General features: G+C 38.7%; 9 protein-coding genes and 1 long non-coding RNA gene across 13 annotated transcripts; 3 read left to right on the top strand and 7 right to left on the bottom strand.

Annotated features, from left to right (window-relative positions):
- Nucleotides 1-13,868: 13,868 nt before the first annotated feature.
- LOC102777302 (uncharacterized) lies at nucleotides 13,869-16,201 on the top strand. The gene is made up of 4 exons (XM_006801767.2): nucleotides 13,869-13,962; nucleotides 14,149-14,249; nucleotides 15,200-15,355; nucleotides 15,453-16,201. Exons 1-4 carry the CDS (start codon nucleotides 13,872-13,874, stop codon nucleotides 15,894-15,896), a joined length of 792 nt encoding a protein of 263 aa, XP_006801830.2. The 5' UTR covers nucleotides 13,869-13,871; the 3' UTR covers nucleotides 15,897-16,201.
- A 15,915-nt stretch (nucleotides 16,202-32,116) lies between these two features.
- On the bottom strand, nucleotides 32,117-73,850 carry LOC102777010 (thialysine N-epsilon-acetyltransferase-like). Of its 3 annotated transcripts, XM_087836956.1 has the most exons (7): nucleotides 73,674-73,850; nucleotides 70,319-70,455; nucleotides 70,041-70,092; nucleotides 65,839-65,922; nucleotides 32,575-32,676; nucleotides 32,443-32,483; nucleotides 32,117-32,284 (listed from the first exon to the last, which is right to left on the bottom strand). In XM_087836956.1, the coding sequence occupies exons 1-7, from the start codon at nucleotides 73,720-73,722 to the stop codon at nucleotides 32,117-32,119; spliced, it is 633 nt and encodes a 210-aa protein (XP_087693082.1). In that variant the 5' UTR covers nucleotides 73,723-73,850. The 3 variants fall into 3 exon arrangements, with proteins under 3 accessions (XP_087693082.1, XP_087693085.1, XP_087693084.1); XM_087836959.1 differs by lacking the exons at nucleotides 65,839-65,922; nucleotides 70,041-70,092; nucleotides 70,319-70,455; nucleotides 73,674-73,850 and adding exons at nucleotides 34,003-34,086; nucleotides 37,101-37,152; nucleotides 54,853-54,915 and having other exon boundaries at nucleotides 32,443-32,478; nucleotides 32,570-32,676; XM_087836958.1 differs by lacking the exons at nucleotides 65,839-65,922; nucleotides 70,041-70,092; nucleotides 70,319-70,455; nucleotides 73,674-73,850 and adding exons at nucleotides 34,003-34,086; nucleotides 37,101-37,152; nucleotides 54,853-54,915.
- LOC148104251 (uncharacterized) lies at nucleotides 67,082-68,933 on the top strand. Its single transcript, XR_015717372.1, has 3 exons — nucleotides 67,082-67,217; nucleotides 68,384-68,447; nucleotides 68,843-68,933. It is a non-coding gene; the product is annotated as an uncharacterized LOC148104251 (long non-coding RNA).
- Nucleotides 73,851-79,014: 5,164 nt separating the features above from the next.
- Nucleotides 79,015-82,148, bottom strand: LOC148104250 (uncharacterized). Its single transcript, XM_087838309.1, has 7 exons — nucleotides 82,100-82,148; nucleotides 81,327-81,435; nucleotides 81,128-81,246; nucleotides 80,852-80,922; nucleotides 80,642-80,767; nucleotides 79,254-79,385; nucleotides 79,015-79,173 (listed from the first exon to the last, which is right to left on the bottom strand). The coding sequence occupies exons 1-7, from the start codon at nucleotides 82,146-82,148 to the stop codon at nucleotides 79,015-79,017; spliced, it is 765 nt and encodes a 254-aa protein (XP_087694435.1).
- Nucleotides 82,149-82,829: 681 nt separating this feature from the next.
- On the bottom strand, nucleotides 82,830-89,461 carry LOC148104249 (E3 ubiquitin-protein ligase RNF19B-like). Its single transcript, XM_087836960.1, has 7 exons — nucleotides 89,434-89,461; nucleotides 89,191-89,247; nucleotides 88,816-88,896; nucleotides 87,957-88,060; nucleotides 87,664-87,752; nucleotides 84,176-84,346; nucleotides 82,830-84,024 (listed from the first exon to the last, which is right to left on the bottom strand). The coding sequence occupies exons 2-7, from the start codon at nucleotides 89,223-89,225 to the stop codon at nucleotides 83,575-83,577; spliced, it is 930 nt and encodes a 309-aa protein (XP_087693086.1). The 5' UTR covers nucleotides 89,226-89,247; nucleotides 89,434-89,461; the 3' UTR covers nucleotides 82,830-83,574.
- A 5,385-nt stretch (nucleotides 89,462-94,846) lies between these two features.
- Nucleotides 94,847-98,513, bottom strand: LOC102778447 (uncharacterized). The gene is made up of 4 exons (XM_006801690.3): nucleotides 98,094-98,513; nucleotides 97,761-97,852; nucleotides 97,313-97,486; nucleotides 94,847-96,381 (listed from the first exon to the last, which is right to left on the bottom strand). The coding sequence occupies exons 1-4, from the start codon at nucleotides 98,182-98,184 to the stop codon at nucleotides 95,926-95,928; spliced, it is 813 nt and encodes a 270-aa protein (XP_006801753.1). The 5' UTR covers nucleotides 98,185-98,513; the 3' UTR covers nucleotides 94,847-95,925.
- A 220-nt stretch (nucleotides 98,514-98,733) lies between these two features.
- zgc:194655 (uncharacterized) lies at nucleotides 98,734-99,826 on the top strand. The gene is made up of 2 exons (XM_006801689.3): nucleotides 98,734-98,956; nucleotides 99,491-99,826. Exons 1-2 carry the CDS (start codon nucleotides 98,812-98,814, stop codon nucleotides 99,622-99,624), a joined length of 279 nt encoding a protein of 92 aa, XP_006801752.1. The 5' UTR covers nucleotides 98,734-98,811; the 3' UTR covers nucleotides 99,625-99,826.
- A 2,662-nt stretch (nucleotides 99,827-102,488) lies between these two features.
- On the bottom strand, nucleotides 102,489-109,589 carry LOC102776136 (uncharacterized). Its single transcript, XM_087836955.1, has 12 exons — nucleotides 109,481-109,589; nucleotides 107,785-107,865; nucleotides 107,210-107,315; nucleotides 106,994-107,115; nucleotides 106,679-106,749; nucleotides 106,448-106,573; nucleotides 105,934-106,029; nucleotides 105,080-105,211; nucleotides 104,854-104,988; nucleotides 104,701-104,738; nucleotides 104,052-104,092; nucleotides 102,489-103,967 (listed from the first exon to the last, which is right to left on the bottom strand). The coding sequence occupies exons 2-12, from the start codon at nucleotides 107,831-107,833 to the stop codon at nucleotides 102,490-102,492; spliced, it is 2,394 nt and encodes a 797-aa protein (XP_087693081.1). The 5' UTR covers nucleotides 107,834-107,865; nucleotides 109,481-109,589; the 3' UTR covers nucleotide 102,489.
- A 5,487-nt stretch (nucleotides 109,590-115,076) lies between these two features.
- On the bottom strand, nucleotides 115,077-120,500 carry LOC102775853 (uncharacterized). Of its 2 annotated transcripts, XM_087839318.1 has the most exons (11): nucleotides 120,304-120,500; nucleotides 119,386-119,488; nucleotides 119,173-119,294; nucleotides 118,944-119,014; nucleotides 118,642-118,767; nucleotides 117,804-117,899; nucleotides 117,512-117,643; nucleotides 117,286-117,414; nucleotides 117,133-117,170; nucleotides 116,672-116,712; nucleotides 115,077-116,587 (listed from the first exon to the last, which is right to left on the bottom strand). In XM_087839318.1, exons 1-11 carry the CDS (start codon nucleotides 120,320-120,322, stop codon nucleotides 115,077-115,079), a joined length of 2,388 nt encoding a protein of 795 aa, XP_087695444.1. In that variant the 5' UTR covers nucleotides 120,323-120,500. The 2 variants fall into 2 exon arrangements, with proteins under 2 accessions (XP_087695444.1, XP_087695443.1); XM_087839317.1 differs by lacking the exon at nucleotides 120,304-120,500 and having other exon boundaries at nucleotides 117,286-117,420; nucleotides 119,386-119,549.
- Nucleotides 120,501-121,191: 691 nt separating this feature from the next.
- Nucleotides 121,192-121,985, bottom strand: LOC148104248 (uncharacterized). Its single transcript, XM_087839316.1, has 2 exons — nucleotides 121,819-121,985; nucleotides 121,192-121,451 (listed from the first exon to the last, which is right to left on the bottom strand). The coding sequence occupies exons 1-2, from the start codon at nucleotides 121,961-121,963 to the stop codon at nucleotides 121,321-121,323; spliced, it is 276 nt and encodes a 91-aa protein (XP_087695442.1). The 5' UTR covers nucleotides 121,964-121,985; the 3' UTR covers nucleotides 121,192-121,320.
- Between the last annotated feature and the right edge of the window lie 5,539 nt (nucleotides 121,986-127,524).

The following is a 127,524-nucleotide window of genomic DNA, read 5'->3' as shown; positions in this document are numbered from 1 at the left end:
GTGATGGGGGACCGGAGCGAGAGACTGACAGGCACTTTAGTGCTTTACTGGTCAAGTGTGGTGAAGAGAGCTGAGTGTAAAAGTGAAGCTGGTGATTTACATGTTAATCTATGTTCTTCCCCTCACCCACGGTCATGAGCTGTGGGTAGTGACTGTGAGAGTTAGACTGTGGATACAAGCCACAGAGTTTCGTCTGAAGGGTTAGGGCTCAGCCTTAGAGATAGAGTGGTATCATGGTTGTTGTTATCGTCATTTTATTAGAATCATGCAATAATAAATGTGGGGAATTCCAGTGGTTTTGTAGATGGGGAAATAAACATGACAGAGGTTTTTAGAGTCTCAGGGGAAATCCTGTGTTTAAAGTACTTTCACTATCACTTTCTCTTCAGACATTTAGAATACATCACATGAGTTACTGTTAAATAATTTGTAAAAGCTGAGCATTACATGGTCAGTTTATGTCATTATTCAGTTCGTGTAACTAATGTTGCACCTTTTAATATTTTACTGAATATGAAAGACTTGCGTGTAACTGTAAAACATATTATTATTATTATTGATATAAACCTGTGGATTTTTCTTCCTTCCTGCCTCGTTAGTCATCATATAATGATCATGTAAAATTTGATTCTTTATAATTCTATTTCTTCATTTACACCTGAGGCATTTCACATCTGAAAAAGATTTCCTGTGTCTTTGTAGTGGAACATAACATGTCACAAAATAATAATCAATTAGATTTAAAATTATAATCCAAGATCATTTGTCAACCAAAATGTTCAAATTAATCTGAAACACAGAAATAATACTCATCACGATGCATGGCAGATCAGTTTAGAAATAATTTATTAAACATGATTTGAAAATTATTTCAAATGTTGCCATTGACATAAAAAACCGGAAACTACTGAACACAGGCTACAGACATCCTTCTTCTATTTATGTACATCATAAAAGGATAATGTTGTGTAAAATAGGAAATTGAAAACAAATTTCTTTTTTCAGCTTTTACCTTGTGGATGTTGCTCTGTGTACTGCTACATTTATTTTCATTTCTTCCTAAAATTATAATATATGAGGTTACACACACACACACACACACACACACACACACACACACACACGTTTAAAATTTATATTCGATATAAAGGTGATATTCTCTTTACTTATTGTTTAAGTCTTGTCTTGGTCTCGATACCCTCTGGTCTTGGTATTGTCTTGGTCTTGGTTTAGGCGGTCTTGAATACAAGTCTACCTCTTTGCCCCATCACCAGGTTGCTCACCTGGGCCTTTAGTCTCAGATGTCTACTGGAAACTAGAACTGTCCATGTCAGTGTTTGGTATGTAACCAGAACAATGTTTGGTTTGGTTTTTTGCTTCTTTACATTCTGGTTTTTGTGCCAAATGAAGGCTAGGAGTGGATTCATAAGTCCTGTTGTACAAACATTCATATTAAATATTTTCAACACCCAGTTTGACGCACATTTAGAACACTGCAGTGGCAAAATTAACACAATAATCCTCCAAACTCTCCAAATAAAGTAATAACTCCAGGTCATAATGGTAGAAACACAGCGCCACTGGTCAGATCAACTTTGACTGTGTGGTGCAAGTTTACCAAAGAAAAAGTGATAAAACCCCATAAATCATCACATAAATAAATAAACCTGTAGCCTTAGCAGCAATAACATTCTGATTGTATCAAGTAATATCATATGGACTGATCTGCTGTCATATGACTCCTTGTAACTGCTGGAGAGAAACTGAAAGTGAAAAAAACAAAATAGATAAAACGATCTTGGGGACGTTCCCTGGTGTGTGCAGAGGTCAGTTTCTTTGTTTACTGCTCAAACCTGAGAAGGATAACAGGTGGGATCCAAATGAACAGAGTGCGGATAATTCTGGGAAAAACTGAAAATTTTAATTTGTCCCAAGATGATGTGGTTTCACTATGAAAGCAATAAAAGTTTGACTTCTACAGTTTAGCATGTTGTTGTTTGCAGGGCAACATCTAAATGAATTTTTCCTCTTTTTTTGTGCAGGTAATGAACAGCTTTACTGTGTTGTGAGCGATGCACCTATTACACAGTTTAACCAGTTAAAGAAGTAGCAATATTTTAAAGATCCTTTCACACATTTTCACTTTACATCAGGGACTGTAAGGCCACAAAAGCTTCAGCTTCGTCTTTTGGAGAAGGAATTTTCAAAACAAGCTTTTTCATAGCTCAGTCATTTTCCAGGTAATGAAGCTGAGTAGGAAGAAGCTGGGATGAGAATCAGTGCCTCCAAGTCTGAGGCCATGGTTCTCAGCTGGAAATGGGTGGAGTGCACATCAGCACATGTGGTTAGGGATGAGCTGCTGCCCCGAGTGGAGGACTTCAAGTATCTCGAGGACTTGTTCATGAGTGATGGGGGACCGGAGCGAGAGACTGACAGGCACTTTAGTGCTTTACTGGTCAAGTGTGGTGAAGAGAGCTGAGTGTAAAAGTGAAGCTGGTGATTTACATGTTAATCTATGTTCTTCCCCTCACCCACGGTCATGAGCTGTGGGTAGTGACTGTGAGAGTTAGACTGTGGATACAAGCCACAGAGTTTCGTCTGAAGGGTTAGGGCTCAGCCTTAGAGATAGAGTGGTATCATGGTTGTTGTTATCGTCATTTTATTAGAATCATGCAATAATAAATGTGGGGAATTCCAGTGGTTTTGTAGATGGGGAAATAAACATGACAGAGGTTTTTAGAGTCTCAGGGGAAATCCTGTGTTTAAAGTACTTTCACTATCACTTTCTCTTCAGACATTTAGAATACATCACATGAGTTACTGTTAAATAATTTGTAAAAGCTGAGCATTACATGGTCAGTTTATGTCATTATTCAGTTCGTGTAACTAATGTTGCACCTTTTAATATTTTACTGAATATGAAAGACTTGCACGTAACTGTAAAACATATTATTATTATTATTGATATAAACCTGTGGATTTTTCTTCCTTCCTGCCTCGTTAGTCATCATATAATGATCATGTAAAATTTGATTCTTTATAATTCTATTTCTTCATTTACACCTGAGGCATTTCACATCTGAAAAAGATTTCCTGTGTCTTTGTAGTGGAACATAACATGTCACAAAATAATAATCAATTAGATTTAAAATTATAATCCAAGATCATTTGTCAACCAAAATGTTCAAATTAATCTGAAACACAGAAATAATACTCATCACGATGCATGGCAGATCAGTTTAGAAATAATTTATTAAACATGATTTGAAAATTATTTCAAATGTTGCCATTGACATAAAAAACCGGAAACTACTGAACACAGGCTACAGACATCCTTCTTCTATTTATGTACATCATAAAAGGTTAATGTTGTGTAAAATAGGAAATTGAAAACAAATTTCTTTTTTCAGCTTTTACCTTGTGGATGTTGCTCTGTGTACTGCTACATTTATTTTCATTTCTTCCTAAAATTATAATATATGAGGTTACACACACACACACACACACACACACACACACACACACACACGTTTAAAATTTATATTCGATATAAAGGTGATATTCTCTTTACTTATTGTTTAAGTGATTCATTTGAGCGAAAAGATCAGAAATGTAAAATGCTCTGTTTCAGACTGCGGATCTGTGTGATGTCAGTGAGAGGAGAAAATCCTAATTTGTCATCCCTGGAACAGAAGCCCCACCAACGTATAAAATAAAATAAAAAAAATTTTAAAAAAAACTTACGAGGCCATTAATCATTGTATATTCCTCCTGAGAACCGGACTATTCATTTATGCGTGCGAGTGAGCGAGCTCCATGTAAAAGCCGTAAAATGAAGAAATGATGAGAGAAGGAAAGTCGGAGATGCCAGGCTTAAATCAAAATGATGCGCTTTCTCCTCTGCGCGTATTTATAATTCAGTCCATCCTGTTACTTTGACATGGTCACATGAACTCCTTCATCCTCCGTGAACCTTCCTCACCACCTGCACAGTCGAGCCGGCTTTGATTCCACAATCGGCCAGTGATGCAGAGGGCCTGTCCAGTGGCTTGCCATCAACGTGCAGCTTGACATTTTCCTCAGTGCATCCTAAAACACCTTAAGACAGGACAGAGAGGATTTTACAGTATCACACTGATACATATTTAACTAGGCTAACTGCGTGTGTAACATTTCAAGCAAAACAAATCAGTTTAAGATGTTTGCGCGTTTGTTCCACATTTTGCCCCCCCCCCCCCCCCCAAAATAAATAAAAAAATAAATAAAAAAAATAACATAAAATAAAATAACATAAAAGCATACTAACAAAAAAAACAAAAAACAAAGTAAACAGAATATGTTTTATAATATTTGCATGTAGATACTATGCTATGAAACTAAGCACTGATAATTACATTTTTAAATGTATTTGTTCTCACATTTTAGGTCATTTACCTAGGATGACGAACGTCTTCAGCACTTCCACTATGAAAGAACTCACAGCCATATTAAGCATTTCGGTGGGCAGCGGCATCAGATGCCCCTGACCTGCAGGCGTGACAACGACGACTCCTGCCATTGCTTTGTTTATGAGGCGAATGTGCCTTCCTTCCAGCTTCTCCGTCCAAAGATTACGCGAGGTGACGGTTTGTTTAGGCTACTTATACCTCCCACTCGGGGTTAGAGGCAGGCTGTTGTCAGTTCGTTGTTTCGTTTTAACAGGGAAATAAAATGCTAACGTATCATCATTGGGGTTTTTTTCAGTTATGATGATATTCAAGCCATTATTAACATATTTTTTAAAAAACGAAGTGAAAGCATTTCTGTCTTCTTTTGTATTGTTTCGCAGGCAAAAATGTACATGTACAAAGACATGGGTAATTAGGTAAGATAGTTTCAGTTGTTTAATCAGTCCTTATTTATTCTTATTTAATGTTTTTTCTTTATTTCCATGACTATTTACATTGTAGATGAACACATATGGAATTATGTGGTAACCAAAAATGTGAAATAACTTAAAATATGTTTTATATTTTAGATTCTTCAAAGTATCGGCCCTTTGAGCTTCATAAGGTAGTCACCTAAAATAGTTTTCCAACAGTCTTGAAGGAGTTCCCAGAAATGCTGGGAACTTGTTGGCTCTTGCCCCTTAGCTCGATCAATCTCATCCCAAAGTAATTCACCTGAACAGTAGCGGTTTTTGACATGGGCGACATGGCATCGTGGTGGTGGGGGGGGGGCGCCATCACGGGCATCGGCATAAAAAAGTTGATTGCACCCATGCTGCACTGACATCATGCCAGCGCATTTTTGGGATTGCATGGTCACCGATCGGTTTTCTACCGCGCATTAAGGGCGCCGTCTGTTTGCAAGGTGCGCCTGCTGCTTGCGGGGCAGGGCGGTGGGGGATTCTCTGGCTGGCTGAAGCGGCATCTAATAACCAGCTCGCAAAATAAAACAAAATGAAAACAAACAAACAAACATTATGATACAGACTTATATTTTGCATTTAATGATGGCCCGGCTAAACGCAAACCGGATAGGATGGCATGTTGCTGCAGGATGCTGTGGTAGCCATGCTAGTTCAGTGTGCCTTCAATTTTGAATAAATCCCCAACAGTGTCACAGACAAAGCACCCCCACACCATCACACTTCCCCCTTTATGCTGGGAACCATACACGTAAAGACCATCTGTCTGGGCCGATTCTAGAGATGCATATATGTGCAGGCAAATAGAAATGTAAAAGAGGCTCATGGTAGCAACGGAGGTGAGAAAGGAGTGGGGTGCACTGTATAACTGTTTTTATGTAATTGGATTGCACTTTGTCTCGTGTTGACAGTGCTGCAATATTTCCGACAGGGGAAACAGAAGCATGTATCCTATACAACTGAGTACTCCAGCCACGGTCGAGTGCAGTACCATGCAGGATTGAATGATCTTAATGTTGTACCGCCAAATACACATTTGGGGTAATTGCCCAGTATTTGCTGGGATGGTGTATTGCTATTTCAGTCACTGGGTAGCTGAGTGGGTTGCTTTGGGGTAGCAATTTCTTCATTTTGCTCTGCCCTGCCTACTGAGAAACCTGACACATACTAACAGTGATTAGCCGAGAGTGATATGTTTAGCCGCATGTTCTCCTTAAATTGCTGGCTGTCTGGGTGGTGTCCAAAAAATTATGTACAGGGCTTTATAGGTAATTGGGAAATTTTCTGGAGGAAACCTGGTCTTGTTAGCACAGTCAGCATCCATCCCACTTTGGATGGAGCAGCTCTCATTTCTAGAAATCTGGCCTCCCCAAAATATCACTATCCAGAGTTGGGACCAGGAAGCAGAGTTGAAGTCTTACACGCCTCTCTGCAGCTTCTGTCCTCCTGTTATCCCCCCCCCCCCCCCAAACCCTATCCCTTTAGAGACTGTGTCAGCTCCCAAACAGACAAAAAACGAACTAAAAACCAGCAAAAAACAGACAAACATGACAAATCACAAATAAAGAACAATACAGTACCCACATCTACACGAAATAGTAAAACAGTAAAATGTGGATTAATAAACCGTAGTTCTCTCTCTTCCAAGTCTCTGTTAGTACACGTGTTAATAATTGATCAACAAATTGATTTACTCAGCCTTACAGAAACCTTGTTACTGCAGGATAATTATGTTTGTTTAAATGAATCAACACCAAGAAATACTAACTATCAGCACCACAGGCCTTCAAGCTGGCAGCAGTTAACCCGTTACTTCAAAGGCCATTTCTTGACCCAGTGGTCTAAGCCTTCCTTCCTCATATTAAAAATTCTTGAAAGAATAGTTATCAAACAGATCTTAATGTCAACGTCACGTTAGGTCACAGAATTTCTGCTATTGCTCAGATTCATGTTCATGCTCACGTTTAGACTTTTTTCAACGTTTATGTTTGCATGTTCCTGTTATATACTATACTGTTGATGAACATCTGTTGTTGACACAAAAACATTTGTTTTGATCAGACACTGGCAAGATTAATATTGCTTTTGGAATAAGCCACATGCAACCAAATAGATCAGGGTGAAAACCCCCCAAAAAGTAACAACTTTTCTCTTTTCTTTTCTAACTATAGGGAATGTTCTCTGAATTCCTATTACTTCATGTTCATGTCTCCAAAGAAATTTTGAGAAAACTGACTTTATTCTCACACCCAGAATCTGTGGATGAGCTAAAAGACATTATAAAAGAACAGTTAAAACTTGACTATGACTTTAGCTTATCATACGAAGACCCAGACTTTGACAGGCAGCTTTGTTAATTTCTAGATATTGAGGAGCTTCTTCAGAAAGCTGTTGTAAAAGTTGGTAGACCAGATAGTGGAACTATCACCACTATCTGGTCTACCCCATGCCATGACTCCAGACAGGGTTTAAAGATGGCCTCAGGATTTCCCAATTCCTACATTTTCCTATGAGATAGAACTCGTACTTGGTGAGGGTGATGTTGCTTATGAGAGAAAAGGAAAGGCTCTCAAGTTGTTTAGGGAACAAAAGCATGACATTCTTGAAATTCTTGCAGCTAAAATGCATAGTTTCAATGCATACCCCAGTGATCGGGACGTATCAGTGGTAGCTGAAGCTCTTATCACTAAGCATCCTTGTCTAAAGGAGCCTGGATAACAGACAGGTCGGCATGGGTGCAAAAATAGGATGTTTAAGATGGGGAACTATCATGCTAAATTGAGTCGGGTTTAATCTGTAAACCTAAAAGTTCAAATAAAGGTTAAGCATGTAAATGATGTTCGCCACAATGCCCATTATTCAGTGTAGAAATGAATCTCCTTATTAAAAGCTTTCAAATGTTGTTCAGATGAATACTGGAAACTACCTAACACACCCTCATCAGTTTGATATGTAACCAGAACAATGTTTGTTTAGTTTATTTTTTTTGCTGCTTCACATCCGGCTTGTGCCAAATGACGGCTATGAGTGAATTCATCAGTGCTGTTGTATAACCATATAAAAATTAAGACATTTTAACATCCAGTTTGATTCACATTCAGAAAACCACAATGGTGAAAGCAACACAACAAGCCCACAAAATCTCCAAGTAAATCACCCAGAGTCTCTGATCTGTAGATCAGGTACTTTCCTCAACTTGACTACATGGTGCAAGGTTCCAAAAGTAGTGTGATAAAACCAATAAAGTCATAAAATAAATAAATAAACCTTGACTCTCTGCAGCACTAACAGGGATTAACTAAAATAAAAGTGTATAAAATAATCACGACTTCTAATCTTTAGTCGCATGACTTCTCATAACTGCTGGGTTGAAATCGAAAGTAATAAAGAACAAATAGAAAAAATCTTAGGGGCATTCCCAGGTGTGTGCAGAGGGTGTTTACTGTTCATTCAAACAGGTGAAAGATTAACTGATGAAATCCAAATGAACTGATTGTCAACAATCCCAGGAAAACTGAAAGGACAGGGGAAGGAGAGGGGAAAAGGAGGGACTGGGAATCTGCTGACAGAAAGAGAAGTGAGGTGAGGCAGATGGGGGTGTGCAGTGAGGAAAGAATTTGGCAGGTTGACACAGCCTGGTGAAGCATTAGCACCATAACACCAATGCCAGCACACAGAAAACTGTCAATGGAAAACCCAATAAAGATCACAGCACAATGGCAAGATGAGAAGATTCAACAGCGAGATAAGCCTTCAAATTTGTCTGAAGATTATGTGGTTTTGCTAATGTTATGGGAATTTTAACAGTAACCTGCAAAACACCCAGTGAGCATGATTCGAAGTGCGTTTAATAAACGCACTGCAATGTGGAGAGAAACATCCCAGCCAAAACACTAGGATCATCTCTGCCCATGGCTGCCACCCTGAACTCTTTTATACACACACAGACAAATACATTACATGCTGGCCCATGTCAAGGGAGGCTGTACCTTCATTTTGTGCAGGTAATCAACAGCTTTACTGTAACATGAGGTGTGCACTGATTACAGTTTGGCCAGTTAAAGGAAGAAGAGTATTTATAATAGTGTCTGACATATTTTCACTGATATGCAAAAGTACTGTGAGCTTCAGCATATGTTATTTTTTTGTGTAGTTTTTATTGAAGTCTATTGTCTGCCATGGTTCATTATTTGGTTCTAGGAGTCATCACATTCTCAGTTTTCAAATTTGCGGGCCGTAAAAGAACCTCAGTATTTTCACCCTGAAGAACAAAGAGTAAAAAGTGTTCTTTCATCAAAAGCTGAACAATGAGTTCACTGCATTCAAATCACCCCTTTCTGAAGTTCTGAAGGTAAAAGGGGGGTTAATCCTGTACTAGCAAGATGTACCTAATGAAATGTCTGGTGAGTGTATGTGTCTTTCTTAAGAGCTCAGCTCACACATTGGTGTACAAGCCCCACCTTCTGGAAGAAGGAAAATAACTTTTTTTTTTGGTACTCCGTTAACTAAACAAAAGGTTGATTCTGTTCATGTGTATGTAATGCTTTTAGTGGGATAAATGTTTTATCATTCATCCAAGTGATTTATTCAGTCTAAAGACCGAAGACTGAATAAGTCAATAAGCTAAAAATGAAAGTTCACTGCAAAAAGTGGCATCAGAGTTTAACTGTTTGAATCATAATCAAAGGAAACTGAGAAGAGTAATAACAGAATTCCCTCATTCAGAGGATTTTAAATGAATCTTACAGCTTTTAGTGTTACCAACAGTGAGGAGAGGTGTCACAAGTTAATCTGGCTGTGTAATAAACAGATAAAATGATCAGTGTTGTCTTTGCTTAATGACTGGTTTTAGTCTTGACAATCCACATTGCTGGCATTGCATCTTTTAACATGTTTATGGGTAGATTTGAATGCACCAGATGTAAGTGCAGCCACTCAGCCTCTACTCAATGTGGTCATAGAAGCAGGTGCAAATGTGTCACAAGTTAATCTAGTAGTCGGCTATGGCACTTGGCCATAGGTGGCAGTAGTGGACTGACCTCCATTTGAGAATGCTCCAGCTGTTATGTGATAGTCCGTGAACCTGCTACAAATTGAAGATCATATGCACATTTTGGAAATTAAATCATGAATCATCCTAACTTAGATTTAAAACAAAAGATTTCAAACTCTCCTCCAGACTCGATAACACATGACAAACAAACTGACACACCTAAGTCACTCACGTTCTTAAATCCACTCACTCTCACAAGCTCTACTAAATCACAAAGGCGCTTGTTTATTACTAATCACCGTGTAACTGCTGTAAATTCACAAACTTCTGTCTTCTCTATTGTAACTTGTAGCACATAAATCTTTTAAGTTAAATTGCCTCTGCAATATAAACCTGTAATGTATATATCAAATATTGCACCTCTGTCTCTGTGTAGTGTCCAGGATGTGGATCCACTGTGACGAGAGAGAATGGGTCAGATTTGAATGTCCTCTGTAAAGTGTGCACAGCAGTAAAAGGACGGCCGTTTGAATTCTGCTGGCAGTGTTTGAGGGAGTGGAAAGGTGCACGGCCTCGGAAGGACCACTGTGAAAATGATGACTGCTAAAACCCGTCACTAGAAACACAAAAAAAAAATGCTTGTGCAGATATCACATGTATGGGTATGGAGTCCATGTGTGTGCCTCTCTGTCCGTGTCTGTCTCACCTGTGGTTTGCAGCAATTAGTAATGCCCATGTACATGTTAACCAGTTGCATTGCTGCCCCCAGACAGACCTCTATACCTGTTTGGAAGAAGAAATGATTGGAAAGAAACAAGGCCGTTAAGTTTCACCTACTTTGTATTGAGAGTGCCTTTTCTAAATGTAAATGTCAGCATGCTGCGTTTTAAACTCTCTGCTTTAATAACATCACATTATAAATAAAAATTATTGTGTTTTATTAGTGAGAAATTTACTAACAGATGTGATCTATACAGCTGTGTCATGACTGAAGTCCAGTGATCTACATAAATCTAATGTCATCCATTTAAAAAATTTAGAATAAGGTTAAACTTTCTGCGTGTATATATAACACATGTCGTCTCCTTATCACACATTTTGTTTGTATTCCTAGCTACATGATGATAAATTGTTTAGAGTAAATGTTTGTTTTAGTAAATTGTAGTTATATTTAATGAACGTCAATGTTTAAATGTAAATAAAAATGTATCTGTGGGGGAAGAAAAGCCAGCAAAATCCTGTACAATAAAATATTGTGGATTTTTATTTATTTCTTATATCCTGTAAGTGAACACTGTCATGTAAAATATGATCCTTCATTAAACATTATATAAAAAATGTTATAAATGAAAAATTGATGTGACAGTAAATAAATCCAGTAACTGATTTATAAGGCAGATATTTTTATTGTTGTTAAATTGCAGTATCGGTAGGAGAAAGCTTCATTACTTTGTGCTGCTGAGTTGGGAAATGCAGGAAAACCAGTTTTCATTATTTGTTTTTCATTTGATAATAGACTACATTTAACTACATTAACTCTTAATCTGATTAAAGTTGAGCTGTTAACGTGAATTTCTGGTGTTAGTGTGATCCCAGAATGACTATATTTTTTACTCTGCTTAAATTATTTAAAATCATTGTTAACGTATTCACATGTAGATCACTGCATGAATTGCACTGAGGTAAACATTTTATAGAAGAACTTATGTTTCCCAAAATCCAAGTTATGATATATGATATATAATACACATGTCAAAAGAGCAGGTCTGAGATTCTGATATGAAGCTAAACTCTAAATCACTGCCTTCAGCACCTGATTATGGTGCCACAGATAGCAGCCATCGTGCAGAGTCTGTGGGCATACTGCTGAGTAGATATTCCAAGAGCAAAGGGGCAGAAAGGAGTTTCACTCTTTCTCAAGATGACTACCCGTCAGTGTTTCAGTCTGTGAGTGTGAGTCTGTAGCTATTTAGGTGTGTTAATGGCTGCCTCTGTGGATTTTCCATCAGGAGTGCGGGAACGAGAAGGCAGTACGCATGAGAATCACAGGAGTGGTGACACATAACATTTATATATGCACACACACACACACACACACACACACACACACACACACACACACACATATATGTATATATATATATATATATAAGAGCCTGCTAACAGCGTTGGATAGTTGACAAACTGGCGGTGAGGGGACATCCCAGGCCTTACTATCTCAAATTCTGAAAGTCCGTCCAATGGGAAGCAGCATATACATTTGTTTCCAGCATGCACATCTGAAAAGTAAATTGCACATTAGGTGAGTTCCTGACACCAGCTCGAGTGGAGAGCAGGTCAGGGGTGGTAGCCCTGCCAGGGGTGGATGCCAGGTGACTCAGGGGCCCAGTGGAATTTTCCAGCCAGGCTCTGCCAGTCCCTTTTGTTTGATTTACATCTGTCATAATTTTCCTGAAAGTAGAAATGTGTCTGTGTTCTTATTGGTTAACATTGTCATGGCTGCTTCACCCCCTAAAAAATGCCTGTGGAGTTGAGTTGATGAAGCTGTACTTCAGAATTGGTTTTAGTTAGAAAGAAATAATTTCTCGCATAAACATAGTGTAGTGATCAGTATGAGGATGCTGAAGAGACCATGCAGAAAGCTGCATCAGCTGGTCAGCTGGTCAAGTAAAACAAACTAGAAGATATGTGCAAAATGAAACAGCTGCAGTGGACAGATGCAAGGATATCAATGGTTGATAGACTCGTGCTGTAAAGAGAGTGTATGTTGTATGTGGACCCAGGGCTCCAGTGGTAATCTGGCACGGAGAATTTGCTCTGTGGGCCGATGGGTCAGTTAAAGGGCCCACCAAGGGTGAGCAGCCCATCAGTTCATTTTTGTTATCGACACTGTATTGTCCAATCAGATCTCTTTACACAACCTCACCTACCTTCCCCGTGGATATTGTAGAAGAGAGTTTAGTGTGGAAAAAATTGGCAAAAAGATGGAGCTGAAATGCTGAAATAAAATAAAAATGAATTAAAAATAGATGTACCAGATGTGTCAAATGAACTGACATGGGGATGTTTCTTCACCGTCTTCAGCAGCATCAGCAACAAAAGAGTGGAAGAGACGAAAGAGGGTGAAAATAAAGGGGAGACGTGATAAGTGACACATTCAAGGTTCACTAAAAGCTGAAACGTACTTAATCATTATGCGGCACTGCAGTGCAACTAAGAATTAATTCAACAACAACCAACGTGATTTTTTACCTTGTCTTAAATGTAATAATTTTTTAAACTTCATCAATTTATTTATTTATTTATTTATTCATTTTATTTTTTAATTTTTTGCTGAGCGATCATGATGGGCCTTCTGGACCAACGTCTGATTTTTATTTTTTTTGTCCCAGTCCAGCCCTGTGTGAACCAAATATCAGGCAATCAGCCTAAACTGGAGTTTCTTCACACCTTCAGAGGCATTACCCTGAAACACACGCTCGAATAGAGAGAGAGAGGGAGGAGTATCGCCGCTTACATTCACAGCGGACCAAAGCGACTCTCAGTCCATCGCTGGATATTATTCTGTGAACAGAGACAGTCCGCCGTGACAGTAAAAGCCAAGCCAGATGTTCTCACGTTACCGAGATATTTTACTGAGACGAAGGTTTGCTTCGTCCACCGACGTGCTAGATGACTATCACCCTTACACGGAGTTCCTCGTGGACACAGCGACGGTGGCCCCAGCATTCCTGCCGCCGCGACACGGGTAACACTGCGTGGTTTACTCACTGTTGTGTGTGTGTGTGTGTTTCATCTGCTGCTCTGATTTCACTGACTTTTTCTATTGTTTTAAACTTCGCGCTGATCACAAACTTGATGTTAAGAAGAAACTGTGTGCAACTATCTGCCTCCAGCGAAATTATTTCTCTTTGAAGTGAAACCGAAAGTGTTCTTTTTAATCTGTTTTTTTGTTTTGTTTTGTTTTTCATGCCCTCAAGCGTGCCTACAAAACAGGAGAAGTGTTACGACGCTCACGACAAGACACTTACGTTTGTCGATGGAGAAGATGATTTGGACTGTAAGTAGGCCTATTAGCTAGGCACTTTTTAAAGTGACATCGAACAGACATACATATACATACATATTATATATATATACATTATATTAAAATATTTTACCTGCGTTGACACTAAGGTTAAACAAAACGCATTAGCATTCATTATGTTTGACACTGATTTTTTTGCTTGTGTGTGATTGTTCTCAGTTTTGTATGAAGGATTCAAATCTCTCAAAGCTAAGATGTCCTGTGGTCACGCTGTGACCCCGACCTCTCTCACCACCTGGTGTCGCAGGTTGTTGGACCAGGTAGGCCACTAAAGGTTGTTTCATTGAAATAAACAAGCAAACAAATAAATAAATAACAGCGTCATGCAGGGTTGTGTTGATTTTTAACAGGATGTTTATGTTATGTCAACGTGAATAAATAAAGAATAATGAAAACAGTGCCCAATATGTCATTGTTTTTTGTGGTTGTGAATTGGATTGCAATGTTTACTGTCATGTAGATGAGAAAGAAGCTACGCTGACTTAAATCAACAGACAGAGCGACACAGTGCTCTGTAAATTCATGAACTTCTCTCAGCAGAAACCTGCTGTGCTCTCAAGGAAATAAATAAAACAGTCAGAAATGTTCAGCTTCCGTCTTTTCTATTGTAACTTGTACTTGTACATGTTGGCTGACTGATCTGCCCTCTGTGAGGCCTCAGTGTAGCTTTGAATTACACCTGTACTGTTACAGCTGTGATCATTTCAGTGTTTCTATAGAGTAAAGAACATAAATGACTTTCAGACAAAATATAGCATCATAACTCTGTGTTTCATCAAATTTGTACATAATTTGTACATATAGCAATACAGTTGTGATGTATGAGGAAATATTTCAGTGTTTGTAGTTTTAACCCTTTCATGCATAGTGGCCAGTTATTCAAAGGCTGTTTTTTTGTATTTGTGTCAGTGTTGATGGTATACTTGCACATATACCACTACATTGGACACTGATGTGTCACTTCATACTCAATTCATAAGTCAATACGTATATTGTAAAAAACTCTTTTGAAAAAGAACATGTTTAAAAAAAATGAAGGTCAAAAATCTTTTTTTCATGCCTGAAGATGAATAAAAATACTTAAGAAAAAAAAAATCCAGATTTAGGTTGTCATAATTCATGCATGAAAGGCTTAATAAACAAATTGTTTGGTGTTTTGTTTCTAACATGCGAGTCTAATCATTCTCTCCCCTCTCCATATTTAATAAAGGGTGAAAGCAGGTTTGTGTGTGGTGGGTCTGGTTGTAGTGCTGAGTGGACTTTTGCAGAGGTTTGTAAAATGGCTCTTCTGGACCCTCAAGAAAAGCAGTACTTCAGAAAAACCATGGAATTTAACATTGCCAGGCAGACACTTACTACTAAGTTGGTAAGTGTTTCATCAATATATTATATATACTGTGAATATAGATTTGATAGACATTTTGCTATATATCAAATATTGTCCCACCTCTGTCTCCATGTAGTGTCCTGGCTGCAGATCCACTGTGACGAGAGCGAATGAATCAGATTTGAATGTCCTCTGTAAAGTGTGCACAGCAGTAAAAGGACGGCCGTTTGAATTCTGCTGGCAGTGTTTGAGGGAATGGAAGGGTCCACGGCCTCGAAAAGACCGCTGTGGAAATGATGACTGCTGTAACGAGTCACTAGAAACACTAAAAAAATGCCCAGATATCACATTACATGGGTATTACGATGAGTATGGAGTCCGTGTGTGTCCCTCAGTGCGTGCCTGTCCAACCTGTGGTTTGCTGTTGCAGCACAGCAAGAAGGGTTGCCCATCAAGTTTTTGCCCTCGATGTAATGGGACATTTTGTTTTGTATGTCTGAAGCAGTCTAGTACATGTTTGGAGATCACGTGCACTCCTGCCCCCAGACAGACCTCTATACCTGTTTGGAAGAAGAAATAATGGGAAAGACACAAGGCTGATGTTTCTCTTTCTTTGTATTGAGAGTGTCTTTTCTAAATGTAAATGTCACTATGCTGTGTTTTAAACTCTCTTCTTTAATAACATCACTTTATGAATAAAAATTGTGTTTTATTAGTGAGAAATTTAATATCAAATGTGTTCTTTACAGCTCTCATGTCTGAAGTCCAATGATAAATCTGCATAAATCTAATGTCATTCATAAAAAAACCTTTAGAATAAGGTTAAACTTTCTGTGTGTGCACATGCTGTCCTCTGGTTAGTTACATATATAACATATATTGTCTCCTTACCACACATGCTGTTTGTATTTCAAGCTACATGGCGATAAATTGTTTAGAGCAAAGGTTTCTTTTAGAAAAATTTAGTTATGTTTAATCAACGTCACTACTAAAATGTAAATAAAAATATATCTGTGGTAAAGAAAAGCCAGAAAACTCCTGTGGATTTTTATTTATTCCTTAGTTCTTGTAAGTGAACACTGTCATGTAAAAATAAGATCCTTCATTATACATTATATAAAATATGGTACAAATGAAATATTGACTTTACTGCTAAAATAATTCAGTATCTGAGTTAAAATACAGACATTTTCATTACTGTTAGGTTAGGTTACTCATACATTCTCAGCAGGAGAAAGCTTCACCACTTTGTGCTGTTGAGTTGGGAAATGCAGGAAAACCATTTTTTGTTTTTCATTTGTACCAAAAAATTTGATAATGGACTAAATAAAATTATTTAACTCTTAATCTGATTAAAGCTTAGCTGTTTGAAGGTTAACCTCTTAAGCCCCAACGCCCCCTGATACAGGGGCAAAAGGCAGGAGATCAGTTAGGCTTGGGGCTTAAGAGGTTAACCTAAATTACTAGTTTCAGAATGATTGTATGTTTTTTACTCTGTTTAAATTATTGAAAATCATTGTTAACGTTTTCACATGTAAATCACAGCAAGAATTGCACTGAGGTAAATATTTTACAGAAGAACTTCTGTTTCCTCAAATCCACATTACGATATATGATATATAACACACATCTCAAAGCAGGTCTTAGATTCTGATATGAAGCTAAACTCTCAACCACTGCCTTCAGCACCTGGTCGTTGTGCCACAGAAAATAGTGTATTACATAAAATACACAAGATTTAAATATGGAACCCAAGATGATCTGTAAATGAAAGAGTTACACTAAAGCTGAAACATGTAAACGATGCTCATCATAATGCCTCATAGCTAAGTGTAGAAGTAAATCTGGTTTTACAACATGCTTTCAAACATGGTCATTGTGCTGCAAATTGGAAACTACCTATTAACTAGAACTGTTTGTATCAGTGTTATGTAACCAGAACAATGCTTGGTTTGGTTTTTGCTTCTTTACATCCTGGTTGTTGTGCCAAATGGTGGCCCTGAGTGGATTCATCAGTCCTATTTTACAAACATTCATATTAAATAATTCTAACATCCAGTTTGATGCATATTCAGAACACTGCAGAAGTATCACAATAATCCCCAAAACTCTCCAAATAAAATAATAAATCCAGGTCATAATGCACAGCGTCACCGGTCAGATCAACTTTGACTTCATGGTGGCAGTTTACTAAATATAAAGTGATAAAACCAAGAAATCATCACATAAATAAACAAATCTCCACTTGCAGCAGCACTAAGTCTCTCATTATATAAAGTAAAACCATATAAGTGCCGATCTGCAGTCATATGACTTCTTGTAACTCGTGGAAAGAAAATGAAAGTGACAAAAACAAAGTAAAACAGTCTTGGGGACGTTCCCTGGTGTGTGCAGAGTTCATTGTCTGTGTTTACTGCTCAAACCTGAGAAGGATAACAGGTGGGATCCAAATGAACAGAGTGCGGATAATTCTATGAAAACTGAAGCTTTAAATTTGTCTGAAGATGATGTGGTTTCACTTTGAAAGCAATAAAAGTTTTACTTCTACAGTTTAGCATGTTGTTGCTTGCAGGGCAACATCTTCTAAATTCACAATTTTTCTCTTGATGTTTGTGCAGATAATGAACGGCTTTACTGTGATGTGAGTCATGCACCGATTACACCGTTTGACCAGTTAAAGAAGTCGCAGTATTTTTAAGATCCTCCCACACATTTTCACTTCACTTAAGGGACTGTGAGGTATCAAAAGCTTCAGCTTCTTCTTTTGGTGTAATAAAACAAGCTTTTTTCATTGCTCACTCATTTTCAGGTAATGAAGCTGAGTGTGAAGATGCTGGGATGAGAATTAGCACCTCAAGTCTGAGGCCATGGTTCCCAGCTGAAATGGGTGGAGCGCCCATCAGCACCACTTTTCAGGGATGAACTGCTGCCCTAATTGGAAGATATCAAGTATTTGGGCATGTATAATAAGTGATGGGAGAGTGGAGCAAGAAATGGACAGGTAGTTTGGTCCTTTATTGGTTTGGTATGGTGAAAAGAGCAAAGGGTAAAAATAATCAAGATTATAACTAGAAACTCAAATTAAAGATCATAACAAAATACTTAAATATGGCCTGATGTATTTGAGTAAAATATTGGCCTAAACTGTCCAAGCTCCAACGCCAGGATTTGAACAAGTTAGCAACACCTCATTTAATATAAGCTTGTAGATTTTTCTTTCATCCTGCCATGACATTACTTAGAGCCCACGCAGATAAGTAAAAATCATCATGTAAAATGTGATCTCTTTTTAAAATTTGTTATCAGAAAATGTGCTTTAGTTGTTCCAATGTTGATTCTAAAGTATTTACAGAAACAGCTAAACTAGTATAATAATCAGGATAAGGTGGAAATTTCCTGAGAGAACGTTTCTTTCCCCCAAAATTAAGGTTACATAATGGAACGTTTTGCATTTAATTTTTTCATTGACAGTCTGATTTCTCTGAGACAGTCTTCTATTTTATCAAAGTTAAATGATGCAAACCACGAGGAAGCCAGATTCCTATTTATTTCTTCCACATTTAGCTTTGAGTCATTAAACATATTCTGAAAAAGATTTACTTAATTGTTGTGATTGTTAACTGAATAAAACATGTCACAGAAAATGAACAATTACGTTTTAAAATATAATCTAGGATCATTTGTGAATCACAGTGTTTACATACAGACATCAGTGAGCCGAACAATAACATTTGGTGATGTGCATTTATTCATGTACATTGTAAAAAGATAATGTATCACATAGGAAATTGACAATCAATGTGTTCCTTTGTTTTAGTATTTACTTTGTGGAGGTTCGTCTTTGTATAGTTACATTTATTCTAATTTCTTCCTGTAACAATAATAATATGAGCTTCCTTACTGATTGTTTGTATCCTCTGTTTCAGACAGTGGATCTATGTGATGTCAGTGAGACTAAATAATCCTAATATTGTCATCTCAGGCACACACCTCTGACTGCGAAAACAGAAGCCCCAGAAACTTGGTAATAAAATAAAACAAAACTTTTGCACCTCAATTAATCATTATTAATATGTAATACTGAATTAGTGCTGACTATAGGTATGATAGGAGGCATAAAATGTGAAGAAAGTACAAAGGAGAAGGAAAGCCATAGATGCAAGACTTCAATCAGAATTTTGTGTTTTGTTCTTTACATGTATTTATGGTTCGGTATATCCTGTAACTTTGATGTAATCAGATGAATTCATGATGGACTCCTTCATCCTCCGTGAACCATAATCACCGCCTGCACTTTTTTGCTGGCTTTGATTTTTGGTGCAAAGTCGTTGTCCAGTGGCATGCCATCAACGTGCAGCTTCATATCATCCTTAGTGTATTCTACAACAGCTTAACAGAGGACAGAGAGGATTTTACTTTACAGTCTTTAGAATAAACATAGCTACAAATATATCATCAATAATTATACCATGTTCCCTGCATTAAAGTGAGCCACATCAGAGTGATTGTCAATAAAGGTGATCCGTAGCAGTTAATTAATAATATAATAATATAATTTTATTATGAATAATAAAAAAAATAATTTCAAGAAAAAATCTTCCAAGGCATTTGCACTTCATAAAATTTTATTGATTCTTTTAAATAATAAAAAAATGAATGTAGAGTCATTAAGCACTGATCATGATCATTTTTATTTATTTGTTAACAATTTTTAGGTTACTTACATTCCTTCATGAGCATTTTTAGCACGTTCTTTTTGAGAATGCTCACAGGCATTTCTTGTAGCTGTTTGGCACTCAGAGGCATCACGTGCCTCCGACCATCAGGCAAAATAATGAAGACTTCTAAAAGCATCTGAAAGTTATGAGAGGAGACGGTTACTACCTTTGTTTAACAGCGCTTAACACATTTATTAGATCACATATCATAAAAAAAGAAAAACACAAATACTTTAGAAACCTGTCTTCTCTTTTCAGTGAATGCTCTATGTGCAACCGTTTTGAAATGGAGTGATGAAACTCGGTTCATGTTTTTATACCAAAATATTAAGTTAAAATAAAAATGTAAACTAAACATTTACATAGAAATTAATTCTAATTTATTCCATGTGATATTAAATTTGTGCTGGGCATAGGTGTGACAGGAGCCTTAAAGTGGGAAGAAAGCTCAAAATAATGATGGACTCCTTCCACCTCCCTGAACCTTAATCACCTGCACAGTTGAGCCGGCTTTGATTCCGCAATCAGCCAGCAATGCAGAGGGGTTGTCCAGTGTCTTGCCTTCAATGCGCAGAGTGACATTTTTCTCAGTGTATCCTACACACACAGTATTAAATGGGTTTGAGTAACTGTATATGCAACACTAATAAAATAAAATAACATTTTTGAACTTTGCACTTCACTTCACAACATTTAATAGCTTTTTTGTAAAATAAACAACAACAAAAAACAAAAAGAAAACATGTTTTACGGTCAGTTGATCATATCCTCATTGAGGACTGAAGGTCATTTTTCTTTTTTTTAATGTATCAGTTTTCAGTTCTTAGGTTAGGTTACCATGGATGGCCCACACTTTCAGTATGTCCTCTTTGAACTGGCTTACAGTCATACTCTGCAGTTGTCTGGGGCATAGCATCATCGAAAACCTCCGACCATCAGGCAAGATAATGCTGAGTTTATGTCTGTGAAGGTTCTCAGTCATCCAGGTCATCGTAGTCAAAGGAGCTTCCAAAGAAAAGCGTCTGGACTTCTTTAAGTTGCTTGAAGACGTTTCACCTCTCATCCGAGAAGCTTCTTCAGTTCTAAGGTCAAATGGTGGGGAGTCCCAGATTTAAACCTAGTGGGAGTATCCCCCCCGCAGAGGGACAAAAGGACCCCCTGATGATCCTCTAATCGCCTGAGCCAAGGTGTGAAACTGGGTGTGGGTCCCAATCAGCCAGGGTTTCGGGTGAGCTCATTGTGAAACCTGGCCCCACCTTATCATGCGAATTCCTGAGGTCAGATGGCCCAGGATGTGAGTGGGCGTTAAGGCGTCTGGGGAGGGAACTCAAAACTGAATTATAGATGGCAGACAGTTGGTGTCGTAAACCACCGCCTCTGTTCAAAGATGGTCACTCACAGTGGACATAAATGGCTTCTTTCACTCCTCTTTCAAACCATCTGTCCTCTCTGTCCAAAATGTGAACATTGGCATCCTCGAAAGAGTGACCTTTGTCCTTTAGATGCAGATGGACTGCTGAGTCTTGTCCTGTGGAGGTGGCTCTTCTATGTTGTGCCATGCGCTTGTGAAGTGGCTGTTTGGTCTCTCCAATGTAGAGGTCTGGGCATTCCTCGCTGCACTGTACACCCACTCACATCCTGGGCCATCTGACCTCAGGAATTCGCATGATAAGGTGGGGCCAGGTTTCACAATGAGCTCACCTGAAACTCTGGCTGATTGGGACCCACACCCAGTTTCACACCTTGGCTCAGGCGATTAGAGGATCATCAGGGGGTCCTTTTGTCCCTCTGCGGGGGGGATACTCCCACTGGGTTTAAATCTGGGACTCCCCACCATTTGACCTTAGAACTGAAGAAGCTTCTCGGATGAGAGGTGAAACGTCTTCAAGCAACTTAAAGAAGTCCGCTTTTCTTTGCAAGCTCCTTTGAATGCCGAGTTTACAATTTTCCTTGTTTAGGGGGGGAACTTGTGATCTTTCCAGGTTCTCTGTCTGAAGGTTATGAGAGGTAACAGTTAGTACCTTTGCTGAACAGTGCTTACCATTTTTTATACCACATATCATGGAGACAAAAGAAAACGCAAATATTTTAGAGACATGTCACCGCTTTTCAGTGAGCCCTCGACGTCCAGCTATTTTGAACTGTAGTGAGGAACTTCAGACTTAGTTCATGTTTTTGAAAAATAAATAAATAAAATAAAGATGTCAGATAAAAATGTTCACTTCAATGAATTATTATCTATTCAGTTTAATACAGAATAAGCATAAGTATGACAGGAGCTGTAAAATGCGACAAAAGTGCAAAGGGGAGCAAAAGCAAAAGATGCCAGACTTCAATCAGAATCGTGCATCTTTTTCTTTACGTGTATTTATGATTCATGAATTTGATGTAGTCAGATGAATTAATGATGGACTCCTTCACCCTCTGTTAACCTTCCTCACCATCTGTACAGTTGAGCCGGCTTTGATCCCGTATTTTTTCACTGGTGCAGAGTCATCATCCAGTGGCTTGCCATCAACCAGCAGCCTGATATTATCCTTATTGTATCCTAAACACACATAACACCGGACAGGGAGGATTTTACTTTGCAGCCTTTAAACTAGATATAGCTACAAATGTGTCATAAATAATTATATTATGTTCCCTGCATTAGAGTGAACTGCATGAGAGATTGATTGTAAATAAAGGTGATCCTTAGCAGTTAGCAGTTGAGCCATTTTATTAGTAACTATAATATAATATAATATCATATAATATATGAAGAGATTAAGAAATTATTAAGAAATTTGAATATAGAGTTTTTAAGTGCTGATAACTATAATTTTAATGTATTTATTTTCTGTTTTACGTTACTTACCTTTCTTGATGAGCATTTTCTGCACTTCCTCTTTGAAAATGCTCACAATCATTACTTGCAGCTGTATGGCGCTCAGGAGCATCAGACACCTTTGACCATTAGCCAAGATAACGAAGATTTCACACATTGCCTTGGTTAAGAGCATCTGAAGGATATGAGAGGTGACAGTTAGTATCTTTGTTACCATGTAGTATTAAATCAGTGCTGAGTATAGGTGTGACAGGAGCCTTAAAATGTGAAGAAAGCTCAAATTAATGATGGACTCCGCCTCTATTTACCTTCCTCACCATCTGCTGATCTGCTGCAGAGTCGTGGTCCAATGACTTTCCTCCATATTTCTTAGTGTATTCTAAACACACATAGCACAGAACAGAGAGAATTTTACTTTGCAGTTTTTAGACTAAATATAGCTACAAATACGCTTTAAATAATTATACCATGCATTAGAGTGAACCACAACAGAGAATATTTTAAAAAGAAAAAAAAAGAAAATAAAGGTGACCAGTAGCAGTTAGCAGGTCAGCAATTGTATTCATATTATCTGATACCTAAGTGTATCCGTAGGTATAATATTACAAAAAACAAATATGTGAACGTGCTTTCGCTTCACAAAATTTCACAGATATTTTTGTAAATAGCAAACAAACACATTTTAAGACATTTGAATATAGACTCATTAAATTACTAATAATTACACATTTATTTCAGTTTTTATATTACTTACCTTTCAGCAGATTTTTCTTCAACCCCCACCGGTAGTGGGGGTTCATAGCATCAACTGCCTCCATTGCTTTGTTTAGAAAGTGAGGCTGCGATCCTTTCAGGTTCTGAAGGTTATGTGAGTCGACGGCGTGTTTATATTATTTATAGACTCGGGGTGGGTGTTGCCTGTTTGTTGTTTCATCTTCAAAGCTAGGGAAATAACATTGCACACATTATCATTATCATTCATCTGACTCTACTGTGGGTATTATCAACACACCTTTAAAATTCAAAGTGAAAGCATTTTTGTGCATTTTTTCTGTTGTTTCCCATACAAATAGTTTCTTAGTAAATGAAAAAGACATGAGTAATAAGAAAGACATTTTCAGCTGTTTAAACAGTGCTTAACAAACAGTGCTTATCAAACAGTGCTTATTATGCCATGTGCCATAAAAAAGAAAACGCAAACCTGTCTCTGCTTCTCAGTATGTCCTCGATGTGCAACCATTTTGAACTGGAGTGAGGAACTTACACTCACTTCATAGTTTTATACCAAAATATAACGCAGCACATTGGACTACTCTGAAAAGCCAGAAATTAATCAAACACAAAATTCAACCACTGAAAACATTCAGTTTAGCAGTTCAGGCAAGCAACTATAATTTGGGGTCTTATAAATAATAATAGTGTTTTATTATTTTTTCTTACTTTTTGTAAAACAGTAACTTAGCAAACAATGACTGAGAACCTTCACAGACATATTTCCCAAAACTTTGGGAGGAACACCCTTCAATTGGTGTGGAAGTATGAAAAGGAATCAAGGAAACTAGCGGATTATAGGAACAATCTCCGCATCAACCTAAGATACAGACAAACTAGAGTCATTCCCAAGAGTTTGTGCCTTGGATTCATGGTCAGGGGACACAGAGCTGAGTTGATTCTAGGGAGAGCACAAAACAACTTCTAAGTGAAAGGATAAGACAGGTCCATTTCACTGTTGATGCCCTCCGGAACAAAATTAGCCAGACTCTGCAGGAACTGAAAACACTTCTACCCTCCCCTATCTTGTAAACAAGGCTCAGCAGGCCCACCTCACTAAAGGAAAAGAAAGACAACTCAGGAAATTTCACACTTTACTAACAAAAATTAGAGCCTATGCCACACAGAGGAGAACAGGAAGACTTCACAACTGAAGGCAGTCAGGAAAAATTCAATAATAATGTGGGCTGTATTCTTAAATGAAAAGAACAAGTGACTGCTTTGGAGAGGGGAAAAACATGTCGCTAAAAAAACTAAACTAAACTCCAGTCCAGTAGCAAAGAAAGATGACAAAAAATGATTACTTACCCGTGTTTTAGAGGGTCCCACCTGAAAATGAAGCAGCTAATGAAAGAGGTGAAGAGAGAAAGATGGCAGCTTGGTCAGCACTAGTGGCCTCTATATATGTATGCAAATACATGTGGGTTGGAATCCGCCCCCCTCAAGTGCGCCCCCAGAAGACAAAACAGAGCCAGCAGATTGAAACTGAACAAAGAGAATTGTAAACAAAACAAATAAATTGTAAGCGGAAACAAAAAAATTATAGTTTCAATTATTTATTTATTTTTTCACTTTCAATACAAGATTTTTCAATACATTTATTTCAGTTACAATATTTTTTTTTCAGTTTCAATATTTTGTCAGTTTCATTTTAAGTTGGCATCAATGCTTAATCAAAATTTAATAAATAAAACATGCAGTTCATTTACATAATTTAATTTCAAATTACAAAACAAAGTATCCCTGAAATTAAAAATACAAGTAACACAACGTTTAATATAAGGTTTAGGGAATTCGGGGTGACCATTTCTATTCTGTGTTTATCATTTGTACTGCGTGATTCGGGCTAAACGCAGCAAAAAATTTAGGAAATTTGTGTTTGGGTCTGGTTAATTATTTCTTTTTTGTGCTTCTTGGCAATAAAGGAAAACAAATTTGTGGGTTGAGCAGCAAAGTGAGTATCAAATCTTCTGAGCCAATGCTAAACAACTCCAAACTTTGACCTTTCGATCCAGCTGCTATAGGTAGAATCTGGACTCACTGCAGAATATAATGTTCCACCACATCTTCTGGTTCCAGTGAATCATTTTGGGAATAACAATACAAACAGGTCCGAGTGCAGGGCAGTGACTGACTGTGTAGAGAGCCGTCTGCCAGATCATCCTGCAAACCTTGATCATGATCGCTAATCTGCAGTCACATGCCTGCCTATTACTGCTGGAGAGAAACCGAAAGTAATAAAGATTAAATAAATAAAGAATTTTAGGAGCATTGCCCGGTGTGTGCAGAGGGCAGGTTCAGTGTTTACTGTTCATTCAAACAGGTGAAAGGATAACCGATTGGCAGCAATCGGAGCAAAAAGAAGGGAGACTTAACACAGAGACATGACTGTCTGTGTTTGTGGTTTTGCCATGAAAACAAACGTTTCATGTGTGCAGCAGAGTATGTTGTTGCAAAGAGCAAGGTAATGAATGGCTTACTGTGACATGAGGCATGCACCAATTACAGAGTTTGACCAGTTTAAGGATTTGTAAGATCTTCCCACAGATTTTCACTGAAATAGAAAAGTAATGTGAGCTTCAGCTTTTCTTTTTCTTTGTATCTCCAAAAGAGCCGTCTGCCAGATCATCCTGCAAACCTTGACCATAAATCTGTAGCTACAGCCTACAGTTCTCCTCAGTGCTGACACTGAGAGCAAACTTGTTCACTTTGGGGTTTGTCTCTGACATTCCCCTGTTATACTTGGCTTTGAATTTGGAGATGGTACTGAGGCTCGCTCCAAATAATGCTGCAGCTTGGTTTTGCAGAGCACCAGCTTGAAGTTGCTCCATGGCAGTAATGTTGATCACAATGCCTGGAAAATCATTGTAGAAAAAAATCTCCTTATTAAATCAAATGTTGTCATTCAGATGAGAACTGGAAATTACCTAACACACCCTCATCAGTCTCATATGTAACCACAACAATGTTTGGTATTTTTCTGGGTTTTTGTCTGCTTCACATCCGGCTTGTTGTGCCAAATGATGGCTATGAGAGAATGCATTAGTTGTGTTGTATAACCATATAAATAATAAAACTTTTTAACATCCATTTCGATCTACATTCAGAAACAACAGTGGCTAAAGCAACACAATAAGCCCACAAACTCTCAGAGTAAGATAACTACATGGTACAATGTTCTAAAAGTAGTGCAATAAAACCCACAAATCATAAAATAAACCTGGACTCTCAGGAGCACTATGAGGGATTAAGTAAAATATGTATAAAAGAATCATGATCGCTAATCTGCAGTCACATGCCTGCTTATTACTGCTGGAGAGAAACCGAAAGTAATAAAGATTAAATAAATAAAGAATTTTAGGAGCATTGCCTGGTGTGTGCAGAGGGCAGGTTCAGTGTTTACTGTTCATTCAAACAGGTGAAAGGATAGCCGATTGGCAGCAATCGGAGCAAAAAGAAGGGAGACTTAACACAGAGACATGACTGTCTGTGTTTGTGGTTTTGCCATGAAAACAAACGTTTCATGTGTGCAGCAGAGTATGTTGTTGCAAAGAGCAAGGTAATGAATGGCTTACTGTGACATGAGGCATGCACCAATTACAGAGTTTGACCAGTTTAAGGATTTGTAAGATCTTCCCACAGATTTTCACTGAAATAGAAAAGTAATGTGAGCTTCAGCTTTTCTTTTTTTTTGTATCTCCAAAAGTTGATTCTGTTCATCTGGACGTAGCAAGTGACTTCTTCAGTAACCTGCAGTCAGCTGAGACTGAAGAAGTCACTTGGTTGAGTGACGAAACATTTCTCCCACAAACGCTACGTCCAGATGAACAGAATCAACTTTTGGAGATTGACTTACCTGGATGGTTGAGCATGCATCAAGATGTTCTTTTTGTTGTAGTTTATATTGAAGCCTAATGTCTGGTTCAGGTCATTATTTGGTTTCTTACTGTTCAACTTTAGTGGCTGTAAAACAACCTCAGTATTTTCCCTCTAAAGAACAAAAGTACAATATGTTCTTTCATCAAAAGCTGAATGATGTCTGGTTAGTGCATGTCTTTCTTAAAAGAAGTTCACATGTCATTTGGTGCACAGCCCCACCTTGTGGCAGTAGGAAAAGTACTTTTTAGGTAGTCCGTGAACTATAAATGTATATGAACTGCAGTGTATCCTGTATCTGTGATTAATGGTCCTTTTATTAGAAAAGACTGATTCAGGTACTAACGTGATACGTGGAATGCTAACTGACACTGATAAACCCATCAAGACTTTTAAATGTAATTAAATAAGCTTTAGTTGATAAAACTGCTGGTGGGGCTTTATTGTAGTTTTAATATGTTGATGTTGAAAAGAATCAGCTTGGTTGCAAGAGTTAAATAACTTTAACTGTGTTCAAATTAACTTCCATGTAGTCATTCATATTAACTATAGACTAGAGGACTTAATGAAAGCCTAAAAAGAAAAACCCCAAAAGCATTATATCCCAGATTTCAGGTCAGTCCTTTGCAGTAACCATTTTGGTAAGGACATACAAACAACAGCTCAGAGGAACAGTTCATAAACATTTCAAAGCCACAGTTTTAAATTCGCTTTCAGAAAGATTTCTGAAAGCTGAGCCCACGTCCTCATTTTAGGTTTGACAGCTTTTAGTTGGTAAAGGTGAACTGCTTGGACAAGAACTGAGCTGTCGCCTGATCATTGGGATTTAAATTTTAAATAAAATTGAAGTGAATTGAATTGAAATATTTATATATTTCCGAAAACACATTGTAGTGACGTATACTGAACACAATAAATTATATAATGTAAACAACTACCTGAGAAAAAGCAGATAAATTAATTACAGGCATTTGCTTTTGTATCAATTATTGTATTGATGGAGGGAGTGATGTATGCTGGGTAATGGTACAGCTAGTGACTGGGTGACTTTATTCATACCCGCTTTGGATGTTATCAGTCCAGAAAATGCGCGTTATTAGCACAAATCTGTCCCATAGATATGGACCATCTCCACCTGCTAATTTGTTCAGAAGGTTGTTATCATCCATCCAGATGGAGGATCACTAACAGGAGCGTGGAAAGGCTCCAGAATCCACTCTGGCTGGAATCCGGTGAATACAGCAGTGTTTACAGGTAAGGCCATTTAAACGGACAGCATATGTCCATATAGAATGACTATTAAAAGTCAGCGAGTGTCAAAAATGTTAATGTGGTAACGTTTATGGTGTGAACATTCGATTATATTGTAGTAAAGCTGTTACTTTTTAAACCACGTTCGGACAGAAATATTAGCTTCTGTTATGGACTAATGAAGTTACTAGTTAATAAAGTTTCCAGCAAAGTGATTTATCGCTGCCACAGATTGACAGTAAATATCCCAATTAGCTTCATTGCATCAATGCATCACTTCAGTGCTTCATTTAAACTGTATGACACTTATACTGACCCAGGGTCAGTGTAAAATACAATCCTAGCTGTCTGAACAAATTCTGGCTCTTTTAATCCTGCATGACAAACCGCAGGATGCAGGTTTATTGAGCCTCTTTCCTGCTGGCACTCCTGTCACACCTGAGAGTCAGCTACAAACTTACAGTAATGTGTACATCTTGCAAAGACTGCCAGACTCTGTTATACTGTAAATGATCAGTGACTCGGGTTAACACTAAACCTTAAACAGTCCCTCTGTGTCTCTGTGTGTGTGCTGAACATCTAGAATCAGGATGAGTCAGGCTGCACATTGCTGGCATTGCGTCTTTCAACAGGTTTGTGGGTAGATTTGGATGCACCAGGGGTAAGTGCAGCCACTCAGCCTCTACTCAATGTGATCATAGCAGCAGGTGCAGATGTGTGTCACAAGTTAATCTAGTAGTAGGCTATGGTTCTTGGCCACAGGTGGCAGCAGTGGACTCACCTCCATTGGAGACTGCTCCAGCTGCTATGTGATAGTCAGTAGATGGATTCCAAATTGAAGATCATGTGCAAATTTTGGAGAATGTTTATTACTAATCACTGTGTAACTGCTGTAAATTCACAGTAACTGCCATCTCCTTACAAATGTTTATTGGATTAACCATACTTATACAGATTGTATATAACTACCACCTCTAAAATGTTTGTTTGCAGAGAAAAGACACAGACAGACTATGCTTACAGGCTGTGATGTGACAACACTAAAGAAATATTGTGTCATTTTTGTTCAAGACGTTTTTCTTATGGGCAAAAATATTAAGATCATGATGAACAGGGGTGGTGATTCCTACGACTTTAATAATAATGGATTGGATTTATATAGCGCTTTTCAAGGCACCCAAAGCTCTTTACAATGCCACTATTCATTCACTCTCACATTCACACAGTGGTGGAGGCCACAACTGCCCTGGGGCAGACTGACAGAAGCAAGGCTGCCATATCGCGCCATCTGGCCAACACCAGTAGGATAAAGTGTCTTGCCCAAGGACACAACGACCAGGAAAGAGAGCCCAGGGATTGAACCGGCCATCTTCTGGTTACAGATGCACTTCCCAACCCCCTGAGCCACGGTCGCTTTGTGTATGAAATTTGGAATTTTTTTACAAATGTGGTCCAAAATAGATACATGATATCATTTCATTCATTTCAAAGGTTTATTTGCATGACGCACAAACAGAGACAATTGAAAGATACAAATGTGTTGTGCATGAAACGAATCCAAACGTGCTGCAGATGTGTGTCAAAGGTTGATCTGGCTGTAGGCTGTGGCACTTGGCCAGAGGTGGCGCTGGTTGACTCGAGTCCATGTTAGTGCACACAAAGTAAACTGCGCGCTTTAGTTGTGCAGCAAAAACGCTGAAACCGGAGAAATAAAACATGCGAGGGGGACGATAACGACGAGTCTCCCGATCGTTTACTCTTGCTGTCCCGTGAACAGCATCGGCGTGGTGTTAATTGTTTGCTGTTTTCGCGATCGCGTCGCGCATGAGGATATCACCAGGTAAACTCGCAAAATTTTTAAACATTTTGTTGTTCAACAGCATCAAGACTGACGGAGTGTGTTTGAGATAACCTCACAAGTGTCACAGATGACACATTTGGTGGTTTTTTTGCTGGTTTGTTGGTAGCAGCTCCTGAAACGCAAGTCTGCCACACATCTTTTCGACCAACGCCAGTTGATCTAAACGCCAGTTGATCTGGAACACCGGTGTACCCGCCGAAACGCCATGCATTTATTGAGACTTTCAACCCCAGGTAGGCCAGTTATGGATCTTCGGATCCACATTATGTCAGCAGCTGTTCTCCACCGTGAACTATGTTAAAAACAAACACCGCTCACGCCTCACAGACGACAGCTTACAGTCCTGCGTGAAGATGAAAGTGACTTCGTACAGCCCCGATTTACAGACGCTGTGTGCAGAGGTCCAGGAGCAGAAGTCCCATTGTAAACATACCACAGCCGCTAAAAAATGGTTAAAATAAAACATTTCAATTCATTCAGATTTTTTGCATTCAAAGCAGAAAAAAATATTAAATGGTCAATTTGAATGAGGATACCAGTGCAATTTTAAGTACCATATTGTTGAAAATAAGATTTGTTTTTGGAGGTTATTTAAACATATCGCGATATATATTGTGTATTGTGACATAGCCATAGATTTTCCTCATATTGCCCAGCCCTAACTTCAACCACAACTTTCATATATCTGCATCAAAAATGCTGTCCCGGATTGTTCCAGTCCACTTTAACACCTGAGTACAGCTTTATAAATGATTTCAACTCATCATGTGCAATAAGCGCTGATGATGTATAAAGCAACAGGACTGTCTTGTTCTGTTGATGCCATTCAGGTTCACACTTAAGTTTGATGTCTGGAAGGTTGTCAGTGGAGTTAAATAACTCATCTAAATGTGTTAAACTTAAGGTAGTGAGCCTGTTTTGAAACTATAAAGACTGTAAAGTAGAGATATTTGTGTTGCAATGCAGACGGTAAAAGTAAAACGTTTTTTTGACAACTTTTTCCTGCAAGTACAGATAAGTAGAATGTTTAGTTAAGTACAATAATGAAGTATTAGTACTTTATTACTTCCCACCTCTAACAACCGCTAATTATGGAAAAAATTGTCTGAATTGTGTTTTTTATTGGTAACTTGACACAAAAACATACTCAGGAGAAATGTATAAAATCAGCTTTATTCTATGATGTTATACACATTATTATAAAAATCCTTCTCTCATGACTGGAACATCAACTACCTGAGAGTAAAAGTGTAACTGCAACTAAATTAGAAAACCAATTTTATGCCATTTATGTGGATATAAACATATTTGAACTATATTCATTTTAAAAGGCGCGCTGCACTCTAAGCCTATGAGCACAGACCTTTAGACAGCCTATGTAGTGGTAGCAGCTTAAGTTGTCAAGTTTTGGAAAGAGGCCACTGAGTGGTGCTCCATCCCTGCAATGTGTGGGCTGACTTCATGGCTGCAAAGGTCACAAAGTCATGAGGGTTGTTTTAAAGTTGAGCCAGCTGCTTCAACGCCTCCCCCTCGCAGCGCATGCAGTGGAAGCCTATGGTAGCAGTAACATCGAAGCAGCCCTGGCTGAAGTAAAAGTCCATCGATGGTTTGTTCCGGTTCAGGACGGCAAAGTCGAGCTGGTGGCAACCAGCAGCCAGACCCAGCTACAGGAGGGCAAAACCAAGAAGGAAGACAGGAATGACTGCTGAGCTGAGATCTGTATGCTACCTCTGAGACACTGTTCATCATTTTTTCGTGCAAATATTGAAAATAGGAAAATCCTCAAGGTTTATCTTCTACAGTGTTCACATGTTTTACTCACCTGTGCCACCTTGCTCATTAGTGCTTTACCAACACCCTTCCCTGAAAGACAGATCATGTGCATTACTTGAGATTTCCTGCAAATACAGATGCACAGCGATGATGTGACATCTTCTCAGAGGCAGTACTGTACCTCTGAACTCAGACATCACATACAGGTCCTCCATATAAATGGCTCTGCCTACAAACGAGCTGTAGGAATAGAAGTAAAGTGCAAAGCCGATCTTCCTGTGTCCTGAAAGAAGAAAAATATCAGTAAGCTAGCTTACAGTTTACAGTTTACAGCTTCAGTATTCTTAAATCTTTATATTTCTTTTGTTGTTCCTTCCCATTGAGTTAATGTCGATGAATATTCAGAACACTGATTATTAATAGCATAATGTTTTATTGTAAACACATAACTATGTAACATTTCCTTTATATCAGTGAAAAAAATGATCGGATTTGTCGTGTTGCTTAAACTTAATGTGCAACAGCCTTTATAAATGTAACCTCACAAGAAGGTGACTGTTTACTATCTCTTGTATTGTCTTTCCCTGATGAGCGACAAAGACTTCATGTTCCCTCTAAAACTTAGAGGCACACTTAGTGTCAGTGCACTGAAAACCACGAAATCTATTTTACAGAGAACTGAATTTCTCAGTGGGACAAGATCTTTTACATGCTGATGTTTTGTCCTAAACATACTTGCTCCACAGCTCCTTTAGCTGTAATGCATAATTTACCATGAAAATATACCCTGGTCAACATAAACTGCTTTAGTAACCCTGAAAATTCAAGCAAATCCTACTTCTTTTGTTTTGTCCTGAGTGTCCCTGTTTTGTTTTCCTTTTAGATCAGTGCTGGCTAGGTACTTTTAGGAGTTTGTTAAGATTTTAGACAGCATAGGTTCATTTTAAAGTTTCTTCTTTTTAACAATTACCCATCAGTTTCGAGTTTGTGTAAGTGTTGGGTCTGTGTTTCCACATGCCTCGCTAGTTTAGAGACTTATTCTTCATGAAGAACACAAGACATAACAGAACATCTTCAACCGGTCTTTATCTCGCTAACGAGGGAAAGGTTTGGTCAGAACCAGGCAGTGGAGCATAATGCTCATCACCTGTCTCTATCCTAAAACCTTCAAAGAGCAGCTGTCCTCGTAGCCTTTTTATTGACAAACTGTTACAATACACATCATAGCACCTCCCTCCGTAAAACCCCCCTTGGGTACAAAGACAAGGCACTATGTGTGTGTGTGTGTGTGTGTGTGTGGTGGGGGTGCGTTTGTGTGACCTCCTGCTCACCAAAAGGATCATAAAAGCAGGAAGCTTGCAACACAAGAAACAGATCGGTGAGATAGGATGTATCTGCAATAAAACCTCCCCCAGCACAGAGTGGCTGGAGAGGTGGTCAGGATCAAAGGAATGGCTTTGATCCTACTGCTTGAACTAAGACTTCACAAATTTAAGAAACACAATGACACATTAAACAATTTGACTTAACAGTAAGTAACTGGGTTAGAGTTGTTAGATAGTAGCTTGAAACAGTGTGTGTGAAAACTGTGTAAGATGATCTCGCTCACCTTCTTTTGTTCTGTGCTGCTCTGGCACCTCAGCGATGATGACATGAAAGAACGGGTTATTGGTAAAGCCATTTTGCTCCAAGTCTAAAAAGAAATTACAAATAACTAAACATAGTAGATCATAGTAGATCTAATTTTTTTTTACTGACATTTAAGTTACGCATTACAGAATATTTTCAAAATGGGGACATTTAATTTATATTTAATATTGAGAACCTTTTACAGTTGTAGCTCTGACGGGTACTACCAAAACTGGTGTTTTTGGACAGAATAAAGAGGACAAAGACACTTGGTGGTGGAATGAGGAAGTGTGAGAAAGTATGAAAAGAATTTCTGCTCTAATTCATCCCAAAGTTGTTCTGTTGGTTTAAGGTCAGGACTTCAGGACTGTGCAGGTCAGTCAAGTTCTTATGCTGGTGCCCAGTCAGTCACTTTGTTGTAATACCAAAAACAGCTGACAGTGGAATATGGGAATATGTTGAAATGTCATGACTGGACTTGTTGCACAGGTGGCATTCCATCACGGAACTATACTGCACTGAGCTCCTGAGAACGACCCGTTCTTTCACAAATGTTTGTAGAAGCAGTCTGGAAGTCTAGGTGCTTGATTTTATACACCCATGACCATAGAAGTGATTTGAACACCTGAACTGAATGATTTGGATAAGTGAACTAATATTCTTTGGCAATACAGTGTACCTGTTGAGGTATAGAGATGACTAGGAGAAAGCAGTGGAGTTTTTAACCAGACTTATGAACCAGATATTAAGAAGTCTCCGGCAAGAAGGTTGATTGCGCAATCATAGGGCCTGCAGGGTGGTACTGACAGTGCTTTATGCTTACTGAAAACTTTCTGGAGATCGTGATACTCCTTAGGGACAGATGAGAGACGCAGTAGCAGGCCTCAATGGGTGACGGTTCTGAAGATCTTAAGGGAAATGCTAAGGTGAAACAGTTAGCAAGACAGAAGACATTCCAGCTAGTGATATTTTGCCCAGACCAGACAATATGTGGATTAATAGAATTAGTGGGTTGTCAGAGGACATGAATGTGAAGAATGCGAGCATCTCCCGGTGGTTGCCAGACGTGACTAGGGAGACGGGCTTGGTTTGGAGGGTGATAAGGGCAAAAACTTGATTCTTCAGCACCGTGGTACGTACGGGAGGGATTAAGCAGAACTAGGGCCAAATGCAACTGCTTGGCCAGCGTAGTGTCTGTTAGATTTGGTTCGGCCCCAGAATCGATGAGGGCATGAAGGGAATTAGTGATCTGGTTCACACTGAGAGACACAGGTTTTAAAAAATGGTGTTTGAAATGAGTTAGAGATCCACCCGCCCATATCCCCAGAATTACTGGTTAGTGGAGCCTTTTGGCCCAATTGGGCAGACCGCGAGGTAGTGATTGAGAGAACCACATAAAAACACTCGCGGGTGCGAAAATGTCATTCCCGCTCCTCCAGAGAGAGCTGAGAGTTACCAGTTTGCATGGGTCCGACCTTGTTAATCAAGATATCCAGAAGAGGTGAAGGTAGGTGGACACGGAGGTGGTGAGGAGTTAATCCGTGACAAAGAGTCTTGGTGTAGTGACCAGTGTCCTGGAAATGGGAGCTGCAGGTAACTTGAGTGAGGGTCCCATGAGTTGACTACAGGCACAAGGAAACTGAGGTATATGCAACACAGAAACAACGAGCATGATGCAGTGCTGCCTGCTACTGGCAGAGAAGAGATGTGGATGCTGTTCTTAAATACTGTACTATACTGTTGATTGTCCTGAATCTCCATCAGGTGAGCTGAGCAGTTGGACTGACAAGTGGTCCGCCCAGAGGTGAATACACAGGGAAGTAGTAGAAAAACACAGACGGCTCACCCAGACCATGACAGTGCCTAACTTAAGGGATCAAACCAGTAACTTAGCAACAATCCTATCTTAAATTCTAACTTTAGCCAGTTTATGAGCCTGTTGTAATCATTGTAATCATCATCAAGTGCTGCTCCCACCAATGGTAATTTGGCAGACAGAAAATAGAACTTTTTGCATTATTTGCACCTTTTTACAATGTGACTTCTAAAGAGCTATTACCCCAAACATTGGCATATCTCAGCATTTTGTGCAAAGTGTCCTTAAAAACAGAAGAAAAGAGAAGTGTGACAAAGTCAGCACCTGAAAGACATTGCCTTCAGAAATTGTGCTCTTCAAGTAATCCTTCTACTGTTTACTGAGGCACATGAAAAATGATGTATTTGCATGATTCAACAAACTGCTGCACCCATTTCCCATTTTCCCAGCAAAATAATAAGAAATGAGGGGTGGATTAAGATTTTCAGTACTGTTCTTTTAATGACCATTGACATGCAAAGCTTAGCTTTCCTGAAGCAGCTGAAATACATATTTAACAAAATGTCAGCTGAATATTTTTTGGTTCACAGTTTATTTTACAGCTGCAGATAAAGATATTAAAACTCTTCTTTCTGTGTTTTACAAAATATTATTTGAAGGGCAAGAATAAACTCTAAACCATGTTCGTATAGTTAATTAAAAAAAAGCTAAAACATAACATGAGATGTGGAAAAAAATAGTTCACTAAAATAAAAATAAAAACTAGACTTCTGAGTTTGATTGGTAAAAATGTGGTTTAAAAAAAAAAACGTTATTAGAACTTGCCTGCTTTGACAGATGTGTTTCTTGAGACTCTGGGTGTCTACGAGACTGTGAGCTAACTGCTTTCATAATGATGTGATATTGTGTTTGCGTTTTTATTGTCATACCTGTAATAATTTTCCTAAATTGGGCCTCTGATATATGTCCTCAATACAGTTAGAAAAAGACTAAAACTAAGACTGAAACAAATAAATAATCAACTAAAACTAAACCTTTTCAAACAATAAAAACTAAAGTGAAATAAAATCAACTCTGTAAACAAAACTGAATAAAAAGCAATAGTCAAAATAAAAAATAAATAAAGTAAATAACAGAAAAAAACTACAATAACTCAGCTCTGAACCTCTACTGAGATATCACCTTGGATTTCATGTTTCTTTTAAATAAAACAATATATTTAAAGTCAAGACAGAAACTTGAGACATCGCTACATACATTACCTTTCTGGGTCAACTTCACATGCTCTGCCACGTTCTCATACTCTGCCAGTTCCTGGAGGAAAAACATAAATAGGATCAGCTGCCATCATTTATTAGGACTTCTCAGCCAACAATAAAAAACATTATTTACAGGGAGTTTATTAGCCTGTTTGCAATAAAACTAACAAGCAGGACAAGCACAGGTTATCCAATAATATCTCAGTAATCTAATAATGACTGCAAAGTTGTGTTTTTAATACGCTCAAACATGTAAAATTAGATAAACATGTAAAAACATCAACAAAATAAGGCACAACAATTCTAATTTCCACATTTCAGTTTTTCACAACATAAAGCCTTTTTAACCAATACCTACAGTAAATCATAGGAATATATGAACATTGCAAACCATTTCCAGTGACAAGATATGCTGTAAACTTTATATTCATCTTTGATCCGAATGGCACAGCAGCCTCAGTGAAAACATTTAAATGAGGCAACTTCAACATATGTTCATACAAGGTTGCTCACTTTACCATAAATTGTATGGGTGTGCATTTTTTTCTGCATATTTAGCAAAAATGTGCCATTTCTTCACTCAGTGAAGTGATGGTTAAGCTTCAGCAGCAGTTTGCTCCCATGTTTCTTTCTGTGAAGCTGTAACTGTTTAGCAGTGAACAGGAGTGCTGCCTGACTAAAAAGTCCTTCACAGGCTCCAGATGCAGGAAGAGCTATATTGATTTTGATTGACAGCTTCTTGATGTGAGGAAAGCTATGCAATAGGTCCAAACCTTCAGTGAATGGACATGAATGGTACCTCTCCAGCTCCCCTGCTTCTGGCTTTCCTGACCCCATGGATCCAAAAAAAGTCATCTTTGTCGGACAGGCTGCTGTTTGTGCTGGCTAGTGATGTGTCGGTCGCGAAGGAAACGACTCTTACGGTGTGTTCACACCGAACGCGATGGACGCGAATAGAGCGTCAGGTTTACATGTAAAGTCAATGGAAAAGCGCGATGACGCGCGATTGTGGGTCCCGCGAAAATTCGGAAGCAGATTTGCGTCGCGAAAACGCCAAAACGCGTGAAACGCGCGTCAGTGTAGCGCGTCTGGCGCGTTTGACTCGCGAATAAAACCACGCGCGTGAGTTTTTGTGTTGCATTTTGTGCATACGCGCGTTTCGCGTCTACCGCTCGAGTTGGAAAAATCTGAACTCCAGCGTCAAATCGCGCCGCGACAACCAATCAGGAGCCTGGTGACGTGGCTCTGACCTAGGTCAAAGGGGCAGATCCAGCCAAAGCCCTTCATTCTTCATTCAGTATGGAGGAAAAGCTTATCAGTGCCGTGGCTAATCACCCGGAGCTATACGATGCTAGCTACTACTTTTACCGAGACAGGAATAAAAAGGACCTAACTTGGAGACACATAAGTGAGGAGATCGGGCAACCTGGTAAGTTCATTCCTTCTTTTTAATTTTCAGACTGACCCGATGAACCCGCGCAAAAGCTAGCAAGCCCGCCTACTGTCCCGCTATTTTCCCACTGATGTACAAATACCTTTCCGCTAACAAGATAATCCGTTTATTCAGAGGACATCTGCAGGAGAAAGTGGAAGAGCCTCAGGGACACTTACAATAAGGAGAAGAAGGCAGAGAAGGAGAAGAGGAGTGGGTCTGCAGCAGGATCGGGGAGAAAATGGAAGTTCTTCGCGGTCATGGGGTTTCTGGACCCCTTCCTCACCCCGCGGGAGACTAGCGGAAATATGGTGCGGACCGTGGAGAACTTCTCCCCCGAGGACCAGGGACAGCCCGAAGAGGCAGCAGGGGAGTGTCAGTCAGAAGGTATGTTTACATTGAGTTAATGTAGGCAGTTAATTTATGCGTGTTGTCATACAGGAACATATTTTGTTTATTAATAAACAGTATACAGTAGTCCCGCTGTTCATCCGTCACTGCCTCGCCTTTTCGTTGATTTTTTTTATTGCACCGTACAGCTTTCAACAATGCGCATTGCATTCTGCAGCCCAAATGACAAATCTCCTCCGTGTCTGTCTCCTGCGCTTGCCAAACTTATCATGTTTGGTTTTGATAACCATCACGTCCAATAGAAAAAAACAGCACAAAAACACTCATAACTATGACCCTCATTCGGAAATACACACCTGCACCGGGAGCAAAAAAGGCGCACAAAAGTGGCGCCGCAGACGGAGAAAAAGCGCGGCATAATACTTTTACGTTTTAAAATCCACAAAGGTTTTCACTTTGAGAATCAACTTGTGAGAACTGTGACTACTGTTCATGTGCTGCAATAAATGAGAGACCACTGTATATAATAATAAGTATATAAGTATATAATAATATAATATTCTCTATGACTATTGTCTTCAACCTGTTAACATTTAATATTGTCTTCATAGAGTCAAGTAATCATGCAGCAGAGTCCTCCCCTGTCTCTTCTCCTGGCTCTCCAGTCCCTGGTCCCTCAGCTCCTGCTGCTGCACCCACAGGTATGAACATCAAGCACTGACAGCTTTTTACTCGCTTGAATTCCCTTGTGATCACCTTTACTAAATATCTACAACCAATCTGTTTATATCCTGTTTTTTTCAATTTTGAAAATGAAAATCTAGTAGCAGCCTTCTCATTACTTTGTGTTGTTTTGTGCTGTGTTTTACAGGCCCACAGAGGAGGACAGCTCGAAGGCGGGCGAGGGACGGGTCCCAGGACGGTCCATCGGCGGTGGAGCTGGCCATCCTGGAGTCCCTAAAGAGGCCACGCCCGTCTCCAACTGAACATTTCCTCCTCGGCCTTGTTCCTGTTCTGGAGAGCATGCCGCCTCAGACACGAGAATTCGTGAAATTTCAAATTTATAAATTAGTTTTTGAAAACAGCACAGCTGTGTTAAATTTGGAAACATTGGACCCTAATGATCAGTAGTTTTCTGATGAGGCAGCAGCTCTCCAGGGCAGAAACAATGTTCTTATTTTTCTCCTCCTTCTCCCTGAGGCTCTTCCACTCCAAGCTGGGTCCTTTTTATTCCTGTCTCTCTGTAAATAGTTAAATTTCATATATTTATGATAAATGTTTTTGTTAATGAATTTATATTTTTTCAAATAAACATTTATAATGACAAAATGTCTCTGTTCTACTACACAGCAAATATTGGCACCCGACTTGACACAAGTAGAATTTATTTCATATTATACTAATGACAAAACATAATAATACAGTGGGATGCAAAAGTTTGGGCAACATTGTGAAAAGTAATTATTTTCTTGTACAAATCACTGGTTGTCACAATAAAAATAGTCAGTTAAATATATCATATAGGAGACACACAGTGATATTTGAGAAGTGAAATGCAGTTTACAGAAAGTGTGCAATAAGTGTTTAAATCAAGCAGGTGCATAAATTGGCGACACAAAAAAAGAGAAATGAAATAAATATTTAGTGTATATCAATGTGTGTGTCTCCTATATGATATATTTAACTGACATTTTTCATTGTAACAGCGATTCATACAGGAAAATAATGACTATTAATAAGGTTGCCCAAACTTTTGCACCACACTGTATATAGGAACATAGTGAAGACAAGTTACTTAAGAGAGTAAAAAGAGGTTAGTTTATTTTGGAGTAGAGCTCCATTTATTAAGAAAAATTTAAAAAGACAGGAACACTCTTTAGAGGTTTGTGGGTGGCTCTTAAAAGAGCCGTTGTGGGGAAGTCACTCGGACTTCAAACAGGCTACTCCTTTGGTTGCCAAGACACAGCTCCCTCCGCCGAGAAGTGAGCCATGAATTTCTCCCTCACCAGGACAGCCTCTCTGGAGGAGTTGTTTGCTGGCAAGGAACCTGGACAAAATTGTTTAAAATGAGTATTATGTGTACTGCAGTTACAAAATACATTATTGAAATTACAAAATTACAAATTGCAAAACATAAATCTTACATAAAACCTTTTGTAATTATAAGGATAATTACATGATATATATTAGATATAATCTAAAACAGTCTGCGGGGATTATATACAAATATTCAACTATCCCAGAATTAAACCAGGTCTAAATAAAAAGGAGTGAGTATCACTACAAAGGTTAACTCAGTGGTCCTAATGCTACAGTTTGATATCAGCAAACACCGAGCGCATACTACATTGATATGACACCACAGCCATGCTATCATTCAAACACTGATAACAGCATAAATCGAATTAAATCGGGACTTGATGAGACCTTCTGAGTATCACTAGAAATATTATAAACAGTCGTCTCCGTACCACAGTTTGCTATCAGTAAACACCGAGCATTCACTGTTAGCATAGCATATCCATGTTAGCAGTGTATAAATGGATGGTTTAGCATGTATTAGCACAGGTATCAATAAAGGACTACCGTATTAAATACTTTTACTAACCTCAGGCAGATGGACAGGCGCTCTGCAGGTGGGATTGAGCGCCTGTAATTGGTGTCTAGGCGGGCGATTCTGGGACCGACCCGGGGAAGCAGGTCCTCAAACTGGCCGAGTGAAAGACAGTGATGTCGCTGGAATCGGCCGTCATCCAGACGCAGCTCCTGGAGCAAATGGTGAAACTCACCAAACTGCTCATGCCTCTGGAGGACCTGATGGACCCAGGTACGGCGAGGGCGTCTTTTACGCCGCTGCTCTGCTCTCCACAGTACATAGAGAAGGGAGACTCTCTCTTCAAGCGCTAACTCGACAGCTGCCATCTTGCAAAGATACCGGTCTGGCACAACTTCCTCCCACATCCCTCCCACATCCCTCCCACATTTCCGGTTCACGCGCGTCAAAATATGATATTTTGACGCGCGATGGATTTTTCTTGGACACGCGTTGAGGCGCGAATGTGCACGCGTCAAATTAGGGGCGTTTGGGGCGTTTTTGTTCGCGTCCATCGCGTTCGGTGTGAACACACCGTTAGAGCCGGATCATTGACCTGAACGACGCGAGCTGGTTCCTTACGGTGTGCGTCAAAATATCATATTTTGACGCGCGTGAACCGGAAATGTGGGAGGGATGTGGGAGGAAGTTGTGCCAGACCGGTATCTTTGCAAGATGGCAGCTGTCGAGTTAGCGCTTGAAGAGAGAGTCTCCCTTCTCTATGTACTGTGGAGAGCAGAGCAGCGGCGTAAAAGACGCCCTCGCCGTACCTGGGTCCATCAGGTCCTCCAGAGGCATGAGCAGTTTGGTGAGTTTCACCATTTGCTCCAGGAGCTGCGCCTGGATGACGGCCGCTTCCAGCGACATCACCGTCTTTCACTCGGCCAGTTTGAGGACCTGCTTCCCCGGGTCGGTCCCAGAATCGCCCGCCTAGACACCAATTACAGGCGCTCAATCCCACCTGCAGAGCGCCTGTCCATCTGCCTGAGGTTAGTAAAAGTATTTAATACGGTAGTCCTTTATTGATACCTGTGCTAATACATGCTAAACCATCCATTTATACACTGCTAACATGGATGTGCTATGCTAACAGTGAATGCTCTCGGTGTTTACTGATAGCAAACTGTGGTACGGAGACGACTGTTTATAATATTTCTAGTGATACTCAGAAGGTCTCATCAAGTCCCGATTTAATTCGATTTATGCTGTTATCAGTGTTTGAATGATAGCATGGCTGTGGTGTCATATCAATGTAGTATGCGCTCGGTGTTTGCTGATATCAAACTGTAGCATTAGGACCACTGTGGGTTAATCTTTGTAGTGATACTCACTCCTTTTTATTTAGGCCTTGTTTTAATTCTGGGATAGTTGAATATTTGTATATAATCACCGCAGACTGTTTTAGATTATATCTAATATATATCATGTAATTATCCTTACAATTACAAAAGGTTTTATGTAAGATTTATGTTTTGCAATTTGTAATTTTGTAATTTCAATAATGTATTTTGTAACTGCAGTACACATAATACTCATTTTAAACAATTTTGTCCAGGTTCCTTGCCAGCAAACAACTCCTCCAGAGAGGCTGTCCTGGTGAGGGAGAAATTCATGGCTCACTTCTCGGTGGAGGGAGCTGTGTCTTGGCAACCAAAGGAGTAGCCTGTTTGAAGTCCGAGTGACTTCCCCACAACGGCTCTTTTAAGAGCCACCCACAAACCTCTAAAGAGTGTTCCTGTCTTTTTAAATTTTTCTTAATAAATGGAGCTCTACTCCAAAATAAACTAACCTCTTTTTACTCTCTTAAATAACTTGTCTTCACTATGTTCCTATATACAGTGTGGTGCAAAAGTTTGGGCAACCTTATTAATAGTCATTATTTTCCTGTATGAATCACTGTTACAATGAAAAATGTCACTTACATATATCATATAGGAGACACACACATTGATATACACTAAATATTTATTTCATTTCTCTTTTTTTGTGTTGCCAATTTATGCACCTGCTTGATTTAAACAGTTATTGCACACTTTCTGTAAACTGCATTTCACTTCTCAAATATCACTGTGTGTGTCTCCTATATGATATATTTGACTATTTTTATTGTGACAACCAATGATTTGTACAAGAAAATAATTACTTTTCACAATGTTGCCCAAACTTTTGCATCCCACTGTATTAGTATGTTTTGTCATTAGTATAATATGAAATAAATTCTACTTGTGTCAAGTCGGGTGCCAATATTTGCTGTGTAGTAGAACAGAGACATTTTGTCATTATAAATGTTTATTTGAAAAAATATAAATTCATTAACAAAAACATTTATCATAAATATATGAAATTTAACTATTTACAGAGAGACAGGAATAAAAAGGACCCAGCTTGGAGTGGAAGAGCCTCAGGGAGAAGGAGGAGAAAAATAAGAACATTGTTTCTGCCCTGGAGAGCTGCTGCCTCATCAGAAAACTACTGATCATTAGGGTCCAATGTTTCCAAATTTAACACAGCTGTGCTGTTTTCAAAAACTAATTTATAAATTTGAAATTTCACGAATTCTCGTGTCTGAGGCGGCATGCTCTCCAGAACAGGAACAAGGCCGAGGAGGAAATGTTCAGTTGGAGACGGGCGTGGCCTCTTTAGGGACTCCAGGATGGCCAGCTCCACCGCCGATGGACCGTCCTGGGACCCGTCCCTCGCCCGCCTTCGAGCTGTCCTCCTCTGTGGGCCTGTAAAACACAGCACAAAACAACACAAAGTAATGAGAAGGCTGCTACTAGATTTTCATTTTCAAAATTGAAAAAAAACAGGATATAAACAGATTGGTTGTAGATATTTAGTAAAGGTGATCACAAGGGAATTCAAGCGAGTAAAAAGCTGTCAGTGCTTGATGTTCATACCTGTGGGTGCAGCAGCAGGAGCTGAGGGACCAGGGACTGGAGAGCCAGGAGAAGAGACAGGGGAGGACTCTGCTGCATGATTACTTGACTCTATGAAGACAATATTAAATGTTAACAGGTTGAAGACAATAGTCATAGAGAATATTATATTATTATATACTTATATACTTATTATTATATACAGTGGTCTCTCATTTATTGCAGCACATGAACAGTAGTCACAGTTCTCACAAGTTGATTCTCAAAGTGAAAACCTTTGTGGATTTTAAAACGTAAAAGTATTATGCCGCGCTTTTTCTCCGTCTGCGGCGCCACTTTTGTGCGCCTTTTTTGCTCCCGGTGCAGGTGTGTATTTCCGAATGAGGGTCATAGTTATGAGTGTTTTTGTGCTGTTTTTTTCTATTGGACGTGATGGTTATCAAAACCAAACATGATAAGTTTGGCAAGCGCAGGAGACACGACACGGAGGAGATTTGTCATTTGGGCTGCAGAATGCAATGCGCATTGTTGAAAGCTGTACGGTGCAATAAAAAAAATCAGCGAAAAGGCGAGGCAGTGACGGATGAACAGCGGGACTACTGTATACTGTTTATTAATAAACAAAATATGTTCCTGTATGACAACACGCATAAATTAACTGCCTACATTAACTCAATGTAAACATACCTTCTGACTGACACTCCCCTGCTGCCTCTTCGGGCCGTCCCTGGTCCTCGGGGGAGAAGTTCTCCACGGTCCGCACCATATTACCGCTAGTCTCCCGCGGGGTGAGGAAGGGGTCCAGAAACCCCATGACCGCGAAGAACTTCCATTTTCTCCCCGATCCTGCTGCAGACCCACTCCCCTTCTCCTTCTCTGTCTTCTTCTCCTTATTATAGGTGTCCCTGAGGCTCTTCCACTTTCTCCTGCAGATGTCCTCTGAATAAACGCATTATCTTGTTAGCGGAAAGGTATTTGTACATCAGTGGGAAAATAGCGGGACAGTAGGCGGGCTTGCTAGCTTTTGCGCGGGTTCATCGGGTCAGTCTGAAAATTAAAAAGAAGAAGGAATGAACTTACCAGGTTGCCCGATCTCCTCACTTATGTGTCTCCAAGCTAGGTCCTTTTTATTCCTGTCTCGGTAGAAGTAGTAGCTAGCATCATATAGCTCCGGGTGATTAGCCACGGCTCTGATGAGCTTTTCCTCCATTCTGAATGAAGAATGAAGGGCTTTGGCTGGATCTGCCCCTTTGACCTAGGTCAGAGCCACGTCACCAGGCTCCTGATTGGTTGTCGCGGCGCGATTTGACGCTGGAGTTCAGATTTTTCCAACTCGAGCGGTAGACGCGAAACGCGCGTATGCACAAAATGCAACACAAAAACTCACGCGCGTGGTTTTATTCGCGAGTCAAACGCGCCAGACGCGCTACACTGACGCGCGTTTCACGCGTTTTGGCGTTTTCGCGACGCAAATCTGCTTCCGAATTTTCGCGGGACCCACAATCGCGCGTCATCGCGCTTTTCCATTGACTTTACATGTAAACCTGACGCTCTATTCGCGTCCATCGCGTTCGGTGTGAACACACCGTTATTGGGAGCTGTGTTTCTTTTTTACCCCCTTTCTCTCACACTCTCTTTCTCACTTTTTTCGCTTCATGCTGCACATGAGCCTTGTGTTTGTGCTGAGCAGAGGGGGGAGGGGCGGTAGTTACAGTCGAAGTAGCACAAGAACAGAGCAGGACATAGAGAGAGAGCCAGGGGCGACAACAAGAGACAACATCGTCACATTAGAAAGGTATAGTAATCATCCACAAGTATTTTCAGTTGCGGATGATAAACGATTCAGAAAGTTTATTCATGCAGTGAATCCTATGTATGCAATTCCAAGCAGGAAAAAACTCTCCCAAAAAACCATCCCAGGCCTATATGACAGAGAATGTTCTTTTTGTTTTGCAAATTTAATTTATATTTTATTGTGTTGTGGTTTGCAGTGTTTTGTGTTGTTTCACTTTAAATTTGTTTAAAAGGAAAAAGCTGAAAATTTAAATAGTCAAAGTTAAAAGTTGAAATGTAAATAGTTGGGGTTTTTTGTATTTTATAATTTATTTTTTAAATTTTATGTGGCGTGAATAAATAAAAGCACATTTATAAAATAAACATATATAAATCAAACCCACATTTTTTTACATTAGTAAATCATTTTGTGTATCATTTTATATTGTTGTTGATAATAAATTAATTAAAGCAGCAAAACAGCCTGAAGAGCGGTCGGGAGCCGAAGATCCGGCTCTTTTTAGTGAGAGGTTGAACAGGATGAAGAGGATGAACATGGTTTGTTCCTAGGTAGTGTTAAGTGTGAGGGTGAGCCGTGGACTGTCAACTTAAGCATAAATAACAAGAACATGTCATTTAAAATTTATACAGGTGCCAATGTGACAGTCCTAACCCTTAAAGTGTTTGAGCAATTCTACAGGCACAACCATCCCCCCAGTCTCCACAAACCAACCAAGGCTGTGCTGGGTCCCGGGAGGACCAGTCGTTGGTGTCAGTGAGCTTGCACTGAGGAAGGAAGACAAAGAAATACTAGATGATGTCTTTGTCATCAGACAGCTGCACACTGCTTTGCTGAGGAGACCTGTCATTAGTAAGCTGGAGCTTGTGGCCCGTCTGGAGAGCATAACTATAGTGACACTCAAAACGTCCTACCCAAAGCTATGCAGTGGTCTCGGAGAAGTACGTCAGCCGTACAACATCAAACTGAAACCTGGAGCTCAACCTTTTTCCTTGAAGACTTCGCGGAGAATCCTGTTGCCTCTGATGGACAAAGTTAAGCAGGAGCTGGCCCGTATGGAAGAACTAGCGGTGATCAGCAGGATTGAGGAGCCAACTGATTGGTGCTCAGGCATGGTGGTGGTACCGAAGAAGACCGAAGCTGTATGCCTATGTGTCGACCTTACACACCTCAATGAGTCTGTGTGTTGAGAGAAGTGCATACTGCCATTGGTAGAAGAAACATTGGGCAGATTTGCTGGAGCCAGCATTTTCAGCAAGCTGGACACTAACATGGGATTCTGGCAGATACCTCTGACGGAAAACTCAGCCAAATACACCACTTTCATCACACCGTTCGGGGGTTATTACTTTAAGAGACTGCCCTTCGGGATTGCTTCAGCACCAGAGCATTTCCAGAACAGGGTGGTCACAGAGGTCACAGATGGTATGGAAGGGGTGGTTTGCCACATGGACAACGTGCTGGTCTGGGGCAGAACTAGAGAAAAATGTTGTTGCCCCCCCCCCCTCCCGCGCACACACACGCACACACATGCACACATCCTCCAACCACACGCACCCATATTTTGCTCCATTGCGGTTTATTTCACACCTCAAACATTTAGTAAACAATTAAGCAAATACAAGTAATCTGCAATAAATTACAGGTAGTAATAAAATAAACTACTAACTCTTTTACGCTACGTCCACACGGGTATTTCTGAAAACGCAGCTGTTTCGTCCACACGTAAACGGCGTTTCGAATCACTGAAAACGGAGATTATTTAAAACTCCTTTTTTTGCGTTTAGGTGCACAGCAAATTCAAAAGTGTTAAATGTTTTGGTGTTAGTAGTCTTAGAGCTAATTTTACTCTAAGTAGAGTCACATTCTTTTAATGTAACTCTGAGGTGTAAAATGATAGTAGTTAAAATCGAGTGTTAAAAATGAGTGTTTCTATTTCAAATCTGGAGGTGTTACAATGGAAACATTAACTCTTGACCTCTTAACTCTGAACTCCTACAGGGGCTATGACACCAATAGAGGAAATTCACAGACTCCGCCCCCAGCACGGCTCCAATCGAAGCTGAAGTGAAGCCGTTTCAGAACATTTTGCTCTACATATTTGAGTTGTTTGCCATGCTTGGTAAGTCATTTTTTCAAAGATTGTTTCAATTATTATTATTAGCTTTTACTTCTGTGGCTCTTTGGAGTTGAGACAAAGCTGTGTGAAAGGCATTAGCCATGTTGCTCGGTGATAGCATAATATTCTGTTTTAGCTAGCTGAAAGGTATTGTTTGCGGGCTAATACCACAGCCTTGAAAAAATGCTTGCATGTGAATTTTCAGTCAAATTTCTTGGTCAAATACACTTAAAACAATGTCTAGAATGTGAAATGTTGATATAATGGTGCTACTTGAAGCCTGAAAACGATCTCCCATAAAAAACGAGCAAACAGCAGTAGCAGATGTCCCGAGTCCCGACTGAGTTCTACATTAGCACTTAGATTCCTCCAGAGTTTTGTTCACACGGTTTAGGTAAAAATGAAAAAGGTTGAGGTTTTACATTTAGTTCAGTATTACCTGTTGTCTGTGTCCTTGTCTTTTGGGAAAATACTTTACACAAGTAATGGCTCAAAAAGGATTCCTTTTTTTTTTTTTACTGTGCTGCAATTGATTTGTGCCATTAATTAGTGTCAACTAATTTTTATTCAATCTCCACATAGGATATGCTTGTGACGATGGAATATGGGGGAGAGCAGAAGTGCGTTGAAGTTCCACAAAGTGATGAATGAAGGACATGCATATTGTATTTTGTATTTATTGAAATAAGTGATGAGAATGCTGTTATTTGCATTTACCAGCTCACCTATGTCAGACCTTTTGATAAACGAAATTCTAGTGAAAGTGAGAACATGTACACTGTTACATCTTTCAGAAAATGTTTTGAAATTGTGGTGCACAGTTCAGAATAAATGTTTTTCAAAAACCATTGCGTCTTTTTAGTAAATGTTTATTTCCAAAAGAAATTTCTAGAAGTTCAGAACAGTAAAATTCCCACTTTTTAGAATTAATTAGAAGATAACTCTTACGTAGTTAAACTAAAATACTCTTGGAGAGTTAATATATAAACTCTTAACACCAAGTGTTAAATTATCAACTCCAGAGAGATTTGGTGTTTAACACTAAATCAGAGTTAACATACCAACTCTGCAAAAAGAGTTAAATTAACACTCTCTGGTGTGGACCCATATAGACACTTTAAAAGTGTTGAAATCAAATCTGACAGTGTTAATTTGGACATGCTGGATTTGCTGTGTGTGGACGAGGAATACGGAGTTCATCAGGCAAGGTCAAAGGTATGTGCCTTTTTTCACGTCACGCTGTGCACACGTTATTGTTTACATGAGATGAATTGCAGAATGGCAGATAGAGACAAAATATTGTTACTGTTAATCTGACTATCTTCAGGTTTTTACACGCTTACATATACACACGTAGTTACTGTCCTTCCATTTAGAAAGGCAGAGGCGTCACGGTGTGTTTATTTTACGTGTATTGTTTTCCTGTGTAATAATAATCAACATTGCTATCAATACATTTTTCAAAAAATGCCTCTCTGTGCAAAATGGGTTTAAAAACATAACTGTGGGATACTGTTTGTCCGTGATTTGAACCCAGGGAACAAATCGGCAGGATCAGCCTGATGTTATTTGTATCCCGCTGTAACTTTACTGTATAAAGAGCTAACATCTCCAAAATGTCAGGAGTAGTAAGTCATTACAACAAGTGTTTCTGAACTAAAAATCAAGAATGTGGGATACTGTTTGTCCGTGATTTGAACAGCCCAGCGTGTGCTCCCAACGAAGGGAAAACCAATTCTACACCATATTTTCTAGTCTTTGGCTTAGAATGAAGTTGGTTTGGAAACATATTCAGCTATGCTTCATCTCCTGCTTTGCGTTTGTGTGGGCGCCCCGTGCTAGCAGTCTCCAAGCATTTTGTTTTTTTCTTCCCCTTTTCATACCGGCTCTGCGCCCCCCCTCCTAGGGGGCGGGCCCCACACTTTGGGAAGCTCTGGCACAGTAGATGTTAATAGAGCCAGTCAGTGTAGTTAGGCCTGACAGCAGCTAGAGGGCGAGACCGGTGGGTTTTGAATAAAATCTTGCATGTTATGTTGAACAGAGTAAGAACGGAAAATAAAGAGTTGGTTATGGATCATACAGTGAACCCGCGTATAATTGAAAGTCAGTGATCACTGTCAGCCTCTCTCGGTTTTTTACATCACTATTCATTTTAAAGCTCAGTTTTTCAAACCTTGTAACTAGGGATGGGTACCGATATCCGGTGCCATGATGGCACCGGTTTTGACATAAACGGTAGTAACCAGACCGAAAAGCAGCGCACATTTCGGTGCTTTATTTCGGTGCTTTTTTTTTCCTGAGATGTCATACACTTTGGATTCCAGCCAATCATTTTACCTTTGCTAGCGTAGTAGGCGGGCCCAGGTACGTACGTTTTTTTAGAGCAGAGCTACAGATAAAAAATGCCCAAAGCGAAGCGGTCAAAAGTCTGGCTGTACTTCACAGCAAAAGATGCAAACTCAGCAGCCTGCAACAAGTGCTTTAAGCTGATACTGTGCAAAGGAGGTAACTCCTCGAATCTGATGGAACACCTGGCGACATACAGCATTTTGTTAAAAACAGAGAAATGCGCCGTATTTGATAGCTTGCTGCGAGACCTCACACCGTGCACATCTACTGCGCGTGGGTTGCCTGTTATCGGACCCGGAGTTAGCAACATCCCCCCAAAACCCGAAGAGGAGAGTCCTGGCCCCTAGCCCTGCCAGTGCAGCAGAAATGATGACGGATGATGATGGCAGCAGCAGCCGTTCTTCTCTGCGTGAGTAGCTTAATGTTGTTCGTGTGTAATTTACGTTGAATAGGCTAACCACGTTATGAAATTAATGCACGTAAGGTGAACTAGCAAACACCGTCGTAGTTACATGCGGCTGTCTTCTTGTTTGATGGCAGATACTCCCTTCACCCTGGCCAAAAAGGCTAAAATGACCAAAGAAAAAGTGGGAAACAGCTAAACATGAGAGGTTTTTAGACAAAATTGGTGTTTTTTCCATTATTTAAGCACTGCTTCCAGCCAAGAGTGATACCATATATGCCCTATAGCTGCAGAAAAGGCTAACATTGTTATCTTTTTACAAAAAAACAGCTAAACATAAGAGGTTTTTGGACAAAGTGTGTGTTCTCCATTCTTTAAGCACCGCTTCGAGCACCGCTTCGAGCACCGTTTAAGCACCGGCACCGTTTCAAAAGTACCAGTTTGGTACTGGTATCGGATAAAACCTAAACGATACCCATCCCTACTTATAACAGCCCAGCACATGCAACAGTATATTAATGACTAACCTCGTATTGTGGATGGATTATCTCAGTTGTTCTCCTGACTGAAGTTTGGTCCATTTACAGCGTCCTGCCATGCGATTGCATTTGTCCCTAACCTGTGGGGACCCTAAATTTAACTTTTATCGAGTGGAAAAAAGTTAGCATTCGTCCTCCAGCTTCACTATGTTTATATTATGCTAATCATAGCTGTGTAGCTAGCCACCACGCAGCACATCATTATATACCAACTAGCCCAATTTCAGTATCCCTACAAACACTGCTGTTTAGTTTTCTGTCTTCATTTATGTCAGAAGTAATAGCAGAGCTGTACCTTTGAATTTTTGCTTAGGCAGTTAAGCTGCCGGACAGGGGCGATTTTAGCCCAGTTTTGGAGGTGCTTCAGCACCCCCAAAATGAATCAAAGCATCCCCAAAGATGCCTTACTTTTTTTGAAAATATTTGCTGTTTGTGGGACACACTACTAAAAGTATAAAAAGCATACAGTACTTAATTGAGATGGAACATTTTAACAACAAAAGTATAGATAACCCCTCCCCCCTCCCAAAATGGTTTGTTCCAGCTCGGCTCTCTCCTACTTGCTTTAGCACCGTAACTGCCAGAGCGATGGTGGCTGAGACGCAGCGGAGCAGAGGTGGAAGTGCCTGGCTTAAAACAGGACATATTAGCTGCATTTAACTTTCAGTTACTCTTTATATAGTTAGGTAGGAGTCAGACCATGTTTCTTTTTAACTAAAAAAACATTACACCAGGTAACCTGCTGTGTTGAAAATAGGGCTGCCACGATTAGTCGACTAGTCACGATTACGTCGACTATCAAAATCATCGACGACTGATTTAATAGTCGACGCGTCGTTTGAAGCTTTGTAAGATCACAAAAGACGCAGGAACTAGTAGTATAATTTAAGAGTGTAATAACGGACTGAAACAGAAGATGGCAGCACTGCATGTACAAGGATGCCAGCTGCCGTTAAACCCCGAAGAAGAAGAAGGAGCTGTGTCCCAGAATTCATAGCGCAGCCCAGCTCAGTTTCCAACAATGGCGGCAGCTAGTTAGTTTTAATATTACTCTTATTATTCTTTCTGGGTCACAAAATAAACGTTTAGCATATTTTCAGGCAAGAATGTAGCTTTGTAAACTGTGTAAATTCCTGAGTAAATCGGTTAGGCTGAGATTAAAGTTATAGTTTTTACACAGCTGAATAAACGTCAAGCAGACAACTGATTATCAGAAGTGTGAGATGCTCGAGAATATACTCCGGTGTCCTGTTATATTTTAGATAACAATGAGTTTATTAAACTTCACCGAAACAATCTGCAAATTTCATTCAAATTTAATAAACTATCATCTTGTCTTTATTTTTAGTTAGCACATACCTTAAACACTTAGAGCTGTAAGCTAATGATAGTTATATGAGAGCAGATGCATGCTGGTGCAATAAGCTGTACGCTGTACATCCAATGGATGCATGATCTGATTAGTCGACTAATTGCAAAAATAATCGGTGACTAGTCGACTATCAAAATAATCGTTTGTGGCAGCCCTAGTTGAAAATGTGTTTTCCGACGATGTTTGCTCTGTAGTAAAATTAGCGATATTTGACTGCCCTGTTGATCTCATTGAAATGTATACAGCCTATTTAAAATCTAAAACTTAACATTGTCCGTAGCCTGCTGTTGTTACCACTGTCCTGTTTGAAATGTAATGAGAGAAACTGGTTATTTTGCCATATGTGCATGTGCCGATATTGAACCCAAGGTACTAACTAGCTAACTGACTGGATGCCCATTAACCTTATAACTCCTGTTGTGTGTGTGTGTGTGTGTGTGTGTACAGATTGTCAGTCCAAAGAGGGAGAGAGGAAAGAGGGGAACATGAGGACAAAGTACAAGATCAGGAAGTACCAGGTAAGAAAACAGACAGGGAGTAGTAACAGGCAAAACAGTAACTGTTTAACTGGCAAAGAAAAAGAAAGACAAACAACTCATACAATCTGGAAGTTGTGTTCTCCCTATATTAAAGCTGCTATACAGAATCTGCAAAACAAACTGGGTTGTCAGCCCTGGCACTGCATTACCATATTGAGCTTCAGTCAGAGGAAGTCACGGTTGCCAAAGACTTTATAAAGCTCAAGAGTGAGGCTGGTGCCATTAACACTGTACAATCTTCTGGATAATCAGATCTTCCCCAAACTGAAAACTGTTATTCGGGTTGCCCTAACAAACCCAGTTAGCAGCTGTAGCTGTGAAAGGTCTTTTAGTGTCTTGAGTCAGCTCCATACCTGGCTGAGAAGGACCATGGGTCGAAGCAGACTCCAGCACCTGGCTGTGATGTCAGTTGAGAAAGAGATGCGTGAGAGACTTGACCACCAAAATGTGATAGACAGATTTACCAACCTCAAGGTGAGGCGACATAGGTTAAAAGAAAAGAAAAAATCTGCAGAGCCGTAGTAGTATCTGCAGTAAAGATCTTTTCATACATTGTATACATTGTACCAAAGGCCAAGTGTCTCCATTTTCTAATAATATTTTGTATATTTCAAGGACTCTTCTATTTTTGGAGTGTATTTTTTATGTATCTGTATTGTATTATACATACACATTAGAAGTGAATCTCTGTCCAAAAAATGCACACAGTTTACTTTTTACTCACTATGAGCATCATTTATCATTTTTCCCCAGTAATTAAGGTTAGGATATGTATTTTTTTTTAATTCCAATCCATTCTTCTTTGGCAGCATTTTAATAACCTTGATCAGATTTGATGGTTTTGTTACAGACTTTTCAAAAAAGTGTTTTGCTATTCTTTCAAAAATGTGGGGATTAAATTGTGTTAAAATGTACATGATGTGTCCATGACCACTGGCGATAAGGAAAGGCTGCTCTTCATAGAGGACTGACGCTCGGGGAGACGTTTTCTGGTTGACTCTGGCTCCTAGAAGAGCCTCAGGAACTCACGTGTTGTCGTTGCATACCTCCACAATGGTATATTATTTAATGTCCAGAAAAATTTGGAGATTTCCCGCGTACTACCAGAGAGAGCCCGTGTACCACTAGTGGTACGCGTACCACAGTTTGAGAAAGACTGATCTAATGTGTAAAAAAAAGTAATGAGTCAAATATTGCCAAATATAGTGGAGTAAAAGTAGCGTTTCTTCTTCACAAATGTACTCAAGTAAAAAGTATGGTACAATAAAAGTACTTTTAAAAGTACATTTTTTTTCCAAAACTTACTTGAGTAAATGTAACTCGTCACTACCCACCTCTGATCACACACACACAGCTGGACGGCATGAGTGAGGACGTGTCAGCTCACCATGATCATCCGCAAGATGTCCTTGCAGTCGTCCAGGTTTGCCGTGCGGATGGAGAAGTCCATGTCAAGTGGATGCGATGAGGTTTTGCTCCAGTCTGTTAGAGGACGGACTACTTAAAAGTAGAAGTAGGTGAGCTCTTTATCTTGGCTGGACATTGTGGGTGGGCGGATTAATCCAAATGTTGGATACTTTAGTTTGCTATTACTGAATGTTTTTGCTCTCCGTTGTTAATTATTTAAGACAACCAAAACCTGTTTTTCACATTTTTGAAACGTTTTGTTGGTACTCGGTGTTCTAGTGTTTTCAACACTAGAACACCGAGTTATTTTGACCCACTTGGCATTCCAAACATTTCTGACTTTTCCTAAATTGGGCTTATTCATTAAATACTGAATTTTGGGGTATGTGGCTAAAAATAAATAAATAAATATGAAAAACGTCCTTTTGAAAACATCATTTTGAAACCATATAAGTTAATGTTGTTTGTGTGTGTGTGTGTGTGTGTGTGTGTGTGTGTGTGTGTGTTGTTGTTTGCTCATTTTCTTTTCATCATTTTATGCTCTGTCCTGGTTCCACACTTTGCAATTATAAGTGAGTTTACAGCAGGGTAGCTTCGAAAGAAGTGTGTTGCAGTGGCCCGGCCAAAGTGAAGACCTCAATCTTACTTAAGTGCTGTGCATAAACAATGTCAATTCAATTCAATTTTATTCATATAGCGCCGAATCACAACAAGTGCCTCAAGGCACTTATGTCCACAAACCACAATGAACTGAAGCACCGTCGTAAAGAAGAGTGGGCGCAATAGAGCCATACAGTAAATTATTACTTCAAGTTATTGCTGCTAAAGGTGGTTCTACAAGCCATTGATTTAATACTATGTGGATTCTCTCGTTAGGTTAAATGGTGATTCTTAAATTGGACGCAGATGTGAATGCTGGTGTCTGAGGCGTACCTGCTTCGCGCCCCATGAACTGGGATAGACTCCAACCTACTTCCATACTACTCTCAGCAGTGTCCTTGAGTGAATTTTAAACTGAACTTGAAATAATAGAAGAGCAGATCAGAATTGTTAAGCGATTATTTTAACAAAAGGTATTCACTTGAGGCCTCTTACTACAGAAAATGAATGATTATTGAAACTGATAAAGAATATCACACTGCTGAGAATAATACTGGAACACAAAATGAGTCTGGAGAACCTGGGGTCAGTTCATTCAAGGTTTCACTCAATCTTTCACAAAATCAAATTTATAATATTTCTCTCTGTTTTTTTCTGAAAAGTTGTTGTGTTCTTTTAACTAATAAATTTAATTAAGCTTCTAAACATTACACAGGTCTTCAGTTATTTTTTCAACACTGCATTTTCTTTTCATTTCCATTTTACATATGATCAAAGAATTTTTAAAATAAAAAAGGGTAAATTTGCAGGCTCGTTAGAACAAATTATGAAGTTGAGTGAATGGCCCACTGTGCATCTGTTGAAAAAACAAACTATAAAGTGCTAAATAATAAATGTGCTATATTAAGGCAACTGTAAACATTGCCAGAAAGCAAAGTGGTCTGGATGAATAGATATTAACCAGGCTTCAGTGTTTTTAACTCCACTGATATGAATATAAAAAATATATTATAAAAACAACAACAACAACAACAACAAAAAAAAAAGAATTTTAAATGTTAGATGTATGTTGAACACCAAAACAAAACATCAGATCCAAGAGGAAATGTAGCATCAAATATAAGTCTAACAGGATAAATTCATAGATGTGTGTTGGTTAATATTCATCTGATGCGTTGCCTGTTTTTTGTTAGTTCAATACACATCGGTTGAACTCATCCAAAAAAAAAAAAAAAGTTTAAAATGACTCTTTGGTATCCATCCAAAATCTGACAGTCCAGTCCAGACTGGCAGGTGAAAGTCCAGCTTAATATTAACTCCAGTGACTGCTGTCACAGTGCAGGCGATCCAGAGTTTATTATAATTCAGAGAAACTGGTTAATTACATAACCTGTTAAATCACTTATTACAAACACACATTACACAGCAGTATGATGGTAATTTTTCAACTCTGTTTATGAAACACAAAATAATAAACAGTAAAAGATCCATGTAAAATCATTTTTAAAAAGAACAACCAAAGTTTGACACTCACGTTTAGGTAAAGTAGTATCATCATATAAAAAATAAAATACAATTTTAGTCTAACAGTGAGGGATTTGTTTCATGAAGATAGGCTTTATCTACCAAACAGTGAGCCACTCTACCATGATAACAAATGCTGATATCTTCTAACTACAGGTGCTAAATTAAAAAAACAACAACAAAAAAAGCCATTTTTTTGTAACTTTCAGTAACCCAAGAACTCATCTTCTTTTTTTTTTTATCACTACAGTGCAAATTAAACCGTTGTTAATGTGGTGAGCAGCTTGTACTTGTTTCGAGAGTTCAAAGAGTCAAAAGTTTTACTGCTGCCAGTGCTGAAAGTGTCACTGGCTCTTCACACTGTGTTGTCCACCTAGCTGAACAAGTTTAAAAGTAGCATGGCAACTGCTAAATCAGTGTTTCCGAACCACTATGCCACATAAGTGTGCCATGAGAAATGATCAGGTGTGCCGTGGAAGATTATCTGGTTCCATCTGATTAGTACCAGCGTGAGTAATGGGCAGAACAATTAGATTCTCTTCCACTAGAGGGCAGTACAGCTACCTGCTCTGATTAAATCGGTTGCCAACTGCCAGTAAAACAGAAGAAGACAAAGAAGAAATCTTCTAATAGTTATGCTCTGAGTGAACCAACACAGCGCGTAGAGAAATATTGTAAAAGAAAAACTAGTCAATCTGTTTTGGAGGAAGGTTCAGAGGAGGTTGGAGATAGTTACCATCATGAGCTCATCCGGTCAGGATGAGAATGAACAGTCAGTAATCATTTGAAGGGTTTTTCGTTTTATTGAATAATGAGCAAAAAGAAAGACACACATGGACTGCTATCTCTGAAAGGAAATAAAGTATGATTTAAGCAGTGTTGGGTAAGTTACTTACCCAAAGTAACCCAGTTACTCCAAGTTACTCGTTACTTTCAAAGTAACTAGTTACTAGGAAAAGTAACTTTGGTTTTACTCAGAATTCTCTTGTTAATTTGTTGCTTCCGTAACTGGATACCCCGCAAGATTGCCAGTCTTCTAGCTTGCTTACTTGCCACAAGTGCACTGTGCCACCTACCAATAAAAGGAAAAAAAAATGTGCATATTTCCACGAGAGAAATCCCACGCCTGGACCATCATTGACCGCCTCCATGATTCTAGCCTACGTCACAGCGGCATGTGCGCTTTTTACATCCAACACAAAAACTGCAGTCGTGGTGCTTTCGATTGTACTCAGAACTCGGAAATTCTGCCTTCCGAATAGGAAGATGTAGGCAACACCAGATTGCAGATAAGCTGCATACAGGGATGGACTGGGACAAAAAAATCGGCCCACCATTATAGGGCTTTGGAGTTGACGTCATGCCGCAATGCATTGTGGGAGCGTTGCACCATTTTCGGGGTCTACGAATCAAAACAAACACACTGTGTTGGAACGACGATTACAAGATGCTTAAAAGCAGCTCAAAAGAGAATGGACTGTATAGAGACCGATTGTGTCCAGAGGCGAAGCGGCGGTACTTGCAGAAAATAGCGTGCATTGGAAATATGGACCCGTGGAGTAGAAACCCTGAAGACCAACCGCTATTGACGTAGCCTGACATATTTTCGTACCTTGTCTGTGGAGTCAGCGCGTACAAGTCGTCATTCAAACAAAGGTAAGTCAGCTGGAGTACTGTGAGTGAAATGCGTTTGATTTTCCCTGCAAACATTCAGATTAGAACAGCATAAATTCATTCATGAGGGGAAACTACAGTGAGATCATGTGGAGGCTGTTAGAGGGAAAACATAGTGAGTTCAGTGAATTGATGAGACATTGTCCTGAAGGATTTAGTTATTCTTTATGGTTAAAGAAATTGCAATGATTTATTCATATTTCTTATAAATAATTCTAATTATACATCTTGCTTCCATATTTGTATCCTGTGTCACTAAAAATACATTTTATTTTAATTTGATACATTGATTAATGACCTGCAGAATCTCCTTATCATATTAAGTGATTCATAATTGTCACTTTATGCTTTCTCCATCTCTAAAGTGATTACATCCTTGCATTACATACTTTAGGTTCATTTTCTGCAGGCAGGTTTCTGACAGAGAACAGGCAGATTTACACTATAACATGCAGCGTTCTATAGATGGACACATAAAGAAATGAAAAATTACATGTATGTGCCAACTTTCTAAACACTTTGTTACATTTATGATAAAGTAGATTAAACACATTTATGTCGGCCTTGGCTCATAGTTCTTGTCTTTAAATTAACTTTGTCTGTGTGAGTTTCAGGTCCTGCACTCTCAAAGACTGAATCAACCAGCATTGCAGCCATGGGTCACTGTGAGCATCACAGGGAAGGTTGAAGCTGCCCACTGCACCTGTAAGGCCAGAGTCACGGAGACCTGCACCCATGTCACTGCTCTTCTGTTTAATGTAGAAGCAACAGTGTTGATCCGTGGCACAAGGACTGTTACAGATGAACCTGCATACTGGGTTTTGCCTGGTAATGTGACCAAGATACAGCCAGAGGTTGGCCATAAGATGGACTTCTCCTCTTCAGCTGCCCAAAAAAAGGCTCTTGATCAAAACATAAACAGACCATCCATATTGAAAGGTAAAAGGAGCCGTCCTCAAAAAAGAAAAATCCCACCTGCTACTGTGGAGGAGTTGTCACTGCTATAATGCCATAATGTTTTATCTAGGGGTCTAGATTTATACCTGTAGTGCACTGCCGTGTAAATAATTTGCATTTACTGAATATGTACTGACTGAGTATCACTGTTCAAAAGTTGAATAAAGAAACAAACTAATTTTTGCCTCTTTTTTTTTTTTATTAAAACCACTTTATAGAGCATCACATCAGTTACAATGATGATGTCATTTATAGTTTACAAATTACAAAATGTTTACACAAAATCATGACATGATTACATGATATCAACCACTACTAACATTACTTTATTTACTGTATCTGAAAAAAAAAATACCGCTATTTATACAGCACAAGACTTAAGAATATTTAACAGGAGCAAGTTTCATTTTTCCCTGGTTTTATTATCACACTGTTCACCAAACGCAGCAAACCTTCACCATCTTATCCAGAAGGGTCACCTCTTCACCCTCACATGGAAGAAGTAATCTGATTGGCATGGTGGTTTGTTTGAAGCAGGTCCCTTGTGTAGCGCTGGAACCCAGTCATGATGTTTCATCCATTTCATAGGCTGGTTTGCTGCTATAATGCCAAATAATTAGCAACTCTATAAATAGAAGGTAGTTCTGCAAAATCACTCAGTAGGATGTTTGTTCTAATTTGCTATGAGCTCAGAGCGCATCGAAAATAAAACTAATAGGCTATAAAGAGTGATATGAACATATTTAGAACTTCCTGGAATGAAAATGTCTGGAGCACCAACAGATATTTGGAGATGGAAGAGAACTAGATATCAGCTCGTCTCACAGCTGCTATCCAGGCTAGACGCCTTCGTTTGGTAACATCGATACACGAGCTGCCTCATGTTGCTTCCAGGTGGGGAAAGAATGAAAAGATAAACTCTTTTTAAGCTTATTCTCTTGCCGGTCATGCGATCGAACATTGAAGCCGATCACACAGCAAATACGAACCGTGGCTGTGTTTAGACCCCCAAAATGGCGGATCGGGCCAAAATCCTTTCCACGCCCACACCCGTGACATCACGCTCCAAAGCCCTATAGGAAAAATCATAAAGCCTTTGAATGAAAACAAACGCTGTTGTGACAGTGATGTTCACTGTCTTGATGGCATATATGCATCAATCTATCAATCGTTTGTTGTAAGATTCAGATTATTATTTTTTAAAAGCTAGATATTTTAAATGAGAGTAAGAAAGAAAAGTACTTTGTTCCCCCCTCTCCCTGTTTATCCCCTACCTGGCCCCCTGGCAAAACTTTGCTAGACCCACCCCTGCACAGTTACCAGCTGTCAGTAATGCTCTGATGATTCAGTAAGGACAGCTCCTGGTTTCATCTTCATGTTTCCCTCTCACCACATATCCAAACCGATATCATGACCAGCAGCTTTTACAGCTGTGGCTCCAACAAACATCAGCTGTTACTAAAGGTAATATTAAATAAATTCTAACAACAGCTGATCAAGCTTAAACGTGCTGTTGTTGTTTAATGCGACCTCCGCTGGTTTCCTCTTTCTGGCGCAAAGTGAGCGATAAACAAACAAGATAGACAGGACTTGCGACAGAAAAGCTGATCAGCGATCAGTTTCATGATTGAAGTTGAAACAGGAGAGAGAGGGGGAGAGAATGAGAGAAGAAGAGGCAGCTGTGCAGCAAAGACACAGAATAACTCCAGCTTTGTGTCTTTTTCATTGTAGCTGAAGTCCGGGACAAACTGTTCCTTTTCACCTCAATACAAAACGTGTAATATTTTCTCTGAATACGAGACGATTCCATTTTTTAGGGGACGGTTGGCAACTCTAATAATTAACCATATGAACAAAATAAAGTTCAACATCAGTAACATAGCACCCACTCAGCTGTATAGAAACTCCGTCATGCTAGCTAGTACCCAGTACGAAAAAGTCAGCATAACGAAAATAAACTACACTTAAACTTGGTTTATATCTGACACAGATAGACTGCAGGTCATAACGTCTTACCTGAAGTTCAGTTCACCTGACACTCGGACGGGCGGCCGCCTCGGGTGTCTCCTGCTCCTGCGTCCCCTTTCCCTCATCCACCTGCTGGCCTCCACCACTTGGTAATGTTATTGAATCTGTGGAAGCTCCGCGATAGCCACCACACGAAGTAACGAATAACGAGCCTATCTAAATCCCAGTAACGATTAACGTGTTCCTGATTTTGGCATAATAACTAGTTACCGTGCTCGTTACCACAATAATAACGTAGTTACTGTAACGCGTTACTTAATAACGCGTTAGTCCCAACACTGGAAGCCACCTTCATGCTAACTGTATGTGATTTCTTTTTCTAACTCACTAGTTTAAAGTTCAGTTGTGCAGTGACTTTGACCAACAGGGGTGGGATACCTGTATCTGCTAGTATCTGCCTTTTGGAGAATTTAACAGACAAATTACATGACTTGCTTTATAGGTATTTGCGATTTTATTTTTACTTATTTTTTACATTTTTTATGATTTGGCATTCAAGATTCTAGTATGGCTATTTTATTTGATATTCTGAGATGATTTAGCTCAGGATATCAAATCAACACTGATGATTTATAAGGAAAAGGAAAAAGGAATAACTTTATTGATTTTACTTAGAGGTTGCAAATGATCCCTAAAGCACCGTGACATGTTATATGAAAATATTATGGGGCCTTTTGATAAAAATTTAATAGATTTTCTTTCATCAAATTATATTCCAAGTCATATATAATGGATATGATTTAAGTATAATATGTCGGCTCAAGAATGATCAAGAATATGAAGTTTGTTGATAACAACTTGCATATGTTATTCCTGAAATATATACAGTAAATGTGCCCGTATAGACCTGCGTGCTGTAAAGAACAAGAACACATAACAAGTTATTTATTTTAATAAAGAAAAATACGAAATATAAATATATCTCATCGACCTTCTTCATTAGTGGGGTAGATTGCTGAGTTTACAAGGTGTATCTAAACGCACCACACAAACCTACAGAACCGTGCAAACTGATTCTTAAGAGCAGACAGTATGACAGCACGGCATTTTCGCATAAAAACAAATCATGTAACACCTGAAGGACTAGGCAGATGGCAGTTTTTCTAAGATTAACTGTAAGGCAGTAAGTGAATGAATGAATGAAAGTTTTAGTCACGATCATGCAGTGTTTTCCCAGCGATTTCAGGCCTACCGAGAGAATGCCGTCTTTCTCCTTTATTTGAAGCTTTAAGTAAAGTCTAATAAGTATTTATTACAATATAAGAATATGTGCTCCATTTTGTAATGATAGTTGCTATTTAGGAAGCTACCCACAAGGGGCGCTCTGGAACAAATAAGTTTATAGAAGAAGACAGTGAGCACAAGTAAAAAATAAACAGCTAGCTGTAGCTAGCACAAGGAGCAATTCTTGACGTTTTATTCATAGAGGAATAAGAACATTACACATTTGTCTGCAATAATCACTAGTGATGTGACGTTCTGTATCGAGGCTTCGAAGCTTGTGTCGAGTAATTGAGGGGGCGTTTCCGCGATGCGCGTATCGAGGCTTGCTTCATTTATGGGAGGAGCTGAAAATGATGACGTCCGAAGTACCACGTGACTGGTTCAGGAAGTGGTTCGAACTTTCGAGCTATGACAGCGATATAAACCCCTCAGACTTCATTCAAAAATGTGGGTGTTTGATGGAGAGTTGCGGTTAGTGAGAGTTTGGAGACAGTTTTGAGAGAGTTAGGAGGTTTATGAGAGTCAGGAGAGAAAGTCAGGAGAGAATGGAGCCAGCTAAGAAGAGGAGGATGTCCTCCCCTGTGTGGGAACATTTTGATTTTATTCCTCCCAACAAGGTATGTCAATTTCTACAGAAGATGTATTTTCATAATAATGATGGTGCAATACAATTTATGTTAAGCTGTCTTTACTTTGTACAAGGTGAAGTGTTTACTATGTGCCAGGGAGCTGGGATATAACAACAACACCTCATCCATGCCTAGGCACCACAGAGCTTTGCATGAGAATAAGGGGAACACCGATTGTGGAGCAAGACCAGGTGAGGCATCAAATGCCATGATAATATAGCATGCTGTAATGTTACTAAATGATATAACAATATTATACAACTGTAATAAGTTACGTGTGTGATATTTATATTTGTGCTTTGTTTTTATTGTCTTTGCTCAGGAGAACAATCTCAAATAGATGAAGACCTGGTTAGCATGGTGATCGAGGACTCCCAGCCATTTAGCATTGTGGAGGACAAAGGATGTAAAAGATTTGTTAAATCATTAAATCCTAGCTATGTTCTCCCTATTAAAAATTAAAAAATTTCCAAATAATCATTTTCCATACTGCCAGTATAAATATACACAGTATACTGCCATCACTACAATATACATGTTTTACACACTCCTTTTGTTGTTGACATTTACAGGCTGTGTGCAAACGGCCACACTCTTCAAATTCATGCCAACTAATATTTTTACGTCCAGTAGGTGTCCTACTAGAGCAAATGAAGCTTCAAGACGCTTTGCGCTGGGGTGAACCAATTGGATGAAAAGCTTCAGTGCTTCATGAAGCTTCATCTGCCCATCACTAACGAAAAGCAAGCCGTTTAATATGGCTGATAAAGAAGGTACAAACAAAGGGCAAGGCAAACTGAAGCAAAATTAACACAAACCTAAACTGGGAAATCTAAACAAACAATAAGAAAAACCTAGACAAGAAACTTGGAAGCATGGCATGGCATAGGAAACATGGCATGGACAACAGACGACCAGACCATGACACACTGAAAACAGAGGACTTAAATACACAGGAGGTGATTAGGGGAAGTGGGAACACATGGAGGAACAGCTGACTGACATGAGCCTAATGACAGGACAAGGGAAGTGAAACTAAATACAATGAACAAAGAACACACGACTCCTTCAAAATAAAACAAGAAACATTGAGACAGACATGATAATACAAACTTGATAACATAAGACACGCAAGCATGGAACACAAAGGGTGAGGGAAACATAAATACAGGGGAAGAAAACACAAGGAGTCTAAATGAACTTCGCTGATCTAATGAACTTAAACATAAACAACATCCAAATAAACTAAAACTTAAAACGCAGGGTCAACAGGCCCAGGAACATGACAGAAATGGGACCCCCCCCCCCCGACCTTACACACACAACACAGACATTACATGGGGATACAAGTCGGAGATCGGTAGCGTTACAGAAAAACACTGAAATATGCACTACAGTGGGAAAGTACAAGAGGAAAAGAAGAGACCTCTACTCATGCTGTGCTTCCATGGTAGGACAGCATGAGAACAGGAAACAAAAAAACTCCTCTGCACAAAAAGCACATAAATGTCCACAGCACAACTTTGTGAAAGACATGACAAGCCACAGGATTGGGTGGGGGGTGAGGAGTAATACGAAGCGAACACAGCAGCCACCCTGCACAGCGCTACCATTCCAGCGCAGCACACAGGCCCGCCGTGTTCCCCCGCAGGAAACAAGCATCGAAGGCATTTGGAAAGGGAGGAGGATATCCACATGAAGTGATGGTGCTTTTTACTTTAGTGCGAACAGCTGAGCTTGCAACTAAACGCACCACGTAAACCTACTGAACCACTGAACCGTGCAAACTGATTAGAGCAGACTGTGTGAAAGCAGGGTGCTTTTGCATAAAAAAAAAATAATGTAACACCTGGTGGATAGCAGTTTTTCTAACACTATGTGTAAGGCAGTAATCTGTAACTGTTGAATGACCGTTTTAGTCACAATCATGCAGTGTATTAACAGCGATTTCAGGCCTACGGGGGGGGAGTTCCGTCTTCCAGTAAGCTGGAAGTTTTGCTTCTCAGTGCGGAAGGATGAAAGATGTGTTTTGAAAATGCCCCGTCACTACCGTCCTCCTCCCTCTCGGATCAGTCCGCATGTTCATGGTGCCAGCATTTGTTATGGAATATGTTGAGCAAACCTGGAAAAGCGTCAGCTCAGGATATTATTGTTTTCATTGCTGTGAATCTTTACCTGATACACTGACTTGGTGAGTAAATGTTTACTCTTATTCAAACTGATTTTGTGGCTTCTCTTAGTTTAGCACCAGGTTTATAATCTAAGTTTGTTACAGCTGTTAGACAGCAGATTGCAACAGTGTGTGTGAAAACTGGGCGTAACATGATCACCTTCTGTGGTTTTGTGCTGTTCTGGCACCTCAGCAATGATCCCATGAAAGAACGGGTTCTTGGAAAAGCCATCCTGCTCCAAGTCTGAAAAGAAATTATAGATGCTGTTACACTGTGTTTTCACAAGGGGAAATTCAGTTTACATTTAACAGTTTAAAACCAGTTCTTGACCTTTTGTTGGAAAATACAGTGCAATGGTTTTCAACTTTTTTTTTTCAAATTTTAGAATGAAGCTTTCTGGGAAAACCTGTTACCTGCTGGTAGAAACAAATGGCTCACAGACAAATACTTTATTATGGTGTGAAAAATCTACTTAGCTTACACAAATATAACTAAACTAAATTTGGGGTAGCTGTAGCTCAGGCGGTAGAGCAGGTCATGTACTCATTGGAAGGTTGATGGTTCGATCCCTGGCTTCCCCTAGTCTGCATGCCAAATATCCTTGGGCAAGATACTAACCCCAAATTGCTCTCCAATGCATTCATGTGTGTGAATGTTAGTTAGGAAGCACTAAATAAAAATGTGCTTGTGTGTATGGGTGAATGCACAAGTTGTATAAAGCGCTTTGAGTGCTCATAAAAGTTATATAAGAACCAGTCCATTTACCATAAACACCAAACTATATTTGATCCAGATACTTTTTGGTTAGAAGTGTGTTTTATCTGGACGTGCATTCCCACTTCAGTTCCTGCCAGAAACTCCAGCTGTGGTTGAAGCCCACATTGCTACAAGATGCACGTGACTCTATAGAGGAGGTCAGCAGAGAGGTACAACAGTGTCTACAGCAATCTGTAAAACACGGTACAGGCTCTGTCATGTTTCAGAGCTGCCTTTCAGCCAGTGTGGTGTTGGATATCCTGTCAAAATGCTGAAATTATGAATGCAGAAATGTGCCACCAGAATTTGATCAACCATTCAACACAATCTGGAAAGTTTCTGATTAGCAACACTTTCGTCTTTTATCTTTTATCAAGCACTGCCAGTCATGGACAGAAGTAGCTGCACACTGTAAAATGTAATATTGTGTTTGATTAAAAATATTAAATAGGCTGACCTCAGTTTTTAGCAATTTGTTATTAGAACTAGATTTTAATAAGTTACCAGTGCATTTTATGCAAAAACTCTGTTAAACTCAATTTATTTGAGTTGTCTTAACTTAGAAAAACTAAGTAAGCTGGAAGTTTTGCTTCTCAGTGCGGAAGGATGAAAGATGTGTTTTAAAAATGCCCCGTCACTACCGTCCTCCTCCCTCTCGGATCAGTCCGCATGTTCATGGTGCCAGCATTTGTTATGGAATATGTTGAGCAAACCTGGAAAAGCGTCAGCTCAGGATATTATTGTTTTCATTGCTGTGAATCTTTACCTGATACACTGACTTGGTGAGTAAATGTTTACTCTTATTCAAACTGATTTTGTGGCTTCTCTTAGTTTAGCACCAGGTTTATAATCTTGCTAGCTAGTTAGTGTTAGCCTAGCGTTGCTGCTGCCGCTGAGCTCATGTTATTTAAAAATTACCCAACAGCCTTAAAAACCTTACATAAAACTATGTCTGTGAAATTTTCTGTTGATTGTTTGAAATAAAAAAAAAGTGAGATAAGGTGGGGTGTGGGGGGTATTTTCAATCTATAGCCATAACTAACTAACTAATTATATATATCATGTTTAACCTGAGTAGCAAAAGACCGCAGGGGGTTGAAAACAATAAGCCAGGAGTTAGCTGTGCTCGCGGACTCTATCAAGCCTTGACCTCCCGGTCAGCTATCTCGCTGGTGGATAACAGAGCTCTCCAAAAACGTGGAAGCACTTTTGCAAATATGTGATATTTTGATAAATTAAGTAGATATTTGAGCATTACACAGCTACATTCTCGGCTGAAAATATCTTAAAAGGTTATTTTGTGACCCAGAAAGGGTAGTCTGGGGAAAAGGAGGATCGCTTTGTCGCCACGGTTGTCGGAGCCTGTGTGTACTTGTAAGCGCGGCAATGGCGGAGGAGCGCGGCTAAAAAACGTATTACTTTTTCTGGGTCACAAAATAAACTTTTAAGATATTTTCAGGCGAGAATGTAGCTAAGTAAAGTTCAAATATCTGTTTTCGATTTATCAAGACATCACATATTTGCAAAAATGCTCAGACGTTTTCGGAGACGTCCATTTTTTTTCATGCTTTGTGGCAGCTTTTGAACATCTGTGGCATCTATTAATGTCAAATCTAGCCTTTATTTAACAACATAAGCAAACTCTATGTTACAATGATTGCACAGCCATTAAGGATCAAATCAGTTTCTGAAAAATGTTCTGCTTTTTCTCCCTCTGCTTGCTTCTTACTGTCTTTGAGGCTCGGGACCAGCACTCCTGCTGTTGGACAGAAAGACATCAGTAACTATTTTGATTTTCCAATATATTAGCAACTGTCAGTTATATTTATATTAACCAGGCTGAACTTTAATCATACTTTAGATCAGCCTGTTTTACTAATTGTTTTATTTGTGCTTTGGTTTGGGGAAGTTGTTTCTTTACTGATCTTTTCCTGTCTTCTGTTATTAGACTTGAGATATGGCTGCACTATGCTGTTGCTGGTGACTCCAGTTAATTCTACAAGACATGCTGTGTAAGTAAACAAACAACAACAGTTTGTCTGCATTTCTTGAAAGATCACATCCCCCAAACTTAGTTTAGAGGGTCTACACTGTATATAGTGAAGTCTGCAAGTTTTCTAACAGCAAAATTTGTTTTGTGCCCAAATCATTTTGCACATCATTAGAATGAAAGTTATTGGTCATGTTTGCATAGCCCTTTTTAAAATGATGCTTTCATGACATTATTGTGTGTTGGGTGGTGGTCACGGCTATCCAGACTGACAGTGGGACATTGAATGTCACCTCTCCGGTGGGGAGGGAGCCTGAGATTGTCTAAATTGGAGTCTGTTTATACCAAATGCAGAAAAAATGTTTTAAGAAAGCAATTAAGTTCATGTTTCCAAAAAATATGATTGTTTGCTTGCAGGACAACAGGAGAGATGAGTCCTCCGTCACAGATGGTGTGGTCAGTGAAGATGGTCGCCTGCAGGTTCAAGCTCATTGCATCTCCAACCCACATCCACTCCCACAGTACTTAAGGGAAGTTAAAGACTTTGTCTGCACTTACATTTGGATCACCTCGATCCATGACAGTCATTCAGGCAGTAATGCCTCGACTGGAAACAAGCATCCTTAAAATAATACAACATTCCAGCTCATGTGTTGGAATGAAAAACAAATGTGTTGTTTAAATCAGAGACTGCACTTGTGACAGAACAACAAATATTTTATTTTGATTATATAAGTAATGTAAGTACAAAACAAACTTGTGGTAGGCCTAAACTTATTTTCAGAATAATTACATCTGAGACTTTGTTTCATTGTGAGATTATAACAGTGATAGCAATATAATTGTTTGTTGTTCAGCAGAACAGTGTCCAGTATGTTGGCTGTTATACTTTGTTGTGTTTGAAAATAAAACTTGGGCTCATTTTAACATCATTACAAAAAGTGTTGTTAATTATTTTTAATCATATTCAGGTTACCACAAATTGTTTTTTCATTTAGTTGAACTTGAAATTTTTTGGTCAGTAGGTAAACAATTCGTATTGTACAGTGAGAAATATCAAGTTATTCTTAATACTGCAGACTTGCAATGTATAAGTTGTCCTAACAGTCATCTTAAGTAAGCTTTCCTTAATTTTTTTGAGTTCTGGGAACTAACAAGGTTGTACAGTGTACTCAAAATGAGTAAGTTGCCCTAACTTGGTCATCTTACGTAAACTTGATCCAATTTTTTTGAGTTCTGGGAACAAATGAGCTTGTACAGAGTACTCAAAATAAATAAGTTGTCCTAATTTAGTCATTTTTAGCTAAGCTTTACTCAATTTTTTTGAGGCAACGAGTTTCCTCATTTTTTTGAGTTCTGGGAACTAATTAGATTTTACAGTGCATCTGCATTTAAAAAAATGTCAGTTGAATGTGTACATGTCTTAGCTGCAGACATTAAAATTTAGTTTCTGTGTTTCACTGACAAGATTTTATAAGATCTCATTTTCCCAAAGTCAATAATAAACTGTGCACCTCCAAAAATATCACCTTGGATTTAATCGTTTTATGAATATTATAAAAAAAATACCCTGAAAGTCAAGGCAGAGAACTTGAGACATGACTACATACACTACCTTTCTGGGTGACTTTCACGTGGTCTGACACTTTCTCATATTCTGCCAGCTCCTGGAGAAAAACAAACTCAGCATGAGCTCATCGTTCATAATGAGCTCTCTAACATTTATTAGCCTGTTTGCACTGAAACTAAAGAGCAAAGCGAGCACATTGCATCTGAACCATGTAATAATGACAGCAGCAGCAGAGAGGTTGACGGATGTCAGCCTGCGGGTCGATACATGTCACTATATGTCTTACACACACAGCTTGACTGCGCGCGCACGTTTCCGCTCACCATGATCATGCGCGCGATGTCCTTGCAGTCGTCCAGGTTGGCTGCACGGATTGAGAAGTCCATGCTGAGTTGATGGGGTGATGAGGTCGTGATCGCAGAGCTGGAAAGTAGTGATGGGTCAGTCGCGAACGAAATGTCTCTTAGAGCCAGGTCTTTGACGTGAACGACGCGAGCCGGCTCCTTATCGCGAGCCGTTTTTTTTTCTCTCTCACCCTCTCTCGCACTTTTTTTCCGCTTCACTCCGCATGCGAGCCTTGTGCTTTACACTGGGCAGAGGGGGGAGGGGCGGTAGGTACACTCAGTAGCACAGGAACAGAACAGGGGGGAGAGACAGAGAAAGAGAGCCAGGGACAACAACATCACATTAGAAAGTTATAGTAATGATCCACAACTATTTTCAGTTGCAGATGATAAAGGATTCAGAAAGTTTATTCATGCAGGTCCATATGACAGAGAATATGCATGTTCTTTTTGTTTTCATATTATAATTTATATTTACAGTTTTTTCTGATGGCTTGAGCACAGTTTTTGTAACTATTGGCTATTTTTGCAAAACTCTACACACAAATAAGAAAACTCTTCACCCAATCAGCAAAACATTGTAGTTTTCTTGTAAAAGCGAATAACCCTTGCTTAACTCTCCACACTTTTGTAAAAATGGTATTTGTGTATCCAACAGTTAACACAAGCCATCATATTAATAAGCACACAATGCACCAACTACACACTGATGGTGTGAATAAAAAACACATCTGGCTTTTGCTTTCTCTGTGCACAAGGTAGGCTATGTCAGTTTGAGCTCATACTTTTGTCATAAGTCTGTAAACATAGAGGGATCCAAACTTCAAGTACTGGTGTTTATTCCCTCACATCAAAACAAACACAAGTGTTTATTTCCAAGTATAGGATTATTTGCAATCGCCATATTGACTATATGGGTTTCTTGTTCTGCAGTGAACATGCTTCCTCTGCCCCAGCATCTGGTCATCTAGCAATTCTGTAAAGTAACAATTTCAGTATTTTTACATCTATGGTATTGTTGTGTTTCTCATTGGCATATGGCAGTGCTACAAATCTTAGTGCAAAGTGACTGTACTAACCGATTCTCATTTCAAAATGTCCTTATGATGCTTGCTACAGAGTAGTGGCTCGAGTTAGGCTGGACCCGTTGGCCAGCTTCCCTCAGGGTCATTCCATGGTTGATTACATGGTCCACTATTGTAGCTCTGATGTCATCAGCAATTCTATTTCTTACTCTTCTTACCCTTCCTCTCCCCCCTCCTCGTCCTCCTCTCCCCCCTCCTCATCCTCCTCTTGTTCCTCCTTGTCCTTGTCGTCCTCTTCATCCTACTTCTTCACCTCCACGTCCTCTTCCTCGGCTTCCTCTACTTCTCACTCTTCCTGCTCCCTCCATTGTACTCCACACAGAGCTTACCTGTATTATAGTGCTAGGGCTGATTGCAAAGTTAACTAATTATCTAAAAAAGTTTTCACATGTGACAGTGTGCCAGACAGTTGGCAAAATAGTGTAAATAATGGCCTTAAATGTGTATAGTTTTGCTAGGAGTGCGTTGATCATTTGGAAATTGAGTGTAAAGCAGTGAGTTGTGTTTACAGTTCTGCAACAAGAGTGCTGTGCAGTGGATTGTAGCTACAGGTTTGCAAAGTGTGTGTTACAAAATGGCAAACTGATTGCAAAGCAGTGTTTGTGCTTTTAGTTTTGCAAACTCAGTGAGTGGTTTTGCTATGAGTATTAATAGTTTTAGAAAAAACTGTAATTGTGTTGTGGTTTGCAGTGTTTTGTGTTGTTTCACTTTAAATTTGTCAAAGGAAAAAGCTGAAAATTTAAATAGTTAAAAGTTGAAATGTTAATATTGTTTTTTGTATTACAGGATTTATTTATTACATGTTATGTGGAGTGAATAAATAAAAGTATATTTACGGTGGCCCCCACAGACAAAGCACATACAAACTTCAAATCACGTACGAACTCTGAAGCACGCACAAACTCCAAAACACGTTAAAACACGTAAAAACTCCAAAACAGAAGCACAGAAGTGTGTGGTAATAACGTGTAAATGAACATTTTTTTAAATTATTTGACTATATATGAATGCTTGTGTATAAAAACATAAACAATACACATATGCTTTCATGCTTTCAATTGTGTAATTTAAGTGATCTAGGTAGCTCTGTTTTGGAAGTTCAGTTCATGCTAGAAATGTGTTTTGGAGTTTGTACGTGTTTTGTCTCTAGGAGCCACCGCATATATTTATATATAAACATAAATAAAACCACTTTTTTTTGTACATTAGTAATTGCCTTTGTGCATAATTTTATATTATTGTTAATAATAAATTAATTAAAGCAACAAAACAGGAATTACAAACCCCTCATCATCAGTGGCACGCCAGTGGAGAGAGTGGACAGTTTCCGATACCTGCGTCCACATCACTCAGGACCTGTCATGGTCCTGCCACATCAACACCCTGGTTAAGAAAGCCCGTCAGCGTCTCTTCTTCCTCAGAAGACTTAGAGACTTCCATCTGCCACTGAAGGTGCTCAAGAACTTCTACTGCTGCACCATCGAGAGCGTCCTGACGGCAAACATCTGCACCTGGTTTGGGAACAGCACCAAGCAGGACAGACGAGATCTGCAAAGAGTGGTGCGCTCAGCCGAACGCATCATTCAATCAGAGCTCCCTGACCTGCTGTCCATCTACACCAAGCGGTGCAAGTCCAAAGCTAAGAAGATTATGATGGACCTCTCCCATCCCAACAATGGACTCTTCTCACTGTTGAGGTCTGGGAAGCGCTTCCGCTCCTTTAAGGCCAAAACAGAGAGAATGAGGAGGAGCTTCTTCCCCCAGGCTATTCGGGCCCTGAACCAGGTGTAGCACTGTACTCTCCCACACACATCACTATAAGACTGGACTCTCACACACATCACATCACCACACGCACCACCACACATTTCCTATAATTTATAATCTTTATAATCTCTCTCTCTGCTGTTTGCACATTTTTATTTATTTTTTTATTTTTATTTTTATTTTTACTGTAAATTCCTAAGTTAATTTGTAAATTTTGTAGTAAATTGTAAATACTGTAAAACTTTTTTCTGTCATTTAATGGTCGGGCATTGTACAGCTACAAGCATTTCACCCCCATGTCATACTGTGTATGGTTGTGTGTGTGTGTGACAAATAAAATTTGAATTTGAAATTTGAATTTGAAAAACAACCTGAAGAGCCGGTTCGGAGCTGAAAGAGCCGGCTCTCTAAAAAGAGCCGTAAATCCCATCACTAGTGATGAGGTCGTGATCGCAGAGCTGGACAGCCGCGTTTCCTTCAACTTCTTCTTCTTTGGGATTTAAAAGCAGTTGGCATCCGTCTCCATTGCATTACCGCCCCCTGTCACATGTACTACTCTGTCTTTGCCAGTTTTTTCTTTACTGGTAGATTTCCCTGCAAACGCATCTGCTTTCTGATTTCCCAGAATCCCTGTGAGAGCTGATGCCACATGAACACGATTTTTATCCACTGACTTTTATCCACTAATTAACTGTGAACTGACTGACAACATGGCATAAACTAAAAACCAGCTGTCCCCAAAAGATACCAAAGCTTGCCTGCCATCATTTCCTCTTCCTAATCCAAAGCTAGCAAAATTGTACATTGCCTAAAATCATGTACACTGAGAAGATTTTTTATTCCTGGGAATAGCCTCAGTGACTCCTGTCAAATGACTCCTGTTGTGGCTCTTTTAAATCATCTGAAAAAATTTGCACATATTCTTTATATATGAGGTCCCCAAGAGTGAAATCTTCTTTTCTTTAGCATGTGCATTTTGAGACCTTCATACTGGAATTGCAAGACAAATCACAAAAGTCAGTTTTTTAGACTTTCATGTCATCAAAAATGTTTGTTTTTTTTTTCTTTTAAGCTAATCCAGTATTTTGCAGCATGCTGCCTTATTTGAATCCAAAGTGGAGTCATCCATCAACAACCTTTACACCATCACTATCAAAAGAAGGTGGTCAGAGCTGATCCCTGATTTGATCCCATCCTCACATTCAAACCCACCTGTCACTCCTATCACACACATCACCACTATCTCAGTGTCCACAAACATGTCATGAACAAGCTGTGACACGGATACAAATAAGAAGACATGAACAACTTCTTGTTTTGTTTTTTTCAGTGCATTAAAGTCCCTGCTGACAGATGAGTGTCATTTCCTGTTTGCGTACTTCTCTCAGCAGTGTTCTTAAACTGATTTTGAAAAAATGGAAGAATAGATCAAAATTCTAAAGGAATAATTTTTTAAAAAGGCATTCACTTAGGATGTCTGATACAGAATATTGCATTATTTATTAGCTATGCCATACTTATGGTCATGTTTTTATTAGTATTTTATATTTTTAGAGTTCACTTTGTTCCCTCCAGTCCACTGTGTGTCTCCAGCCACTTTTAGGCTTTGTTTACTTTTCTGATGGATTTTGCTTCATGAACTTATAACCAGTCATGTGTCTGTGTTTGTGTCTGAAGTACAAAAAAAGAAGAAGTTTGAAATGCTGCTGATTTTTTGGTATCTATCCAAAATCTGACAGACCAGTCCAGTCTGGCAGCACAAAGTCCAGCTTATTATTAACTGCTTTTCAGTTTAACCAACTGGAGACCAAAGGTAGTGACTGTATTCACAGTTCCAAGGAATCCGGAGCTTATTATAATTTAGAGAAACTGGATGAGCAAACAACCTGTTCTTAACTTAGTGAATATAAATACATGGTAAACAACCACAGTTTGACTCTTAGATTTAGGTAAACAAGTACAGTTAATGAGTAAGCCTTTCAGTCTAACAGTGAGCGAATTATTTGAAGGAGATGTTTTGTAACTTTCAGTAAGCCAAGGGCATCTTCATTGTGCTGACTTGAATCATTTACTGTATGAATTAAACCTGTGTCCATATGGTGAGGTAAACCTGTTTCCAGAGGGGAACGTTCAAAGAGTTTAAAGAGTTCAAAGAGTTTAAAGAGTTCAGTGCTGCTGATATTGAAAGTGTCACTGACTCTTCATATTGTTTGGCTAAACCAGTTTAAAATTGGCAGAGCAACAGTGGATTTATACAAAGTACAATTCAAAATAAATCATAAAAACAAAAACTGTTGAAACAGGCTTTTAATGGATCCTCATTTTAGCACTTAACTGAACAACATCTTCCAGAGGAGTTATCTAAATAACATTTCATAAAAAAAGAAACTCAAATATTGGTCGTTGGTAGTTAAAAGAAAGCTTCATTATGAGTGGCTCCTGCAGATATGAGTGGAGGACTTCTTCCACACTGCTTTAGCTTCTTGTTACACTAAAATCACTCAACAGTGACTCTTAAACAAACTGAGCACTTGGGTTGCAGAAATCTGGTTCTGTTGTGTATTTCAAACTATTTAAAAGTCAGACATCTTTTCCCTGCTAAATATTCTTGTCTCCCATATCACCATTTTCCAGACGTTTCCTTCCCCCTCTCAGATCCAGCTCAGGGTATAACTGTCATGTTTTTGGGGTCTTTTGACCCAGCATGTTGCGTTTCATACCTTTTTCTGTAATTGTGTGATTCCTCCCATGTTGGTGTCTCCCCCACTATGTTAGTTAGTGTTGTGTCTTCCTGTACAAGTCTGTCATGTACCTGTGTTTAAGTGTCACTCACCCTTTGTCTGTATCAGTGATGTCCATTTTGGTGAAGAATTGTGGTGTCAAGTATGATTTTTTTATAACTCTATTTTTCAAATGAGGTTAACAAGCATCCACTGTATGCATGTATCTTTGCACACAGTTATTTTATGTTAACTTATCCGTTCTGTGTTGCTTTGATGCTGGCTTAATGGTCTTAAACCCTGTAATCACCACGTTTGCTTTATAAAAGCTGCTTGTAAAACATCTAATTCATCTGAGTAGATTCACTTTTAAAATCATGATTAAAGATTGCAAATATTGTTCATGTTTTTAGGCTACACATGCCATAGCAGACACTTTGCAAGACAGCACATTTTTTATCTGTGTTCATCATTTGTACAGTAACATTTTAATAAAAATGTTTATTTCTAAGTTTAATCAGTTGAAAGTTTGTCTGTATGAAGTTGCACTTAAAACTGCAATTTCTGTTTAATTAGATTAGATAGTATATTACTGCAATCACACCTCTTATAACTGCTGGAGAGAATCATAAATAAATAAATAATGAATTTTCAAAAAATCCCTTTTGAGGCACATTTAGTGTTTACTACTCATTCACCAACCTCCTCTGGGAGATGAAGGTGTTTTGGGTGTGGCATGCTGGCACAGCCTGGTGCAGCATGAATAGAGCCAGGAGAACTGATAGGACACCCCTGCCACAAAACAAGGAAACATAACTACAGGCATAGAAACGTGAAAGATTAAGGATAATGGAAACAAAATAACTGCATGATTCCATATGAGAAGACTTAATTACATTCAATGTACATCTGAACATTTAATGTTAAGATGAACAGATGTTCAGCTGACATCTGCAGCAACTGTGTGATGTCATCACATCAACATGGACAAAAATCTCTGAGCACCTTGCTGAATCTATACCACGAAAAATTAACGCAGTTCTGAAAAGGAGGTGTAAGCCTTTACTAGGAAGGTGTACCTAATAAAGTGTCTGTATCGGCTTATATCACACATTATTCGGTGCACAGCTCCACCTAGTGGCAACAGGAAAATTATTTTTTCTAGGTTCTCACTAAAACACAAATTAGTTAAAAATAAGATAAACACAGCTGTCCAGTAGCGGTTTTTGATATGGGCGACATGGCCGAACATCGTGGTGGGGCCGGACATCGTGGTGGGGGCGGCATCACGGGCATCAGTCGGCAAAAAAAAAAAAAGTTGCCCGTACTCATGTTGCCCCGACATCAGCCAGCGCATTTTGGGGATGGAATAGGCACCGGGCGGGGCGGCGGGGGACTCTCTGGCTGGCTGGAGCAGCATCTAATAATAACACGGGCTCGTTGTGGTGATCCTCGGGTTGGGGGATGGGTGTTAATACTGGAGTCCAAAATTAAGACCAATGGAAGATGGACAAGAAAAGTTCAGGCGCTCAGTGTAGAAAAAAAGAGAAAAGAAGAGGAGGAACGAGCAAAAGATACAGGTAGGCGGATGTGTCATTGGATAATGGCAGATCGTGTATCCTGAAACTATCAGAATCATAATCAGAATACTTTATTAATCACTAAGGAAATTATGTGCGTTACAGTTGGTCCGAGAAGAAATTGTAGGAGTGTCCGCCCAGGGGTTTCTGTTAAAGAATCAAGCAATTAAAAAAATCATTTTAATTTATAACAAACATCTGTGTAATTAAAGCTGATCGATTCTCTTGCTCTTCAAACCAAAAATAATATTATAATAAAAAAAAGCTGAAGCATCAGTTTAAAAAAATGAGAAAGAAGGGAGCAGAATTTCCTTTCCCAGTCTTGTAAAATAACAGTTTCAGTCATGATTTCTCTTGTGCTTTGCCCTTTTTCCACACTTTTGCTTACTTCATTTAAACAGTTTATTTGTTAATGTTTCCTTCATTATTTTCAAATCATCTCTCAATACTGCATTTTAAAATATTAAATAAAATAGTATTACTTCAAAAGTTTAGGACACCTGATTGGCTGTGGAAGTAATGCGCACACACCTCAGATCAATTTGAAATAAATAAAAAAATAAATTAGATTTAAAATTGTGGAATTTATTTTAAATATAAAACACACACACAAAAAAGAGGTTGTCTGTCAGGTATGCAACAGGGCAATGATCACAGCATGCAAGCAAATCCTGAAATTTAATTCGCTTGTTTTTGATGTCCATCCTCAGTTGTTGCATGTTTGTCTTCTCCGTCGCTAATCTCAACCTGTCTATTGGATTATCACAGCTGCATCTCTGTCACTGACTTCACTCCTGAATTTTCATGATGCCGGACAATTTCTTTGTGTCCATTTCCCCCCCAAGTGTCCTGAAAAACCTTCATTTACTGGGTAATCTCATTTACAGCAGAGTTCAGATCCAACACTAATAATCACTGTAATTATACTTGTCCATCATTTTTGTGTGTATTATGACTCTGCAGTGTGATAACTGACTTTGCTTTCTCATAAGCGTCTTCTCTCTGGTCATATTTGCCACTGATTGCAGGTGGAAAACCTGCCTGTTTTAACTATCTACAGCATGAATAATAAAATACATAATCAAATAAAGTAAAATATAAAGAAACAGATGCCTGTGGTAACAATTATGACTCTTGCTTTTTGCCTTTCTGTAAAATAAAAGATATGCACTCTGGGATCTAGAAGAAGAAATAGAAAAAAGACAAAACACAACTTAAAAAAACCTTAAAACAATTTTGAAAAATACAATTCGCACTTGTGATTAGAGTTTGGTGTAAAATACTCCATACTACTGTACTGTACATTCATCTATATTACATGTGTGTTTAAATAAACTTTAAATATTGATATATTTGCAAATTAATCTATAGCAAGGACAAGAAGAAAGACAAAAACCTACTTCTCCTGGAATGGTTGGTAATCAAGCTATGAAGGAAAAAAAACAAACAAATATAACATGATGAATTTTTCTTTTATGTTTATACATAAACATACAATACAGTAATTTCTGAATGTGTTTCAATTACACTGAAGAAAACGCGATCAGCCTTACCGGTGTGACCTGGGTATCATCAAACTTATACCATCTGTCTTCATCCTGGGTTTTGATTGTTGCGCTGTAATGGCCACCTCTCACACCACCAAAATGATCCACAACTGCATACAGTTCGTACACCTCCCTCTGATCACAGAGGACAAAAAATAACAAAGTGAGAAAGAAAAATGAATTGGATCAAATATTAAAGTACACTTTGTAAATACCTCTGGTATTTGCAGGCTGTAGGGAATCTCCACAAAACAGCTGGTTTTGAAGTAGGACATGTAACTGTAGCTGAACTCAAACCTCTTCAGCAGCAGAATCAAAACATCTGGGTGATGTTTTATTACATCTGTCTGAGTGAAAAATATGGGTTATTAATGTGTGCCATTTTGTTATAATTTTATTAAATCAATATCAATGTTCAGAAATCACAAAAAATTCTTCATTTACAATAGTAGCATCAACTTTGTGACCGCAGCGGTCACAGTACATCTGGTGTTCTCCATTTAGACATGTAGGTCTGAAAAACTCCTCAATGCTGTTCACCTGAAAAATTAAAACTAACTCAGAAGCAGCTTTGATAAAGATGTGCCGAAAAGCTCAGTGTTCACAAAGGTTTTCTCAAGAAGGGCATGCTAACATTAATAAATCATGACCGCTTTAAAAGACATAATATTGTCTTTTGAAGAGAGATATAAACAGTAAAAACAAACCAAAATTCTAACATCCATGAACACATATCAGTGAACTCAGGATTTGGACTGTAGAGTTGATTAGATGTGTCAGAAAAAGAAAAAAAGGTATTGGACAGATCTGAAGACAAACTGTAGGGACTTCAATTTACTGGCAGTTCACCTCAGTGGGATTTAGATCCAGTATGTAAAATTTCACCTAATCTTGGTTAAGCTTCAACATTTTTTTGTAGTATTCGGAGATGAACTCTCTAAGACCTCAGTAACACAGGCTCACATACTTGATAAGTGTTGGAAAGTGTGTATTCCCAGTTAGCGAGTGGTTGCTGGCAGTCACTGGGTGAAACTGGTCATAAAGATGCTAAACCAAAAAAACTCCTTGCAATTCCTTTGGTTGCTAGTATTTTGCCATGGTCATCAAGTTTGGATGATAGCCATTAAAACCTTCAGCCACCACTCGCTAACCCATTTTCCACAAAACAAACAAAAATCACACCAAAAACTCAATTTTGTTTTTCTACAAAACATTGGATTAGGTTTACCTTTTCTTATAATTTCTCACTAAAAGATCCATTTGTTGCATTTTCTGACTTAGAATATTTACATGACTCATGAGACTATAAGTCAACTGTGTTATGTTTGTTTTGTAATGCATTGAAAGTAATAAGAAATATATTTTTTAAAAAATAAACATTTTCAGAAATAATAATGATTAATATGTTTTGACTCAAGCAGGATCTAAGGGATCATCTGATTTTTATGTGTCCTCAAAGTAGATACATAGTTCCCAATCAAACAAAAGTGTTTATTAAGGAAAATGATAGAATAACACAGATATGTTACTGGCAATATTATGTGAACTTGTTGCAGCTGTGAGTCCTGAAAACAGAAACATGCTGAGAAGTTTATGTACTTACTACACTGTAGTCTTGATTGTAAAAATCCACCAATGACAGAGGAAGATGCCAAAATGGTGCATCCCTGTCAGTCTCTTTATGACCTTTAGAGCAGGTGATTTGGTTTGCTAACAGACCGTAGAAGATCTGAAAACATAAATGAACAAAAACATATTATTAAGTGTTATTTTCAAACCAAACGATTCCATTTGATATTGACAAAGACCTTACCTGTGATGCCTCGGGACTGGTCATTGTTAAAATCTTCTCGATGCATTCAGCAGCATCTCGCTGTTCATACACTGGGTGGAGAAATATATGTGCATGTCTTTAACAAACATATTCATTAATTAAAAAAAATATATAACCACATAATTATTCACTACAATCAAAAATGCCAATCATAAACCCTCAAAATGTTGTGTAAACTGATCAAGTTTCTCAAAAACATGAAACATCAAAAACATTATTCAAAGGTTTTGTTCTCTGTGTGTTATCATACTGTACCTCTGTTGATGCCCAGCTGGGTTATTATTTTGTGTGTGTTTGCTGTATGTTTCTGTAAATTATCAAACAAGTCTGTAAGGGCACCAAGAAGCCCAATGCCAGCATTTTGTTTGCAGGACCTAAACAAAGACAAAGTCCCCATAAGTAATAAAAATGAACCATAGACCCCATTAAATGTACATATGTGACAATAAGAAACCTTTTCACAGCTTCTCTGAAGTCTTCGGTCATAAACAGCACCTGCAGCACACTGTTCAGGTAACACGTCGCACCTTGGTTTACCAGCCCATGGTATTTATTATTAGCTTCTGTAAATTGCAGAATAAGAACATGAGTGTGCATCATAAACTGCCAGCACAGACAGAAGGTCATCAGAAAATAGCTCGTTCCCTTTTGCGTCTTTTCTACAGTCCATTGAAGTCAATGATTTGATCTACATTTGGTAACATATAATACCAAGAATAATTTTTAAATAATAGAATTAATTAAAACTCATTTTTTTAACAGTGGCTTTTCATTCGAGTTCCGTTTAAGTACCATCAGATTTTTTTGTTTATGTTGTCACAATATAATGTATTTGCGCCTTCTCACGTTTCATTTTACTGTATTTAGTTTCTATTGTTCATTAATTAACTTGTAATGCATTTTGGTTAACTTTGTTGCTCGTAAGTGTGTATAGAAAACACCGACATTTACAAATTGACATTGACATTCCTTGTCAGGTACCTAGCAGGTTAAGAAAGGCACGTCCTTACAAATGGCGCAAGGTGTATAAATTCTCATCATATCTCAGTAAACTCTTAATAATAAAGCAGCTCAATTGAAGACGCTCTGAGTAAAGGACAGTTCCTCTTTCAACAGCGTTTCCAGGCTGAATTTAAAGGCGTCTGAAGAGCGTAGGAAAAACTTTCTATAGAGAACACACAGAAGACCAATAAATTAAAAAAAAGGCCTCGGGACTACAAATCTTACCCACAGAGGTAAAGATGTTCTTGAAACCCCGTCGACCAAATAAACGCATTTTCTGCCCCCTCTGACGATCTACAAAGAAATTGTTGTTGGAGGCAGAAACAAACGCGATTATTTTTGAAATGAAATCAAAGTAAGCCAAAGATGCAGGCCTACCTTCAACACAGTTTTAAGACATTTCTTCAGATACTTGTTAATAAAATATTTCATCCACTATACGAGCATTAGGGTATCTCAATCTCCCGTGCAGTTAAAAACACTCCGACTATCGCTTTCTCTTTCACTTCTCCCGGATCAGTGATGAGTTCAAGTCATGTCGGAAATGTTAATTGTTAAAAATGTGTCGCATTTCTGTCAGTTTCCTATTCTACAGGTGCAAACTCAGCAGCTTTCTTTTCTTCCCAAACTGTTCTGTTCTCAGTATTTCTGTTCCCAACAATAGCTGACATCAGCTGTTGCTCTAACCTGGAGGTTCATGACTACAGCAGGCTACACATCACCAAAACTTTAAAAATATTTTTTGCACATCTTATATCTTAATATTTATTCAGATTCAGTTCAACTCAGTTTTATTTATATAGCGCCAAATCACAACAACAGTCTTCAAGAAGCTTTATATTGCAAGGTAAAGACCCTATATTAATACCAAAAAAACAGACAAAACCCCAACAATCTTAAGACAAAGAACCATAAGACACAGACATTTAGTATAATAGATTTATTTTATGCAATGTCAGAAACTGTATGTTTCAAATGTGAATATTATAAAGGATAATTGCAATTTAAAAAGCTTACACAAGGGTCTGGATAGTGGTTTTCCTCATTCATCTTTGCACTTTGTCATTTTCATACTGTTTCTATCACTTATCACTTTCTAGCACTTAGCCCATCTTGTGAAAATGTTTTCGAGACTGTGAGGACAATTAAAAACGTAGAAGTGCACTTTAGATGTTTTTATGCCAAAGAATCTGAGGCTGCCAGTGGTGAGATTTACAGGATTTGTATAGTAATGAGATTTCATTTCCTGTGGACACCGTAAACACCTTAAAGCAAAAGAAGTATCAGATATCATGAGGCATCAGAAGGAGCAGCAGTGACAATCACATGTTGAGATGGTGTCTGTCAGACTCTTGGTCTTACAGCAACTTTAATCACCATAAAAATACCAGATATCTGCAGACCCCACAGTCTGGTTCTTGCCTGTGAATATCAGACACTCACTTATCTCTCATAAACATACTGAGAGATCAAGAAAATCAAAGTGACATAAACCCGTCCATCTTTTTCCTCAGCTAAAGAAAGGTTACCAAAAATATTGATGGTTAAAAACTGTATTCAAAGACAAGTTGACCTCTAGAACTTTCTTTTTTAAGCAAGCTCATCCAAAGCTAGCCCAGTAGAGTCCAATAATGAAAAAGGAAGACAGAGAAACCAAAAGACGAAAGAACCCGAGTTACACATACACTTCATTCTTGTTTTCATGTTTTCCTCCACACAGGGATGGAGGTCTGCCTTGGCGCGACCCCACTGGGGCAGATTTCATATGGTGAACTGGAACATTCACGCTTTAGTTTCAGGCAGACAAAACAGAACTCCATTTTGCAGCGAGGACATTTGATATTTTTACAGTGTTTTCTGTTATGCTCCACCCTCAGGCCACATGTAGGACAGAGTCTGATGGCAGGGCAGCTGGTGACGCCCTTTACGTCAGGCAGATCAATGGTTTTACATGTCTGCAAAAGTTGCAGGTCCTTGTTTTCACAGCCGTCGTTGTCACAGCGATCAGATCGAGGGCCTGAACCCTTCCATGGTTTCAGACACTGCCAGCAGAAGTAGAATTTCTTCTTCTGAACAGCTGTGCATTCGACACACTGGACACACAGGTTAGACAGATCCATCCTCTCCACACTTGTCTTGCACTGTGGGCACTGATGTGGAAACAAATGAAGGGACATTTTTAAGAGAAACCCAACCACAATATTAAAAAAATATTGAGTCCACTGGATTTCACTGAAATCAAGAAGCTGTAAACATTAAAAAGGAAAAACAAATTAAAACATAAATAACTGGGTCACTTACTTCCTGAACCTCGCAGTGGTCTGCAAGAGCCAGACGGGCCATGCTCTCTTCAAAGTGCTGCATTTCCTCCACAGTCAGATCAGCCAGTCTGCGCACCTCCTGGTACGACCACTCTGTATTACACTGCTTGGTTCCCTCCACTAAAGCCGGACATCTGAATTTGTAATTCCCCTTTTAAAAAATTACAATTTAAAAAAGAAAAGTTAATTTAATTAATTTGAGTGCCTCCTGGGTGACGTGTTCTGGGCATGTCCAGGGCACGGGACAGACCCAGGACACACTGGAGAGATTATATCTCTCGGCTAGCTTGGGTCACCTTGGTGTTCCCCCGGATAAGCTAGAGGAGGTGGCTGGGGAGAGGGAGGTCTGGGCTTCTCTGCAAAGGCTGCTGCCCCCGCGACCCTTCCCCCGGATAAAGCGTAAGAAGATGGATGGATGGATAATTAATTAGAATTTGTTGTTTTTAAAACTCCTACTTTTATTTTTAATGCATTTTTGTACGTTCATTCTTTTACGTTTTTATATAGTTGTTAAATCTGCAACATGTTTAGCTACACATATAAACAGTAAACCAAAACATTTCTGCAGATTACCTATTGGCACCCAATCATGTGATAACTTAAACAAAATCAGTGTACAAAGCGGATTCCAAAAAAGCTGGGACACTAAACAAATTGTGAATAAAAACTGAATGCAATGACGTGGAGATGGCAAATGTCAATATTTTATTCAGAATAGAACATAAATCATGGAACAAAAGTTTAAACTGAGAAAAGTTATCATTTTAAGGGAAAAATATGGTGATTCAAAATGTCATGGTGTCAACAAATCCTAAAAAAGTTGGGACAAGGCCATTTTCACCACTGTGTGGCATCTACCCTTCTTCTTACAACACTCAACAGACGTCTGGGGACCGAGGGGACCAGTTTCTCAAGTTTAGAAATAGGAATGCTCCCCATTCTTGTCTAATACAGGCCTCTAACTGTTCAATCATCTTGGGCCTCCTTTATCGCACCTTCCTCTTTATGATGCGCCAAATTTTCTCTGTAGGTGAAAGATCTGGACTGCAGACTGGCCATTTCAGTACCCGGATCCTTCTCCTACGCAGCAATGATGTTGTGATTGATGCAGAATGTGGTCTGGCATTATCTTGTTGAAAAATGCAGAGTCTTCCCTGGAAGAGATGACGTCTGGATGGGAGCATATGTTCTTCTAGAACCTGAATGTATTTTTCTGCATTGATGGTGCCTTTCCAGACATGCAAGCTGCCCATGCCACACGCACTCATGCAACCCCATACCATCAGAGATGCAGGCTTCTGAACTGAGCGTTGATAACAACTTGGGTTGTCCTTGTCCTCTTTGGTCCGGATGACATGGCGTCCCACATTTCCAAAAAGAACTTCGAATCGCGACTCGTCTGACCACAGAACAGTCTTCCATTTTGCCACACTCCATTTTAAATGATCCCTGGCCCAGTAAAAACGCCTGAGCTTGTGGATCTTGCTTAGAAATGGCTTCTTCTTTGCACTGTAGAGTTTCAGCTGGCAACGGCGGATGGCACGGTGGATTGTGTTCACTGACAATGGTTTCTGGAAGTATTCCTGAGCCCATTCTGTGATTTCCTTTACAGTAGCATTCCTGTTTGTGGTGCAGTGTCGTTTAAGGGCCCGGAGATCACGGGCATCCAGTATGGGTTTACGCCCTTGACCCTTACGCACAGAGATTGTTCCAGATTCTCTGAATCTTCGGATGATGTTATGCACAGTTGATGATAATATTGCTCCACTATCTTTCTGCGCAACATTGTGGGAATTGGTGATCCTCTACCCATCTTGGCTTCTGAGAGACACTGCCACTCTGAGAAACTCTTTTTATACCCAATCATGTTGCCAATTAACCTAATTACTGTTAATTGGTCTTCCAGCTCTTCGTTATGCTCAAATTTACTTTTTCCAGCCTCTTATTGCTACTTGTCCCAACTTTTTTGGGATTTGTTGACACCGTGAAATTGTGAATCAACATATTTTTCCTTTCAAATGATACATTTTCTCGGATTGAACATATGATCTGTCATCTACGTTCTATTCTGAATAAAATATTAACATTTGCCATCTCCACATCATTGCAATCAGTTTTTATTCACAATTTGTTTGGTGTCCCAACTTTTTTGGAATCCGGTTTGTATTTTATAAGTTCAATAATTTTACCTCTTTTTGCTACAAACACATAAAGCTGTTAAAATCAATCTGAAATGATTTTACCAAAAACTCCAAAGACTAAATTTTAGATGGAATTATATAATAACTATAATAACAGACCGGTATTTGTATTTGTATTCGATTCGATTAAAATTCAAAATAGCCGTAAAAATCCATTTTTTTTGCGTTACACTTCTAATTAATGTTATAGTGTAATTATTCTTTAATTATATCCATTATAATAATTATGGATATGCAATGTTAGTTGACGGTTTTCCATAAATCCAGCAATGAACATGTAACAAGGAACCTCATTGAAAAGAAAATAACATCCATTGCCTCATTCATGGTTAAAACCAACAACTAATAAAATACCATTGCGAACATCATGAACCCCACCACCACCCGTCCTTGTTGGAGGACGCTGAACAGACAGTGAAACTGACTTGCAGGGACAGAACATGGCTGTGATGATGAATTGGTGCTTGTTGGGGGATTGGCAGACAGTATCAGGAATAAGATGCTTTAAGTGCATGTGATTATGCATAACAGATGTTGACAGATGTTTGATATCTCTGCCTCTGCTGATTTGACTTTTGCACACATTACATATCACTTTGGTTTCATCTGCAGCGCTGAATGTAAAATGCTTCCACGCAGAACTGGAACAAGTTTTTTGGCTGGTGGAGGACCAAGAGATGGCTCAGCAGCAGCCACACTCTTTTCTATTTAGTTGACCAAATCCACGTGGGGAGTTTTAGCTACGTTAATAAGGACAACGGGAAGCTCTGCTAAGGTTAACTGGCCTATAGCCTATATCTTGCTGTCTGCAAAAGACAAGTAACTTAAATGTACCAACTCCCACAAGAGCATACAATTCAACACAACTACACAAGCATTGTTTTAACCTTTTAAACCGAACTTTAACGTTACTCTGTCAACAGCCTATTGTCTAAATTACAGAGGGTACAAAAATTCTATTCAACAAAAATAGTGATGCAGTTCAGTCTTTTATTGCTCAGCTGAGCCTTCTCTGTTGCTGTGTGGAGCAGCCTGTGTCAGTCACCTTTCACACGTCACTCATTCATCCGGTCATGCACTGCAGTCTCATAAGGAAACTCAGTTTTTTAATATGAAGTTTTTCTTGTTCCCGAATACAAATATTTTTTAAAGTATTTGTTCGAAATAAGTATTCATAAAAAACACGATATTTGTTCCTTTTCGAATACGTATTCAGGTTCGGCTCCACCCCATCACATACATTATCTGCTACACAGACATGACACACCTGATCCAGCAGGGTGCGACACCATCGTGTTAGAGATTCAGGAGTGACAGCGTGGCCACAGGACATCTCTGCTCTGAGAGAGTCATCACCTGAGGAAGAAGTGGACAATAACAGATGTATCAGTTACACTACATATACTGGGTTGCACCAAAATATAATAAACTCCGTGGCTCATGAAAAATTTAAAAAAGGAATAGGAGAAGTTGTATAATGTGTGGTAATGACTGTCAGAAAAAAATATTTGTAGCAGTTTTTGTGGGGCAACATGGTGGGTGAAAAAAAAAAAATCTTACACAGTGGATTCAGATCATCTGGCCTGTTGACGAACTTTAGGGTAGAATCTAGTGGATCGTATTGCTTCTCCACCTGCTCCGGTCCTGGAGCGCTCATTTGGGTTCTACAGAAAGAAAATCTGACACTATGAATACTGTCTGGTTTAGTCTTATGTTTAGTTTAGTTAGTTTAGTTTAGTGTAGTATATGGATTTAAAATCGCATCTGTCATTATCACCTGTCACAAGAACCATGTCTTTTCCAGACTCGATACAATAAAAACGTTAAAAGGTATTAAAGATGTATTTAAAGTACTTATGAGCCATTACATTTCTTTCTCACAATCGCTATTCTAGTTCATGTTAAAGCTGTATGATGGGGCTGAGTTTAAGGCCACACCAAACTCATTCGGCCACGCCTTTATGGAGCTTGCATTCTGCACTGGAATGTGCATGTACGAACATGTATTCATTTATGATCACGGGCTGAATAATGTTGACTCATGTTAAAAAAATGTCAGTTTTCATTGTTACACAAAGCTGCTACAAAATGTGTAAAAGTACAAAGGGGTCTGAAGCGACTGCATGTTCACAGTGTTGTGTGAGCTATCATGAGCCGTTTAAACAACATCCAGGGAATTTCCAGTTGGATGAAACTGAAAGCACTAAGTGCACTAAGTGCTTTCAGTTTTGATTGCCTATTATTTTTAAATTGAAAACACTTTTAATAACAGTGATCACTCTATTAACAATGACATACATAACCATATTAGGACTACCTTATGTCACAGGTTCTATAAGATGACACAGATTTAATTAGCAAAGGAGCAAAGACTGCAAATATCAAGAGTAGGTTTAAAAAGTGAAACGTAACAAATTACCCTTTTGGCACAGCTTGTGTCGCTTTAGTTTCTGGTACTTTCCTTCTTCTTTTACTTCCCAACCGGTATGGGAACAGCAACCTAAAAGTAAAAAGGATGAACTTAGTAAGTTATTGCTTAAACCTGTGGACAAAATGTGAACCATCACAGAAAATCTAACTAAGCTTCCTAAACGCACAGAAATATAGAGAAACATATATAGTGACAACTTATTGTCATCACATAGTCACAATTTATTTTTATTTTATTTTATTCTAACTCAGGGAAACCTATCATTGGTGGCCATTATATATTATATATGTGTGTGTACCAAAGGAGTTACGAATTAAAAAATAAAATATACACCACTTAAAAACAAAGAGTGAGCTCACGTACCCGTTTAAATAAAGCTTCAATAAAGCTTCACACATGACTTCGACTGTACTTGGAGACCTAAAGGATGAAGAAGAACAGCAGACAGCATGCAGTTTAATTTTAGCATGTTACAATAAAGTGCTGTACTCGACAGAAACAGTTTACACTAAAAACAAAAAAACTATAACACAAGTCTTATGAGTGTATAAAGCAAGATTTGAATACCTAACTGGTGTGCAAACAGGGACACTAACGCGTACTCACCACGCCTCAGCAGGACCGCTAAGCGACGACTGTACTAACCTCGAGGAAGTGACATGACAGGAAGTCAGTCAGAGGAAATTTTTTTCTTTCTTTCTTTCTTTTTTTTAAATCACGCAGAGAAAATACAGCTAAATAAATAAAGCTCCGAAATATAGAAATTAAATGCACACACACACACACACATAGCGAGACAGAGAGAATAAGAGAGAGTTTCTACTTTTTCTGCGTTAACAATTCACTTCACTGATATAAATAATTAAATAAATCTATAGCAAAAACCCGCTTGAATGCTGCTTATCGATAAATGAATCAACAAATACAACAGCATAATGCATAATGTAGTTTACTCTTCTATGGATGCTCCGTCAATGCTTACTTTTAATTCATTATTATACTCTTCTGCGAGCAAGAAATCTTAGTCTTCATCCTCTACAGCAGTGGTTCCCAAACTTTAGTAAACAATTAAGCAAATACAAGTAATCTGCAATAAATTACAGGTAGTAAGAAAATAAACTACTAACTCTTTTACGCTATGTCCGCACCTACACGGGTATTTTTGAAAACGCAGCTGTTTCATCCACAGGTAAACGGCGTTTCAAATCACCAAAAACTGAGATTTTTTTAAAACTCCTTTTTTGCGTTTATGTGTGGACGAGGAATACAGAGTTGGTCATACAATGTCAAAGGTATGTGCCTTTTTCACGTCACGCTGTGCACACGTTATTGTTTACATGAGATGAATTGCAGAATGCCAGATATACTGTTAATCTGACTATCTGCAGTTTTTACATGCTTACATATACACAAGCAGTTAATGCATCACAGTGTGATTATTTTACGTGTAGTTGTTTTTTCCTGTGTAATAATATTCAACATTGCTATCAATACATTTTTCAAAAAATGCCTCTCTGTGCAAAATAGGTTTAAAAACATAAACAACTGTGGGATACTGTTTGTCCATGATTTAAACAGCCCAGCGCTGTTTAAAGCGCATCTCCTGCTTTGCGTTTGTGTGGGCGCCCGTGCTAGCAGTGTCCAAGCGTTTTGTTTTTCCCCCCACACTTTCGGAAGGTCTGCTCTACAGCAAATTACAAGTACCCAGCTGGGATAATAAGCTGGCCAAAGGAGGAGATAGAAGCCACTAACGTCAAGACAAGAAAGATATATATATATATATATATATATATATATATATATATATATATATATATATATATATACGGTGGCCCCTAGAGACAAAGCACGTACAAACTCCAAAACACTTGCAAACTCCAAAACACATGCAAACTCCAAAACACTTGCAAACTCCAAAGCACATGCAAATTCCAAAACACAACGGAAGTGCTCCAGGACGCTAGGGGCAGTGTTGAGCTCGATTTGCAAAATAAACGGCAAGTTTGTCTGTATGGGACAGTCTTGTCTCTGTCGCGCTTCCCAGGTTGCCTAGCAACTATGATACTAACCGCTGGAAACGTGTCATACAACTTTGTTTGACAGAAATGAAGGAAAACATATGTTGTTCATTTGTTTGTTTGTTTCTACAAGAGCTTTGTGTGATTTGATAAGTATCTGAGGTTGAGACCACAGGACAGTAAAACATGATTTTTGGGCTTCATTTCTGTACTGAACAGTCATTTAAGATTAGTTAGTAAATAACAATTAGCTAATGTTGTTCATGAGACTAAAGTCATATCACTTTGGTAATGTAAATATAATATGGCCAATATTATAGTTATTATATTAATCATTATTAGCTATTACAGCAGTAAACATGAACTCTGTGTCAAATACTGAGCCTCAGTACAGATTCAAGTTGCAGTTATTTATATGTCTTATCACCTTAAATCTTCACTCAAAGACAAGTATCTTTGACAGTGCATATATAGGTGTATCATATATAAGAGACAAATGTTGTTCCTTCAGTATGTTGGCATTACTAAATTTGGCTCATTGCTTACATATATTTATAAAAAGAAAATGTACAAGCTGTGATAACTGTTTCTGATAAAATGAAGAGTAGACTGATATATTGAATATTCCTTTATTGGGTGAGAAAATCAGACCATGTCATAACTGCTTTAAGTCATACAGAATAGATATCAGAGCCTTAAACAGGCTGACTTCTGCTAAATGGGTCAAACTGGGCAGAAAGTATACAAACACATAACATCCTTATAGAATATGATGTAACACTATAGATCAACTTACCTCAGAATATATAAAGCATATAAACAATTACAGCAATATGATGCAACAAACACAGCAGTACTACTAATCCAAAATACTCAAAGATTCATAGAACTGAAACAAACATCTATTTTTAGGTCCATTCAGCTGCTGATACATACTTTAGGTTTCTGAATATTAAACTTGTTTCTTCCTTTCATAGTGTGTAACTTGAAGGCCCTGAGTACTTTCTCCCACACTGAAAACACTGGAATGATAAAATTATTTGAACATTACCTAATAAGACTGATTCAGGACAGACAATTAGTTATGTTAAACTTTCCTAGCAGTCCTTCACAAACAGGGAACAGTCTGTCTATTCTCTCCATCTGTCAGCTGCTGCTGGCTCTTCCTCCTCCTCTTCCTCACACACTGCTGAGTCCTGGTGGATCATCAGGGGTGCAAAGCCTCACAGATGATGTGCAGCAGTGAGTCCCTCAGTCTGTCCTCACTCTGGACACTTGCAGTCGTCACACATGGAAATCAAATGCGTGATAAGCTGCAGGATTCAAACACAAGTGTAACTTATAAATACATGTTCATACTTTTATTACACAATCAGAGAGAAAGAAAAAGAGAGAGAGTGCAGGACAGGCAGACAGGTGACAGTCTCAGGTGTATACACTGCTACAAAACAGCACAAAAGAAGGAGGATTGTGTTATTACGAAACAAGAAGAGTTCCCAGATGGTACAGTGGACACATGTGTGACTGCTGTGATTAAAGCATCTTTCTTTCAGCTTAACGAGTGGACCGTCAGCTTGTTCAAACGCACGTTAAACTCCATTTGGCTCGACACCACCGAACAGAGGCAGCAATATAACATAGCTAACATTAACAGTGCAGTGAATCCTGCTTGTGCCGTGATATTCAGGACTGCAAACCGAGCAGCATCACTGACTTTCAGCCTGTTGTGTTTGTGGATATATGACTGACTTTAATTATCCATAAAATCATCACATTCTCTGTAAGATTAAAGTCAACTATTGAACGGCGTATATTTTGGAGTAAAGGCTTTAAAACCAAGTTAGTACAAACATCTCTAATGTCACATAACTTTCCCGACATGTGGCCAACAGTAATGTTTTAATGTTCTTCATTATAAAAAACATTTGCGCATAAATAAGTGACATAATATTCAGTACTTCCGCCGTTTTTTTCGGCAAAATTATCCACACCGCCGCTGCACTATGAAATCTGGGATATGTTGGGCCATGAAGGCTACAGCGACCCATCCTTAAAATTCAGGGAAATTAAGGACGCATTTGAGGGCCGCATTTCGAGCAGCCTTTGAATTGGGACAGCCTTCGTCGTGTCGCTGTGACGTAATCGGCCTTAAAATGCGGCCTTTAAGGCTGCAGACCCAAAAAAAAAAAAAAAAAAAAAAGGCTGCAGACCCCAAATCCGGTCATTGGTACATCCTGGCTTGTGTAGTTACTAGGTAACAAAAGCTCAACACTGCCCCTAGCGTCCTGGAGCACTTCCGTTGTGTTTTGGAATTTGCATGTGCTTTGGGGTTTGCATGTGTTTTGGAGTTTGCAAGTGTTTTGGAGTTTGCATGTGTTTTGGAGTTTGCATGTGTTTTGGAGTTTGCAAGTGTTTTGGAGTTTGTACGTGCTTTGTCTCTAGGGGCCACCGTATATATATATATATATATATATATATATATATATATATATATATATATATATATATATATATATATATATATATATATATATATATATATATATATATATATATATATGAAACCCCATCAAAATCCAGACCACATGTGAATAATCCAGTCAGAGCATAGGAACACAGTCTATGGCTGAGCACTGAGCTCTAGTCTCACCTGTTAGAGTGAGATAAACAAAGACATGAAGCCAAATTGTACTTGTTAAATAGCCGGTCTGACTTTATTAAATATACTTTGAAAAAAATTTATTAAATAATAATGAAAGCAGAGGGAAAAATATGAAGACTGAAAAAATATTGCTGTTAAGTCATCACTTACATGAACATTAATATGTAGCATCATATCTAAAACAGCAACCTCTGGTGACCAAACTGATGTTCATCCACAACCCCAGAGACCATGATGGAGGAGTCTAAAGTGGTGTGGATCCAGGTCGCAGTAACAATGTAGCAGGTCTGACCTCTAACACATTGTGCTGCTAAACTCTGCACTGTGCAGCACAAATTTGCAAATGAAGAGATAAGCTGACCCCTGCCTTTTCAACTGAGTTGATTTAATCCCCCAAAACTGTTTAATTAAAAAATAAATTAAGTAAAATTCCTTCATACTGTATGACTTAGCCTTTATCGGCATCCCTTTCCTCCTGTTTGAAGGTGCAACACCAAAATAAATGGGAGTAAGTCTTTGGGAAGATCTCTCAAAAAGAGCAAAATATATCTGATTTATTCACAAATTTTTAAAGTTTGAAGTCTGTTTGTTTGTTTATTATGAAGGTAAAAACTTTGAATTAATTTAAATAAAACCTAATTGACAGAAGTTTTTTGTAGCAAAGAATCAAATCCATCAATAATGAAATTGATAGATGAACACAGATCAGCACCTCTTCAAAGTGTTACCTAATTTTGGCATTCATATTTCCATGGGAGGAGAAATGGGACCTAATGGAGATTCTTCAGGAGGAGACATAGACAAGGGTGATGAAGTGGTGAGAAAGGATGCCATCAGAAACATTGAAGATCTATTTTAGGTTTAGTGGGGTGTTGTATCTGTTTAGGAGCTCTTAGTAACTGTATAATAACTTACAAAGAGTTTCCCTTGCTGTTACAACAACAGGCCCCCATTACTTTACATCTGCCCTTATTACTGTACAAGTTCACTCATTCAGCCAACTAATACTGCCATCTTCTGGTGAAAAAGAATATCGCTCTACGATGACATAGGTAAGTTAAAATGGGCTTTGCATCAGTGACACAACATTGCCTTTGCAACAAAATTCAGAAAGAAATAGGGGGGATTACAGTCACAGTAAAACTCCTTCAGTGAAAACTCAGAAATTTATTTTATTGTTAAACTTAATATTAATAAACTTTTTATTAAGTTAAGTTATCAAGTTAATGAATTGTTAAATTATTAAACTTCAAAGAAGAGAACTTTTATTTAAAAAATCTAAACTTATATTAAAATATTCAGGGCACCACAAGCCATTTACTCAGATTCATGCGTGAGCAGCATTTTATTGGTAAGTCTGGTTCATGTCGTTCAACCACTGGCCAAAATAATGGAGTCACCACGTAGAAGATATTCTTTCAGCTTTTTTACTTTGCAAATTAAACAAAGACATGAAATCAAATTGTTTTTGTTGAATAGCTAAATGGTCTGCCTTCAAATTTTTTACATTAATAATAATAATGAAAGCAGAGGGTAAAATATGAGACCATTAAAAAAATCACAATTATGACTTTATTGTACATTCTCTGGCTTTTGTGTGCCCTTTATATGAACTCTTTGAAACATGGACTTCATCAGCAGCTGACATTTGACTTATTTCTGCTCAGGTACTTATAAACACAAGCACAGCTAAAGCAACATAGCAAGCAATGTTGCTTTTAACAATAATAGCTTTCGATTAAAACAATGCATGGAAACAAATCTAGTTCACTTTAAGAGTTTGAAAATCTCTAAATAAAACTTTAAAAACCGTTTGGAAGTAATCGCTCCTGCTGCAGCTGTCACACAGTGGACAAGTTGCCAGTCTGAAGTAAAGGCATAAAAATAATTAATGGGACATCAGCATAATTCAAGACTTTGTGGAAACATTCATAAAGAAGTTAGAAACGCTTCCTGTTAAAGGTGAGTGATGTAAAAGATACCCACTTATATCCTTCTTGTATTTTCAGATTACAGTGCTTCACATTTTATCTGAACAGCACGCGTCGGGTGTGTTAGAAGATCAAAGATTTCCCAAATTATGTAAAAAATGGATATTATAGTTTTGTTTAAGTCGTTATCACATTTTTAGACTAGTCCAATCTGAAGAAAGGGGAAGAAAATACACCAGGTCAAGTTCACCAATTACCAAAACAGCAGTGTAAACACTCGGAAGTAGAGTCAAGAAACCTTTCCCAGAAGCACATAGGCAGCGTATGTTATTTTATGATTCATTGGGTAACGCTAGGTAATATGCTGAGCTAAACTAAGTAAACAAGGTTCTGCTCAAGCTTTCTGTTTAAGTTTTACCAGAATGACAATTCAATTCTAAAGGAAAGTCTGGTATGAGAGAAGATTACATAAAGTCTGTGTTGTCTGCTACTTTCTGCGCCACACAGGTATTGATGTTTGTCTGGGAGCCACACCATCACTGCAGGGGATGAAGTACGAACTTGTCCTCAAGCACACAGGAGTGAGTTTCAGACACACAAAGCAGAACTCTTTCTGACAGCGAGGACAGATGATGTTCTTGCAGCCTGTTTTGTCGTGCTCCACTATCTCACCACAGGTGGGACAGGCCCGGATTGAGGGACAGGCATCGACCCCCCGAACCTGAGGGAGATCAGTAGTCTTGCAGTTCTTGAGAACTTCGAGTTTGTGGTTTACGCAGCCATCATTATCACAGCGGTCTGCTCGTGGAGCTCTGCCTTTCCACGGCCTCAAACACTGGCAGCAGAACTCATACGCTTTGTTGTTGTCTGCTGTACAGATTGTGCACCTCACACTCAGGTTAGTCAGGTCCTCTCTCTCCACATAGGTCTTGCAACCAGGACACTGTTGTGAGAAAAATGAAAAGAATAGTTTAAAATTTGAAAAGTAAAACATGTTGTGCTTTCCTATATATCTAGGATAAACTGTAGTCCCTTGGGCTGGAAAAGCCTGCATAAACCCAGCCCCACAAACTTTGTATGGAGAGTTGAGTTTAAAGGCTAGAAGGCCACACCCTGACAAGATCTCCAAAGAGTGGTGCTCTCGGCCAAACGCATCATTCGATCAGAGCTTCCTGACCTTTTGTGCATCTACATCAAGCGGTGCAAGACCAAAGCCAGGAAGATTATGATGAACCTCTCCCATCCCAACAATGGACTCTTCTCACTGTTGAGATCTGGGAAGCGCTTCCGCTCCCTTAAGGCCAAAACAGAGACAATGAATTCTTCCCCCCGCAACTCGGGCCCTGAACCAGGTGTAGAACTGGACTCTGCTACATCACATCACTACACACACTCTATTTATTTCTTCTTATAATTTCTTTCTTAAATTGTTATTTACATATTTTTTACTGTAAATTTCTAAATGTAAAATCTGTAAATTTTGTACTTTTCTTTATTGTAGTTTAATGGCTGGACATTACACAGCATTTCACTACATGTCATTCTGTGTATAATTGAGCGTGTGACGAATAAAAATTGAATTTGAATTTGGAAAGGTGGGATCTCTCTGTGTAGAGTTTGCTTGTTTCCCTTTAGGTACTCCAGCTTCCCCCTACAAACCAAATTTGTGCTCATTCACCAATATTTGCATTTTCTTATTTCCATCTATATCTACTTTGTGGGATCTTCGACTTCTTGTGCATGTCACTTCTGGGAGTTTAAACATAAATTTTCAAGCAGGGAAGTTGAGTCGTCTTGCCCTGTGTCTTCCTGTCTTATGCCTGTTTGTTCATGATTGCTGAGTGGATTAGAGACACTCTCTATAGAAGACTTACTATTTTCAGTTCACAGTAGTCTCTGGCTGCCAGCTGGGCAATCTTCTCTTCAAAGTAGGCCATCTCTTCAACTGTCAGTGCTGCCAGCCTGCGCACCTCTGGATATGACCACACTTCACCACACATCTTGTAGGTGTCCTCGTTTAAAGCAGGGCACTTAAATTTGTACTGGCCCTGCAGGGACACAAAAGGTTTAATCACCCGTAATGGGGAAGACATTAGAGTGAGAAACTTAAAAAATAATAAAAAAAAAACGTTTAAAATGAAACAAAACAAAGTATTGTCTGGCAACAAAGAGCTTCATCATACAAAGTCCTATCAAACCAGATCAGGATGACAGTTTTTAAAATTAAGGGTGGCGTTTTCATTTGACGTGTTTTCTATTTTACAGTAAACACTGACCAAAATTTGGAAAGAAAAAAAAACAAAAATGAAGACAGAAAGAAACCTGATCCAGCAGACTGCGGCACCATCCGGTCAGAGATTCCGCTGTGACGGCATGACCGCAGGACATCTCTGCTACGAGACTGTCATCACCGGCTGCACAAAACAAAGAGAAAACACAACGAGTTTCATATCAACGTCACATACAGTCTGTATTTGACCAATAGGAAGAGTTGCCAAAATACTGATTATATGTGAGCATTTTCCTTACATAAGCTAACACCGGCATAACACGTGTATATAACTGCTTTAGTTGGGTTAACTGGTAAAATAACAAGTATACAGACAACAGGTAAAAGTACAAACCGTTTATTTTAAACATATTTTTTGTTCTTACATAATGGATCCAGCTCATCCTTCCTGTTGACAAATGTCAGCGTCGTATCGTTGGGGTCGTAGCTCTTGTCATCCTGATCTTGTGTCGTCATTCTGGTTCAGACGAGGAGGTTTGCTCTCTGTCCACAAACTTGATCTTGGTTTAAATACTACAAATGAAATTAGCACCGAGAATCTTGCTCTGTCTTCCTCTTTTAAAGCACCAAGATTCAGCAGCCCGTTTAACTTTCAGTTTCTACTTACAACAAGTCACATGGTGCACGATAACAGACTTGCATTCCCCTCTGATATATTCGCACTACGTGTACAGTTAATCCTCACAGCTTTAAGTAGCCTATCATAGAATATTAATTGTGCGTTGTGATAAACAGTCGTGCGTTGGCTTAAAAAAAAGACACCAATTAATGCTAACATTTGATAAACAAACGCTCCCTGGTCACATGACAAACAAAGGTGTTTACAAATGTTTATTATGAGGGGGTGATTACCCCCTCATAATAAACATTTGTAAACACTTTTACGCAGACGGAGAAGCAGGAAAACTACCTTCAAAACAATAAAAAAAATAATTAAAAATAATTAGAAGATGAAGAATTTTAAGCGAAAGTGAAAGAATTTATCTGCTCTCTGACGTCAAACCTTGAAGCCAAACAGCTGTTCGCACTGACATATCTGTGACAGAGACTTTAGGAGCGCAACAAATCGGACTTCAGCGCAAAATGGGAAAAATCTACCAGGTTGTCGTTCATGGACTAAGGGGTCAGAAGATGATGTTGGACCTGTGCAACACCGAGGAGCAGTTTAAGAGCATGACCGTGAAACAGCTCAAGGAAAAATTGGCGCAGAAGCTTCCGGAGACCGCAGGTAAGACAGCAGATAGAAAACAGTGTATGTATGCTTTTATGTTGCTGATTAATTCAAAGGCATATTTACTGTAATGAGATTCTTTATATAAAGTTCCAATCCTAAAGTAAAAACTCAGCAGCTTGAAGTGAAAGTAAGGAAGTGGCGATAATAAATAATGGTTTGATGAAAGTGCATTACAGTATTAGAGATACTTTTCTGTGGCTGTGCGCGTGCGCATGTGATTTTAAAAAGTTACTGTCAATAAAAACTGAGTGAAGTAATTAGTGAAGCCCAAAATGAAAGTAAGCTAGCTCAAGAACAATTAGTACAAACTCTACATCAAACTGCTCAAGTTCATGTAGTTATTTGTAGTTGAAGAGTTTCAAAGGCAAACATGTTAAAGGAGTTAATCCAACTTTAAGTACATTACTTAAGTAAAGTAAGTAAATGTGGGCTAATAATCTAATGCATCTCTGTGGATGTGCCTAATAAAAATGATATAGATTTACTTTAAAAAAATATGTGTGTGTGTGTGTGTGTGTGTGTGTGCAGGAGAGGAGGCTCTGCGCCTGATATTCACAGATAAGATGTTGGATGGAGACGACACCCTTCTGTCTGAATATGGAATCCAGCACATGTCCGTCCTCCACATGGTGATGAAGGTTCCTGGAGGACTGAAAGCTTGACTAAGATCATCTCCACCTGTCCTACCACTACTGCTGCTACTTTCTGTGATGCTTTAGAAAGCCTCTTGACACTGTTTACATGTATTGTAAATGGTACACTTATTATACGGTTTTACTGTTTAGTGACAATTATCGTTTTATTGATCATCCTTTATTCCAAATACAACAACAGTCTGTGTTGTTCTATGAAATAAAACCTTTTTCCCAGTTATTTTCTTTGCGTTTTTGATTATTTTTAATCTTTATTTCTTCATTTTTTTGCCAGTTCCCTCATTAGTCTCACAGTCGTGTAGATGGCCATAAAATATTGAAAGCTTCCGTATGCTCACTTTGAGTAATTTTAGGAAATTGGCAATTGCTGAAACAAAAGACATTGTTTGATTTTCATTTTTTATATTTTAGTTATAGGTACAAAATATTGTATAAATATTGTTTTAAGTCAAACTATTTTTTTTTTTCCATTTACGTTCTCCAAAATGGTTTTCATAGTTGGTAATAGTTCTAAGTTTAGTTTCAGTTAAGTTTAATAATCATGTTCTCTCAAATGCTTCACCTCCAAAAATGTGTCCAGTTCCTACAGCATAGTCACAAAGCATATTCAACAGTAAACCACAAGTTTGTCGCTGGTGTCTTTTCATAAATATTGAAGCAGCTGAAGATCCAGCTGCAGGTTTGCTGACTCATGAAACTTAGTCTGAACTGGTCCTCTCATTGGTCCAACAAAGTTAAGAAAGGGGTAGTGATCTACCTCAAAATGAAGAACTGAAATTATCCTTTAGGACTGCAGATTTACACAAAATGGAAAGATATCTTGAAGTCAGCAGATTCCAAGTTCTTCAGTTCAAACACCATGAAAATAAGTACGCAGTATTACATACTTACTTTACGAAGATGAAGAAAACTCAAATTGTCATCCTCAAATAAGAGGAAACTGGGTATGATGTTTAAGAAAAACCCAGGAACCATCAAGTCTCAAGCATGCTATCAATTTATAACTGCTGGAACACCAGTTTTACTGTCCATAGTGAAGACAGTTATACATCTCTATGGACTGTGAGGCTGCTGACCAAGAAAGAAGCCACTGCTCCATAGTCAGCACCTTCAAGTTTGACTCAAATTTGCAGCTGCTCGCATTTAAAACCAAATGCCACCTGGAAAAAAGTTTTATGGTCAAACGTGACAAAGATTGAATTATTTGGCCACAAAAACAAGAGGTATTTTTGAAGGATTAAATATGAGGCTTCTCAACTTTTAACTGGAAATATTTTATCAGCTTACTTTAAAGTCACAGTGGGGTGGACACACCTGTTTAACCATCCAGTGGAAGATATGTTTGATACTGTTAAGTGCTTTGAGAGTTTATGAGGATTATGTGAGCCAGGCATTTTGTTCTCTGAAAAAATAAATAAATAAGGGAAATTACCCAACTGTGGTGTTTGGTATGTGGCAACCTGTTGCTTCACATTCTGTTTGACTAAATAAAAAAGTGTTTTGAAGTAATCTGTTAATCTAAGCTGTGAGTGGTGAATAAAGAACTTCACACAGACAGCATTATCATTACCACAAAGGGTAAAGGTTTACTTCAACTGCAGTACATAAAACCCATTATTTAACATAAAAAATGAAAAACTGAACTGTTAGCAGTAATAGTTTAAAATTACTGTTGTTCTGTGGACACATGACCTTTTATTGCCACAAAGAAACTGAAAGCATATAAAAATCTTCTAATATATCTTCTTAAAATCTTATCCAGTTCAAAGTCAGAGATAGCTGGCACCTATGTCTGCAATGAAAAAAAGCAATAAATGACTTGACCACTTGAAAACCATACAAGATTTTCTAAAATAAGACTTTGTTTCTGAAAATTAATAAATAACCCTGTAAGGTACTATCAGGCTAAATCACAGGGTTACAGACAGATGTATTTATACTATAGTTTTAAAGACATGTTTCCTGGTACAACAAGTTTTCTGGCATGATATGATCTCAGCTGAGACTGAAGCAGTAAAAGAAGGTGTGGGAGAAACACCTGTGTACAAAGGACTTGCCACATCACTAGGTATACTTGTTTTACTAGGTTTGTGAAATTACTGTAGCAAAGTTATTAAAATTAAATCTCTGTATGTGCATACTCACATTTGTAACTTGTAGTATTCGTACTTGACTTGCATTCCAATTTTCCGATGTGTTCACATGTTTAGTTTACTTTTTTTCCTTCCTTTATGTCCTTATATGCTGTTTTTACAGGTTTTTTCAAAAGTAAGAGTTCAGCGGGGTATATAACAAAGAAATGTGCTCTCTCTGCTGATGTTTATTGCTAAAGTGACAGCTGCACATTCAGTAATCAAACATGCCTCAGTTTCTTTGCAGAAAAGAAAGTGAAATAACTAATATGAAAAACAATTTAGGAAATATTAAACAGGGAAACAATATATTTAAGATATCGACCAGATGATTTAAAAAAAATACATCCCAGTTAAAGAGCCACAACATTAAAAAGCAAAATTAAATTAGATAAAGCAACAAATAAGATAAATAGTGCATAATTATTCTAAAGTGATTTTAAAGCACCTTAACATAACATGATTTGTTTATATTAGTTCAATTTCACTACTGTTACTGTGTCGGGCAGACTGGTAATGTATTATATTAAACAAAAAAGGGAAACAGCACTCATGCTGCATTCTCCAATTAGACCAAGACAAAAGCATAAGCATTATTAAACAGCTCTCTCTGTTGAAAAATATAAAAAATTCAATTAAAAAAAATTTCTGTTTAATTAGCATAAGGATGTGGAGACATAAAATAAATAATCATTTAATAATGATTCAATTTAATTTGACTCCAAATCCTGGTCTGGCTTTTTTATTTGTATTTTTTCAAAGCGACAAAACATGACCACAACCCACTTGATTTAGCAGCTTCTATTTCTACATCATCTACATCAGTTTTGGTGTATATTGGATAGTTTGTGTCATCGTGTTTTCGTTCTTCTCTTTTGATTCTTCTTTTCTGCTGCTCTGGCAGACTTGCATCATTCAGTTTTACTCTTCTGGGCTTGGCTGCATTTGTTGTCTGAGATTTCTTTTCAGTGATTCCTTCATTATTTTTGACACATCTCTCAGAGCTGCCCTGTGAGGGTTTTCCTACAGTTTCTATTCTCATGTTATTCATCTTTGTCCTGATGATTTCAAAATCTAGAGTCTGCATATTTTCTTCATAAGTTATTTGAACTTTTCCTGACTTCTGTGAACCATGTCCTCCTTCTGTGACTCCCTGAATTTTTGGTCTGGCTTTTAGTTGAAAACTCTCTGCTTTAGTTTTTTCATTAGTAGCATCATCCTGGTTTTCTTTGGGTGCTTCTATTATTTCTGCTCCTGCTGGTCTCAGATGGGGTTTCTCGCTGATCTGAATTTGTTTAGTATTTCCTTTATATTCTTCCTTTTCCTCCACATCAACATCTTTCTGTGTTGTAGCAGCACCACTTACCTCCCCTACTGTGTTTTGTTCAAACTTACTGTGGTCACCTTTTTCGTCTCCTTTTCTTTCTCTCCTGTCCTCCTTCACATTTCTGATTTCTTTCTCTACACAAACATCATTATCACTTGAATGTGTAACACTGATCTCCTGCATGTTCAGTGTATCACTGTGTCTGCTTCTCTGTTTAAGGCTCTGATCATCTTGTAGTATGTTTTCTTTTCTAACATCAGCTTTTTCTTTATCCTGAAATGTGTCACAGCACATCTCTGCTGTTGGTTTATCAGCACTAATCTTTCCTTTTGTGTCATGTTGAAAATCTGTTTTTGTTTTCTCCTCAGCATGAGAAGGACTACAGATTTGTTTATTCTCCTGATGTTCACATATGTTCTCTCCAACAGTGTCAGCTGGATGCTCTGCATGGCTTTTTTTCTCTGACTGTTTATTTTTAGCCTTTTCATCGTTATCTGCTTTATCATCCATTAATTTACTCATCTCATACTGTCTGCTTAGATCATCACAGACTGCTGATCGATCACTGATATCGAGTTTAAAATCAGGATTAATATCTAGTCTGCTCTTTTTAAAATCGTCTGCTTCTGTATGTTTTTGATCCAGGTCATCACTTCCAGTGGTTCCTTTGTCCTCATTTGGTTCTTTGTCCAGAGGATCTACGTTACAGGGGGTGTCAGGTGATCCCCCTGCTTCTCTTAAGCGAGCAGTCTTTGGATTATCCGCTGTGTCTGTCTTCTCCTCTTTTCTCTTTCTATTGCTCTTATTTTTCCCATCTTGACTCTGATCATATTCATTACTGATGGTGGGTGGTCCACTGGTGGACACATCCGTGGACTCTGGAGTACCAGTATCTGCAGCATGAAGCACAAAGTAAAAACAAAATCATTCAGGCACCAAACAGCTGAGGAAACGACAACAAAAATATTTTCTCTTACCTTTCTTTTTGCTATAAAACAGAAGATATGTAGTCTGGGACCTAATTGACAAATATGACATGTAACAAATATGTTACTTTCACAGTTTCACAGTGATGTGTTTGGATAATTTTTTATAACATATTTATTTTTTGCAGCAGTGTTTTCCGAGGCATTAATATGTGTCTGTGTATGTTTACATTTTACTAACAGTGTAAATATTAAAAGATACACATAAATGTTTTAATTGTTTTCATTGATTTTATTATTTTGCTTTTGCACAGGAGAGTTTTGGGGACAGAGTTGAATCAATCACAGAAAAAATCTGCAGTTGTGATTTGTGGCATGAATAAGGCACGGCGGGTCCAGGGATCAGTGTTCTGAGCCATTTTTATTTGACATCTGCATCACAACACACACCTGAGTCCCCGTGTTTTAACCTGGCGGGCGTGATTGAGGATGCCGTGCAGGTGCGTCCGCCCTCCCTGCACGCCACCGCAGACCACGCCCCACCACATGATTATAGCACAGTGTGATATGATACTTCAACATGTAGCACACTATAATTGAGAAAAGTGTATTTAACGCATGTTTAGTGCATACTCGTGTGAAAAGTTAAGAAATAATTGGAAAATAATGTACAGTGGAAATAAGAAGCACAAAAACTTACTTCTCAGTGTTATCCAGCTGGAATGGCTGAAAATCAAGCTGATGATGTAAAAAATAATAAAGTATGACATGAATGATCAGCTGGGCCACTGTAACGCATGAGTAATGTAGGAACGTATTTTGGTATCAAAAATGTATAAGTGATCTATCTTACCTTTGTGACCCTGGTATCATCAAACTGATACCATCTGTCTCCATGTTCCTCCTGGATCTTTATTGTGGCGGAGTAATGTCCACCTCTCAGATCCCCAAAATGATCCAGAAACGCATATAGTTCATATTTCTGACTCTGATTACCAAAGGAAAAATGGCAAACATCAAAATGACTGAAGAAAATAAAATGGATTATAATTACATGCTAAAATATTCTGTACATTTACCTCTGGTATCTGCAGGGTTTCAGGAACATCCACAGAACAGGTGATTTTGAAGTATGACATGTAATTATAGTTGAACTCAAACCTCTTCAGCAGCAGACACAAAACATCTGGATGATGCTTTATTACATCTCTCTGAATGAAAAACATTTAATTTAGGACCGTGTTGGATTATAATATTATTTTATGCCATGTTAGACCCCTAATTAAAGATTGTGAATTATTATGTAGTTTTAGTTTGCATTATGCTCCTGAATTAGAAGAAGGTTATAACTATTACATTTGTTAAACTGATTTGCATTACATTAGACTGCTGATTTATTGTGAATGAATGATATTGTTTTATGATGCATTATACTGCTGAGTTATAAGAAATACTGTTCGCAGAAAGTCATCGCCTTATTTGTCTGGTTAGAAGAGAACAGAGCATACTGCCCCATCTCAGCAGGAGCAGATAAACAGGGAGCCAAGGTCGTAGCTTAGGCGCTGTGTGAGAGAAAGAATGTGAATGTTTAGGCTTTTATGATTAGGTGGGGGCCACTAGAGGCTATAAGAGTTTGATCAATGCTCCACCATTTTGAGATCTGATGCTGTCTGCTGTATGGTGTCCATCAACCAACCCGTGTATTCATTAAATCATCGTTTGATTCAACCCGGCCGGACCAGTGTTGTTATTTTGGTTTTTCCTCTTGTATCCATCCTCAATATTTGAATCCATGACAACAGTTTTACTGATACAGCACCAAATCACAACAACAGTCACCTCAAGGAGCTTGTCTGCTTCCATTACAAGTCAATATGTTTTCATAATTTTATTTAAAGAATAATAAAAGAATCATAAACATTTTTTAACTCACCATAGTAGCATCAACTTTGTCATCACACTGCTCACAGTACAGCTGATTTTCTCCACAGAAATCTGAAGGTTTAAAAAACTCTTCAATGCCCTTCACCTGAAAAAGTGTTATTTAAAATCAGCTCTGACAATCATGTGCTGACCAGCATAAAGGCTGTGATTGTAAAGTGCTGGTAAATGTTTTCTCAGGGAGGAAGGTTTTCAATACACTAACTTTATTTAACATAAAAATGTAAAAAGTTTTGCATTATTAGCAGCCACCATCAGATAAACTCACTCTAGTGGTTTTTGAACACAGTCTTTCAGTTGTGTTAATGTTAAAATTATTTCGGTGTGCTGGTCTCTGACTGAAACATGGAAATCTAATTTACAAGACACAGTTGCAATAAAATATTTTTTTTATTTATCTCTGCATCAGTGTCATAAATCAGAATTTTACTCAAGACCTAAAGATAAATATATGCATAAAAATTATTATGTATTGCACGTCTCTTTGTTACTTGTCATATCCTTACCACGCTGTAGTCTTCACTGCAGGAATCCACCAGTGAAAGAGGAAGAAGCCAAAATGGTGCATCTCTGTCAGTCTGTATATGACCTTTAGAGCAGGTGGTCTTGTTTACTAACTGACCGTGGAAGATCTGAAAAAAGCACAAATACTTGTTGGCAAGTGATATTTTTTAACCAGCTTCATATTAATAGGTTCACTTTTGGAACCAGTCAACCAACAGGAGAACAGTCTCTACCTGTGATGCATCCGGACTGGTCATTCTTAAAACCCTCTCCAAGTACTCTGCAGCATCACGCTGTTCATACACTGGGTGGGGAAATAAATGTGCATGCTTTCAACAAAACAATTAAGTTATTTAATTAAAAATGTTTTAGAATTATCCAGTCTAACAATTTAAACAAGTTAAGTTATTAAATTACATTAAAAAACTGCACAGGATGAAGAAGACTTTACTTCAAGACTTGTTGTAAATTGATCAACTTTAGATCCATTTATTAGACTCTTCAAACAATTCAAAGGTTGTGCTGTTTTGTGTGTTAACATACTGTACCATTATAGATGCCCAGCTTCTGTGTTATTTTATATGAGTATGCTGTGTGGTTCTGTAAGTCATCAAATAAGACTTTAAGATGATGATCAAGAAACTCAGAGTGAGGATTTTTTCCAGAGTACCTACACGAAAGGTAAATAAGAGTAATTAAAAATGCACAATAGACTTCATATTTGATAAATACAGGATCACACTTAAAGCTGGGCTGTAACAAACCTTGTCACAGCCTCTCTGAAGTCCTCGGTCATGAACAGCACCTGCAGCACACTGTTCAAGTAATCTGTCGCTCCCTGGTTTATCAGTCCATGGTACCTGTTAGCTGCTGGGAGGAGACTGATCATGTAAATTTCAGAACGATGAGCAAATAATTATGGTGGATCATAAATTAAAACCCCTTCTGCTAATCAATTAAATCAATGAATTAATAAAACAATAAGAATTGACAAAAATATTCAAACTGAACCATTAAGGTCAAGGTTGTCAGTAAAACTTCATTTGTAAAATGAAAGACGTTCAGAGACACCTTCTTTCTTATAGCAGTGCGGCTAGACAAAATGGTAAACGGTAAACGGCCTGTATTTGTATAGCGCTTTACTAGTCCCTGAGGACCCCAAAGCGCTTTACACATTTAGTCATCCACCCATTCACACACATATTCACACACAAAAAACACAGTCTAAACCAGGAGAGTCTGAGAGAAATGTTTCTACCTGTAAGGGCCAGTTATTGAAAGTCATCTAAAAACAATAGACCTAGATGTTAAATATATGTGTACTGGCATCAGATCTTACCCAGAGAGGTGCTGCTGAATAGCCGTCGAGTACTCTCCAACAGAGACATTTTCAGTCACTTCAATTCTGTGTTACGGAGAGCTGCAAAAGAATTCAAAGTTTGTACACCAGTCAGTATTTGTTTATAAACAACAACAACATCATTTATTATTAATTATTACTAGCAGGTAAACAAAGTCCCATGTTTTTGTACATAAGGTGCCAAAATCCACAGCCAGTGACAGGCTTTCAGTAACATCTCGAATAGAAAACACTTTGAGTATTATGATATTACCACTACAACACGCTGCTTTTCTAAGCTACATTTAATGACTTTCGACGAGGCTACGGAAAAAAACTATAATAAACAAAAACAATACCAAAAAAGAAGTTTCTTCCCCAGACAGACAGTGTTTTTCAAAGAAATTGCTGATGAAGAATAAAACAAACCTAATTATTGTCATGGTCCTGAGTCTGCCGGCTCAGTGTTTTGTGTTTCTTTATGCTTTTGTTTATTCTGATTATGTATTCCGTGATTTGCCATTTGTTAGGTTTCTGTTTTGTGCCTGCCCTGGTCCCACTTCCGTGCTCCCTCTGTCTGTCTGCTTGTGAATCTGTCTGTTTAGTTCAGTGTCTTGTCTGGTTCTCTGTCTGAGTTTCCTGTTTTATTCTGAAGGTCCTCGTCTCATGTGAGTGTGTTCAGGTTACGTTTCCCCTGTCCCGTCGGCTCTGATTTCTCCCAGGTGTGTTGCCCTCCTGTCTCTCATCCCCTGATTACTGGTGTGTGTACTTAAGCCCTGTGTGTTCTCCTGCCTGTTGCCGGTGTCCCCGACAGAATTTGTTTCCCCTGCGTCGGGAGCACACGCTGGACTGTCCAAATAACGGACAAACGGTATCCCACATTGTTGATTTTTAGTTTACAAACACTTCTTATAATGACTAACTACTCCTGAAATTTTTGAGATGTTAGCTCTTTATACAACGAAGTTATAGTGGGATACAAATAATATCAGGCAGATCCTGCCACAATTTGTTCCCCCGGTGTAACTCACGGACAAACAGTATCCCACATTGCTGATTTTTCGTTCACAAACACTTCTTATTATGACGCATTACTCCTGAAACTTTGGAGGATTTAGCTCTTTATATAGTAAAGTTACAGGAGAATATAAATAGTTATCAGCCAAAATGTTCATGGTTTGTTAAAATAATCCCAGCTGATACCCCGTGAGCAATAAATATATAAATTTCTGTTGTAACCCTCAAACTGAATGGTAATGTAACACAACAGGTAATACAAATTTTTCCACTTTTTCACAAAATGAAAACATCAGTACTTCGTGCGTGCTCCCAGCACAGGGGAAACAAATTCTGTCGGGGATACCTACTTTGGCACGACACCTGTTCGTCTGCGTTCAATGGTGTTCTGTTCCTCTGTCTGCGTCTCTCTGCCCCGCATCCCGTTTCTTATGATCTCAGGTTTGTCATTTAGTTTTCCCAGTCTAGGTTTTTTCAGTCATTCGTTATACCTCACTGCCTGTTCTGTCACTCCACTCCTTGTAAATAAACGTCACTAGTATCATCAGTTTTGGGTCCCCTGCATTTTGGGTCCTTTCTCCCTCCAACGCCACACGGCTCCCCGGGGCGCCCCGGGAGCCTTGACAATTATTTTCAAATGTAATACACAAGTACACAAAAACAAAAGATTCAAACATACCTTCAGTGGTAAAAGGGATATTTTAGATATCTTAAAGATGTTTTCTAAGATCTTTGGCAATAAAAGTATTTAATTTATGGAATATTTGAGTATAGGCTATCTCTCTCCAGTGTAGTTTAAAACACTGGAGCAGCGCTTTCTCTTTCACTTCTGCTACACCTTAGTGTTGCATTCAGCGTGTATCGGAATTTTGATAATCTGGCGTATTCTTTCGTATTCTTTTGAATTTAAAGAGACCTGTAAGAACACTCTATTAACGGTGAAATGATAACTATTTCATTAACACTATTTTAAGTCACTGATTGCATGAGCTTGACAGCGATTTAATCAAAGAGCAGAGATGGTTAATATTAAGCGCAAGTCTATTTCCACACACAACTACCTTCATCATGAATAAACGCAGAGTTTAAAAAGACCTCGTGAAGCTCTGCTAAACTCAAACTTTGTGTCTCAATTTTTCTCAAACACTTTAATTTTCTTAAATCCACCAAAAAGATACTTTTTTAATGTAGCTGCTACTAAAACCCTCTAGTTTATAAGCAGAGAAGCTTAAAATAAGGTTTAAAAAAAGTGTTAAAAAACATCAATTGTTCTAAACATTTTGAGGGGAAGGGTGGTTTTCTGTACATGTTCTGAAGTTATTTTAACACCAAATGTTTGGTCTTGATCTACTTGCAGCGTTTAAACTTCTGCAATATGGTAGCTATGCATCAGTTTTCTTATCATCTTATACAATTTGGCCACAGTGGAAAATTGCCAGTTTATCAAAAGGCCAGGGTGAATCCATTCATGTGAAACCAAAGTTAAGGTGTGAAACCATCAACATTCATGAACAGGGACATCAGCTTAAATCCAGAATTTGGTGCAATGTTCACAAAGAAGCTAAAATAGCTTCCTGTTGCAGGTCAGTGGTGTAAAAAACCATTGTTAAAACATGTGGCTCACACTTATGTGAGATTTATGATGTTGCAGTTGTGTTCCTTATATCCTTGTTATGTTTTTAGACTGTAGTGCCACTGAAAAGCTTCAGGTGTGTCACATGATCAAAGATGCTGCATAAAAGGTTTGTTTGTTGTTACCACATTTTTAGAAATGTTAAGCCTGAATAGTTTGTTTGGAAATAATGCTTACATAGGCTAAAAGAAAGGGGAAGAAAATACACCAGGGTAAGCTCAGCTTTAACCAGAAACGCAGTGTAAAACACTCCAGGAAGTTACTGATACAGTCAAGAAATCTTTCCCAGAAGCACAAAGACACAGTATATTATTTAATGACTCACTTGGCAGAGCCGGGCCAGCTGATATGAAGAACTAAGCAAACAGGATTTAGCTTAGCTTCACCTTTCTGTTTGAGTTTTGGCAGAAAGGTAGAAACTTATACTCCAGACCTGCATATGAAATTGGTGCAATAGAGTGGGGTTTTATTTAGGTCATTTTAAATTATCTGAATTTGCTTCCATGTTGCAAATGTACTACTCACACGTATGTTTCATCATATTACAGATCAGCAAAGATTTACCAAACTTTGACCCACATTTGAGAGAGGTGAATGTTGCTTTAGAGATTGCCAAAACAAGAAAGCTTATCACAGATTATATGTTTTGAGGCATCTCTCTGCTGATAAAGAAGTTGAAGTTCAACTCGTGTTTAATTGGGAAGTTTTATAGTCATGCGAAGTACTGCTTGACAAAAACAGAGTCAGTCTTGGATATAGCAGCGTCATCATTTCTCCCCGCATTTCCTGTCATGTTGTCACTGCTTTACAGGCCTGAAGCTGCTTTTACCCAAATTTCCCTTTGTGGGACAATTAAAGGATTATTCTATTCTATTCTATTCTATTCTATTCTATTCTATTCTATTCTATCCTTATGTGAGTAAAAGAAAACATAATTAAAATATAATGTGTTAAATTTGCTTAGATGAGAGGATCCACCTGTAGATCAGAGGAATAGGAAAGGATTTGCGAAAGTGTGTGCTTCAGTTTGGTTTAGCTATAGGCCTGAACATGTCATAAAATTAGGAGTAGACTTATAGGAGACCCTCCCCCACCTTAAGTTGGGAAAGTAAGAGAAAGAGAAGTTATAGCTGAGTGGAAATTCCCCAAGGGATACCTGGGGTGGGGCTCTCAGTGTTTGTAACCTGATGATTGTGGGGAGATGGACTTTTATGACCGGCAGGGAATCACATACGCAGGGGTACCTACACGTGCACACACAGCCACTCACGTTGTTGCACATACATACACAAACACAGAGCTTACAACACACCATGTGGGTTTTATGATGGGGTGGCTTCTATAAAACTAGTTGAAACAGACAAAGAAGTGAAGATCTGCAGAGGGACACCGGCCTTGCACGTCTTCCCTTCTGGAAGGTGCATGCGTAACTGAAGAAGAATAAAGGTTTTGTGAAATGACTACTGAGTCCGGTGTAGTCTCGGGAGGCATAAGGAATAAAAAAGAACTGGGGTGAAACTGCTTTATGTAACACTTACCAGTTCCGGTACAGCACAAAGATTAGTAAAGTTCTGTATTAGAAATGTGCCTTAAACAAAATAAAGGAACATATATAAAAGCAAAATACATAATTAAACAGCATTTTATTATTGTACTTTATGTAAGTATAGCTCATCTTGAAGTGTTTTACAATCTGGAACTTAATTGACCAGAATGACACGCTGGTTAACCAGACGTCCACCTGCCTGAAGGGAAGAAGAAACAAAGTCACCGCGTGGTAATTACTAGAAATAGTAAAGTTTAATGAACGGTGTAGAAACTAGTTTAAACAACAGCTTTCAGAGAAAGCAACTCCTCCCAAACTGGAAGGGGTATAATTAAACATTAATGTTTTATTATGTCTCAGTTTTGATGTTGGGTACTAACAGTGAAGGTTGAGGTCATATGATTAGTCAACCTGGGTACTTTGTAGGTAGTTTGAAGACGATCCATAAAAACATGAAGTTAATAAAAAGTTTTCACATTTGCTGTGATTTTGACCCGATTTTGACCAGAATTAATTCAGCTCGAGCTGTTATTGGTCTTTTCTACCATCACACATAATTTGAAAATGATACTTTGAAAACTTTGGAGGCTAAACTGACCACAGGTGGGACAGTCACGGATGGAGGGACAGGCGTCAGCTCCTCGAACCTGAGGGAGATCAGTAGTCTTGCAGTTGTTGAGAACTTCGTGGTTTGAGTGGTCTGAGCGTGGAGCACCATTCCATGACGTCAATCATTGGCAGCAGAAGTTGTACAGTTTGTTGTTGTCTGCTGTGCAGATTTCTAAACTCAGCAGATTTTTCACCTAAATGTGGTGTTATTTGCAAAGTTTTGCAAATAACACCACATTTATTTGCAAAGTTATTTGTTATTTGCAAAGTTTTGCAAATAATTCTCATATAATATTCTATAAATTGTGCACATTTTGTTCCCACTTTTTTAGAAACTTGATTGGGTATAATCAGTCTGATCTGCTTAAAAATAAAATTACAATCTTCTCTTCAAAGTGGGCCATCTCTTCAACTGACAGTACTGCCAGCCTGAGGACCACTGCACCACACTTTTCCATCATTTCACTTAAAGTGGGGCAGTTAAATTTCTACTGGTCTTGCAGGGAGCAAGTGGTTTAAAAACAGCAAACAACTCTTAAAAATATGAGGGTAGTGAAAATAAACCAAAACAATAAAGTAGCAGGCCTGGCAACAAAGAGCTTCATCTTACATCAAGCCAGGTGAGTACTTTTTTTAAGTTCAGCGTTATCATGCTCTGTAATTTAATGCTAGAAATGTAAGTATTAGCCACATTTTGGAAAGTCAGAGAAAAAGGAAGGAACAAATGAAGAAAGAAAGAAACTTGATCAAGCAGACTGTGGCACCACCAGGTGCATGACCACATGACACCTCTGCTACTAGAGTGTCTCCTCACCGGCTGCACAAAACAAAAACTAAGGACACCGAGTTTGATATTGCATCACAAACAGTCTACATGTGACCAATATAAGGAAATACCAAAACACTGAATATATGTGAGCATTTTTCTGATATACCTAACACCAGCATAACAAGTGCACATAACTGCTTTAGTTGGCTTAACTGGTACACTAAGTGAAATTAGAACCGAGGGTATAACTTTATCTACTCATTTAACGCACCAAGATTAAGCAGCCCATTGAACTTTCAGTTTCTCCAGGGTACTTACAACAAGTCAGATGGTGCATTATGACAGGTTTGCATTACCTTTTAATATATTCAGAGTCTGTGTACAATTAATATGTAGAACAGCTCTGGATAAAAGCTTTAAGTTGCCTTCCACAGGATATGAATATTTACTATAAATGAGACACATATTACAGGGATCAGCTGATAAACACTCACTGGTCAGATGAATTCTAGGTACTAGTATGTTGTTGTCAACAGAAACTGAGTGAAGCCCAAAATGAAACTAAGCTAACCCAAGAATAAGTAGCTAAAACTTCAGGCTGCTCAAGAAAATGTTATTTTTAGTTGTAGTTAAAAAGGTTTAATGGTCAAAAATGTCTGCATGTTAGAGAAAAAAACCTTTTAGTAAAAGTAAACTGAAAAGTGAAATAATTTTTATTAACTCAGCAGGTTTACAATCAGTGAAAATGTGGTGTTTCAAGTCAATTTGAAACTGAAACTCTGAACACAACCTGCTCCTGACCAGGTTATGTGATATCTATGAAATTAACTAGATTCTATAGAATAAAGCTCAAACATGAATGATGACTAAGAACAAAAAAGAACAATAAAAACCAGCAAAAGTCATACAATAATAATAATAAAAAATAATAAAAGGAAACAAATGGTTGGAATCTTCCAGAATGGTCCAGATGGAATCAGCTACAGACTATCGAGGGACTGTACAGATCAACTCTGTAAGGTTATCAGATACATCTTTAACATCAGTCTCGGTCTGGAGAGGGTCCCCATTCTGTGGAAGACCTCCTGCATGTTGCCTGTACCAAAGACAACATACCCCAAGGAGCCAAACCACTTCAGTTCATATATAATGATAATAATAATTTTAGTTTTCCATTACCCAAGTATTAAATAGTCCATCATTTGTTCAGTGGGAAATTAGCTTTTTGCAAACAATAACTTTAATTTCACAACCACTAGATTCAGTGTAAAATTTCTACCTGTTTTCCCTTCAGTAACAATCAAGTAAAAATATGCCACAAGTGGAAATATTATTTTTTGCCTCAAAGCTACTGTCTCAGTTTATAGTTTATAGTAGATATACCAAAATCCAAAGAATATGCACAGCCACATGAAAAAACTGATATTAAAAACAATACTGGGAAATATTACACAGCAAAAATTACCACAAGTGGAGACTTGTCAAATAAATAATCATTAAATGCTATGCTTACGCTTTCTCTCAACTTAATCTGACAACAAATACCGGTCTTGCTTTTTTTTTTTTTTTTTTCTTCATCAATGCAGAATGACGGGCCCAACGACACATTTTGTACTTTGCAACATTTTTTATTTGGTTGTTGCTTCTTACAACTCTCAGTCTTAGCTTTTCAGCTGTCAGCCACTCACAAAACCCCACCTCAGGTCCCGGCACATCCTTTATATAGGAGACCTAATCAGCTCAGATGTGTCTCTCCCTGCAGGAGAGGAGCAACAAAAACAACGCTGTACCGCAGTGACAAACCATGAACACCACCCAACTGGCTCATTGTCTGCACTTGATTTAGCAGCTTCTATTTCTAGATCCACTTGTGGAATTTCGGTGTATTTTGTATGGTTTGTGCCATGTTGTTTTTGTTCTTCTCTGGGCTTGGCTGCACTTTTTGTCTGAGATTTATTTTCAGTGTGTCCTTTGTTATATTTGACATGTCTGGCAGAGCTGTCCTGTGAGGGTTTCCCTACACTTTCTATTCCCGTGTTCTTCATCTTTGTCCCAAAACATTCACCGTGAGAATTCTGCCTATTTTCTTCACAAGTTATTTGTTTGTTAGCATTTGTTATAACTTTTCCTGACTTCTGTGAACCATGTCCTCCTTCTGTGACTCCCTGAATTTTTGATCTGGTTTTTAGTTCAAAACTCTCTGCTTTAGTTTTTTCATTAGTAGCATCATCCTGGTTTTCTTTGGGTGCTTCTATTATTTCTGCTCCTGCTGGTCTCAGATGGGGTTTCTCTCTGATCTGAATTTGTTTAGTATTTCCTTCATGTTCTTCCTTTTCCTCCACATCAACATCTTTCTGTGTTGTAGCAGCACCACTTACCTCCTCTACTGTGTTTTGTTCAAACTTACTGTGGTCACCTTTTTCGTCTCCTTTTCTTTCTCTCCTGTCCACCTTCACATTTCTGATTTCTCTCTCTACACAAACATCATTATCACTTGAATGTGTAACACTGATCTCCTGCATGTTCAGTGTATCACTGTGTCTGCTTCCATGTTTAAGACTCTGATCATCTTGTAGTATGTTTCCTTTTCTATCATCAACTTTTTCTTTATCCTGAAATGTGTCACAGCACATCTCTGCTGTTGGTTTATCAGCACTAATTTTTCCTTTTGTGTCATGTTGAAAATCTGTTTTTGTTTTCTCCTCAGCATGAGAAGGACTACAGATTTGTTTATTCTCCTGATGTTCACATATGTTCTCTCCAACAGTGTCAGCTGGATGCTCTGCATGGCTTTTTTTCTCTGACTGTTTATCTTTAGCCTTTTCATCGTTATCTGCTTTATCATCCATTAATTTACTCATCTCATACTGTCTGCTTAGATCATCACAGACTGCTGATCGATCACTGATATCGAGTTTAAAATCAGGATTAATATCTAGTCTGTTCTTTTCAAAATCGTCTGCTTCTGTATGTTTTTGGTCCAGGTCATCACTTCCAGTGGTTCCTTTGTCCTCATTTGGTTCTTTGTCCAGAGGATCTACGTTACAGGGGGTGTCAGGTGATCCCCCTGCTTCTCTTAAGCGAGCAGTCTTTGGATTATCCGTGGCGTTTGTCTCCCCCCCATCTTCTCTCTTTCTCTTATTTTTCCCATCTCGATTTTGATCATGTTCATTACTGATGGTGGGTGGTCCACTGGTGGACACATCTGTGGACTCTGGAGTACCAGTATCTGCAGCATGAAGCACAAAGTAAAAACAAAATCATTAAGGCACCAAACAGCTGAGCAAACAACAACAAAAATATTTTCTCTTACCTTTCTTTTTGCTATAAAACAGAAGATATGTAGTCTGGGACCTAATTGACAAATATGACATGTAACAAATATGTTACTTTCACAGTTTCACAGTGATGTGTTTGGATAATATTTTTATAACATATTTATTTTTTGCAGCAGTGTTTTCCGAGGCATTAATATGTGTCTGTGTATGTTTACATTTTACTAACAGTGTAAATATTAAAATATATTATTGTTTTAATTGTTTTCATTGATTTTATTATTTTGCTTTTGCACAGGAGAGTTTTGGGGACAGAGTTGAATCATTCACAGAAAAAATCTGCAGTTGTGATTATAGCAGTGTGATATGATACTTCAACATGTAGCACACTATAATTGAGAAAAGTGTATTTAACGCATGTTTAGTGCATACTCGTGTGAAAAGTTAAGAAATAATTGGAAAATAATGTACAGTGGAAATAACAAGCACGAAAACTTACTTCTCAGTGTTATCCAGCTGGAATGGCTGAAAATTAAGCTGATGATGTAAAAAATAATAAAGTATGACATGAATGATCAGCTGGGCCACTGTAACGCATGAGTAATGTAGGAACGTATTTTGGTATCAAAAATGTATAAGTGATCTATCTTACCTCTGTGACTCTGTTATCATCAAACTGATACCATCTGTCTCCATGTTCCTCCTGGATCTTGATTGTGGCGGAGTAATGTCCACCTCTCAGATCCCCAAAATGATCCAGAAACGCATATAGTTCATATTTCTGACTCTGATTACCAAAGGAAAAATGGCAAACATCAGGATGACTGAAGAAAATAAAATGGATTATGATTAAATGCTAAAATATTCTGTACATTTACCTCCGGTATCTGCAGGGTGTAGGGAACCTCCACAGAACAGGTGATTTTGAAGTATGACATGTAATTATAGTTGAACTCAAACCTCTTCAGCAGCAGACACAAAACATCTGGATGATGCTTTATTACATCTCTCTGAATGAAAAACATTTAATTTAGGACAGTTTTACTGATACAGCACCAAATCACAACAACAGTCACCTCAAGGAGCTTGTCTGCTTCCATTACAAGTCAATATGTTTTCATAATTTTATTTAAAGAATAATAAAAGAATCATAAACATTTTTTAACTCACCATAGTAGCATCAACTTTGCCATCACACTGCTCACAGTACATCTGATTTTCTCCACAGAAATCTGAAGGTTTAAAGAACTCTTCAATGCCCTTCACCTGAAAAATGTTATTTAAAATCAGCTCTGACAATCATGTGCTGACCAGTGAAGTGAAGCTAAGAATCTTTCGTCAAGGAGGAAGATTTTCAACATGGCCTACTAACTTTATTAATTCAGACTCAAAGGTTAAGATGTATTGTTTAAGAGAAAAGTGAAAAGAAAAGCCATAAAGTAAAATTACCACTGGAGGGTTTTTTTTTGTAGTTTCAGTTCTGTACACCACCACAGTGGAGTGTAAATCAGTCAATATGTGACTAAAGTGCAGACTTTTAGGTTTAATTATTTTCTTTTTTTTAAATTTGTATGACCTGTATCAGAATTACAGGTTTTACAGGTTTTTTTCAGAGATCATTGCTGTACATTTTCCTGCTAAATAATCAGATACTTTAGACAAACCAGAAAACTCAAAAGAGTGGACATACATGATTATATACCTATATCCTTCATTGTGATTCCTTTCCACTCATTAACATCAAACAACAGTGGGAGACTAAGTTGGAAGTACAGCTTCAGACTTCTGGTAGGACAAAGCGCTGCACAGAATCCACTTAAGCAAAGCTAAATGCATAAACTTTATGCTGTGGATTTAATAAAACAGTCATCATTTACTGGGGGAAATATAAAAAATATTATATATATTTTACTGGCAAAAGCATGTAAGTTCAAAATGTTTCTTCACAGCTGTCATGTCCTAGCAGACAGAAACATGCTGAGAAGTTTGCAACTTGTCAGATCCTTACCACACTGTAGTCTTTACTGCAACAATCCACCAGTGAAAGAGGAAGATGCCAAAATGGTGCATCTCTGTCAGTCTGTATATGACCTTTAGAGCAGGTGGTCTTGTTTACTAACTGACCGTGGAAGATCTGAAAATACAGATACACAAAAACCTGTTCATTTTCTTTCAGTTATAATTAGAAAGCATTTGTTCACAACAAAAGCAGTCCAAAGCATTTTATACTCTAAGGCAAAGACTCCACAATTAAAAAGGAATATTTTGATCCAGTGTATAGATATCCTTTAGCATCGATGAAGACCTTACCTTTGATGCATCAGGACTGGTCTTTCTTAAAATCCTCTCAAAGTACTCTGCAGCATCACGCTGTTCATACACTGTGATAAATGCATTTTTGTAAAAGTCATTTTGTAATTTTGCCCTACAATTTTCCATTGTTATAATGATGAAATAATTAGATCAATGATAGTAATATCTTTAAAGTCATACAGAGCTCAGGAGTTTACAGTGTTAAAAAGGTTTTGTTGTTCTGTACCGTTGTCGATGCCCAGCTTGTTTGTTATTTTATATGTGTATGCTGTATAGTTCTGTAAGTCATCAAATAAGGCTTTCAAAACATGATCAAGGAATTCAGAGTGGGGATTATCTCCAGAGTACCTACACAGGAAGTAAACATGAGTGATTAAAAATGCACCGTAAACTTCATATATGATAAATACAGAATCACACTTAAAGCTGGACAACAAACTTTTTCACAGCCTCTCTGAAGTCTTTGGTCATGAACAGCACCTGCAGCACACTGTTCAAGTAACATGTGGATCCTTGGTTTATCAGCCCATGATACCTGTTAGCTGATGGGAAGAGAGAATGCATACAAAGAAGATATATATTTAAAACATGAGCCTGGATCATAAAATACCCAAAGAGAAATAAACCAAAACAGTCAAACCCATTTATATTTTATTTATTTATTGATAATTTATTCTATAATGATTAGATTTTAATTTCTACATATAGGAGTTTAACTGGGTATTTTTTATTTCGTTTTTCTTTTGTCGATATTACGCTAAAATATCTAATTTGCCACTGCTAGTCAAATCTAGTTGTTTGATCTGATCGGCTGATTGGGAAAGCACGTGCCGATTTATATTGTGTTCCAAAATTTACAGTGCGTGGAAAAAAGAGAGCCAATAAAGAACTGCCTGTAAACCTCCAAAATAAATTACGTTGACTCATAGATCAGGGCCATGTAAGGCTGGAGCATTGCCAGGAGTATAGTGGCCTCAGTAACTGGTCAACTAGAACAAGCAAAACTCTCTTTAGAGTCCAGTGTCTGTCCAAACTAAGTAATCAACCTAGTGCAATAAATTGGTTAGAAAAAAGAATCTGAACATAACTTCAGAAATCCTGAAAGAGATCTATAATTCAGCAATGTTCTATCCATTAAACATTTATGATGATAAGGATGTTGATGAAGGCTAAATGGAAAAAAGCCAGCTCCAAGTACACGAGTAGGCTACTAAAAAAGACAAAAAGGAAATCGAAATTCCTTGACGCTGGATAAATATACAACTTACACAATACGCCTGAGGAGGAACACAAAAAACAATCAAAAAATGCTCTAAATATTTACTAAAATCTTTGAAATATTTGTTGTAGATAATACCTGTGTCCTTTTCGCTCATTTTCACTTCACTCCACTTGCTGTTCTGCTGAAGAAACTGCTCCTTAAAAGGAATAAACGGCAATTAACGGGAACTAAACAACAGCACATACAATCTTTCCTTCGGTTTATTTCAAGGCATTCCTCTGGATCCTTCGGGAACTACTTTATTCTCGAGGCAAACAAACAAACTGCGACCTGCAGATCCAGTGAATTTAAAAGCACCGGAATACTTTCTCTTTCTCTTCTCGTCGAGTTGCTGCAATGTTGCATTCATGCTGTGTTGGAAATCTCGAAATTATCAAAAGACAGCTAGATGACTGACAATGATTTACAGTTATTTCCTTTTCAGAACCAGATTATTAAAAATGTGAATGAAGAACACCTAATATGTTCTGACTCACAAACACAACACACAGGAGCTATTAACATGGACTTCAGTTTCGGAATCTATTTTAGTTCAGGACTTGAAATTGGTGTAAGATCAATTGGGTAGTATTTGAAATTTACGTACGACAATGAACGCAGCATATGAAGTAATTGACAGGGCGAAAAGGAGATCTGGATTTCATTTTTACAAAGCTTATAATATTGTATTTAATGTACCTCCACAAGAAAGGATGTATTGTGAAATGTATTCATTGACATCATCTGCGTCACTTTGAAATTCAACAACTGTTTTAATCTATGAAATAATTTTTAATCACAGATTTTCAGAGACAAATTACTCACTATGCTTCTTGCTCGTGATTCAGAGAACCTCCTGCTGGATATACACTAGAGAAAACGTGCCCTGCATTTATTAACGTATTATTACGGCTTCTGTTTTCTAAGGACCTCCAAATATGCACGCTTAATCAAAGATGACACAGTTGAAATAATACAGTTTTATTTTATTCATCGGTGAAAAATGAGTGTATCAGAAGTGATTTAAAACAAGGCTAAAATATATGTAAACAGTTGCGAGAGCTTTCACGTAGCGTCAACGGCATTGGCAGCTGTAGGTGGAGCCTGTCTCGCTCAGGCTCTCAGTCCTCCGGGAAGTCTCAGCACTACTTGGATAACAGACATATGCTGGATTCCATATTCAGACAGCGGCTTCTTATCTTCATCCAGATTCTTGTCTGTGAATATCAGCCGCAGATTCCCATCTAACACAGAGAGTGAGTGAGAGAGGGAGAGAGAGAAAGAGAGAGAGGTTCACTTTACTAAAGTAAATAATTAAATAAATCTATAGCAAAATACAAAATAAACAAAGCTTCATAATGTGGCTTACTTTTCTTTGGATCATCCGTTAGCCCCAGTGCTTACTTTAAATATATTATACTCTTCCGCGAGCAAGAAATCTAAGTCTTGATCCGCCACAACAAATTAAATATATTTTCAAAGGAAATTTTGGAACAACCTGAACAACATGAAACCAAGAAAATTACCCTAAGCTCGTTCATCGTGTGGACAATATATAATGTAGGCTAATACAACGTAAATTAAGAGTGTTTCACTTCTCTGTGTATTTACCTGCAGTTTCTGGAAACTTCTGTCTTATTTTTTCCCTCAGCTGCTCCACTGTCATGCTCTTGAACTGCTCCTCGGTGTTGCTCAGGTCGACGGTCACCTTCCCACCCCTTACTCCAGAAACGACGACCTGGTACAGCTTTCCCATTCTGTGCGCTCCCTCCGCTTCTGCAGCGGACACTAATAAGGTACTTCTGGGTCTGACGTCACAGAGCTGAGTATACTTTCACTTTCATCTAAATGATTGTTTTTACCACTCAGTCTTCTTTTTCTTTTTTAGTTTTACACTGCTCTATAAAAATGGGTTTGATATATTAGATTTCCTCTACAAAATGCAAATTCAGTTTTTTTTTGTAAAAACAAACCAATGAAAAAAAAAAACATGTTAATAATCTTCTAACGGTGTTTATGATAAGCAGTTTACCATTGTCTACATTATAGTGCCTGTGCTGTGCATCACTCGCCATTTACACACTCAATTGTTCAGTGTGTAAATGCATTCCCTTATTGGACACTCAATCATAGCTGGAAATCACCTGATATACCAGTTCATGATGAATGGGCGTGTTTGTTTACCAGCTGTTCCCTTCTCCTGCGCATTTTATTAAAAGTCAGTGCTGCAAAAAACTCTCTATAAACGCCACTGTACAATAACGTATTTGTTTATTTTTATAACTATTATTTATTAGCATTAAATAATTCTTTAAAACATTAAAAAAGCTTTAATTAACTGCTGTCCTCATCATCAGCGCAAAAGAGTAAATAAAGTGAAATAAAGATACAAGAACACAGACCTGTTACAGAGCGCTGTTTCACGTGACTTCTGGTAACTGCAGGAGGAAGTGAAAGTTTAAAATTATGGTGCTGTCAGTGGTGATAACACTCGGTGTTCACTTCACTTACTGCAGACACAGATTGTTTATCCACGGAGAGGACGGAAAGTTTCTGAGCTAAAATGACCGAAGAGAAAAGATACGACCCCAGAGACACGACACAGAAATTCGTCAACAGGCCCGATGATCTGGATCCGCTACATATATGTAATAGATCCCTTAATTGATTAACTTAGGGACATGGATATTCTAGGTACTTTCAATGAGGAGAAGAGGAACAAGAAAACACCTCCTTATGCTGTCTTATAGAGAACACTCTATGACATTTATTACAACAAAACACATAACAGTCTCATCAGCAACTTCAATAATATGCAGAATGTTAACAACACTTATGAGACAAAATCAATACAATCCCCCCTTCAATCAGTCAGTTCAGTTTCCATATTAGTATTGGTCCATTTATGTTTCTTGTCACAGTTCTACCTCCACCAACCACTCTGGTTTGGTGAGGAAAGGAAAAAAAGTAAAATATGGTGTTGAAGTAAAAAAGAATAATAATAAAATAAATTCAGAGCTCTGAGAAAAACTTTGTCAATCTACCCGGGTAGTGTGTGTGTGTGTGGATAAGCCCAGTGCTTATCTGCAAAGATGAGTAAAATCCTCATTCGCCGTCCTTCTGGGTGGAGCAATACGTCTCTGGAAAAAGCCCCACTGGATTCGCCTTCCAATCGCCGATCGAGTATCCAGCAACTGTCTCTCGCACTATGTCCCAACACAGTAAAAAACAATTGGAAAAAAGGATGCGTGGTAAGCAAATCCTAATAGTCTGTAACGATAAAAACCTTAACACTTAGAAAAAAAGGTTCGTATTCTCTTCCGATACACCATGCGCTCGGTGCGTTCTTCTTCTAGCTTGCTGGCTATCTGCCCCGCTGCAGCTCTTCTTCTTGCCGCATAACGCAGCGCAGGACAACTATAGCGCCATCACTGCCCCCTGTTGGACAGAATTAGTACTACATACATTAAACATTAAATTATTGGCTTCAACAGCAGTGGATAACCTTGAGAGGGTTACATTCTCCCCCCCTTAAGCCGCATGCATCCTTGCATGTGGAACTTTACACTGTTTCACCAGTCCCGGGCATTAGTTGATCTACGCTGGGTACACTGTCGAAGGTGAATGCTTGGGTGAAAGCTTGGTCTAACCCAGAGAAAATGGAGTGCATGACTGTCACCAAAGGATTTCCCAACGTTGGATAAGTTAGCTTCTTTGGAGCTGATCTCTCCCTTGATGACCTCCTTAGTCCCACACCCTCTTCATGATTAGGGACATCTTTAGAGAGATTTGGTTCTCCTTTTCTTTCTTCCTCCACAACTTTCATTTTGTTGCTCACTTCTGTAATCAATGTACGACTATCACCCAAACTGCGTGAGAGATCTTTAGATTGGCTGTCTTCAGCCGAACTGATCTCATGCAGCGGTGACCCCTGAACCTGGTCCTTCTCATCATCTCCGTTCTGGGTTGTCACTGGCTGGAATTCGTGAGCATCTGGATTTAGAGTAGAGAGCTCTGGACTCAACTCAGATTCAACAGTGTGAAGCTGATCTATCTGTCCCAAAATGTCTTCTGTAGCTGACTTTTTGTGGACTTTTACTCCAGCCAGTCTGTCTGTGACTGCAATCTGGTTGGCTTCTTGGAGTCCATCTTGCAATACATTAGACTCATTACAGGGTAGAGAATGAAGAGAGTAATACTCAACTTCATCTTCAGTGCTCTCCTCATTGCTGGTTTCTGAAGAATCAGTCTCAAACATGTCAACTGGTGGTGAGTTTGCAGGTTTAGACCGTGACACTGTTACTTTGGGTGCTGTCTCTTCAACAGTGGGTGGGAGAAACCCACAAGGTAAGAGCAGATCTCTGTGTAGCACTCTTTCAGGCCCATCTGCTCCTTCAGGCACCACCACAAAAACAGGCGAGTCCTGAATCTGTCTGATCACAGTGAACACAGTTCGGCTCCACCGATCAGCGATTTTGTGCTTTCCCCTGATGCCAACATTCCTTAAAAGGACTCTATCTCCCTTGGCAAGGGTGGATTCCCGCACTTTGCTGTCAAACCTCTGTTTGTTCCGGAAAGCACTCTTTTGACTATGCTCAATGGCTAACTGGTAGCTTTCTGCAAGACTCTCTCTCAACTTTTTGATATATTCAGAGTGAGAGAGGCTGCTGGATCTTTCAGGGCATAGGCCAAATGCTATGTCGATTGGGAGCCTCGGTTGTCTGCCAAACATCAACTGGTAGGGAGTGAAACCTGTGGTATCATTCCTTGTACAGTTGTACGCGTGTACTAAAGGCTGCACAAAATCTCTCCACCGAACTTTATCTTCTTCCTCCAGCGTCCCTAGCATTTGAAGAAGGGTTCTATTGAACCGCTCGACAGGATTGCCGCGGGGATGGTAGGGCGTGGTCCTCGTCTTTTTTATCCCAAGCAGCGAGCAAAGATCTTTGATCAAGGCAGACTCAAAATCACGACCCTGGTCGCTGTGCAACCTCTCAGGAAATCCATAATGGATTAAAAAATTGCTCCACAAAGCCTTTGCCACAGTCTTTGCTTTTTGATCCGGAGTCGGAACTGCAACTGCGTATTTAGTGAAATGGTCTGTTATGACCAAGATGTTTTTAGTCCCTCTCTCATCTGGTTCCAATGTAAGGTAGTCCATACAGACCAACTGCAAGGGACGATTAGTTTTTATGTTCACCAAAGGAGCACTCCTTTCAACTTGTGCTTTTCTTCTAAAACACCTTTCACATGTCCTGACCTTGTCATTTATATCGATGGTCATGCGGGGCCAATAGAACCGAGCTCGGACTAAGTCCAGAGTCCTATCAACACCCAGATGGCCCACAGCATTGTGGAGCTGGTCAAGGGCAACTTCTCTGTAACTTTGCGGAAGAACGAGCTGATACATGGGTTCACCTTGAATGATGCGTTTTCGGTATAAGACCTCATCCATTACAACTAACTGATCCATTACTCTTGTCATTAACTGAACTTCTCTGTCTTCGTTCCTTCTTGCCTTGTAGGAGAGACGTTTTCCGGCAAGTACAAGAGTCATTACTCTGCTGACGACTGGATCTGATTTCTGCTCACGCGCCCAATCGGGAAGAGACATTTGCGGCAGGGGGCATGAACCAGCTACATCAGTTTGACAGAAATCTGCTGGTATTGCAGAGGTTCCAATAGCCAAACATTCTACTCGTGCAGGCGATGGCACTGCTGCCTCCTCCTCGAGAGTTGAAGAACACTGATGTCTCTCGCATACTGCCTTTACTGCCTCAGTTGGAAAATCAGGCCCTTTGTTGCGGCGTAATAGCTGTGCAATAAAGCTTTCAATGCGATTTTCCTCATCAGTAGAACTCTGATCAGAGGCATCACAGTTATGTGGATGCGGACGTCTGGAAAGCCCGTCAGCATCTTGGTTGTTCTTCCCAGCTCTATACTGGATGTCAAAATCAAAACTGGAAAGAGCTGCCAACCAACGATGACCTACTGCGTCCAATTTTGCAGAGGTTAAGACATATGTGAGTGGGTTATTGTCTGTCACCACTGTAAATTTTGCTCCATAGAGATAGTCAAAAAACTTCTCGGTGACGGCCCACTTCAGAGACAAGAACTCAAGCTTATGTGCAGGGTACCTTTGCTCGGACCTGGAGAGGCCCCTACTGGCATAGGCAATGACCCTTAACTTGCTCTCCTGTTCTTGATATAAGGCCGCACCGAGTCCATGGGTGCTTGCATCAGTATGCACAATATAATGTTTCTTAGGATCAGCAAACCCAAGAACAGGGGCTGTTGTGAGCTTGTGAATCAATGTCTCAAAAGCATCTTCACAGGCTGGGGTCCATTTGCCATTAAATGGCTTTTTGAGATCCACACTTGTAGAAACCTTATGGGTTCGGCCAGACAGACTTGATTTTCTCTTTGGTGGGAGGTAACCAGCTGTTAAGTCATTAAGGGGTCTTGCGATCTTGGAATAGTCTTTTATAAACCTCCTATAATATCCAGCGAACCCAAGGAAAGACTTGAGCTCCTTGATGTTAGCTGGTCTTGGCCAGGTAGTGAGGGCAGTTATTTTTGCTGGATCTGTTTTGACCCCTTCTGAGGATACAACATGGCCGAGATATTGGACAGATGTCCTGAAGAACTGGCATTTTTCTGGCGACAACTTTAAACCAAATTCTTTCATCCTGTGGAGGACCTTCAGCAGTCGTTCCTCATGCTCCTCAAGTGTCGCAGAGAAAACGATGACATCATCAAGAAAAACCAAGACTTCACTCAAATTCATGCTGCCCATACACTTTTCCATGACTCTCTGAAAGGTACTGGGAGCATTTGTCACTCCTTGGGGCATTCTGTTAAACTCCCAGAATCCCATGGGTGTCACGAAAGCAGTCTTACATTTGTCTTCTTCCTCGACTTCCACTTGATAATAGCCGGATTTCAGATCCAGGATGGAGAACCACTTGGACCCAGTCAAAGCCGAGAAAGATTCCTCAATGTTGGGTAAAGCGTAGGCGTCTTTGATGGTCTTACTGTTCAGTTTGCGATAATCTACGCATAATCTGATGTTGCCATTTCTTTTCTTGACCACAACAATGGGAGAGGCATAGGGGCTCTCTGACTCACGTATGATGTTCGCATCTTGAAGCTCTTTTAAATGTAGTCTGACTGCCTCATAGTCGGAAGGATGGATGGGTCTGGGCCTTTGTTTAAATGGAGATGGGTCTGAGAGTCGAATTCTGTGCTTAATCTGAGTAGTGTGGCCATAGTCGAGATCATGAAGAGCAAAAACTTCAGAAACTGAGTTCAATTTCT

Source organism: Neolamprologus brichardi, chromosome 3, assembly GCF_056152115.1.
Source record: "Neolamprologus brichardi isolate AB-2024 chromosome 3, ASM5615211v1, whole genome shotgun sequence".
In the NCBI taxonomy this organism is placed as follows: Eukaryota; Metazoa; Chordata; class Actinopteri; order Cichliformes; family Cichlidae; genus Neolamprologus; species Neolamprologus brichardi.
The sequence above is the reverse complement of the archived record's forward strand: the minus strand, read 5'-3'. Positions and strand labels throughout refer to the sequence as shown.

Excerpts from the sequence above, each read along its gene's own strand:
- LOC102776136 (XM_087836955.1), bottom strand. The coding sequence starts at position 107,833 with ATGTCTCTGTTGGAGAGTACTCGACGGCTATTCAGCAGCACCTCTCTG. Across the intron at positions 106,030-106,447 it reads GCAGTGAAGACTACAGCGTG|GTGAAGGGCATTGAAGAGTT; the intron begins GTAAGGATATGA and ends ACACTTTTTCAG. Across the intron at positions 105,212-105,933 it reads ACAAAGTTGATGCTACTATG|AGAGATGTAATAAAGCATCA; the intron begins GTGAGTTAAAAA and ends TTTTTCATTCAG.
- LOC148104250 (XM_087838309.1), bottom strand. The coding sequence starts at position 82,148 with ATGCGTTTATTTGGTCGACGGGGTTTCAAGAACATCTTTACCTCTGTG. Across the intron at positions 81,247-81,326 it reads TTCAGAGAAGCTGTGAAAAG|GTCCTGCAAACAAAATGCTG; the intron begins GTTTCTTATTGT and ends GTCTTTGTTTAG. Across the intron at positions 79,386-80,641 it reads ACAATCAAGACTACAGTGTA|ACAGATGTAATAAAACATCA; the intron begins GTAAGTACATAA and ends TTTTTCACTCAG.
- LOC148104248 (XM_087839316.1), bottom strand. The coding sequence starts at position 121,963 with ATGGGAAAGCTGTACCAGGTCGTCGTTTCTGGAGTAAGGGGTGGGAAG. Across the intron at positions 121,452-121,818 it reads GAAGTTTCCAGAAACTGCAG|ATGGGAATCTGCGGCTGATA; the intron begins GTAAATACACAG and ends TCTCTGTGTTAG.
- LOC102777302 (XM_006801767.2), top strand. The coding sequence starts at position 13,872 with ATGCCCTCAAGCGTGCCTACAAAACAGGAGAAGTGTTACGACGCTCAC. Across the intron at positions 13,963-14,148 it reads TGGAGAAGATGATTTGGACT|TTTTGTATGAAGGATTCAAA; the intron begins GTAAGTAGGCCT and ends GATTGTTCTCAG. Across the intron at positions 15,356-15,452 it reads AGACACTTACTACTAAGTTG|TGTCCTGGCTGCAGATCCAC; the intron begins GTAAGTGTTTCA and ends GTCTCCATGTAG.
- LOC148104249 (XM_087836960.1), bottom strand. The coding sequence starts at position 89,225 with ATGTGTGAAGCTTTATTGAAGCTTTATTTAAACGG. Across the intron at positions 88,897-89,190 it reads TTGAAGCTTTATTTAAACGG|GTTGCTGTTCCCATACCGGT; the intron begins GTACGTGAGCTC and ends TTTTACTTTTAG. Across the intron at positions 88,061-88,815 it reads ACACAAGCTGTGCCAAAAGG|AACCCAAATGAGCGCTCCAG; the intron begins GTAATTTGTTAC and ends TTCTTTCTGTAG.
- LOC102777010 (XM_087836956.1), bottom strand. The coding sequence starts at position 73,722 with ATGCAATGGAGACGGATGCCAACTGCTTTTAAATCCCAAAGAAGAAGA. Across the intron at positions 70,456-73,673 it reads TAAATCCCAAAGAAGAAGAA|ACATTTCGTTCGCGACTGAC; the intron begins GTTGAAGGAAAC and ends TGGCTCTAAGAG. Across the intron at positions 65,923-70,040 it reads CGTGAAAGTCACCCAGAAAG|ACTTGGAGCAGGATGGCTTT; the intron begins GTAGTGTATGTA and ends ATTTCTTTTCAG.
- zgc:194655 (XM_006801689.3), top strand. The coding sequence starts at position 98,812 with ATGGGAAAAATCTACCAGGTTGTCGTTCATGGACTAAGGGGTCAGAAG. Across the intron at positions 98,957-99,490 it reads GAAGCTTCCGGAGACCGCAG|GAGAGGAGGCTCTGCGCCTG; the intron begins GTAAGACAGCAG and ends GTGTGTGTGCAG.
- LOC102778447 (XM_006801690.3), bottom strand. The coding sequence starts at position 98,184 with ATGACGACACAAGATCAGGATGACAAGAGCTACGACCCCAACGATACG. Across the intron at positions 97,853-98,093 it reads GGATGAGCTGGATCCATTAT|CCGGTGATGACAGTCTCGTA; the intron begins GTAAGAACAAAA and ends TGTTTTGTGCAG. Across the intron at positions 97,487-97,760 it reads GCCGCAGTCTGCTGGATCAG|GGCCAGTACAAATTTAAGTG; the intron begins GTTTCTTTCTGT and ends GTGTCCCTGCAG.
- LOC102775853 (XM_087839317.1), bottom strand. The coding sequence starts at position 119,549 with ATGATCCAGGCTCATGTTTTAAATATATATCTTCTTTGTATGCATTCT. Across the intron at positions 119,295-119,385 it reads TTCAGAGAGGCTGTGAAAAA|GTACTCTGGAGATAATCCCC; the intron begins GTTTGTTGTCCA and ends CTTCCTGTGTAG. Across the intron at positions 117,644-117,803 it reads GCAAAGTTGATGCTACTATG|AGAGATGTAATAAAGCATCA; the intron begins GTGAGTTAAAAA and ends TTTTTCATTCAG.